Source organism: Amblyomma mixtum, chromosome 8, assembly GCF_055824585.1.
Source record: "Amblyomma mixtum isolate Tamu chromosome 8, ASM5582458v1, whole genome shotgun sequence".
Lineage (NCBI taxonomy): Eukaryota > Metazoa > Arthropoda > Arachnida > Ixodida > Ixodidae > Amblyomma > Amblyomma mixtum.
In genome coordinates this window covers 139,600,405-139,744,583 of record NC_143019.1, presented here as the reverse complement: position 1 = coordinate 139,744,583, position 144,179 = coordinate 139,600,405, and the positions used below count along the sequence as shown (strand labels likewise).

At 47.7% G+C, this 144,179-nt stretch overlaps 1 protein-coding gene, 1 long non-coding RNA gene and 1 pseudogene across 2 annotated transcripts; 2 read left to right on the top strand and 1 right to left on the bottom strand.

Moving 5' to 3' along the window:
• The first annotated feature begins 3,367 nt into the window (after nt 1–3,367).
• LOC149334627 (uncharacterized) lies at nt 3,368–5,649 on the top strand (annotated as a pseudogene).
• Nucleotides 5,650–47,381: 41,732 nt separating this feature from the next.
• On the top strand, nt 47,382–128,657 carry LOC149334625 (uncharacterized). The gene is made up of 6 exons (XM_089555268.1): nt 47,382–47,606; nt 91,960–92,018; nt 105,418–105,471; nt 115,777–115,800; nt 118,658–118,711; nt 127,452–128,657. Exons 1-6 carry the CDS (start codon nt 47,435–47,437, stop codon nt 128,655–128,657), a joined length of 1,569 nt encoding a protein of 522 aa, XP_089411394.1. The 5' UTR covers nt 47,382–47,434.
• LOC149334626 (uncharacterized) lies at nt 74,894–87,177 on the bottom strand. The gene is made up of 3 exons (XR_016284773.1): nt 86,743–87,177; nt 85,587–85,660; nt 74,894–75,090 (listed from the first exon to the last, which is right to left on the bottom strand). It is a non-coding gene; the product is annotated as an uncharacterized LOC149334626 (long non-coding RNA).
• Nucleotides 128,658–144,179: the final 15,522 nt, after the last annotated feature.

Genomic DNA, 144,179 nt, shown 5'->3' with positions numbered 1-144,179 from the left:
CGGTAGGACGGAAGAGGAGCATCTGAGGAATTTGGAGGCGGTACTGAAACGGTTGTCAGAGAAAGGCATCAGAATAAAGAAGAAAAAGTGCGAATTTTTCAAAGACAAGCTGCAGTACTTGGGCCATGTCATTAGCAGGCACGGAGTAGAACCCGCTACTGACAAGCTATTGCAAAGGCTCCTCGTCCTACGGATAAGCAACAGTTGCGTTCATTGTTGGGCTTGATAAACTACTACGGCAAGTTTGTTCCCAACCTATCAAGCGTTGTTTTTCCTCTCAACAGATTGCTACGGCTCGATGTCCCCTGGGCCTGGAATGACGAGTGCGAAGCAGCTGTCTTGGACATCAAGACGCTGCTTTCGCAACCACCGGTTCTTACGCACTACGACCCCAGTGCACTGCTGCAGTTGTCGTGTGATGCATCGGCATACGGTATAGGAGCTGTCATCTCTCATGTGCAGCCTAACGGTGAATGCCATCCGGTGGCGTACGCATCGCGTACACTATCTTCAGCAGAGGTAAATGATAGCCAGTTGGAAAAAGAGGCACTTGCTCTAGTTTTTGGCGTCAAGCGTTTCCACTACTACCTTTTTGGCTGTTCGTTTGTTCTTGTTACGGACCACAAGCCCTTGCAGACAATTTTCGGTCCCAAGACGGGAATCCCAGCCATTGCCGCAGCTAGAATACAACGGTGGGCTGTACTTCTTTCTGCTTACAATTTTAGCTTGAAGTACCTACAAACCGCCGTCTCAAAACGCCGACGCAGATTGCTTATCTCGTTTGCCTTTGAAGTGACAGCGAAGAACGCTCGGATGAGCAATTTTATCTCCTACGCATGCAGTCCCTGCCAATTGACTATCGTGAGGTGGCACGTGAAACGAGCCGAGATTCCCTTCTAAGACAAGTCAGGCAGCACGTAGTGAACGGCTGGCCTGAGCGCGTCGTGAGTGAAGAAATGAAGCCATTCTTTCACAGGCGCTTCGAACTTTCTGCGCAAATAGGATGCCTCGTTCTTGGAATGCGTGTCGTTATTCCTCGAAAATACCAGCCTCAAATGCTCGAAGAATTGCACCAGGGACACCCTGGCATTGTTAGAATGAAATAACTAGCACGCAGCTACGTGTGGTGGCCAGGAATCGATCGCGACATTGAATATCATGTGCGTTCGTACAATCCCTGTCTAACGCAGCGCACAATGTCCTGCCCTGCTCCTTTGCACCCGTGGGCATGGCCAACCAGACCAATCCAATCAAATCTTTATTTCAGTTTGTACATGCAAACTGGGGATGGTGAGAAAAAAGCAGTGAATGATACACCGCTTGACGGGCCTCACCATCCTTACAAGTCAGCAGTTGGCACGAGGCAAAAAGAGAAAAAAAAAACACTGTTGAAAAGTGGATACAAGTGCGCTTATGAAGAACAATGTATTATAGGAAAAAGATATCTAGCAATTGGCAGTAATAATTATAATAAAAGACAGTGAGGTTATTACACAGAGTGGCATAGTACACCCAGACGCTTCGCAACACTGTAGCACAGATTGCTGAATAAAGCTTTTCCGGATGGCAGACAAAGACACGTCTGCACACGTGAACGTCTGCACAAGGGAATGTCTGCACATCGATTTTGCAGGACCTTTCAAGGGTGTCATGTTCTTGGTTGTGGTCGACGCTCACTCCAAGTGGCCTGAGGTGTGCCAAATGCGTGACACGTCCGCAGAAAGCACTGTAAACCGGCTACACGAAATCTTCCGCAGGTTTGGTTATCCTGAAGTGGTGGTGTCCGACAATGGCCCGCCATTCATACCGGCTGCTTTTTCAAATTACCTTAAAAGCACTGGCACGCGGCATGTGCGCACATCAGCCTACCATCCCAGCAGTAATAGACATGCTGAACGATTTGTCCAAACATTGAAAGCGGCATTACGTAAAAGTACCGCCGCAAACTTAAGCACAGCGTTGGGGGAGTTTTTGTTGTCTTACAGGAACACTCCACACACGACCACGGGCGAGGCGCCGGCCACTCTTTTGCTACGGCGGCAGCTGCGCACCCGACTGGACGCAGTCAAGCCATCGCTGCAGCGGAATGTTGCGACAAGGTAGTTCGTCCAGACAGTGCGTGGAAGGCAGCGTACACGTGCATTTGCTGTGGGTGATAGTGTTCTGGTGCGAAATTTCAGACGCGGTGAAAAGTGGTTACCTGCGACTGCGGTGGCAAGAACTGGATCTGTATCGTACAGACTGCGAGTGGAAACCACTCAAAGTGTGTTTGGAACCGTCACCATAACCATATCATTCAGGCTATGAGCATGGACTCGAGTTCGGCGCCTGAACAGCATAAGTCCGAGCAGCCGCATCCAGCGACGACGGCGGTGCAGTAAGATTCACCTCCTCTGCCAGCCACGACAGAGCGCCGTTATCCTGAGAGGCACCGACGCCCTCCAGATCGCTATGTGCCATGAGCTACGATGTTTTTGTGCTTAATTTTCACGTACTCGAATGAAAATAAGAACGGGGGAGTGTAGTGGCTGCGCACCTACTGATAGCAACACGCGCGCTACTGGGACACGCCCCTTTGACACACCCCGTTCTTGCTTGCACGGAAGAACACCACAACACTCCTCACGGATCCGTGTTGTCCCACACGTGTGGGCAACTCAGCTACGCGGACGCATGCTCTGACCTGACTCTCGTTAACACCAGAGACGCTACCTGGGAGAACCTGGGAGAGACTATTGGTAGCGATCACTGCCTTCTCCGGGTTACTCTTCTGGCGAAGACGGCTCGCAGAAAGTGGGGCCACGCTAAATTGACCAATTGGCATAAGTTTCGAACACAAGAGATACCTCCCGTGCTCTTTTCCGGCGGATATGCGGAGTGGGCGAAACAATTAGATACAATACGAAGACAACACGTCACGACACTTCAGACCACCGAAGATATCCCTGCAGTGGACAGTCACCTCCTGCACTTGTGGGAGGCGCTCCAGAGTCTTACCAAACGGTGGAAGAAGCAAAAGCTTGTCGACCTGACGGAGCAGGCTGCGGCGTATGCTGCCCAGCTCACCGATTCAAACTGGATAGAGAAGTGTGATTCGGCAGCGCGCCAGATGAGCTCGAGAGGAACATGGCGCTTCTTTCGCAGTCTCATCGACCCCGCTCAAACGAGAGGGGAGACGCAAAGACAGCTCCGGCGGGCTTTGCACGGGTACCAAGGTACGACGGCTCAACTCGCGGACACCCTGTGCGACAGATATCTCTGCCGCATAGAGGACCCAGTTTGGCCCGAGTACGAGTACGCGGGAAAGCCGAATCCCAACATTGATGCCCCTTTTGAGTTACACGACCTTAAGGCGGCTTTAGTTAAAATGCGGCGAGGTACGGCTCCGGGTCGGGATCTCATAACAGTCAAACTGTTGGCGAACCTCCCCGATTCGGCCTACCTCTACCTGCTAGTGTACATTAACCAGATTTCGAACGGGCGTCCACTCCATCCCGAATGGAAGATCTCCTTGGTCACTTTCATCCCTAAGCCAGGCAAGCCAGTGAATACCGACAACCTGAGGCCCATCTCACTAACCTCTTGTGTGGGCAAGCTTATGGAGACGATGGCTAGGGATCGCCTCTGTCCACACATAGAGACCAAGGGCCTTTTTGCAGACACTATGTTCGGATTCCGACCGCATGTTTCTGCGCAGGACGTCCTCCTCCAGTTACACGGCTACATAACACGACCCACTGCCTAGCGCCACAACGACAAGGCCATCCTTGCCCTCGATCTGAAGGGGGCCTTTGAAAACGTTCGTCATGGCAGCATCTTTGCTAACTTAAGCACCACCGATTGTGGGCGCAAGGCATTCACATATGTACGAGACTTTCTCTCGAAGCGTCAGGCCTTCCTCAAGATTGAGGACGACGAATACGGACCATACAAAATGGGTACACGGGGTACACCCCAAGGGGCGGTCTTATCGCCGCTTCTTTTCAACATTGCCATGATGCAGCTTCCACACCAATTGGCCCAGGTGGAAGGCATCCATCACGCACTCTACGCGGATGAGATAACAATTTGGACTACCGAAGGGAGCCTTGGGGAAATGGAGGACAGCCTTCAGCGGGCCGCCACCATAATCGATAGCTATGCTATCGGCTGTGGCCTCCAATGTGCTCTCGAAAAATCGGAACTTCTGCACAACAGATCCAATCCTAAAGACAACACGAGTTTGCAGATCTCTCTGACGGGAGGTCCTATAAGAGAGGTCGAGCACCTCCGCATACTAGGTCTGTTCATCCATAACAGGCTCAGCCCGGAATCCACTATTGCCAAACTCAAGCGTGTAGGCGACAAGGCCGGACGCATGATCCATCGCGTTTCTAACAAGCGCGCCGGGTTGCGAGGCTGGGACGCGCTTCGGCTTGCCCATGCTTTCGTGACCAGTAGGATCCTCTACTCTGTTCCCTATCTTCGCACTACGAAACAACAAGAAAAAATAATCGACGCCATCGTTAGAAAGGCTACAAAGCGAGCACTGGGCCTCCCAGTGGCCACCTCCAATGCTGAGTTGTCGGCGTTGGGGGTGATCAACTCCTACCAGGAGTTATGGGAGGCCCACCTCATGAGCCAATACACGCGACTCTCGCAGACGGCATCCGGGCGCCGCCTGCTAGACCGCTTGAACATCCAACACGAGTGCACTACAAAGGATACGTGTCGGATTCCGGAGCTATGGCGTCACAAGCTCTGGGTCCCTCCACTCCGGCGCAACATGGACACGCAGACACACGAAGGCAGACGAGAGGCGCGCGCTCGGGCCCTCGAACACCAACACGGATCCAAACAGGGTGTATACTACGTTGACGTGGCAGGGCCGTCGCCCACTGGATTCTGCACGACCGCAGTAGTTCACCAGGACCAATGCGTTAACGGCCTCTCATTTCGAGCTCGAAATTCAGCGCAGGCCGAGGAGGTAGCCATTGCGCTTGCCGCTTCGGACTCGAATTCGAAGGTAATCGTGACAGATTCGCATCGAGCCTGTCAAAACTACCTGGCTGGCGAGGTTTCACCTTTAGCCTACTGTATATTAAAGTGCGCAGTGAGGGAATCGGACCCTTCGCCAAAACGCATAGTTTGGACTCCGGGCCATCAGGGCGTTAGAGGTAATGAGGCTGCGGACGCGGCTGCCCGAGCGCTTACCTACCGGGCACCTCACCCGGGCTCTTCCGGCTCAGAGATTGTGCGACGCTTCTGCGGTTCAGGGAAATTCTAAACGACTACTGCGAACGCCATCGGCTTTTCCCAGTCCCTGCTAAGGGCCTGAGTAAAGCCGATGAGCGTACTCTGAGGCGCCTGCAGACCAACACTGTGTTGTGTTCTGCAATAGCGAAACATTTCGACCCCAAAATTGATGGACGCTGCCCTCACAGTGGGGAATTATCCGATATCTTCCACATGGTTTGGGCCTGTCAGAAGAATCCTTCACTTCCCCCAATCCTTCGCCTTCCCGAGAGGCATGGGAGGCAGCCCTGCTCAACTGCTCGGGGCTGGAGTCTCAAAGGGCTCTAGTCCAACGAGCGCGAGTAGCGGCCTCGTCCAGCGGGGTCCCGGACTAAGGACTCCACCTATGTAAAGGGACATTTTTGGCCTGCAAACTCTCCTTAAGTGTATTAAAAAGTTGTCACCACCACGGCCACCGACCCGCGCGAGGGAGACATCAACGCGGCCTCCTCATCTCTCGGACTGAAGTCAATGGGAGAGAAGAAGCGAAAGAAGGAAAAATTGCCGACGATTACGTTACTTTCTAATGCGATATTTGAGCGCAGCTCATCAGCTGTTTCAGCTTTTCGATAGATTGAGGCAAATAATTCGACCAAGACCTGTATGTAAAATTACAGACAACTTTTTATTTTTCAGACATATTCCTTCTTCAAGAAACACTGCACTAACAGTTCTTGATTGTCATGAAGGCAGATTTGTGCTCGGAGGAATAGATGGATATATTCTTGACTTTCTGCACCAAAGCCTGGTTTTGAAAGACGAAATCTGTGCATTTCGTGAGGTTGTCACAGCTGTGGGTGGCGTTACGAGCGAGAGGAACGGGATGTTCTCCCTCATAAGAGGTAAGAAATTCCTGTTTGTCTTTATGTGTACATAAAAGTCCCACCTTGGCTAGTGGCAGTTAATGGTTGATCGCGAGAGTTCGCTCACCGTTGTCAGCGCTAACGCATACAGCATGCATCTCTCTCTCATCACCCCACGTACCTATAAGCGCGATTCAGGTGTCCACTGACCCAGGGAGCCAGTTATGCGCACTTCCTTTTCTTAAAATGATCGGAGTGAAAACGTTGTCAACGCCGACGCCACTGAACACAGTGAACGCCGAAGGCCTATGGATTCAGGGGCGCGTTTCTGACACAACGTTGTCAATGCCTGCAGCCCACTTGTGTGACACTTTAGGCGAATCTCCTTCGTTGAAAGTGACACTAAATGGGCCGACACGCCACCGTGTACCACATCAAGTCTGTTGGGATGCTGACCCCTTGCACAGTGCACACGAGTTAGGGGTCCAGCCAGCCCATATTGAGCGCAATCTGCTTTGTTATCCATCTGAGAGGATATTGTACAGCCACAGCAGGAAGGAGGAGGAGGGGTGCCTCCAAACCTGTTTCCACTCCCCGCGAAAGTCGACTTTCCTTTCTCGATCTGTCCTTGCTTGCATTGTGATGACCTATTGTTTCAGGAGGGGTGATGATGTGCTTCCCGGGCCGCGTAGATGTGGCAAGACATGCGTGCTTTCTGATGACTGCTTTCTGATGACGGCGAGGTTTTCGATTACCGAGCTAAGCAATGATGCCGCATTAAGAGAGAGAGAGAGAGAAAAAACTTTATTTACACAGGAATTCGGGGCACGCCCCAGGGTCCCCGCACGACCCCACTGCACTCAAGTGTTTATGTTCCTGCGGTCCATAACACTGGCAGCACGGCCGGTGGCGATGGTCTGCACGGCCGGGTCCTCCGAGCGCAGCAGGGTCTCCCAGTCCTCCCAGGTCTTGAGGTTCTCTAGGTCCAGCGGGGGAGGGTCCGCCGGGCAGAGGGAAAGGATGTTTCATTTCATTTCATTTATTGGTTTTGTTTGGCCAGTACAGATACTGCAAACAAGGGAGAGCAAGCTAAAGGCGCCTAGTAGCGCCTGACAGAGGCCTGCCCTCCCCATGTAAAAAAATACAAAACAAAGTGGCACTTGGCAATGGTACAAAGTTTCCATAAGTAACAGAAACTAGAAAAACAGCGGATATATTGACAACGAAACAGAGATCAGGCATGCATAGAGCTAAGCACAACAAACTAAGATCAAAACATAACAAAGACAAAAACTGATTAGGTAGAAACACACCACAACTAGCTATAACAAAAATATTCATGAACAGTTTTCCTAAATCTGACCTCGGACATATTTTGTAGTGACAATTCTGTTAAATATGGATAGGTGTTTAATGTATGAGGAATTATGTGAGTTAGTTTTTGGAACCCATAGTTTGTACGGGATTTTGATGCATGGTATTGAGGGTGCCTAAGACTGTATGCTGTTTGGGCAATTAAATATGTGCTCTCGAAAGTCTGCCAGTTTCCTTTCATAAGGTTTCTGATATAAACAGCAAGCTTCTTGTGGTAAGCCGCCGTGATGGTTAGCAGTGTATGGTTGAGGAAGGGAGGACCTGTGCTCTCACTGTAATGTAAATTATCAATCGCTCGTACAGCTCTTTTTTGTAAAGTAAGTACTTTCACAAGATTGGTTGAGGTAGTCGTTCCCCAGATCAGCAAACAATATTGTACATGCGAAAAGACTAGAGAGAAATAAATTTGTAGTTTGAATTTTCGAGGCAGTATTGTGCGAAATTTATTTAGGATACCAACAGAGCGAGCCATTTTAGTGCAAACGTAGTTTACATGATCTGTCCAGAGTAAATGTTCTTCAAAACTGACTCCAAGGAACATTGTAGAGCTGACACGAGTTATAGGAGCTTGTTCGAAGTGAATTTGGAAGTTGTTCGGAACTTCCTTATTTTTGGCTCTAAACAGTATGTACTTTGTTTTCCTGACATTAAGCTCTAACCTATTTGATTTTAACCAAACAGACAATTGGGATAACCAACTATTGGAGGCTGCTTGCAAAATATTACTATCTTGCCCTGAAAAAAATACGTTAGTATCGTCTGCATAGATTATAATGTTGTCTGCTGGACGAAGGTTGACGATATCATTAATATATAATAAGAACAACGTTGGTCCTAGAACGGAGCCCTGTGGCACACCAGACACAATATGACCGATCCCAGATGAAATACCGTTAATGATAGTTGTTTGAGATCGGTTGTTAAGGTAGCTAGCAAATAAGGTTAAAGGAACGCTGCGTATTCCATAACACTGCATTTTTTCAAGCAATATCTTATGGTTAACCGAGTCAAACGCTTTCCTCATATCAAGGAATATGCCAACTGTTAGCAGTTTATTTTCTATGTTTTCAATTAGCTTTTCTTTGATTTCCAGTAAGGCGGCCTCAGTTGTTTTGTTTTTTTGAAATCCGTACTGTTGCTTGGAGATGACATGGTTTTTGTCGAGATATTGAGAAAGACGTGTGTTGATTGCAAGTTCTGCAATCTTAGAAAAAACTGAAAGAATGGAGATCGGCCGATAATTATTTAAATCATTGATGTCACCCCCTTTGTGAATGGCAGTGACACGAGCTATTTTCAACTGATGTGGAAATGTGCCTGTCGTGAACATTAGGTTAACTATATGTGCTAATGGTATCGCAATGACATCTGCTACTTTCTTGATCGGGACTGGAGCTATGCCATCGACACCTGGAGCACTATTACTGCGTAAGGAGTGAATAATGGTAATTATTTCTGAGTCAGTGCATGGTAACAAAAACATGGAATTACTTTGTTTACTGGTTATATAGACTGAGGCATCTTGATGTGGACCATCAGTTGATTTTGGCGGAAAAACAGATAAGAAATGCCCATTAAATTCATTTGCTAGGTCAGCGCCATCATAGTTCGCGCCATGAATGTGGAGTGAGATGGGTGCATTGGTTCTGTTTTGGAGGGAAGAAGCGAAGGGTTCTGGGCATAGGGCGCATGCGGGAGTGGGAAAGGATGGATGATAGTGGGCTAGGTTAAGGGGTGAGGGGAGAGTGTGTGTCTGTAGTCTGCGCCAGAGTGTTGCGTGTTTGTTATAGGGAGGGGTGGGGCGGGGGGTAGAGCTGGCGTGAGGCTCTGTATGCCTGGGTCAGCTCACTGAATGTGTGCATGCGCTCCTTCGTAAATCCCCGATCCGAGGCCACCTGAGCCTGGTTTAAAGAACCTCGGGCTAAAAGGTTGGCAGCCTCGTTTCCGGGATTCCCGGAGTGCGCAGGCACCCATATCAGCTCCACATGGCAGGGCGGGGGTGTATCGGGCGAGTCCAGTATTCCAAAAGCAGGGACATGAACTCGGCCTCGAGCAAAATTTAAAATCGCTGTTTTGGAGTCACTTAATATATACCGGGCTTCCGTGCGAGTGATAGCTAGTGCAATGGCGGCTTCCTCTGCAGCCTCTGGGGACGTGTCTGGAGGGAGAGGTAGTGTGAGGAGGGCGGATAAAGAGGAGTCCACCACAGCTGCTGTCGCTTCATCACCCGTGCAGGCAGCGTCCACCCATACCTCAAATACATCAATAGCATTTGGGACGGAGAGACTCCTCTCCCTCTCGATTGGAACTCGGCTCTCGCGACCTTCATTCCGAAGGCCGGCAAACCTATTGATGTGGAGAACCTTCGCCCCATCTCCCTCACGTCTTGTGTCGGCAAGCTGATGGAGACGATGGTGCGTGACAGACTCTCCGATTATCTCGAAACACAGCACATTTTCGCGGACACTATGTTCGGTTTTTGTCCTCGCAAGTCAGCACAGGATATACTTCTGCAGCTCCACCACGACATTTTAGATCCTGTAGAATGTCCCCACAACGACAAGGTGGTCCTGGCCTTGGATCTTAAAGGGGCATTCGACAACGTCAAACATGAAGTAATCCTGGACCACCTCAGTAACACCAACTATGGCCACAAAACATTCCATTACATAAAACAATTTCTTACAGACCGTCAAGCCTATATACGCATACAAGATGCGGAACACGGGCCATACCATCGGCTCGAGGGGAACACCTCAAGGCGCGGTCCTGTCTCCCCTGCTCTTCAATTTGGCAATGCTTCGTCTTCCCTCCAAATTGTCTTCTCTACCCGGGATACATCACGCTCTTTATGCGGATGACATTACAATCTGGGCCACGCAAGGTAACCTGGGCCACATGGAGTCCTGCCTGCAAGCAGCGGCGACCCTAGTCGACGACTACGCGGCCTACTGCGGACTCCAGTGCGCCCCAGCTAAATCAGAATTTTTGCACTTACGTCCCTCCCCTCGGGACACAACACCGCTTCGCATCAGTCTCCCCTCGGGACCGATACGGGAGGCCAAGGAGATCCGCGTCCTTGGCCTCTTCATACACCACCAACGCAGAGTCGACACCACCCTAGCCAAACTTCGCACGGTGGGAGACCAGGTAGGCCGCATGGTCCGCCGGGTCTCCAACAAGCGGGGCGGATTACGAAGCAAGGATGCACTGCGGCTTGCCCATGCTTTCGTAATGAGTAGAATCCTCTACTCAACTCCCTACTTGCACCTGCGCAAACACGATGATGACCAACTGGAGGTCATCCTGCGGAAAGTCATCAAGCGGGCTCTCGATCTCCCGGTCACCACGTCCAACCAGAGGCTTCTGGCCTTGGGCGTGGTGAACACATTTCGGGAGCTTCGAGAAGCCCACTTAGTCAACCAATACACGTGTCTTGCACAGACCACGTCCGGTCGCCGCCTCTTGGACCGGCTACACATCAAACGTAACTACCACATTGAGGAAAGGGAGAGAGTGCCAGAACCCTGGAGACGCGCCCTCCGGGTCCGACCCCTTCCCCGCAACATGTCCAGAGAAGACCATAGCGGTCGTCGCCAGGCGCGCGCGGAAGCGTTGGCGCGATACTATGGTAACCAAGAACACGTGTATTACGTAGACGTTGCCGGCCCACACCACGGGGGGTGGTACACGGCCGCAGTCGTACACAACACAAACACAGTTAACGGGCTCACTTTCAAAGCCTACAACGCAACACACGCGGAGGAGATTGTCATTGCTATGGCTCTGACGAATCCCAAGTCAAAACACATCATCACCGACTCGCGAGGGGCCTGTCGGAACTACGAGTTGGGCTGGGCTCCCCCGCTTGCCTGGCGCATACTGGAATATAGCTGTCGATGCGAAGATCCAACTCCACGCAACCTGATTTGGGCCCCCGGTCAGCAGGGACTCCAGGGAAACGAACAGGCCGATCAGGCCGCCCGCGCACTCTCTCCCCGGGCTATCTCCCTGTCCTTGGAAGGGTACTCCCAATCAGACAATCTGGCCCTTACATTCAAACAAATCACCGATTACTACAAGGAGGAGCACCGGCGCTACCCGGTCCCTTGTAAGGGTCTGGATCGCGCTGACGAGCGCCTCCTCATCAAAATTCTTACTAACACTGTGCTGTGCCCGGCGGTGCTTAAACATTTCTATACATCATTTGATGGCGCGTACCAGTTCTGTGGGGAGGTGGCTGACACCTTCCACATGGTTTGGGCGTGTCAATCAAAGCCATCTATCCTCCCCAACCCCAACCCCACCAGAGAGGACTGGGAGCCGGCCCTGCTCGGCTGTCAAGACCTAAAGAGCCAAAAGGCTTTGGTTCAACGGACGCGGGCGGCGCTGCTTGCCAATGGGGCACCGGAATAGGGGCTCCACCCAGTATTGTAAGGGGAAAGGGCCAATAGGGTCCTACCCCAATCTCCTTTCTGTAAAGAACTTAATTTCCCATAAATGTTTTTCACCACCACCACCCATACGGCGTCCGGCTCGGGGCCGTACGCTCGATGGAGTGCCTTCACACGGGCTCTGCGGCGCTGCTCATGGTGGGACGGGTGCATATTCCTCGGGAGTGGCCTAATGAGAAGCTCCTGCTGAAGGGGTCGTGGGATGGCAAGGAGGGTTGGGTCGTTGGCCGGTATTCTGATGCCGAGGGAGTCAAGGATATACCGACCTGTGGAAGTTTGTGTGAGCCTGATGTATTGGACCTGTCGGTGGGCCTCCACCAGTTCCCCGATCGTGTTGTGGAGGCCCAGGCCTAGTAATCTTTCTGTGGGTGTGTTGAGGGGAAGATGAAGGGCTACTTTGAATGCCTTGCGAATCAAAGCATCCAAAGCGTTTATGTCATGTTTGGATAGTTGTAAGTATGGGGTAGTGTACAGCACACGGCTGAGGACGAAGGCATGAATGAGGCGACATAGGTCGCGCTCCTTCATGCCTCTATGACGTCCCGAAACCCTGCGGATGAGGTGCGATATCGCGCCTACAACCTGCTTGAGTTTCTTGAGGGTAGTGGTGTTTTTGCCATCGTTCTGGATGTGCAGGCCCAATACACGGAGGGTGCCAACCTCAGGTACCGGGTCACCATTCAGTTCAACGACAATGGGGGAGCGGGGACAGCGGTGTTTCTTAGGACGGATGAGGAGCAGTTCGGACTTCTCTGGGGAGCAAGACAGTCCGATGGTCCGTGCGTAATTTTGGGTGAGGGTGGCTGCTTCCTGTAAGGTGCTCTCTATGTCGCCGTCACTGCCGTGAATGGTCCACAGGGTGATATCGTCGGCATAAAGAGTGTGCTTCAGGTGGGGAATAGTGGCCAATTTTCGGGCAAGGGGAATGAGGGTAATGTTAAAGAGAAAGGGGGAAAGGACGGACCCTTGAGGGGTGCCGATACTCTGAAGCGTGTAGGAGGGAGAAGACAGAGGGCCGAAGTGTATCTCAGCCGTGCGGTCAGTGAGGAATGCTTGAATGCAGGCATACGTGCGCGCACCCACATTCAATGGGGATAGAGCAGTCATGATCGCCTGATGTTTAATGCGATCAAAAGCTTTGGAGAGATCCAAAGCTAAGACTGCCTTGGTGTGACCTGAAAGAAGCGGGTCGAAAATGTCGTGTGTGAGTTGCAGCATGGCGTCCTGTGCGGAAAGATGGGGGCGAAATCCCACCATGGTATGCGGGTGAAGATTGTTGTCCGCCATATGACTTGTGAGTCTCGCTAACACAACATGCTCGAGGAGCTTCCCGAGGCATGATGTTAGCGAAATCGGGCGAAGGTTTTGAAGTGTAAGTGGTTTGTTGGGTTTAGGTATGAATATTACCTTCGCGTGGCGCCAGGACTGAGGGAGGTTACCCTCCCTCCAGCACTGGTTGAAGTATTTCGTAATGTGGGTGATCGTTGGTCATCCAGATTACGGAGCATCGAGCTTGTGATCTGGTCTGCACCAGGTGCGGAGTTGGCGCGGAGAATCAGGAGGGCCGCTCTGACTTCCGTCTCCGTGATGTCGGTGTCGAGCGTGGGATTTGCTTGTCCTGTGTAGTGCGGTAGAGGTATGGGGCCGCCGGGAGAAGTGTACGTGGTTTGAAGTGTGTCTAGAAGGGTGTCGGGATCGTCAATGTGTTCATGTGTGAGGCGTGTCACGTGGTGCTGTGTTGCTGATTTGGTGCGTGTGGGGTCAATGAGGTGTCGGAGGAGTTGCCATGCGCGTTTGCTGGACAGGTTTCCGGCCATGCCGTCACATATCTGTCCCCAGTTGGATCGGCAGAGCTCCTCAGAGTGCTGTTGGATTTGTGTCTGCAGCGCGGCCAGCCGCTTTTTAAGCGTTCTGTTGAGTTTGTTGCCTTTCCAGCGTACCAGGATGCTGTGATAAGCCTCCCAGAGGTGGGCTAGGCGTGTGTCAAGGGTCGGTGTTTCAGTTGTAGTTTCAATGTGTCGCCTGTTGTGGTGAACGTCATGCTTGAGTGACTGCACCCATGCGTCGATGTCTGCGATGGCAGTGTCTGGGAGGGCAGTGCGTGCAGTGCGAAATGCATCCCAGTTAATGAGTTTGTGTATGGTATTTGCGGGACGGGGTGGTTTGTACGGGACAGTGATTTGTATAATGTAATGATCACTGCCCAGTGTATGTTGTGTTCTGTTCCAGGTAACGCCGCGGATACAGCGGCTCAGCGTCAGGTCCGGACTGGTGTCCATGCTGACACTGTTGCCGATCCGTGTAGGCGTTTGAAACGTGTTGTGCATAGTGAGTTGGAGGTTCTGCAGGAGCAGCCAGAGCCTGCGACCTCGATGTGTCGTGGTTGTGTATCCCCAGTCAGTATGCTGACTGTTGAAGTCCCCACCGATGATTAGGGGATGTTTCCCTGCTAGATGGTGTAGCTTTCGCAGAAGTGATTCTAGCGAGGCCATCGGCTGGGACGGGGGGTGGTATATGTTTGCTATAAATATAGAAGGAAGTGAATGTGTGTGGTGTATAAGTTCTGTGATCACGCAGGGCGTCTCAGACGTGATGTGATGAGTTTTGTAGGTGAGGCTGCGGTGGATGAGTGTGGACGCCCTGGGTGTGTTAGTGGTATCCGAGTGTGTAGATGTGTAGCAGGGGAGGGTTGCCTGGTGTGCAGTCTCCTGTAGGAGTAGTATGTGGGGCGTGGGTGTGATGGTTGGAAGGAGAAGTTGCAGAGGCGCGCGCTTTGCCCGGAAGCCGCGGCAGTTCCAAATTAAAATGGGAAGATAATTAGGGTCCCCCCCCCGCCATATTGGATGGTGGGTGGATTGAGGGGGGTAGTAAGACGGGTGTCAATTGGTATGTGTTGTTCAGGAAAGGTGGTTTGTGCTTACGTAGGTAGGATGGGGGTAGTGGAGGGTGTTTGAAGTTGAGTAAAGCGATGGGTAAGATTATGTTCCAAGACCTCCATCATCTTGGTAAACATAGCGTCCATGCGCTGCTCCAGTTTTTCGGTGAGGGTAGCGGCAAGGTGATTGAATCTGGCCTCGAGGCGGGCGTCTAGCTGTTTTAGTTTTTGGTCAAATTTGGCCTCGAGCGCTGCTAATTTAGCGCCTATTTCTGGGGGCACGGGCGGGGGTGTGGCGTCTGTGGTGCGTTGTTTCTTTGCAGGAGGGGTGCTCGAATTGTCTGTGGATGATGAAGTCGGGTTAATGACAGGGGGTGCGGGTTGAGGGGGCATAGAGGGGGAGGGGGTGATTAGGAGCGAGGAAAGGCGGCTTACCTCATCACGCAAGGCCTTGAGTTCCTGGTCTCTCGGATCTGCCTGGGAGGTCTGGGGTGGTGGGGGTTGACGGGTGGTTTTGCCGGAAACGCGGTCTGCCCAGGTGAGACGCGAGGCGTTCTTGCTGCCATTCTGCGGGGTTGTGGAAGGCGACCGGGAAGCCGTCGAGCTGCGTCCGCTGGCTGTGCTTGGTTGATCGCAGCGGGAAAGCCGCGACGTATCCGGAGGAGAGAGAGCGTTCCTCGGGGTCGCTAGTTTGCGGCCCCGTCCCTTGCAGTTCCCCGTTCCGGTCATATGAGGGCCTCCGCAGAGAATGCAGCTGGGGGTACATGAGGGCACATCTTTGGGATGGGACTGCCCGTAGCGGGGGCACTTATAAGATCTTGGTTGGACGCACACATCCGCCCGGTGACCTGGGACGCGGCAGTTCGTGCACGCGTCTATATGCCCTCGGTAAGGTGTGCACCTGTGGAGGGCTCCTCCATAAAGAACGGCACTTGGGACTGGTCCAGCACGGAAGGTGATTAAAATGGAACGCGTCGCGCCCATTCGGCGGGCGTCCACGATGAGGGCGTCTGGGTTGCCGCTGATGAGGTCTTGCAGGAGCTCGGTCGGGGTCTCGTTCCAGTACGCATTGGAGATGACTCCGCGTACTGCTCCGTCCGGCGGGGCTATGTAAGGTGCGACGGTGAACTCCTTGCCTTGGTGTTTTATGGCGGTCACCCGAACCAGAGCGAGCGCGTCATCTTTAAGGGGCGTGCTTATGGTGCATGTGTTATTGAGTGGATGTACCCTGAGTTGGGTACGCGTTGGTTCATGGAGCTGGGACGCCGCTTGGAGGATGGCCTCCCGTAGTAGTCGGGGTGGAAGCAGGTCCAGCTGCAGGCCGCCCGAGACCTAAAAACGATCTTGTAGTCCGCGGCAGGAAGCGGGGGCTGCTGCCGCGAACGCTGCGCAGCTGAGCGCGTTGCTTTCAGGTGCGCCGACTTGTCAAGGCATGCAGGCTTGTGGGCACCGGTAGTAGAGGCTGCGGACTCCTGGCTTCGGTTTGCTGAACGAACGTCCTTGGAGCGGGCAGCCACACCAAGGATGTGAGTCCAGTCCCTTGGGTCATAGTCTCGGGGGTTAATAACTTCTCCCTGAACCTGCACCTCCATGCTGGAGTTGGTGGCGGAAGCGTCCGTCGGAGTAGGCCCAGCTCCCAGCGGAGTGAGGCCTAGCTCAGGCGAAGCGGTCACAGAGGGAAGAAATGGGGGCCGTGGGTGCCCGAAAAATGGCGTAGTCGGGCCAAAAATTGATGGAATGCGGCGCTCACCTTAACAGATCAGTGGGTGGCGAAATCTGGGCCGATGATGCTGGCGATTGGTGAATTCCGTCGTTTTTGCGTGGAGCCGATGTGGGGTGCGTCCATACTCCACGGCCCCCTGGCGGGAAGTCCTGCCGCGTTAAAAAAGTTGTTGCGGAGTGTAGCCAGAATCAAAATGATGGAATGGGTACGGAGAACTTAATGAAGGACAATAATTACATGTACCTAGGCATAACATTAAATAATCACCTCTGTTGGACCACTCACATAGACACAATTGGCGAGTCAGCTTCAAATTAGTTTTTACCGCTAAAAAATACAATTTGCACTACAACCCGTGAGCCGTTTAGCTAACAACACATTTGTAAGACCTAAGCTTGAATATGCGAGTGTATTATGGGATGCATTTCTGAAAAAAAAAGGCACACATTTCCTAGAAATGATAGAAAGAAAAGCAGTTCGTTTTATTTTCAAAAGTTACCAAAGGCACACAGACCGAATTCATGGGCGCAGACGATACCTGCCCTTGGAAAAAAGAAGAGCACTTGACAAGCTATTGGACTGAACTGGATAAAGTTTATTTCATCAAAATGCAGATGACAATATTTTCTTGTTTTATTTCATTTATTGTCGCATTGATTTTGTGAAGTTTATTTTTCACGAAGTTTTCCTTCAGGTCTGATGATTACTTGTGCCCACAACTAACAGGGCGTACCAAGTATATTCATGATCACAGCCTTACATCCTACTTTGTTCGAGCAAATCTTTCTTTGTCCGCACTACAGCGCATGTTCAATAGCTTACCAGCCCACGTCTTTGCCGCGCACGATGTCGCCGATTCTGAAGAGCGCGTGCCTCCTCTCATCTGAATTTATACTCCCTTGTTTCGTAACATTTTTTTCTAGCATGTACTGCATTCAGAATGCTTGCAAACATTATTACCCCCTTTTTCACATTCGTGGTTGTTCTCATACTCGCGTGTTCTAAAAAAAAATGTTTCAGTGCGAAAGTACTCGTTCACAAGGTCTAACCGGCTCATCGAGTTTGCGCGAAGCTTGACCTTGAAGATGACCTTGGCAAAACCTAACATAGCAAGAGCCCCTGCAGAAATAAAATAAGTATTGCCGCGACTGTGTTTCGAACTTTTGGCACCGCGAGAAGATCAGCTTCGCTGGCCACTGCACGAGGGCACAATGGTATCGCCGACCACGCCTCGTGTTACACTGCAAAACACTCTCTCGCTGAGCTTTGCACATCGTCGTCTTCATCAATCACCATCTACGGCGCGGGCAGATCAGATGAGCTTGACCTGAGTGAAATATCGTCGTCATAGGGTCCGACGATAGGCTTTCGCAAGTCTACATAGGCTTTCGCAAGCCTACATACGCTTTCGCAAGTCTACATAGACTTTCGCAAGTCTACATACGCTTTTGCAAGACTACTCGGTTTCATCATCATCATCAGCCTGACTACGCCCACTGCAGGGCAAAGGCCTCTCCTATGTCTCTCCAGTTAGCCCTGTCCTTTGCCCGCCGCAGCCAACGTATTCCCTTAAATTTCTTAATCTCATCCTCCCACCTAACTTTCTGCCGCCCCCTGCTACGCTTGCCTTCTCTTGGAATCCACTCCGTTACCCTTAAGGACCAGCGGTTATCTTGCCTTCGCATTACATGCCCTGCCCAAGCCCATTTCTTCCTCTTGATTTCGACTAGGATGTCATTAACCCGCATTTGTTCTTTCACCCACTCCGCCCGGTTCTAATCTCTTAACGTTATACCTATCATTTTTCTTTCCATAACTCATTGCGCTGTCCTTAACTTAAGCTGAACCCTCTTTGTTAGCCTCCACGTTTCTGTCCCACAGGTGAGTACCGGTAAGATACACCTGTTGTATGCTTTTCTCTTGAGGGATATTGGTAAACTGCCATTCTTGATCTGAGATAACCTGCCATATGCGCTCCACCCCATTCGTATTCTTCTAGTTATTTCCCTCTCATGATCCTGATCTGCGGTCACTACCTGCCCTAAGTAGACATATTATCTTACTACTCCCAGCACCTCGTTACCAATTGTGAACTGCTGTTCCCTTGCTAGACTGTTGAACATTACTTTGGTTTTTTGCAGGTTAATTTTTAGCCCCACTGTTCTGCTCTGCCTGCCTAACTCATTGATCACGCTTTGTATTTAATGTCCTGAGTGACTTAGGAAGGCAATGTCATCAGCGAATCCCAGATTACTTAGGTAATCTTCATTAACTCTTATCCCCAACTGTTGCCCCTTCTGGCCTCGGAATACCTCCTGTAAACAGGCGGTGAATAGGATTGGCGTGATCGCGCCGCCTGTCTGGCACCTTTCCTTATTGGAATTCTATTGCTTGACTTTATGAAGACTACGGCAGCTGTGCAATCGTTATATATATCTTGCAATATTTTCACATAACACTCTTCGACACCCTGATTCCGCAATGCCTGCATGACTGCTGATGTTTCGGCTGAGTCAAATGCTTTCTCGTAATTAATGAAAGTTGTTTATATTCTGAGCATTTCTTTATCACCTGATTAATAGCGTGAAGATGGTCTATTGTCAAGTGTCCTTTACGAAAGCTTGCCTGATCATTCGGTTGGTTGCTGTCTAAGGTTATCCTTACTCTATTGCGATTACCTTAGTAAATACCTTGTAGGCAACAGACAATAAGCAAATCGGTCTGTAATTCTTCAAGTCCTTGACGTCTCCTTTCTTATGAATCAAGATAATGTTAGCGTTCTTCAAAGCTTCTGGTACACTCGAGGTCTCAAGGCATAGCATATATGGGTGGCTGGTTTTTCGGGGACAATCTCTCCTCCGTCCTTCAGCAAATCTGCTCTTACCTGATTCTCACCAGCTGCTTTCCCCCTTTGCATTGCTCCTAAGGCTTTCTTTACTTCTTTCGTTTCTGGCGTGATGTCCCATTGCTGTGCTCGACTGCCTCTCTCAGTAACTATGTGATTACATTCGCTACTGTACAGATTTTTTAGAACTCTTCGCCCACTTTAACTATCTTATCCGTGTAGCTAATGTCATTGCCCTCTTTGTCTCTTAGGGCATAGATCTGGTTTTTACCTATACCTAGTTTCCTCTTCACACGGTTTAGCTACATGAAAGCCCTAGAACTTTTTATTTGCACTTGGCAGCCTGCATCTTTCGTTTTTTTAGTCTTTCAAAATGCTGTTCTTCGAGAGACCATTTCTATCCCTGACCGCCTTCATGTTAGTGTGCATGTTAGATTCTTTGCGACCAGTGTTCTTATTAGTTTTAATTACTTTTTTACTAGGCTATTCTTGTTACCTCGCCCACTCCGCTTGGCCCTTGTACTGCACTGTTTTGCAAATAACTAAAATAAATACGATTTGTCGCATCTCATGGCAAGATCGCCGGTGCGTTTTCTTTTTTCGCCTTATACACACTTCCGTCATTTGAGAATGAGTCCCAGTTCAGACAGAGTTCAGTGGAGCCAGACAGTGGCGAAATCAATGAATGGGGTATTGGCGCTAGCGCACGAAAAGCCTCCGCAGGAAGACACACACTGGTATTTATCATCATCATCATAATCATCATCATCATCATCATCATCATTTATTTTCCCTTAAGGACCCCTAGGTGGGGCATTACATAAGGGGGGAACAAAAATACGAAATCACAAACAATAGGAACATTTGAAATAAAACAGTAAAGAAGGCAAAACAATTGTTAAAAGAGCATTGAAAAAAGAAAAAGGGAACAATAACAGGTACACTGTGGCCGTCACGCTATATATACAGGAAGAAAACGGGAACACTGATTAGCAGACAAGGGTTCAAAAATGTGACATGTGCAGAGGTGGTACTGAAAATTGTCGGGCATTACACTGTAAGTGCGCTAACGAAAAGGATGCGATAAAAGCAGGGTTTTGAATTTATTTGCATCGCGCTCAGTTACAACTGCCTCAGGCAGCTCATTCCACAGTTCAATGGCAGATGGCAGGAAGGATTTTTGAAAGGCATTGGTGGAACCATGTAAACGCTGTAGGCTCAGGCTGTTAAAAAGACGACGAGATGTTCTATTGGGAGGGAGTATAGAAGTGTGCAGTGCAATTGGGGAAAACTGTAGTATAACTGGTGGGAAGGGCAGAGTTGGGAAATTTTACGGCGAAAAGACCGTGGCGGTATGTCAAGCGATGATTTTATGCCAGAAACACTGGTTCTGCTATCGTAACATGAAGTAATAAATCGGGCTGCACGACTTTGTACTGATTCTAATGCTTCGGTTTGGTTTATGGGGTTTAACGTCTCAAAGCGACTGAGGCTATGAGAGACGCCGTAGTGAAGGGCTCCGGAAATTTCGACCACCTGGGGTTCTTTAACGTGCACTGACATCGCACAGTACACGGGCCTCTAGAATTCCTCCTCCAAAGAAATTCCAGCCGCCGCGGCCGGGATCGAACCCGCGTCTTTCGGGTCAGCAGCCGAGCACCATAACCGCTGAGCCACCGCGGCGGCGATTATAATGCTTCAATTAGGTATGACTGATGCGGGTTCCAAATGGGTGAGGCATATTCTAGTTTAGTACGAATGAATGTTTCATAAGCGAGTTTGCGGATTAATGGAGGGGACACGGCTAAGTATCTTCTCAGTCTGTTGAACGATTTTGAACTTTCAGCTACTATGTTTAAGATGTGCTCGGACCATGAAAGTTTGCTAGTGATTGTTATTCCTAAATACCGGTAGGACTCGACTTGTGTTAGGGGGATTGACCTTAAAGAATACTGGTAATTTAAGCTATTGTGTTTACGTGATACTGTCATGTACTTGCATTTTGAAACGTTTAATGTCATCAGCCACCGGGTGCACCAGTTGGTTATTTCGTTGAGGTCATTTTGGAGGAGGACTTGATCGTTGTTTGATGATATGCGTCGATACAGAATGCAGTCATCTGCGAATAGGCGAATTGACGCTGATATGTTGCAAGGAAGGTCGTTAATAAATACCAAAAAAAGAAGAGGGCCGAGCACAGAGCCCTGAGGAACACCCGAAATGACGTTTGTAGCTGAATAATGGTGGTTGTCTATTACAGTGCATTGCGAACGGTTAGAAAGGAAACAGTGGATCCACGATAAAACCAGCGGGTCAAGACGAAGGCTCGAAAGTTTGGCCATGAGGCGACGATGGGGTACGCAGTCAAATGCTTTAGAAAAGTCCAGATAAATGACGTCAGTTTGAAAGCCGGAGTCGAGATTAAGGTGAAGGTCTGTTGTGAATTCGAATAGCTGTGTTTCGCATGAAAGGCCTCGACGGAAACCATGCTGATTCGGAAAGAAAAAAGAATTGGCGTCAAGGTGTGATGCGATGGCTGAATACAGTACATGCTCTAGCAGTTTGCAAGAGATGCACGTCAAAGAAATGGGGCGGTAATTCGAAGTGTCAGAACGGCTGCCAGATTTGTGTACAGGGGTTACGGTGCTATTTTTCCATTCACTTGGAATTGATGTTGTAGCGATAGACTGATTGAAAATTATCTGTAAAATCAAACTGGAAACCAGTTTGGTACCTTTTAGAATTTTAGGCGATATGTTGTCAGGGCCTGGACTGCTACAGATCTTAAGGTTATCTATTAGTTTCGCTATGCCTTCAGATGTGATTGTGACCGGCTGCATTTCGGAGTAGTTAAAACACGGTTGGAAGGGAACGTCGGAAGTGGGTTCATGAGTGAACACAGAAGCGAAATACGAATTCATGACTTCAGCGCACTGGTTACCTGGTACATGCGAGCCATTTATTTGTTTATTTTTTATTTGTACCTCACAGGCCCCGAAGAGCATTGCGTGAGGGGGGCAAATCAAAAAAGAAATATGCTGAAGGAAAAAAAACCTTGAAAATTAGAGGGTATAACTGCCGGATTAATACATTTAAATATTCCTTTTTTCCCAACTCAAGAAGTGACTGGAACCTGCTGCCTAATGAAGTGTTTGAAAGTGAGAATTTCCAGGCCACAATTGACAATGCAATAATCTGGTTATGCTGTTCTCAGTGTTGACTCTGCGTCATGGGTGTAATCAGAGTGCTGTTTTCTTTATTGGAAGTTCTTAACATTTTTCTGTAACTTTTTTTCTGTTTTGTTCTCTTTCGCTGTATTGAATTTTACTGTTATGTACTTACCCGCCCTACAATAATGCCTCTCAAGGCGCTGTAGGTACCTTGAATAAATAAATAAATTGTAAAGAGGAAGATGAGCAGCGGCGGCCGCCGCTCCGCTAGCGCGCGGCGCGAGATCGCTGGCTGGATGACCGAAGCTCGGACCGGCATTTTGGCTATCTGTCGCTAAGTTCCTTTACCCGGAAATCCTGCTACAAAATAAATAAATAAATAAATAAATAAATAAATAAGTAAATAAATAAATATCCGTATAAGAGCGCGGTACAAGGCAAATACATGAAAGGAACACGAAATTTATACAAAACCTGTGTTAGAAGGGACTGTATTCACTCGGCGCAAGCGCTAAAAAGCAAGCTGAAAGGTGTGCACTAATACGGGAGTTCGAGAGGCATGCTGCCTGGGTTCGCGGGGAAGCACTGCTAAAGAAAAAAAATAATAATTTAGAGGGGACAATTAAGCTCCGCCTTAAGGGCATGGTGTTAATGAGTTAATGCTCACAGGTGCAGAATTGGTCGTTCTCTGTGTGCTGTACAGTCTTAGTTTAGAAGAACTTCTTGTTGGGCAAGTTGGTGCATTGCTTTGAAGGAACCAAGTTGCGCTATAAAAAAGACAGCCTCCCCGCAGGGAGGCGTCTGCAGCATGCAGACGTTGGTGAGTGGCGACACCACGGGGTTAACCCGAGCATCCGCAGGGACATCCCCTCAGGGGGATGATGGTGAACAATGCGTCACCACGGACCCGAGCATCCGCGCTTAGCCGTGCGTGGCATCGCCGTGTCCGGGGAAAAGGGGATCCTGGTGGTTGAGCCGATGCCGAGCGTTTGGACCCCTAAGGCCCCTCGGCGGAGGCAACACACCACTTTGGCCCCAGCTTCCTGTAGACGGCACCTCCGGCCTGACCCGACCGGGGGAAATCGGCAGTCGCCTTTTCCTGTCCTCCCCTCTACCTTTCACTTTCCTATTTCCTTTCTTACAACTTTCCTGTATCCTCCTCTCTTCTTTGTTTTTTCCTTTTTCCTGGCGGCGAGGGTTAACCGTGTGTGACCAACTACCCTGAGTTGAGTCATATTAGGTTATAGTTAAGGTGTACAGCTGGCGTGGGCAGGACTTTCTTTCAAGTACCTGTCGCGTCCCCTTGTTGGACTCCATGGTGGGTGGCTGGCACCATGACCGAAAAACTACATTTTTTTATGGCTCCCCCCCTTTCAAAACTTGATCGCTCTCTCAAGAGAGGGCGGACCGAAGCAGATGACTTTTTCCAGAAAAGAAAAGTATCCTTTCCAAAATTTCATGTCATTCACAGTAAAGCAGAAGAAACACAAGCAAGGATAATATCCCCATTCCAAGTCTCAAAACGCTTGACGGATGCCTTAGGCCTTGGCTACAAGGTGTCAAAAATGGCCAGTGGCGACTTACTTCTTGAACTGCGCGACAGCATACAACACTCAAAAGTTGCAACAATTGTATCCATTGGGGACATCCCTGTCTCTGTGACCCCACATCGGTGTCTGAATACTGTACGAGGCGTCATCTCTGAAATAGATTTTGTCCACCTTTCTGAAAAGGAAATGCTCGAAGGACTTACTGACCAAGAAGTTATAGATGTCCACCGGATCAAGATCCGGAAGGATGGCAAAGAAGTGGACACCAAACACCTGATCTTGACATTCAACATGAGCACATTACCCGAATCCATTGAAGTAGGCTACCTGAAAATAAATGTAAGACCATATATTCCCAACCCACGCAGATGTTTCAACTGCCAGAGATTTGGCCACGGCTCCCAGAGTTGTCGCGGCCGCAAAACTTGCGCAAAATGCTCTTCGAAGGACCACCAATCCGAAGAATGTGTTGCTAACCTACGGTGTGCAAACTGTGATGGCGACCATGCTGCCTACTCCAGGGCTTGTCCGTCCTGGAAAAAAGAGAAAGAAATCATTACTCTCAAGACTACGCAAAACATTTCTTTCAAAGAAGCAAGAAGGCAATACTCTCAAACAAACAAATTCACCTTCACTGCAAAAACAAACTTCGCCGATGTGGTGCGTGGGCGCGGCGCACCACACCAGGCTTCGGCACCTGTCCAGGCCACACGTAGTGAGCCTGTGGCGGGGCCATCCGCGCCGTCTGGTGGAGTAGCTCACGCTACTCCGCCTACCCCAAAGGAGGGGACGCAGACCCCCGGGTCGGCGGGCCCAAAGACCTCTTCCCACAGGTCGAGGTCAAATTCGAAAATCAATGTGCCTCCTGCACGGTCGTCCAGTGCCTCCGCAGAGGCAATGGACACGACCCCGGGCAGCCCCTCGCCGTCCACGTCGGATGGTCGGCGGAGCTCCCTGGATCGGTCAAAAAGAGACAGGCCCCGAGTCACGGGGCCATAAACAACTTGATCTAGTTTTTTCAATCAGTACAAACACAAAACTAAGATGGCTTTCATAATACAATGGAACTGTAGAGGAATGTTGAGGAACTACAGTGATATAACTCATATTCTAGGGTCAGTGATGCCTCTAGCCCTATGTCTCCAGGAGACCAATCTTGGTCCACAACATTCAAATATCTTAAAACATTATACAACTTTTAGGCGTGATCGCGAACATGCAAATAGACTCTCGGGAGGCGTCGCAATCATCATCCAAAGCGGCGTCCCGACTCAAGAAATCAAACTGAAAACAAAACTTGAGGCGGTTGCGGTTAGCGTCATCAGCTACAAAACCATTACAATATGTTCCGTATATCTTCCCCCACACATCACATTAACATGCCAAGATCTAGAAAGCCTGATCGATGAACTGCCGGAGCCATTTCTGGTAGTTGGCGATTTTAACGCTCACTCTCCGTTTTGGGGAAGCGAACGCTGTGACTCTAGAGGCCAAACAATCGAAGATTTTATACTTTCGAATAATGTCTGTCTTTTAAATACGGGAAAAGCCACATATTGCTGTCCAAGCACAGCAAAAATGAGCTCTCTCGATTTAGCTTTCGCATCACCATTACTTTTTAACGATTTTAAATGGGATGTTTTAAATGACCCCATGGGCAGCGATCACTTACCTACCGTCATCAGTCTCTCATCGTCTACTCCAATCATCCCCACAAGGCCACGGCGCTGGAAAATTCAGCTCGCCGACTGGTCACTTTTTACAAAAAGTGCCACTCTGGAAAAGGAATTTTGTGACGACCTTAGCACAGATGAAATTAATGAGAAGTTTACTGAATGCATAATATCGGCTGCAACACTCGCTATACCACAAACAACAGGACTTGCACAAAAGAAACATAAAGCGTGGTGGACAAAAGAATGCACATTAGCAAAAAAACAACAAAACAAAGCCTGGAGCGCTCTGCGTCGATATCCCACTGCAGAGAACTTACTTACCTTTAAAAAGGCAAAAGCCAGAGCGCGGTATGTGCGAAGAAGTGCAGAGAAAACCTCTTGGCAGAAATATGTCTCCTCAATAAATAGTTCAATAACATCAAAGAAAATGTGGGAAAAAGTTCGTAAATTTACTGGTGACCATACCCCTTTCACACTTCCTCTCTTGACAGCACCCGGGACACAAACATCTTTAGAAGAACAGACCAACATACTGGGCGAGCATTTTGCTGAGATCTCAAGCTCATCCAACTACACAAACACATTTCAGAAACACAAATCAATAGCTGAAAAACAAAAATTTCCATCTGGAGCAGGTGTACATGAGGATTATAACCAGCCTCTCACACTACAAGAATTAAATAAAGTATTATCTTCTGGAAAAAAGACAGCACCAGGACCAGACAACGTGCATTACGCTATGCTTGCACATCTCTCCGAGGCTGCTGTAGAGGCACTGTTAAAATTCTTTAATAAAATCTGGATAACTGGAAATATACCTGACGAGCGGAAAAAAGCAGTCATAATACCTTTTCTCAAACCCGGAAAACCACCAACAAGTCCTAGCAGTTATAGACCAATAGCCCTCACCAGCTGCATTGCTAAATCTTTCGAAAGCGTAATAAACATTAGACTAACCTTCGTACTTGAATCTCGGCAACTACTAGATAAACACCAATGTGGGTTTAAGAAAGCATGCTCCACCACAGATCATCTTGTCCGCCTAGAAAACACCATCCGGGAGGCGTTCATCCACAAGCAGCACTGTATTGGGGTCTTCTTCGACTTGGAGAAGGCCTACGATACTACGTGGAAGTTCGGCATCCTCCGTGACCTAGCAGAGCTAGGTATCCGCGGCAGGATGTTGAACTGCTTGAACGACTTCCTGGCTAACCGCACATTCCGAGTCCGCCTAGGAGCAACTCTCTCCATGACTTTCACCCAAGAGAACGGCGTACCCCAGGGGTGCATTCTAAGCACGACACTCTTCATAGTAAAAATGAATTCCTTAGCTAAAGTAATACCCAAGTCCATAATGTATTCAGTCTATGTAGATGACCTACAAATAGCATGCACGTCCTCCAGCATATCAACCTGTGAGAGACAAATACAAATCACACTAAATAAACTAGGTGCTTGGGCAGACAGAAATGGGTTTAAATTTTCTCCTCAAAAAACCGTAGCTGTTCTTTTTTCATTGCGACGAGGCCTACAGGTCGATCCTAATCTATACCTGAATCACACTGTGCTACCAATTAAACAAGAACACAAATTTTTAGGCCTAACTTTCGACAAGAAACTCACATTTCTACCACACATTAACAACCTTAAAAAGAAAGCTTCTCAAGCCCTCAATATCTTAAAAGTTCTCTCACGGAAGCGGTGGGGGTCCGATAGAGCAAGCCTTTTACAAATATATCGCTCTCTGGTTCGCTCCAAGCTGGACTACGGGTGCATAGTATATGGTTCGGCAAGAGCATCCTACTTAAAAAGATTAGACCCCATTCATAACCTTGGTCTGCGCCTATCATCTGGAGCATACAGAACATCACCAGTAGTTAGCCTTTACGTTGAAACTAATGAAGCCGCTCTTGAGGATCGAAGAATTGCCCTTACATGCTCATATGTCTTAAAAATCCGTTCTCTTCCGAAACATCTCTGCCATCCAATTGTCGCCAAGTGCCCATCTAAAAGATTATTCATCAACAAACCACACTCTATCAGACCATTACTACTGCGCTTTGAAGATAAATGCGAAGAGCTAACAGTGCTAGATGCCCTACCAAATATTGCACAAAGGAATGAATGTTTGCCACCATGGTACAGCCTGCCTTCAGTATGTGACCTCACGATGACACATTTAGATAAAAAGCAAACGCCAAATGAGTACATATTACAGGAATTCTTTGCACTACAAGAAAAGTATGACACTTACATTGAATTTTATACTGATGGCTCAAAAACAGAAAGTCACGTTGGAAGTGCAGTAATCCAAGGAAAAAACAAACAGATAATGCGACTACCAGAATTCGCATCGGTTTTTACTGCTGAGTGTTATGCCATCTTTGTAGCTGTAGAAAAAATAGTAAGAGAAAACATCAAAAATAGCATCATTTACACCGATTCCCTGAGTATGCTCAAAGCACTGCACTCCAGAAATGCTGCTGAACCCATAATAGGTAACATCATACATAACATTGTTAAAATCACAAAACAAAAACATAACATTAAATTCTGCTGGGTTCCTAGCCATGTTGGAATCGTAGGTAATGAAAAAGCAGATGTGTGCGCTGCACAAGCCCGGAATGGCCAAATAAAACAAGTGAGTATACCGCACAGGGATTGCTTAAAGTTTATCAACAGTAAACTCAGAAATAAGTGGCAGGCCGCATGGAAAGATCACGTAAACAACAAATTACATTCTGTGAAACCAATTTTAGAGGAATGGCAATCATGTAGGCATCAAGAACGTTTTACCGAAGTTATTTTATGTCGGCTCCGCATTGGACACACCCACCTCACGCACAACTTTCTGCTAGCCAAACAAAACAAACCTCTCTGTGAAATGTGTGGTGCTGAACTCACAGTGAACCACATTTTAATTTCATGCATGAAACTAGAAGAACTAAGAAAGAAATATTTCACAACATTTTACAGGGAAAGCATCCCATTACACCCCATGCTACTCTTAGGTGATCGAGCACTGGTTGATATTTCATGTATTTTTAGGTTTCTCAAGGAAGCCAACGTTTTAAACAAACTCTAAGTACTTTTAAAAAGCTTCACCATTAACAAAAACTCTAACCTTGTGTTTGGCGCAGCATAGCCTCAGATGCTTTTGCGCCATAAAAATCAATATAACTAACTAACTAACTAAAAAAGACAGCCACAGGAAAAAGCCAAGGAGACAGACAGAGCGCTCTGTCTGTCTCCTTGGCTTTTTCCTGTGGCTGTCTTTTTTATAGCGCATCTTGGTTCCTTCAAAGCAATGTACAGTCTTAGATCCCCGGGAGTCCTCATAACACTCCATGGGCGCACAGCGGTTAGCTGCCACCGGGGGAGATTCTGCGACCCAGGTTGCTCTTGCCGAGCATCCTCTTCCGACCAATCATTAGTTTACCTGGCACGGTGCGCTTTCTGCTCCCAATCCGGTGTGTGGTGAAGGTTGCGTGACGTAGGCGGCCCACCTGCCTCTTCTCTGCCGATCAACGACGCCGACGGAATGGACGGCGGAGTTTATAGGACTCGTTAACACTCTGTACAGGCTGAGCATTGGCCTATTGCAGCCTTACACTTCTATCTCATAACTTTTTCTAGCTCACGGTAAGGCAAGCATTCAGAGCGTTTTCTCGACTTGGATTCGTGTTTTGTTGCGAAAGCAACACTACGCTAGTCGCCGAGCCATTTCGCGGAGCCGAAGAAAGGAGATACTGCGCATCCGCGAGGAGCAGTGACGTCACACGGCGCACAGATGGCGAGCCGCCGCAGTCGCTGCGCGGGTGACTCAGAGGTGCCGCCGCCGCGCTCACCAGTTGCGCATGCGCAGTAGCGGCGCACAGCTAGCGTGCCGCGGCCGCCGCAGCTGCCGCGCGCTCTCCATCACCTCTTTCTCTCTCTCCTCTCGGATACGCAGTAGCGGAGCACATATAGCGTGCCGGGGCCGCCGGCACGCCAGTTGTACGTAGTGACGTCACTTGCGCCTCGCGCATGCGCAGTATGGTCATGCAAGAGCACGCGAAACGGCGAGACTGTGAGCAATGTAGCTCACACAACAATATAGGTATGGCTACGCGCAGACGTTGCTTTCGCAGTCCTCCAGGTTTAACCAGAGATAAATCACAGCCAATTTTTTATTTACCACACACTCTTTGAGCGCCACAGAAGGAATACTCTGAACCCCCGTTTTCGAAAGCTGGCTTTAATGAGAAGCAAAGAAGGAAGCCGCAGAGTGCAAGCTCACATGTTCTGCGCCTGAAAAGTTCAGTATTGCGGAATGATCTGGCGCAAGTACGTGCGCGTGCCGAGCGAGCCGCCAACACGATTCTTTACGGCGCAGTTGGAGAACTGCATGCGAACGAGGAGAAGCAGGGCTGCTTTTTTAGACTCCAAGAGTGCAGACGTCCACTTGCACACATCCCTGACTAAGCCCTACGAAAAGAACACAGAAGTAGGGGACCTGTACGTAGTGGGGGGGCAATCAAAGTGGTGACCGTTACTGAGTGAACGACTTCGTGTGCTTACCCTGCATGACCCCGGCGGGAGAAATTGGTCATGCGCAATGCTGCAACCCAGGTGAAAGGAGCCGTTGTTGTTGTCGTCACCTCATTTGAAAGCTCCGACAGCACTTGGCCTCTGTTTTTCTTTCAATGCATAGCATTTAGAGGGTCACGAAGGCAAAAAATTAAAGAGGACTAAACTCTGCTGTGCTGGAGAAATGCGAAAGCATTTGCGTTTGAACGTCAGCAACTTTTTTTTGGAAGTCATTGTTGTCACGTGAAACTTATGACGTGACACTTTGATGACGCGAGCAACTTTTTTGCAGGTCATTATTGTCGCATGACGCGTATCACGTGACCCTTGGATGACGTCAGCAACTTTTTTTGCAAGTCATCGTTGTCTAACATCAGTACGCATTCCCCCGTCGTACACATCACAAAGCCTGCACTTTGAGCCCCTCTCACACGCTTCACCCAACCACCTTCTGTGGCCCACTGAGAGGATTGGTTCGAACCCAGTGCCGGCGAACTTCTTTTTTCTAATGGTCATTTTCGAGCGGACACGCTCTCATGACACGCTCTGCCGACAGGTCCTGGACACGTCACTCATAGATAAGAAATGCTTTCGCATAGAAACTGCGCGGCGGCTTCGGCGTCTGTGTGGAGCGTCCACGTGCCAGATGCTGTTTAGAGGGATTAACCTCTCTTCACCTTCCAGATGCCCCTCTCTCCACTTCTAGGGGAGCGGAGGAAGACGCCGGACGAACAATGACTCAGCAAAGATGACAATCGCTAAGAATAAAAATACTCGGACAACAGCTCGGAACAACTCGGACAACGAGTGTAAGAAGAATGGCTTTCGCATTTCTTCCGCATCAGGGCAACTGATCGCCCCTAAGTTTAAGTCGTTATTTTCATTCTTTCGTTCCATTCTTTGCACCTCAGCACATGAGTGAAGCGTCGCATTCGGAAATAACGCTACAGTATTTGTTTCTTTACTACCGTCGCGATATTTGGGGAAGTTGATGTTTAATATTTTCGGGCACCATCTACAGTGTCCTGAATAGCATACTTGAAAAAAAATTATTTCAACAAGTGAACAAAGCGAATTTATACGCCAGAAAATTGAATTATAATTTTGACTTGCGGCGTTATGAAATTCATTTCATTTATTTTCCTTAAAGGCCCGGTCAGGGGCATTACATTAGGGGTGGGTACAATATTCGTTGGCGGCAAGTGTTAACACGATGACAAATGAGCATGAAGATTGTCAGATGTCTCTGGGAACGTCGTTCCAGTCCACAATAGTACAGGTGAAAAATGAGGCTGCAGAAGTAACCGTGCGGGCACGTGGTCGAGAAATTTGGAAATGACGACAAGTATGGAAAGGATGGCAAAGGATGGCAAATGATAAAAAAATCGACACGACGGTTACCCCTGATTAGGGGGAGATTCAGTGATAGCTTTTAAGGTATTTGCACATTTAGATATGTTATGTTAGAGCAAATAAGAGCGACCTCACATATGGATAGCTCCAGAACACTCCTTTTAGTTTTACACGCTGAGTATTTTTTTATCTGGGCCTGCTTTCCAGATCGTCGCTCCAGAGGCGGCGCGCCACTCATGGTCCTCTTTTCGGGAGGCGCGTTTCACAGCAGCTGTCGCAGGTGGACTACGCTACTTACCTCCTCTCTCGCCATACCCTTCCTCCTCTGCGTTCCAGATGGCTGCTCCCTTCCGAGAACGTTGCACAGTGCTTCAGTTTCCTGCATATTAAATCCCGCAGTTCTGCTCTCTCGGTCCTTGATTGTGCCTTGAATCCCAGAGTTACTTAGCACGTCTATAGGCCTCACCCGCCAGAACAATAACAGCTTGTCGATGAGGCACCTTTATCCACCGGCAGTGCAATCGTCTCTGTTCTGCATGCTTGCAGAGCCTTCATAAGGGGACAATGCCCATTAGGGGCACAGTCACGGAAAGCAGATGGAGGGATGAATTACATAACGAGTATGCAGGAAAGGAGGCTTTAAGAACTGGGGTATGCTGCTTTGGCCTTCTGTGGCTCAACCGACAGGTGTGGAGCCTCACCTTATCAGCGGAAGGGAATACGCCGGTATGATGCGAACGCCCTCATGCGTGTTCTCGCGAGCTCCACTGAAGAAGAAAAAGGAGTAGGAAAACGCTGCTATAGGGTCTCGCTTTTTGATATGTCTGAGCTTGCACGTAGCCTTTATTCTCCAAACCTTTAGAAAAAAATTCATGATTTCTTTCTCTCAAGCAACAACCCGCGTGTGCGCTACTTCAGCCTTATGGAATTAATTTTGGCCAAAATCGCAGCCGTCTTGGATGGGCAGACGGCGCTGTCATCTCAGTGTTTGTAGAATGGCGATCGCAATGCATGCGGCTTGGGAACCCTGTGAGGCGAGGTGTACTGCGCTGCTCCGAAAGCGACGAGGCGTTTGGCACGAGGACGCCGCTGGTGGACAGTGACTGGAGCAGATGATGTGCTCGAAGTACCTCGGAGGTATTGTAAACGTCCGCCTCTATGAGAGTAGGCTGCTATTTCTAGATGCAAAGGCTTATCCGCTTTCCGCATGCTAAGCACGCATCTTCGCAGCTTTCTCGCTTCTCGGCGTGCTTACTATGGCCCCAGCTGCAGAAACTACCACCAAGAATATCTTGCCCACGCTGTGCTTTCATGCTGGTTTCACTCGTTCAAAAGAAAAAAAAATCGACAGAGATCGGTTTGGCTGGGAAAGGAATTTAAGCTACAAAGAACAAAAAAAAAACCTGAAAAACACGAGGTTTCAGAAGCTACTCGGTTCCTTCACCAGGTGTGACTGGGGGCGGGTTGCAGCTTGCCTTTTTAAGCCCTCGTTCAGTCATCCGCCGGGGCACTGAACGTAGACCATGGATGCAAGAGGTAGGAGAGGATAACGCTTACCCGCCTCTGCTTAATATGCCAGGATTGAAGTAAGGGCATTCTACGCGGGCTCGGGTCTGTGTCCGGCACAATGGTACGCTCGCAGTCAATCTTGTGGGCGATGCCTCGAAGCGTTCTGCCACCGAGCTCCATTCCCTGTTCACTTGTTTGAGACCCGCTTTGTGCTCCTTCATCCTTCAGGCGTAGTTGTTGGTTTCGCTAATGTACAACGCCGAGCACTTCCAGCAGGGACGACTCCTCCCGCGCCCAAAACACCGCCACCCGAAATAAATGGCCCAGGGCGTGGCATACAAGATTCCCTGCCAATGATTGACGCACTCACTCCAAAGACTCAGGTTAAAACGGAAGTGGGCCTGCCTAATCTGGTCCTTCGTCTGCTTGACTGGTCTCCTCTTAAAAGTTCGGCTTGACGTATATAGTCCGACATCTCAACACAACACGGCTAGCAGGCTTTGACCTCTCTTAAAGGGTGTTTTAAACACCTCTCGACGAAGCGTCCTCTGGCTCGAAATAAGTAGTGGCGCATACTGAAGCTTCAAAAACCCGAGTAACCTTTCAAGTTTCCACGCAGTAACTTGTATCGGATCTCTTGTCACGCATTGTATCGTATCGTTCATATCTTCCGTCTGAAAAACATTTTTTCTCTAAAATGAAAGAATTCAAAGAGCATAGCGACGAAGAATGGCATTTGATACACATTAGCGTGTCGTTCACCGTATGTCGAATAACTATTTAATTTTTACAGCTTCCTGGTAAATTCCTTGCTGCTTGTTTTGTTGTGCTGTCGGTATGCCTGCAGGTAAAGTCTCCACACTGCACTGCTTGAGAAGGCGTCTCAGGGCAGTTTAAACTCACCAGCTATGACATCATGAGGGTAGAACTTGGGTTCAGTTGATGACACCTGTTGAAGGAAGGGAAGCTGCCTTCCTTCAGCATGAATGACATCACGGATGGCTTGTTTTATGTATACCGGCGGATGTGGAAGTTGTTATCATAAGCAAAGCTCCACGTCCGCTGCATGACCAAAGTCTCTCCCATTACCTCTATTTAACTCTTTCCTTTGTCAGCTGCGACCACCTTCTTCCTGTAAACGTACCACACTGACTTGCCCATCGGACTCACTTCAGCTTCTGGTTAGGCTTGTCCTGTGCTTTCCTCTCTTGTCCTGCGTCGTTCTTGCGCGGTTGCAATACGTACTCATTCTTGAAATCCACTCCTTTACTTATTTATTTATTTATTTATTTATTTATTTATTATTCCTCAAAGGTCCCTTTCGGGATGGCATTTGATACACATTAGCGTGTCGTTCACCGTATGTCGAATAACTGTTTAATTTTTACAGCTTACAGACTCTACAGACTCTTAATTTTTGCTTGTATGTTCACCCCTTTGTAATGATGCATAAGGTATTATTATAGATGTGTTACCACGCGGCATTCAACTATTATCGCTAAATAATTTAGAATCAATTTTCTCTCACATGCTGTTTCGGTTTCAACACCGGAACGATGGCTGTGACGTCAAAGGTCCTTAAAGGTCATGCAAGGCATAAAAAAACGGCGACGTAATCGCTACTTCGTCTTTTTAATTCACTACAACGCTAAAGACAGCCTGCCCCAAGAGCCGGCATCACAACGAATGAAGCAGCAGCCATTGCATTGCAGTTTGTTCGAGCCTCACGTGACCTACACGGACGTTTGACGTCAGATGAATGTTGAAACCGAAACTGAAACATTATGAAACAAAAATTCGATTTGAAGTTATTTAGCGGTCGTAGGTGAATACTACGTGGCGATTAATGTATAGTGGTATCTGATGCATCACTGCAAAGGAGGAAACAGGCCACCAATATGAGTCAAAATTGCTGATTGGGCGAGTTGGTGGGACATGATATTTTTCGCGCCATGGCTCTTTACACCCTCCGGTCTCCTTATCGTCTTTCACCGCCACTACATTTACCAATATGTTTTATCTACTGACGTGACTGTCTTCTGGATTCCGGTGACTGAGCAGCCCTTTTATCTATGTTCCACCCCCTTATGATTGCTATATATTCTCTGTATTTCGAAAATAAAAATTCATTTGATAGTCAGCGCCTGTGCACGTCCTTCCTTTTTTCTTGTGTCCCGTCCTTTCCGGCGTCCAACAACGAACACGCAGCGTGGAAGCAACAAGAAGAAGAACGTTTATTCGGGATTGCTTGCTGGTATATATAGCCTACAGGCGGCTGCATGATAACGGCCACGTGTTACAGATATCAGATATCACGGACCGGGCCCATACAAAGAGCGCATGCGCGACTGATACAATACATCTTCCTCGGTGTAGTCTTTAAAAGTCTGAGAGCACAATACGCGACACTTGCTGGAAATTCTGGCCGTAGTGAAGACGATTGGGATGTCTCTTCTGTCGGGTGGATCGCCTTGGCATAAATTGCGTGGGCTGTGTTGTAGACAGCGATGCTCCCGAATTTTCCTGGGCTTGCGTGGGCTGTGTTGGAGACTGTGAAGCTTCCGCGTTTTCCTGGGAAATGTCTTCGCTATCAGAGTCATCTTCCGTTAACTCGCTTTGGAATGGCTCACGTGTGGCCAGAAGATGTTGTCGGTTGCGTCGAAGCATTCTGTTGTCCTCTGTAAGCACGCGATAGGACCTTGGAGCAACCAGGCCCATGACTCGAGCCTTGCAGTCCCATGCATCCCCTCGTACTCTTACAACTGCGCCTTTCTTGAGTTCGGGCAGATTTTTTCCTTTGGAGGGCATTTGCTGGCGTGGTTGGCGCCGGGACGTCTGTTGACTGGAGCATGACACGAAGTCTGGTAGCCGAGTGCGTAATTTTCTGCCTTGAAGAAGCTCTCCAGGGGAGCGGCCTTCGGCTAGTGGAGTCGAGCGATAACCGAGAAGGCCCAACCAGAAGTCCTCGTTGAGTTCGCCAGTCTTCTTCATTATTCTTTTGACAATTTGGACTCCCTTCTCGGCGAGGCCATTGGACCGTGGGAATCGAGGACTCGACGTCACATGCTTGAAGTCGTATCTAGAGGCGAACAAAGCAAATTCATGTGATGAAAACTGAGGACCGTTGTCGGTGCAGACTTCCAACGGAATTCCATACCGTGCAAAAATTGAGCTAAGCTTAGCAATGACAGTGCATGACGTTGTGTCAGTAAGCTTTTCGACTTCAGGGAAGTTTGAAAAGGCATCGAACACGCACAGGTAGGAGTTCCCGCCGTACATAAAGATGTCAACACCCACCCTGTACCAGGCATGGTCTGGGATCGGCCTAAGCACCACTGGTTCGGTTTCTTGTTTGTACGCGTACTTTTGACAAACAGAACAGGACTTCACCATGGTTTCAATGTCGGCGTTCAGTCTCGGCCAGAATACCAAGAGACGGGCTCTCGCTTTGCACTTATTTATGCCTAAGTGACCTTCATGAATGCGACCCAGTATTTCAGCTCTCATAATCTTCGGAATGACGACCTTTGTCCCCTTCATAATAATGCCATCAACCTCTGATAACTCAGGACCAAAAGGTTTCATCCAGCCTTCAATTTCTTCTCCATTCCTTAGTTGCCGCAACACTGTCTGCAAGTCTGGGTCAGAGGCTGTCGCTTCTGCCAGTCGATCAAACATTTTCTTGCTTACCAGCTCCGAAGTCACGCTCACTGCATGAACGTCGACGTCATCAGTGAAGTCATCATGTTCGCTTGGAACGGCTGGCGACGACCTTGAAAGCATATCGGCCAGGAATAGCTGTTTGCCTGGGACAAAGTGAAGAACGTAATCGTACCTTAGCAAGCGCAGGAAAAAGCGTTGGAGTCTTGGTGGCATGTCACCAATGGCTTTCGAAGCAATTGCTATCAATGGTCTGTGGTCTGTTTCGATGGCGAACTTGCGGCCGTAAACGAAATGAAAAAATTTTTCACAACCGAAAGTAATGGCCATTGTTTCTTTCTCGATTTGCGCGTATCTTTGTTCTGCCTCCGTCATTGTGCGTGATGCATAGGCGACCGGCCTCCAACTATCACCGTAGTTCTGAAGAAGGGCAGAACCAATCCCATTTTTCGAAGCATCAGCAACGATCTTGGTCTCTCTAGCAGGATCGAAAATGGCTAGCAAAGGTGGACCGCTTAGTGTATCACAGACAGCTTGCCATTCTTTACAGTGGTTTTCAGACCATTCAAAAAGGGTGTCTTTCTTAATGAGGCTTCGTAGAAGCGTCGTCCTTTCCGCCAGATGCGGTATATATTTCCCGAAGTAGTTCACTACTCCGAGCATTCTGTGAACGCCGGCTTTGTCCTTTGGCTGAGGCATTTCACCTAATGGTGCGATCAGTGCGGGGTTAGGTCTTATTCCGTCTTTGTTTATGACGTCACCCAAGAAGTCAATTTCTGTGACACCGAATTTGCATTTCGCTGCATTGAGCGTCAGGCCGGCCTTTTTGGCTAGTTGCAAGGCTGTGCGGAGGCGAGTATCGTGCTCTTCCCTTGTGCTCCCCCATATCAAAATGTCATCGACATAGATTCGGACCCCTGGAGCCTGGTCGAATATTTCATTCATAGTTCTCTGGAAAACCTCAGGCGCCGAAGCAATGCCGAAGGGAAGTCGCAAGAAACGGTAGCGCCCAAAAGGTGTTCCAATTGTGCATACCTTCGATGTAGCTTCATCTAAGGGGATTTGATGGAACCCCGAATATGCGTCGATGCGAGAGAAAAAGGCGGCCCCGGCAAGCTCAGCCTCAATGTCATCACGTTTAGGCATTTGATAATGTTCTCGCTTCAGGCACTCGTTAATTCGCCTGGGGTCAATACATATGCGCAGTTTCCCATCCTTTTTTCTTGCTGCAACAAACGGGCTCACCCAATCAGTCGGTTCGCTGACTTTGACCACGATGCCAGCACGCTCCATCCGATCCAGCTCTTCTCGCAGGGGCTCGAGCAACGCCAAGGGCACCCGTCGCACCGGCTGAACTACCGGTGTTGCATCCTCGCGCAGAACCATGTGGTAATGGCGTGCTAGGCAGCCGATGCCCTGAAACAACTCGGAAAATTCCTGAACCACTTGGTCAGTGCTGTTCGTGTGCACAGCGTTCACAGAACGTGACAACAGACCTAGCGCTTCACTTGCAGAAAGTCCCAATATGGCCTGCTTGCTCTTCTTTACAATGAAGAAGTCGAAGTACCCCCTTTGGTCGTTCACAAGCACTTGCAGCGTAGCCACGCCGATATGCTTTATAACGTCACCGGTGTATGAGCGGAGGACGGAGTGGCTTGCTCTTAAACCAGACTTCGCTTTGAGCCTTTGAAAAACGGAATAAGGCAATAAATTCGCTTGCGAGCCCGTGTCTACTTTCAGGGACACTACTTGGGAAGCCACCCTCGCGTGAATGACCCAATCAGCTCTGTTGCCTAGGCTGACGTCGAGTATTTCAAAACCTTCCTGCTCGCCGCGTACTTCACTTACTTGAGACACTTTTGTGCAACAGGCCGAAAAATGGTTAGCGCCACGGCACCGGAAGCATGTTTTGCCGAATGCTGGGCATCTGCCACGTTCGTGGAAGCGGTTGCACTTAGAACATTTGAACTGCCTGCGTGTTTTTATCCGGGCAACTTCCTGTTCTCGTTGGGCCTCGTCTTGCTCCGGACACTCTGAACACTGTTCACAGGCTGAAAATTTGCCTTGCTGGCGCTTTTCAATTCGTGCTACTTGCTTCTCCGCTTGAGCCCATGTATTGTTTTGTTCGGCGCATACCTCTTCAGCCTTGCAAATTTCCTCCACCCTCAGTAGAGTAAGGTCCTTAACTTTCAGCATCTTTTCGCGCAATTTGGGATTATTTGTGCCAAAGACAACCTGGTCCCTGACCATGGAGTCATTCAAGGTTCCAAAATTGCAGCTGTGTGCAAGTCTCTTCAAGTCCCGTGAAAAGTGTTCGAAGGGTTCGCCCTCAGCTTGCGTTCTTGAGCGAAAGACATAACGCTCGTACACTTCGTTTTGCTGCTGTTTGCAGTATTCCTCGAACTTCTTAGTAACTGTTTGATAATCTTCCTTGCTTTCGTTCTCCGAAAACACAAAGTTGTTGAATACCTCTAGGGCGTCTTCCCCGGCCACGGTGAGCAGCAGTGCGGTTTTAGCTCCTTCCGTCCGCGGTTCTTTCCTCGGCTCCGTGGCCTGCAGGAACAGCTCGAACCGCTGCTTGAAGAGGCTCCAGTTCTTCGCGGTGCTACCGGACAGCACCAGCGGCTGCGGTGGCTTCACTAAATCCATCGTGCAGAGCACAGGGACACCGCTTCGATCAGCGCGTTACTGCATACGTGAACGCGATCCCACTTCTGACACCATGTTCCGGCGTCCAACAACGAACACGCAGCGTGGAAGCAACAAGAAGAAGAACGTTTATTCGGGATTGCTTGCTGGTATATATAGCCTACAGGCGGCTGCATGATAACGGCCACGTGTTACAGATATCAGATATCACGGACCGGGCCCATACAAAGAGCGCATGCGCGACTGATACAATACAGTCAAAGGTCCTTAAAGGTCATGCAAGGCATAAAAAAACGGCGACGTAATCGCTACTTCGTCTTTTTAATTCACTACAACGCTAAAGACAGCCTGCCCCAAGAGCCGGCATCACAACGAATGAAGCAGCAGCCATTGCATTGCAGTTTGTTCGAGCCTCACGTGACCTACACGGACGTTTGACGTCAGATGAATGTTGAAACCGAAACTGAAACATTATGAAACAAAAATTCGATTTGAAGTTATTTAGCGGTCGTAGGTGAATACTACGTGGCGATTAATGTATAGTGGTATCTGATGCATCACTGCAAAGGAGGAAACAGGCCACCAATATGAGTCAAAATTGCTGATTGGGCGAGTTGGTGGGACATGATATTTTTCGCGCCATGGCTCTTTACACCCTCCGGTCTCCTTATCGTCTTTCACCGCCACTACATTTACCAATATGTTTTATCTACTGACGTGACTGTCTTCTGGATTCCGGTGACTGAGCAGCCCTTTTATCTATGTTCCACCCCCTTATGATTGCTATATATTCTCTGTATTTCGAAAATAAAAATTCATTTGATAGTCAGCGCCTGTGCACGTCCTTCCTTTTTTCTTGTGTCCCGTCCTTTGCGCTGCTCCACCAAGATGAAGAAACACAGACGACAGGACGTATTCAAACAGAAGGAAACCACCCTCGACTGGCAGGTGGTCGCAGCCACATCCTGTCGTCAGTGTTTCTTCATTTGTCTGCATCTGTTTTCGCGCTGGTCATTCCCAATCATGTCCCACCAACTCGGCCAATCAGCAATTTTGATTGCACGTGTTTCTTCTACATTGCGCTCTTTTCTATGTCGTCCACCTGGGCACAATTCTGCCATCACACTGGTCAACCTTGTGGCTGCGACCACCTGCCAGAAGAGGGTGGTTTCCTTCTGTTTGAAGAAGAGGATAGTCAGCGCCCGTCCTGACTTCTATTTTTCTTCAGTTGTCTCCGTCTATTTTCGCGCTGGTCATTTAAAAAAAATAAATCAGGGGGGCACTTTGTTGACCTAAAGTGCGGTGAGGCGAAAGCCTTAAGCGCAGTGTTGCTGCTTGTGTCACTGAGGCGTTGTTAAGATGTTAGGCTTCGTCTCTAAGAGTGAAACGCGACAGCGTCTTGCAACGCTGCCAGGGAGTCCATAGAGAGAGAGAGAGAAAACTTTTATTGCTCTTTCAAGAGATTCGCGGAGATGAAGACTTCTTGGTCGTCCTGCTTGGGCGCTGGCGACTTGAGTCTTCGAGCAAGGGTGGGCCCTCAGTCCAGGGCTCCGCTGAGTCGTGCCGCTTCAACAGCGTGCTGTACCAAGGCCCTCTGGACCTCGAGCTCGCTGCTGGAGAGACAGCTCTCCCATTGCTCCTCACTCGGTTGTTGATAATTGTGGAATGCTATGTTTCTTTCGCACTCCCAGGTAATGTGATAGAGTGTAGGTGTACCGCCGCACCAGGGACAGTCTGATCTGAATTGCGTTGGTGACATTTTGCTGTATATGTACAGGTTAGGAAAAGTGTTCGTCTGTAGCCTACGCCATCCTACAGCCTCTTCCCTAGTCAGTGCTCTGTGTGGTGGTGGATACCTCAATCTAGTTCCCCTATAAAGTTGTAGGGTCTCTGCGTAGCCTCCCTCGCACGTGAGTAGCCGTAACTCCGGGGCGTCCGATAAGCCTGCTCGGTAAGTGAGCCCTCGAGCCAGGCTGTCCGCCCTTTCGTTTCCTGCTACGCCTGCGTGAGCTGGCACCCAGATGATATGCTGTATAGGCGTTTTTCCAGCGGAAGCTGCCGCCTCGCCGATGATCCTAAGGGCGATGCCGCTAATGTTGCCCTTCGTATAACTCTTGCATGTTTCTTTCGAGTCCGTTAGAATGTTCAGGGAGCGGCCTCTTCTATAGCCTTCGGCTACCGCCAGCGCGACGGCAATCTCTTCGGCCTCCGCTATCCCCGACACTCCCACTGAAGCGCAGGAGGTCATTTCCCCTGTACCATTGACTACCACTACAGCGGCTGTGCGCTTCTCTACGCTTGCGTACATAGAAGCGTCCGTATATAGTGTGTTTTCGGATCGGCCTAGCCTTTTGTCCATCTGCTCGGCCCTAGCCCTCCGCCTCTTCTCGTGTAAGTTGGGATCCATGTTTTTAGGCAATGGCCCTACATTGAAAGTCCTTCTGAGGTCGTCTGGTACTTCTGTGTATCTGTCAGCCAGACCACCGGTGTTCCGACCCAACCTCTTCAGGAGCGCCCTTCCTGTGGGGGAGCCTCTGAGTCTAACCAGTTGTGCACCCGTTTGAGCCTCTGCGAGCTCGTCGAAGGTGTTGCTGACTCCGAGCTGGAGCAGTTTTTCGTTTGATGCGTTCCTGGGTAGGTGCAAAGCGATCTTGTAGGCCTTCCTGAGGACACAGTCGGCCTGCTCCCTCTCCGCTTTCGTTGTAGCGTGGTAAGGCAGCGAGTACATGACCCTGCTGACGATCAAGCTGTTTACGAGTTTTAGAGTGTCTTCTTCCTTCATTCCGTATCTTCTCTGAGATACTCGGCTGATCATTCTTCCCACTTGTTCCGCGGCCCTCTTGAGCAGGGTGATGGTGTGACTGCATTTGCGGCTACTTTGCAGCCACATACCCAGGATGCGGACCAGGTTCTTTTCCTGGATCAGCTGTCCTTCGAGGACGACATCCAGTGAAGCTTGGGTGGGGTGTCTCCCTATTCTGATGATCTCCGACTTTTCGGTCGAGCACCTCAGGCCTCTCTCCCTTACGTAGTCTTCTATGCAGGTGGCAGCTTCTTGTAACCGATCTTGTTTCTCTCCTAGCGACCCTTGGGTGGTCCATACGGTAATGTCGTCGGCGTACATCGCGTGTTGAATACCCGGGATCGCTTTGAGCCTTCTCGCTAGTCCTAGCATCGCCATGTTGAAGAGTACAGGCGATATGACAGAGCCTTGGGGTGTTCCCTTGCAGGGCGTGGCGAAGACGTCGCTTCGTAACTCGCCTAGCCCTACGGTTGCTGTCCGGTCACTTAGGAAGGCCCTGATGTAGTCGTGGACCCTCTTCCCGCAATTCGTGTCGTTTATGCCTTCCATGATGGCGGCGTGGCTCACGTTGTCAAAGGCCCCTTTGATGTCGAGGGCCATGACAACGTTCTCCCCGCTTCTTGGCATCTTCTCCAGTACTTCCTCCTTTAGCTGGAGGAGTACGTCTTGCGTGGACAGGTGAGCTCGAAACCCGTACATGCTATCGGGGTAGAGTTGGTTCCTCTCCAGGTGCGACTGGATTCTCTTCGTTATTACTTTTTCGTACATCTTGCCTAGACAAGACGTAAGGGAGATCGGTCTGAGGTTTTCCACTTGTAGTTTCTTGCCAGGCTTCGGGATCATAACCACGACCGCATGTTTCCACTCGGCGGGCACCGTTCCTTCCTGCCAGAGTTTGTTGAAGTAGGCAGTAAGCTGATCAATGGCTCCATCTCCTAGGTTTCTGATCAGCGAGTTACGGATTTTGTCTGCTCCTGCTGCCGTATTTTTCGTAGCAGACCTGATCACTTCGACCACCTCTTCTCTGGTTATGGGTCTGTCCATATGAGGGTTCGCTTCGCCCCGGTATTCTTCTTTATAGCTCTGGGCCTGATCGTTGCCATAGCATTTGATCCGGACTTCCTCCATTAGCTGTTCTTCTGTACCGGTGTATTGGTGCACCAGCCTTCGGATTGCCTTGCCGCTCTCTGACTTGTTTTTGCTTGGGTCCATGAGGGACTTGAGGATCTGCCACGTCCTGGCCGTGCTCAGGGTGCCGTTCAGCGTACTGCTAAATTGCTGCCAACCTTGCCTGGCCAGCTGTGTCGCATACTCCTCCGCCTGCTTGGTGATTTCGGCTATCTTGATCTTGAGCTTCCTGTTCAGTTTTTGTCTTTTCCACCGCGCAGTGAGTCCGCGCCTCGCCTCCCATAGCTTGAGGAGCCGCTTGTCCACCTCCGGGGCTTGTTCGGTTCGATCCACCTCCTTGGTGTAGAGTTCCTGGATCTCCTTGAGCTGTTGACTCCACTCCCCCACAGATTCAATGTTACCTCCTTGCATCTGCCTACAGTGGGCCCTGAAGGCGTCCCAGTCGACGAGCCGAGTCTTGCCTATTTTCCGCTTGGTATTCTCAGCGGTGATACTGATTCTCAGTATGTAGTGGTCGCTCCCTAGGTTTTCGAGTAGGTTTTCCCACTCCACCTGCCTAGCGCCCCTTACAAAGGTTAGGTCAGGACACGTGTCTGGGCTGACGCTATTGCCCTGTCTTGTTGGCTGGTCTTCGTCAGTCAAGAGTTCGCAGTCCGTTTGCTCTGCTGCGATGCAGACTACCCTGCCTTTCCTATCGTCTTTGCTGTATCCCCATCTTGGGTGTTTGGCGTTAAAGTCCCCTGCTATAACCAGGGTGTTACAGCCCGCTAGTTTTCTGGCTTCTGTGAAGAGCCTAATGAAGTCCCCGTCCTTCTGCTTAGGCGGGCTATATAGGTTGATAATGAAGGTGCTCTTGGATTGCGCTTTCTTTTTGGGTATGATCTCTGTAATCGCGTGCTCGATCCGGGTATCCGTTATTTCGTCATGAGCTATGGCTACCAGTTTTTTACTGACAAGGGTCGCGGTGCGGCCAGCCTCCTGGCACGTGTAGCCCCTCAGCGAAGGTGTGCAATTAGTTTCCTGTATCATGATTATATCTGGTGGAGTTCTCCTGGCGTAAATGTACTGCTGCAGGAGGCCGTGCTTTTGCCTGTACCCCCTGCAGTTCCACTGCCACATCTCTAGTTGTTGGAGGCGCTCTGCCATGTTGGTGTACTGTTATTTGTATTTAGGGTTTCTGTGCTGAACCTGCGTTCGTTAAACAGGCGGTCTCTAGCGTCGTTAGTCATTCTCTGCGTGTTCTGGTTCTTAATGTGTGTTCTAACATTTTGCTCCAGAAGTGCGAATTTTTGTTGCATAAATTGCATCTGTTCTTGTGTCTGTTTCTGCATGTTCATTATGAGGGCCTTAAGCTCACCATCCTGTTGCTGTTGTGTTTCCACCGTTGGGGGCGGTGGGACCTGAGTTCTGGGCTGCGTCTGCCCCGTCCTGATTTCGCGTAGTTCTTTAAGGACCTCGCTCAGCTGCTTCCTGAGCTGGCCGAGTTCCTGCCTGAGGGCCTTATTCTCTTCCGCTAACTGCTTCTCGCGAGCGGTTTGTGTGTTTGTGTTTGAGTGCGGAGCAAAGAGCGATTTGGGAGGGCCGTCTCCCCAGCTCACCTTGACACCGCCGGTTTTCTGTTTCTTCTGTTCCTGTCCTTGCTTCTGCTTCTGTTGCTGCTGCCTGCCTCCCAGGGGCGGGAAGGACTCGTCCCGTTCGGATCCCCGGCTCTGGCTCCGGTTGCGGCTGCCTCCGCGACTGCCGCCACGCCCGGACTCCTGGCTCTCGTCCCGGAACCATCGCGGCTTTCCCTTGCGGCTGCGGTCCCGGCTCTTGCGTTGCTGCTGCAGGGGTCCCCACCGCAGTTCGCTTGCCGACTTGAGTCGTCGTTTGCACTCTCTCGTGCCCGTGACGTGGTCCCCGTCACACACCAGACATTTTGGCGTGCACTGATGTTCCTCTGCTGGGTTCTGGAGCCCGCATTGCCTGCAGGCTCTAATGTCTGGATTTGGACATACATCCATACGATGCCCCTGTTGGCCACAGGTATAGCATACCTGCCTCGTGGGCCGGTACGGGTGGCACCGATATTCGCTGCTGTGGTAGATAACGAATTTCGGGAGTGTGGGTCCGTCAAACGTGATGAGGGCTGTGCTTGACTTCCCAAGCATTCTCGCCGTTATGACCTTGACGCCTTGCGTGCGAAGTCGTATGTGTGTCTTGAGTTCTTCAGGCGTAGTGTCCGGTGCTGGACCGTGAATCACCCCCCGTAGCGTTCCCTCCGGAGCCGCCACGTGTGTGTTTACTACGAAGCTCTTGCCTCCAAAATTGATCTGCCTGATGTGCAGAACTTTCTTGGCTGCGTCCTCGTTGGCTGTGCTCACGATTATGATGTTTGATCCGTGGCGAAGTCTGACGAGGAGGTCTTCCTCCTTACATCCTCTTCCGGTGGCCTCGACCACCGCTCCCACCACTTTGTGTTGCGGTAAGTCCTTGACTACTAATCCTCTCGGTCGGAGGACTATCTTTATGTCGTCCTTTGGGAGAGGAGGCATGCGTAGTCTTGGCCTTCCTTCCCGTTGTCTCTTCTCCGTCGCAGCTGACGTCATGCCAGCTGTGCTTCCTCCTGTATCGCCAAAAAATGGCAGTCTCCCTGCACAGTTTCCCGCCAAGACTTGCGATCTGTCGCCGCCCTCTTGGCGTTTCTTCGACTTCTTTGACTGGACGACTGCCCAGCCTTCTGCTTTGTCTGCGTCGATTCCGTCGACCTGTGGACGTTGTAGGGTCGTTGGGGTGCTGCATCTCAGGGCTTGGGTTCCTGCGGCGGCGAAGCCTCCGTGGCCTAGCGGCACATGGGTCACGTCAATGGTGTCATGGAGATCCTCCTCCATGTTTTCGTGCAATTCTGTCGAAAATCCTGGTTGTCTTAGGGTTGCTGGTTGTTCTTGACTCGAAGTTTTATTTCGGGACATCGCTCCGATGCGTTTTCACCGCGGGCCGGGGCCGGGAAGGCCGCGGAGCCCCGAGCTCGTGCTAAGCCTCGTTAGGCCTAACGCCTGGCCGACCACGTGGGAACTTCAAAGTCCGATAAAATCCGAAAAAATGGACCCACCGGCTCAGAAGTGGTATCCTCGTGGTCCGCTTCACTTTCGGCGTCGATTCCAACAGAAATTTTGGAGATCCGATGAGATTAACCGGGTCAAAGGACCCAAAAATCACGGAGCGCATGTGAGGCACGTCCGCACTCTTCGACGATCGCAGCGCCTCCCGAGTCCATAGAACGCCATCGCCCGTTCGGTAGTGCGCCTTGCTCGTCGGTAAATTGGTTTTTCAGGAAAGGAAATTATCTGTCTCGCATATCTGGGTGGACACCTAAACCTCGCCGTAACGGGAAGGGAGGAAGGTGGGAGTGAACGAAGACACCGTATTCACTAGACGCGCCTTTGTTGATTCCAATTCATCGAGCTGGCATAGCGGAGTTAGCATGCTCGTCTCGCACTCCGGAGACCGGGGTTCGATTCCCGAACTCGAGCAATTTTCTACTCGGTTTTATTTATTTGTGTGGCCTGAGTGGAAGGGTAAATTAGAGTAATTTGGTAATTAAGCAATTAACTAAGCTCAGTCCCACTTACTTGGAGCATCACTATACCATCCCTTTAATTGGTTGCATGGTTACTAGGCAAAGTACAATTGGCCCCGATCGAAATTCGCGCACTGTGACGTCACGACCGTTTCGACCAATTGAAAAGCGTGGCATTTCTTTCGACAACAACTGCTTACAATGATGAGGCATTAAACGCTTCCGCCTTAAAATTAGTCCCGTGTACTCCTTTCAATCACCACGGTTACCAGGCGCCACCCGCAGTACATTATGTTCCAACTTGCCCAGTTTTCTGTTCTAGTTAACTCGCCCATCTTTCTATGGTGCTGTACTTCTCTGTCTCCCTGCAACGCCTCAAGTGGATGCCTGCCTTGCAGGGGCCAGCAGTCACGTACGACAAAGCAGCAGTTGGCCAGAACTCGGAGTCTGGGTGCCTGCAATGTGGCTCGTTCGACAGCTCGTGGCAGCCTGCCTCCTGTCGAGGGTGGTGCTCGCCTTGCCGGCCACTGGTGCGCCCGAGAGAGGGCACAGCTTGGCGCCCGAGTACGCGAAGCTGCTGCAACACCAGCCGACCTTCGCCGCCTACGCGCTCATCAACAACGTCGCCTGCGGTGAGCCATGCTTCGTGACTGGTTTGCTTCTTGCCTCGCGAGGGCGCTGACAGGCGGTGCGACCGAATTCTTCCTGAATGTGTTTTTGCGCTGACCTTGGTCACCATAATCATCAGCCTGACTACGCCCACTGCAGGGCAAAGGCCTCTCCGATGTCTCTCTCCAATCAACCCTGTCCTTCGCCAGCTGCGGCCACTGTATCCCCGCAAACTTTTTAATCTCATCCGCCCACCTGACTTTCTGCCGCCCCTGCTGCGCTTGCCTTCACTTGGAATCCACTCCGTTACCCTTAAGGACCAGCCTTAGCATTGCCTTCGCATTGCATGCCCTGCCCAAGCCCACTTCTTCCTCTTGATTTCAACTAGGATGTCATTAACGCGCGTTTGTTCCCCCACCCACTCCGCCCGCTTCCGATCTCTTAAGGTTACGGCTATCATTTTTCTATCACCTATCATTTTTGACGATGATGATGATGATGATGACTGAATACATGGAATAAGTAACATGGTCAAACATGGCTTTATTCATCGCAGGGTGGGCCTCTTGTTGGCAATCTTTTAGATTGATAGAAGAGCCAAATTACGAACCTGCATTTTGCTTCATATGCAACTTCTCACTTTAACCTAAGAAATACCTTTAAAGAAAAAAAAGGTAGGGTTTTAACGTAGTTAAACGAGGTAGATGTGTGAAAGCATGTGTTTCACACGCGCGCTGCTCTTGTTTAGATATCTCTTTCACGCCATGCACGTAATCTGTTTCCCCGAGGTTATGACGTAAGCAGTCGTGAGTGGTTACTGTATATATTTTGTTCTGTTTCTCTAATAAACCTTAGTTGCGAGTCAGCGCTTGTAGTGTCTCCCCCCTTGTTCTGTGTTCTCTGTCTTAGTTTGCGCTTTTTTTCCTCTATGTTTTTAGCCTGCCTGGGATATCGTCGGCACGTGTGGCAACTTATTATCAGACTCAGGCTAAGCTCTGATCGAGGTTAATCTGATCTATTTATTTATTTATTTACCCTCAGGGCCATTAGGCGTTACAGAGGGGACTGGGAATACATGCAAGTACCAAAAACAGAACAGCAGCTAGAAAAATTGAATATAGTTACAGCAAACACTGGTATAAAATCAATAACAGAATTAACAAAAGACAGCATTTCACAAAACAAAACAGAAACGAAAACAGCAGCTAATAAATTAACAAAGTTATGGACACATACTTATATAAAATTAATAACAGTGTTACGAAATGCAGCAGTATCAGTAATTACAGCTATATTGTGGGGAAGGTGATTCTAGCTGACACAAGTTCTGGGTATGAATGAATCATGAAAACATCTTGTGCGACACGGAGGGATCCAAACTTTGTGGCGGTGATCAATGCGTGCTGAAATATAAGGTGGTCTTTTTAGTAACTTCTCTTTAAGATGAGGATTATGATAAATTTTGTGAAAAGTACATAATGAAGCTATTGAGCTGCGATGGGAAAGAAGCTGTAGGGAAAGGTGAGCTTTCATGGCAGTTACACTACTAGTACGATGATAGTTGGAAAGAATGAAGCGACAACCGCGGTTTTGAATTGATTCTAAGTCAGAAATGAGAAATTCGATCCCAGGGTTCCACATCGATGAAGCATATTCCAATTTAGAGCGGACCGATCTGTTCGCGTCTCATATGAAAATTGATGAGGGCAATTTTCAGACAAATGCGCAAACTGCGAACACAGGGCCACCTTGGACCGCATACTATGGGAATGTCCTCATACCCCGTGAGGGACGAGGTATGGGAGGCCTTACTACTGAGCTCCGACCCGGCGACTCAGTTACAACTCGTCCGACTGGCCGAAGCCGCCGCCGAGAGTCAAGACCTTTCGGCCGTCGTCTAGGCGGGTTGCCCTCTGGCTACCCTCTTTCTCGTGGACATTAAAAGTTTTCCTATCCTCAGACGGCGATGTGCAGTGCACAGCGTGTTTTGCGGCTCAACACGAGGCGTGGTCGGCGGTAGCGTACAGCGCTCCCGTGCCAGCGAAGCTGATCTGTTCGCGCAGCCGCGGTTTCGAGTACCAGTTGTGGAAATATTTATTTTATTTATTTAATAATTCAACGATGAATCGGCTTTTCCAGCTTTGGCCGTCAAGTAGAGCTGTCGCTCTGAAATACGAAATGAAGTGCTTGACAGAAGACCGCCATGGTACATATTAGATGGAAGCTTACCGGCTTAGTGCATCAATCAGGGAAAGCTGATTGTCTTTGGCAGTAGAGAGCCCTGGAGCGGCAGGTCTCTTTTGACGTTCCACAGGCGACTGCCCGTTTTCGTGTCTACACGGCCAGAGTCTTATCAAGGAATGCGTTACATGCTATGTTTAGTCGAGGTAAAAGATTGTGTACCTTTATTTCGTTTTCGTCCTGGCTTTCATTTCTTCCTTTTATTTATTTTTTCCTTCCCCAGTGATGAAATGTCTTAAACGTGCTATGCAATTTTTCTTGTTTTTGAGCTGTTTTGCTATTTCTGCTTGCCAACTTCCAGGAGGAGCTGCATAACACGCAGCTTTTCTCCCGTTCTCCTCACCACATGTCGTTTGTCAATCTTATGAACATGTCTGGGAAATAAACCGGAACTGAAGTGCGTACTCGGCCCTTTTCCGCGTACAGTCTTCGGTTCGATCGCGTTCGCGGTACACTCCACGGACTCCAGGGCCGCCTTGCACGAAGTAAATAGCCTAGTTCTCATCGCCGTCTAAGCCCTCCGTTGGTTTTGAGGGAATGAGAGGGGTAGAGGGAGAGGGAACAACTTTATTTGTCAGCAAATCAAGTGGCGGGTGTACTGGGTCATGCAATTACCCGCTCCAGGTGGCCGGCAGTGGTCGTCTGTCGGCGACCTCTAGCGCTCTCGCCCTCGCCCTGGAGATCATTAAGCGTAGAAAGCTCGGCTAGTTGGTTGCTGCTACATTTGTGAGACATACCACTGGCTAAAAAAGACAGGGACGCAGGTAGACGAGACAACAGGACGAACGCCGGTCTATAGACAAAGGGGGGCGCAAAGAGAACTAATCTGTGACAAGATAAAAACCCATTATCCAACAAATGCAGAAGGCGCCAGTGACATGCCACTCATGTTTGCCACATCGGCGCACCTTCTATTTATCGCCTACCTGGCCGAATCAACCCGTTTGCCTTCAGGTAATCTATTTCTTTTTTTTTTTTTTGCGTAGCGCCAGAGAAGGGCTGCTGACGCAGTTTTCTTTGTCATTGAATATACCGAAGGCTTCAAAAATTTCTCGGCTATTTTGAGTCTTAAACTTACGCATCACACTTGTTCTTTCTAAAAACGCCTTGCATGCTGGTTTGTTTGAGCAACGGCGAATGTGGTCAGCTAGGCGTTCGTCCGGCGTTCGTCCTGTCTCGTCTACCTTCGTCACTGTCTTTAGAGCCGCTGGAATGTCTCACAGTAGTACTAGCGAGATCAGCTTCCCATTGTTCAAGAGAGGGAGATGTAACCGGAGGCGGATCCTCCGGGCAGCCCCAGATTATGTGGTCCAAAGTGGGAGAGTCGCCACACACTTGACAGGACGGGTTTACCAGATTGGAGTATATGTTGGCGTATGTCCGCAGGTTGAAGTTGAAGTTCATTTGCATTTCAGTAAGAAATGAGGGACCCGAGACAAAAAGTGAACGTTAACTCACTTGACGGCGTTCGGGTCCCATTACACGGCAAAACAGCGAGGTGTCGGTAATAACAGTTATCATCATCATCATCAGCCTGACTACACCCACTGCAGGGCAAAGGCCTCTCCCATGTCTCTCCAATTAACCCTGTCCTTTGTCAGTTGCCGCCACTGTATCCCCGCAAACTTCTTAATCTCATCCGCCCACCTAACTTTCTGCCGTCCCCTGCTACGTTTGCTTTCTCATAACAGTTATACTAGTACATTTACCAGACATTGTAGCTCTTACTACACATAGGTCAGTTTTTGTGTGTGTTTGTTAAGGGTAAAGGCACAATGTGAAATGATAAACATGATGAGCGAATAACAGCAATTGCGCATAGCAACAAACCCACAGAAATACAAAAAAGACATAGGAGGAACACACTACAGGAAACGAGAAAAAAAATTACATTTGCGAGAGAAAGAATGAATGTATTGATTTCTTATTAACATTTTCAATATTAACTTTATTTTGGCGAAAATAGTTTAATAGAGTGGGCAGAGTATGTGCGAGCATTTGCTGGCCAAACGTCGTTCGTACGAAAAGTACCGTCCAGTTATGAGCAGAACGCGAAGGATATGATCGTGTAAGTGTTGTTAAATTGGCGATCGAAAGCATTGTACTCTCAGAGGCAGTTATGTGCTGCTTGTAGCAAACTGCTAAGTTATACAAGTAGAGATAGTGTACTGACATTATTTTCAAATTCTTAAAAAGCGGCGCGGTATGTGTGCAGTAGTCTTTTCCAGCTATATGGCGAATAGCCTTTTTTTTGCAGCGCGCATATTCGATTTAAATTTGTTTGTGCACCGACCGCGTCTGCAGCCGTTGCCACGTGGCAGCCTGTTCTCTGGTGTGTGCGGAGAAGGCAGGCGCACTAGCCTCTCTCTGTAGTATTGCGCTGACACGAGTCCGGGTCCTCACTTCGGGACGCTCCCATCCTGGTAACGAAGCCGCTCAGCGCTATGCTCGAAGTTTTTGTCACCCGAGCAGGTGAGTAGGCTTCTGAGAGGGGCATAACTGGTTCCCTGGGTCAATGGACATCCGAATTGCACTTTGAGGTGTACGTGGCGGTAATGTCGACCTAACGCCTGCCGTTGTGCCCCCTGAATTGCTTCTACTAAATGGCTCGCACAAAGCTATTACAGCTTTCGCTGTAAGATCGCAACGTGAAAAGCTGTGAGTGACGGGAGGCACCACACAGTCCGGACAATTGCATATTTCAGGCGTCCGTGGGCAGCTGCTTAAAGAAAGAAGTACTTGCAGCTGGGCTTGTTGGTGCGTATTCGTGATAGACATGAGAGCGCAAAACGGCAAGAAGCCCTGCCATTGTCCATAAGAATTCATTAAACAGAAGAATTCATTAAACAAGAGAGGCCATCTTTTAGACCACTGCCAAGCCCGCTCGAAAGAGAAGCGTGTAGCCTGCAAGCATCGAATATCTGATTGGAAAGTGCTATTGAAAAGCCGTGATAGGACAGAACGTGAGCTTGTGGAAGCCTTCTATATCAAGAAGCAAGGTGATAGTTGCATTAGTGACACGTCAATTGTTCTTCGCCACAGTGAAATACTGTTTCTTGATGCGTATCTGTGAGAGGTGAATGTCTGCGATTAAGAGCATGGATAAGGGCAAAGGCTACCTATATAGACGTTCTTCCTCGAATAAATCCTGTCGAAAGTGCAGCGCTCGTCCTGTTCTCTTACTCGTCGGTGTTGCCGTTTTACGCTCTCATGTATTTCACGAATGCTTCAAGAAACGCGGACAATGTGCAGAAGCATGCGTAAACAAAAACAAGAACGAGAAGATTCCCCACAGACACCCACGACGCCTTCGGCACCGTTAGTGGGTCGACCACACGCCATCACAGCGCTTAAAAACGTACGACCTCAACGCCCTGACCGACGCCGCTGTTCCGTGGTTCACACTGAAGGTATTGATCGAAGACAAGCATTTGAGATTTTGAAGTGTACTCTGATGCCGCCTTTACAGGGGCATTTGAGTATTAAAATAAATAAATAAATAAATAAATAAACGTGTTCCACTACAGCTGGCTACGAACAACGTCTTCTTACGGACGCGGAGAGGACAGGCTGTTCAAGTTTTCGATACACCTGCACTTTGGCAGTTGTTTGACGACCACAACTGCACTTTGGCAGTTGTGGTTGTCTACAGAATCGGGTCTACCTTACTAGGACGGAGCTGGCTTCCTCACTTTCAGATCCTTGCAGTCAGAACTTTGCAGATGTCTCAGATAATGAGCTTGTTCCTTAGTGCTTACACAGATACAAGACCGTGTTCAACGAAGACCCCACGGTATAAACATCGGTCCCGCGGCACATCAACTTGGCGAGGGAACGACGCCCAAGTTTCTCAAAGCCCTGCCATTGTCCTCCGCGTTTCCTTCTGCTCTTGACGCTGAACTTGACCGTCTGTAAGCTAAAGACATCATCGAATTGACTCTCCATTAGGATCGGGCCACACTTTCGGTGCTTTTGAGGAAGATGAACGGCTTCCTTCGTATCTGCGGTGGTTACTTAACCGTGTATCTCCAAATTGAGCTTAACGGCCTACGAACAGGCAAGACGTACCTTCAGCACTCTCTTACATGCGTGCTACCAGCTGCGTGTAACTCCAGAGACAGCCAGGAAGTAACACAGGCGCTCCACGTCCTGTGTTGCCGGCGAAGAGCCAGCGGTCCGCGACCAATGGAAACAGCTTCTGGTCGTTTCCGACCGGTTCTTAAGGCGCCCCCCGTGGGCTGGGTGTCCCCGCAGGGAAAGAAGGGGAGAAGCGGCGGCAGCGAACACAGTGCGCGTGTCAACTCCAAATTTAAACATGCGGTGACGCAGGGGTTAGGCCGCTCGCCTGCTGAGCCGGAACACCCGGGTTCAAACCCGACCACGTCGGCCGCGTTTATACATGAAGGCGAAACGCAAAAGGCGCCCGTGTGCTGTGCGATGCCAGTGCACACTGAAGACCCCCAGGTGGACGAAATTATTCCGGAGCGCTCCACTACGGCACCTGTCTTTCCTTTTTCACTCGCACCTTCCTTCCTTCCCTTACGTCACGGTGGAGGTGTCCGCCAAGAAATGAGACAGTTACTGTGTCTTTCCTTCTATGAAAACCAACCGTTTGTACGGGTTATCACAATGGTACTTGCAAAACGAAACATTAAACTATGTACACGAAGCGGGCAGAAGAGTTGTATACATTTTCATTTTGTCCTGCGCTAAACCGTAAATCGGGCAAATTGGTCGGTGCTTGAAATAGCGCCTGAGACAGCACCGCGCAACGCTGAAAGCAAGCACGAGGAGCAACTTGCCAGTAAACATAAAAGCTTGCCATGGGTGCACGCTTTTAACGCGACACCTTTTAGACTCCTATTCTGCTCAAAATCCGGCGTAATCGGCGTTGTGAGCGAAAAATTTCCGAAGAAGCAACCTAAGTGCGTCACCTAGGTCACGTGACATAGTGGCGTCATTGTAGCCCGTCCGTCCGGTTGTGAGGAAACTGACCACCGTGGCAGGCCACAGTTAAATTGATGACTGATCTTGAAAGGCCGACTGGGGAGGGAAAGCTGGGTCGCACAAACCTCACCGGCGGCCGCACCTGCCATCGCAGGGCAGCGGTGCATCGCATAACCGCAGCACCACTGCGCCAGGAGGGGTATAGGACTCCCAGGGATATATCAATGAAAATTGGAGCAACACAAATTCCGTATATATGGGCATTGTAATGATCGAGGCGACTCGCACAGTTAGTGTGCACGGCCACAGTCGTTGTTCCAGCGGTGCTCCTGAGCAGGCCAGCGTTTGGAAGCGCAAGCCCGAGCTTCGTTGGCTTCGCCTTTCTTCTTCTTTCTCTCCATCGTCGGCGATGGCTGCTGCGGCATCAAACCGCAACCGTCGTTCGGCACGAAGTTTTCGGACAGCAGGGCGGCCGAAGACGTCAGTCAGGCTGGTCTTGAGAGCCGCCCAGGTAGTAAAATCCCCTTCGTGGTACGGAACCATAAATTGGCAACGTCGGTCAAGTCGAAGATGACGTTCGTCAGCTTAACGACGTCATCCCATTTCTTGTAAGCATGCACTCACGCGTTCGTAGGAGGCGAGCCAGTCTTCGACGCCGGTATCGTCCGTGTCGCTGAAGATCGTAGGGTGGCACTGACGGACAGCACCGGAGCAGATGACAGCGGGCTGGGCAGGTTGGGCCGGGCTGTCGGACGTCGTGGTAGAGCCGGGTAGCCTGGGCATCGTGGCGTACTTTCAGGGGGAGAATAGGCAGCACCTCCACCAAGTGTAATGAAGCGACTCGCACAATTAGTATGGACGGCCACAGTCCTTGTTCCAGCGGTGCTGCTCAGCAGGCCAGCGTTTGGAAGCGCAAACCCGAGCTTCGTCGGCTTCGCCTTTCTACTTCTTTCTCTCCATCGTCGGCGATAGCTGCCGGGGCATCAAACCCCAACTCTCTTTCTTACAGCATTAACTTACAGCATTAACTTGAAGGGTATGAGGCGATAGCACTAACGCTATCGCCCCGTACCCTTCAAGCGGGGCTTGTCCATTCCAATTTTTGTTTTACTGCGCTAGGTTTGTCGGCTGGGGAAATTCTAGTCATGAGTGCGAGCTGCCTGAGGCGTTTCCAGTCACGAAGAGCGAGCATTCCTGCATAAACGACCCTTCAGGGCAGGGGCGTGGCCAGGGGTGGTGTTTCGGTGTGAGAATAAGCCCGGCAATTTTCTGAGCTCTGCGTCCCCCCTGCCCCCTTCCTATCGGACTTTTTTTCGCGCATTCTATTTACACACTCCATCGATATTGTCACGTTGTAGTGACGGCAGTCCAGCGGTCAGGAATACAGCAACAAGGCTTGCAAACGAAGCTCTTTATTTGGGCTGACTTACGCCCGCAAAAGAACTGAATCACTCGGCGGCGGCGTAAGCAACAAGCGTGCTCGTCGGTCGTCGAACTACGAATGCCCGCTGCTCACGGCATCGTTCAGTTTAAAGCCGGCAAGGAAACTTTGAGATAACATGTCGAGATCATCTAGAGTAATCTGGAAGCACGTAGATGCAGCTGTTCATGGCTGCGAACAATAGAGATTAGACCGGTCGCTTCTCGCGTCACGGACAAAAATGATAACACCCCTTTTCTGCGGCTTTGCGCGAACGAACGGACGCTACAAAGATACGTGGCATTAGCCCCCTCCCAAAGAAGCATCGTCTCGATGCTTTAAAATGAAAAATAAACACAGAAAATGCAAACTTCGAGTCCTTTACCGTTCATAATATGGCTTCAGGCGTACGACATGTACGACTTCCGGGCGTGTGCGGCGTCGCTGAGATGCTGTCGTGCCGTCGGGGATGACTTCATAGTCGAGGTCACCCATCCGACGGAGAACCCTGTACGGGCCAAAGTAGCGTCGCAGCAACTTTTCACTCAATCCACGGCGGCGAACTGGCGTCCATATCCAAACACGATCACCTGGCTTGTAATGCGTGTCTCGTCGGCACAGATTGTAGCGTCGGGCGTCGGTGTGCTGCTGGTCTTGATTGCGAAGCCGCGCAAGTCTTCGGGCTTCCTCGGCGCGATGAAGGTAGGCGGCGACGTCGAGGCTGTCTTCGTCGGAAACGTGCGGGAGCATTCCGTCGAGTGTTGTCGTGGGCTTCCTGCCGTATACCAGCTGGAATGGGGTAAACCTGGTTGTCTCCTGGACGGCAGTATTATAGGCGAAGATCACATAGGGCAGAATGGAGTCCCACGTCTTGTGTTCGGCGTCGATGTACATGGAGAGCATGTCTGCGATGGTATTGTTCAGACGCTCTGTTAGTCCGTTGGTTTGTGGATGATAGGCAGTTGTCCTCCGATGGCTTGTCTGGCTGTAATTTAAAATGACTCGCGTCAGCTCCGCTGTAAATGCCGTTCCTCTGTCCGTGATGAGCACTTCGGGGGCGCCGTGTCGCAGGAGAATTTGTGCGACAAAAAATTTAGCAACTTCTGTTGCGGTACCACTAGGCAACGCTTTTGCTTCGGCGTATCGGGTCATGTAGTCGGTGGCCACAATGATCCATTTCTTACCCGATGATGAAGTCGGAAAGGGGCCAAGGAGGTCCATCCCAATTTGCTGAAAGGGCTTTTTTGGAGGTGGTATGGGGTTCAGGAGTCCGGCTGGTCTTGTCGGAGGCGTTTTGCGTCGCTGACACTCACGGCACGTTTTCACGTAATGGGAAACGTCGGTAGCTAGCCGCGGCCAACAGCACTTCTCCTGGATGCGGTGCAACGTGCGAGCAATCCCGAGATGCCCTGCAGTCGGCTCATCATGACATGCCTGCATAATTTCTTGCCTGAGATTTTTGGGCACGACAAGAAGATGCACTGTCCTGTTGGGCGCGAAGTTCTTCTTCAGGAGGACATTATTGTGAACGACGAAGGACGACAGTTGGCGTTTGAACACTCGGGGAGGCGATGCGGTCTTTCCTTTCAAATAAGCAACTAGGCTTTGCAACTCAGGATCTGAGCGCTGCTGCTGTGCGAAACTGCTCGCGCTTACCGGTCCTAAGAAAGCGTCGTCGTCTTCCTCTTCCGGTGCTGCGTCGACGGGGGCTCGGGGCAAGCAGTCTGCGTCGGAATGCTTGCGGCCAGATTTGTAGACTACAGTTATGTCAAATTCTTGAAGACGCAAGCTCCAACGAGCAAGGCGGCCAGAGGGATCACTAAATGGTGCCCTCTCACATAGCATTCCAGTTGAATCGGGAGTTCCCCAAGGATCTGTGCTTGGACCGCTTTTGTTTATTATATATATTAACGATATCGTCCAAGATCTCTCTGTTAATGTTAAGTTATATGCTGATGATTGTGTCCTCTATGAACGAATTAACTCAAGTGAAGATCAAATCAGGTTAAATAATGACTTTCGGAAGGTAATGCGCTGGTGTGATAGGTGGCAAATGGTGATAAATTTTGATAAAACAGTATATATGAGAATAACTCTTAAAAGGAATCCTCTTCTCTACCAGTATGGTACTTCCGATAGTGCACTCTCAGAGGTAACATACTACAAATATATCGGCCTATGGATTTCCAATAATCTTTCCTGGAACAAACATATTGATACCGTCTAGGAAAATGCTCTGCGCAAAATATTCTTCTTGAGGCGTGCACTACGGTTCGCTACTCCTGAAACACGTTTCCTTGCGTATAACACTATTGTGCGGCCAATCTTAGAATATGCCGTAATGATCTGGGACCCATATACCAAGATTAACATTAACAAATTAGAAAGGATTCAAAAGAAAGCAGTAAGATTTATTTATAATTCCTATGGCGGAACCTCTATCGCTAATCTTAATAAAAAGAGTTGCTTACCATCCGTTACTGATAGAAACCGTATCTGTCGTTTGAAATTCTTTTTCCAGTTAATTCATGGGCAATACAACATTGACATCTCGAAAATTGTTAGTTACTCTAGTGGTTATGCAACACGCCTGAGACATTCTCCTTCCGTAAAATCTTTATCCACAAGAACGAACTGCTACAAATATTCTATTTTCCTAGAACTATTACCGAATGGAACAACGTTGCTGGTCATATAGTCGAAGAGAATAATTTGTCCCATTTTGAGGCGTTGCTGCAACAAGTGACGAAATTTTGAATGTTCGGTTGATGAGTAATTTGTTGAGATTTACTTAATTATAACCTGCTATATGCTTGGCTCTATGACTGCAGTATATATATTCTGAGGTTGTGAAACGATACACTACAGTGTGATGTAGTAATTTCGCTGCTGGTGACACCTTGTCTGCTGTATATTCTTTTTTTTTCTCCTTTGGTGTTACACAAAATATGTACCCACCTGCGATGGTCTTGTTGTTCAAGACCGCAGTATTTATAAATAAATAAAAAAATTGGCAAGCCAGCACAGAGCATGGTGATCGGTCACATCCCTGAATGGTCGTCCATAATGGTAGGGTCGAAATTTGGACGTGGCCCAAATAATGGCGAGACATTCTTTCTCGGTCGTCGAATAGTTGGCTTCGGCTTTCGACAGTGAACGACTTGCGTACGCGATAACTTTCTCCTGTTTACCACTTTACTGAACGAGGATCGCTCCTAAGCCCACACTGCTTGCGTCGGTATGAATTTCGGTTTCGGCGTTTTTATTAAAGTGCCCGAGCACAGGAGGGGACTGTAAGCGGCGCTTCAGCTCTTTTATTTATTCATTTATTTATTCAAAATACCTTACAGGGCCCAGAAGGGCATTGAGTAAGGGGGGCAAAAACAATAGATTAAGCAAATAGGAAGAATAAATTAAAAACAACACGTGATACCAGGCAAAAATTAAACACAATTATAAATATACAGGGCAAAACGAAACTACAAGACATACATCACCGCGGGCAACAAAAATTAAAATAGTAGCAAGAATGCATCGCATGTGCCCAATACACATCAAAAGAAAAAGCAGTAGCCATAAAAAACATACAAATGGCTGAAATTGCACAAGAAACCAAAACTTTGTAAAATACCAACGAGAAGAAAAGGGAACCAAGGACACAGAACAACGTGACACAATGTCGTTAAAGAAAATGTTTGTGCAGCTAGTCTTGAAATGATTGGTGGTTGCCGATAGATGCGATACTGTTGGGAAGATCATTCCAAAGAATAATGGCACGTGGAAGTGCAGATGAATTGAATGCTAGGGTTCTTCCGTAAATGCGTTGAATGCTATACTGATTATGTAGGCGGCGTGAAATGCGTGAAGGCTCTTCGAGGGGCAAGGGAGATGGCCTGGTGCTGTGACGATATTTATGAAATAAGCATAAAAGAGCGATGGAGGGACCAATATGTAATGGTTCGAGGGAGATATCAAGTTTAATCTTAGTGATACTGGACTGGGGGTGGTACTTTTGTGTGATGAAACGAGCGGCTCTATTTTGTACGGATTCAAGCATGTTGATCAGGTAATTTTGATAAGGGGACCACGTAGGTGAAGCAAATTCTAGTTGAGGACGCACGATTGTTAAGTAAGCGACTTTTCTCACGTTATTAGGGGCGTTTCGCAAGTTCCGGCGCAGGTACCCAAGTGATCTTGAAGCTTTGGCACAGATGGATTGAATGTGTGTGGCCCATGAAAGATTATCCGTGAGGTGAATACCTAGATACTTATAAGATGATGTCCGAGACACTGCGGTGTCTTTCAAAGCTTCCGCTTGCGGCGTTTCCCATTTAAAAGGCACGTCAGCCTTGGTAAGTTGGGTCAAAGGTTCAGCGATGCGCGAGAAGTTCTTCACGAATCGCCGGTAATAAGCGCACAATCCAAGGAATCTGCGTACAGCTTTCTTGTCATTAGGCTGTGGAAACACTGCGATCGCAGCCGTCTTCTGGGGGTCTGGGCGAACTCCATCCTTGCTTACGACGTGACCAAGGAACAGCAGCTCCTCGTAGGCGAAGTGGCACTTCTCTGGTTTCAGTGTCAGGCCTGAAGACTTGATCATTTCCAGCACTATCTGAAGCCTTCTGAGATGGTCTTCAAAGCTTGAGGAGAAGACAACAACGTCATCTAAGTAGACTAGACAAATCTGCCACTTCAAGCCTGCGAGCACCGTATCCATTACTCGCTGGAACGTTGCTGGGGCAGAGCAGAGGCCCAATGGCATCACCTTGAACTCGAAGAGTCCGTCTGGTGTAATGAACGCAGTCTTCTCGCGATCTCTTTCGTCGACTTCAATTTGCCAGTAGCCGCTCTTCAGGTCCATCGATGAGAAGTATTTAGCGTTGCACAGCCGGTCCAATGTATCGTCGATGCGGGGGAGGGGTAGACATCCTTCTACGTAATGCTGTTCAGGCGGCAGTAATCGACGCAAAAGCGAAGGGTGCCGTCTTTCTTTTTCACTAGGATGACTGGTGCTGCCCAGGGGCTCCTTGATGGCTGGATGACGTCGTCACGTAGCATTTCCTCTACTTGCTTGCGGATAGCTTGACGTTCTATCGGCGATACGTGGTAGGGGCTCTGCCGCAGTGGTCGGGCGTGTTCGTCTGTGACAATGCGGTGCTTGGCAAGCCTGGTTCGTCGCACATTCGATGCTGATGAGAAGCAATCGCTGTACCTTTGAAGAAGGCTGCGTATTTGGTCTTGTCTGCTCCGGGGTAATGCCGGGTTGATGTCGAACGTGGGTTGATGGCCTTGGTCAGAGGGTTCTGCGGGTTGGTTGGGTAGGGCAGATACGTCTCTGATGTCTGCCAGCTCGTCGAGGAAAGTGATCGTCGTACCTTTGTTTAGATGCCGGTATTCTTCGGTGAAGTTGGTTAGCAACACCTGGGCTTGGCCATTTCGGATTTGGGCGACTCCCCTTGCGACGCCCAGTCGTCGATCAAAGAGTAACTGGGTGTTCCCCTCGATGACGCCTTCGGCATTTTCGATGTCGCCAGTACCTATGCAGGCGAGGACACTTGATCGGGGTGGCACGCTCAATGCTTCGTCGAGGACGTTTAAGGCAACGTGATGAGTCGCGCTCATCGCAACAGGTATGGCTTTGTCCGTGGAAAGCTTGATCGACTTAGATCGAAGGTCGATGATCGCTCGATGTTCATTCAAGAAGTCCGTTCCCAAAATCACGTCTCGCGAGCATTGCTGTAGGATCCGGAAGGTTGTCGCATGGGTTCGCCCATTTACTGTAACTCTCGCGATGCAGCGTCCTGACAGCGTAATAAGGTTAACACCTGCGGTGCGGATCAGCAGGCCATCCCAAGTTGTTGTCACTTTCCTGAGTCGGACAGCGAGTGGCCCGCTCATGACTGAGTAGTCAGCTCCCGTGTCAACCAAGGCAGTAACCGCGTGACCGTCGACCGTAACTTCAAGATCACTTGTTCGCGTTCTCTTATTGTACGTTGTCTTCGGTGTCCGATCTCGGCTTCGTCGAGTAGTGAGGCTGCGGGGGGCGTGCTCCGACGTTACTTCACTGTATCGATCGCTTCATGCAGAGACGCGACACATCAGTAGCTAGGCCAGAAAAGACGCCCGGTCCTTTATTGTGCATAGATTTATAGCTGCGGCTGCAGCGAGGGAAAGGGAAAGGAAGAAGGGGCGTTGACATGTTATCAGGCCGCTTGCTTGATAGCCACATCTGATACATCTTCTTTCCTCTGTGAAAAGATCAGTTTTGACAATGCTCTAAGAAATTTGCCGAAACTTGTGATCATAAGTTAGCCGTTTCGGTTCCATGCGTGGCCGGGTTGTCCTGCGTGGAATGGCTGGCATGGTTGATCCAGCAGCTGCACCTGATGCTGTGAGCTGCGTGCTTGTGGCAAGTCCATCACGTGGCAAGTCCATGCTTGATCCACCAGCTGCACCTGATGCTCTGAGCCGAGTGCTTGTGGCAAGTCCATTACGTGGCTCACCCTGGCCATCGGCGGCACCAGGACTTGAAGTTCTAGCCTCGGAGCGGATGTCCGCGTCGTCGTCGCTGTCATCGATGACGTTGTAGTGCTCTTGGGTTCGCAGCAGATGTTGCCTATTACGCCTTAGAAGACGGTCGTTGTCCATTCTCACGATGTGGGATCGTGGAGCCACCTTCTGGAGAACCATCGCTTTGCGCGACCATTGGCGGTCGTCACGAACCCGCACCGTGTCTCCTTGCTGCAGTGGAGGCAGTAGTTTGCCCTTGGACGACTGGCGGTGCTTGACTACCGGGCGCTCCTGTTCGACGCTGCATTCAGGCAGAATAGTGCGCAGCCGACGACCCTGCAACAATTCTCCCGGTGATTGTCCGTCCTCTAATGGGGACGCAGGATATGATAACAGACCCATCCAGAAGTCGTCACGAGACTCTGCAGTTTTCTTCATAATGCGCTTCACTATTTGTACTCCTTTCTCGGCCAAACCATTCGACCGCGGAAATTCAGGGCTCGAAGTAATATGGACAAAGTCATAGCGCCGTGCAAACTCCGCGAACTCTTGGGAAGCAAACTGAGGTCCGTTGTCGGTACACACTTGGGCAGGAATTCCGTACCGCGCAAAAATAGACGCAACCTTTGTAACGACTTCGCGCGCAGTGGTGACGGCGAGTTTCTCAACGTCTGGAAAGTTTGAATGCGCATCAAACACCACTACGTACATGTCACCAGCGAAATGAAAAAGGTCGATTCCCACCCGGTGCCATGGCACCTTGGGTGTTGGTCACAAAATAAAAGGCTCAGAAGCTTGCTTGTAGGCGTACTTTTGGCATGCGCTGCATTTGCGAATGAGCGTTTCAATGGCACTGCCCATTCCTGGCCAGAAGATCAGGCCCCGAGCTCTGGCTTTACTTTTATTCAGCCCAAGATGTCCCGCGTGCAACTTCTTCAGCATCTCCGCTCTCATTGTCTTCGGTACGACAATTTTGCATCCTTTCAGCAGTATTCCATCAATTTCCGATAGTTCTGTTGCAAATGGCTTTAACTCTCCTTCAATCTTAGTTCCTTGTGCCACCTGCTCCAAGACTTTGCTCAAGTATGGATCCGCTAAAGTCTCACTTTGCAGGCGCAGTTTTGTTGGTGTGCTTACTATGCTTGAGAGGACCTGTACAGCATGAACGTCGACGTCTTCGGTTGACTCCAGGACGGCACGGACGGCAGGAGCACGGGACAGCATGTCCGCCAACAGCAGGTCCTTGCCAGGAACAAACTGCAGATCGTAGTCATAACGAAGAAGACGAATAAAGAAACGCTGCAGCCTTGGTGGCATATCTCCGATTGCCTTTTTTGCGATTGCCAGCAAAGGTCTGTGATCCGTTTCAATGACAATCTTGCGGCCATATACCAGCTGGTGAAACTTTTCGCATGCGAAAACAATGCCCAGGGTTTCTTTCTCGATTTGCGAGTACCGTGTTTCGCTATCGGTGAGCGCTCGCGAAGTGTACATGACTGGGCGCCACTCACTGCCATGCTTCTGCAACAATGCTGCGCCTAACCCTAGCCCAGATGCGTCAGCTGAAATTTTGGTTTCTTTCTTCGCGTCGAAGAAGGCCAGCACAGGAGGCGTTGTTAACGCTTCGCAGACCTCTTTCCACTCACGCTCATGAGCCCAACTCCAGTCAAAAACGACGTTCTCCTTCACCAAGCTGCGAAGCAGGGACGTTTTATCGCTCAGTCGAGGCACGTACTTGCGGAAATAGTTAACGACTCCAAGCATTCTGCGTACTGCATTTTTGTCATTCGGGTGTGGCATAGCTTGAATGCTTGAAATTAGATCAGAACTCGGCAGTATGCCATGTTTACTGATGACGTCTCCAAGAAATGTTATTTCCTTCACACCGAAGGCACACTTCTCACGGTTGAACGTAAGACCAGCTTCCTCTGCCCTTTTCAGTGCTGCTCGCAAGCGCTCATCGTGCTGCTGTTTGCTGTTGCCACAGATTAGCACGTCGTCAACATATACATGAACCCCTGGCAGGCCGTCGAAGATCTCTGCGAGCGTCTTCTGGAAGACCTCACTAGCAGACGAAATCCCGAAAGGGAGCCGAAGGAATCTGTAGCGGCCGAACGGAGTCGCAAGCGTGCATATTCGCGATGTGGCCTCATCTAACGGTATTTGGTGGAAGCCGGAGTTGGCGTCAAGGCGGGAAAACAGTCGCGCCCCTGACAATTCGCACTCAATGTCTTCACGTCCGGGCATAGGGTAGTGCTCACGCATGATGTGCTTGTTAATTTCTCTTGGGTCCATGCACACCCGGAGGCTTCCATTCTTTTTGCGAACTATGACCAAGGGACTCACCCATTCGGTGGGCTCGTCTACCCTTTTGATGATGGACGCCTTCTCCATGCGGTTGAGCTCTTCACGTAGTGGTTCCCTTAGGGAGAAGGGTACCCTCCTAGCTGGTTGTACCACTGGAACCGCACCGGGCCGCAGGACCATCTTGTAGTGTCGTTTGACGCAGCCGGTTCCACTGAAAAGGTGCGGGGCCGTTTGCTCTGGTGTTTCATGCCCATCCTGCATGTTAATGGCATCGACAACTGATGGAATGAGGCCAAATTGCAGGCATGTGTTAAAGCCAAGGATTGCTTGTCGGCCTTTTTTCACGATAAAAAAATTAGTCTCGTGCTTCGCTTTGTTCAGGAGCAGTGATGCTGTGGCGACACCCACGTGCTTGATAACGCTGCCATTGTAGGCAGTAAGAACCGCAGTACTCTTGCGCAGGGGCGTTGTACTGCAGATGCGTCGAAAGATGCTGAGGGGAAGAAGGTTTGCCTGGGAGCCCGTGTCAACTTTGAAACTGATGACGCATCCGGAAATCTGGCCTTGCATTGTCCAATCTAGCCCTGCTTGCCTGTTGACACCACATATGCTGACGTCCAAAACTTGGAAGTTTTCCTGTACTTGGTTGACTTGACGACTTCTGCAGCACAACGAGAAATGATTCATTCTGTTGCAAGTGTAGCAGCGCTTCCCGTAAGCTGGACACTGTCGCGGCGCGTGCGCCTGGTTGCACTGCTTGCAACGAATCCGCCTTTCTTTACCAGGCTGGTTTCTTACGGCGTAGTCAACGTGGACGTCGCCTTTGGACCAGATAGCATTTTGCTGTGCGGCAGTCTCTGCTGCCTTACACATCTCTTCTGCTTTCTGCAATGTGAGACTCTTATCTCGTAGCATTTTTTCTCTGAGCGGGATACTATTAGTGCCGAAAACAATCTGGTCTCGTACCATGGATTCTTCAAGGCCACCAAAATTGCAGAGCTTAGCTTGCGTTCTGAGGTCTCGTGCAAAGGGCTCAAATGGCTCGGACTCACCTTGTACCCGCATACGAAATACATGCCTCTCGTAGACTTCGTTTTCTTTTTCGTCGAAGTAACTGTCAAATTTCTTGAGCAGCGTGTCGTAATCATCTTTGGACTCATCTTTCGCGTAGCTGAAGTTGTTGTAGATGTCCAGTGCCTCGTCGCCGGCAGCGCTTAGAAGGATCGCTGCTTTGACTGCTGCTGACTTTGGGGTGGCGGTCGACGTCGCTGTCAGGAACAGTTGCAGCTTCTGCTTGAATATTAGCCAGTTTCTTCTGACATTCCCAGTCAACTGAAGTGGTCCCGGCGGTTTCACGATGTCCATTGCTTCGGCTGCTTGAATAATCCAGCTGGGCACACCGGGTCACTTCTGACACCATGTATCGATCGCTTCATGCAGAGACGCGACACATCAGTAGCTAGGCCAGAAAAGACGCCCGGTCCTTTATTGCGCATAGATTTATAGCTGCGGCTGCAGCGAGGGAAAGGGAAAGGAAGAAGGGGCGTTGACATGTTATCAGGCCGCTTGCTTGATAGCCACATCTGATACAGTGGGCAGCGGTAAAAGCTTCAAGTCTGGCCGCGTTGTCGTCGTCGTCGGTGTCGTCGTCGTCGGTGTTGTCGTAATTGAGGCATGGTCTTGAGTACTCGTCGATGGAGGATCTTTATCATTGCGCTTAGAAGCAACCTCACCTTCAAAGGCTGCTTTATTTAGTTTAACCTTCAGGGGCTAGGCGAGCGTCCACGCACGGCGTAACCTCGGCTAGGAGATGCAAAGCGCGGAGACAATGGCGACGGGGAATGTGATAGGCGGCTCGGCGATGAGCATTTTTCCCGACGCAAAAACTCCTCGATTTCGGCTGGTCGCTGGCCGGGTCGAGGTCGTGGAGCGTCGTAAGAGAACCCTCGGATGCCCAGTCTTCGGTATGGGCAGTGCCGGAGGAGGTGACCGGCTTCGCCGCAGTGGAAGCATAGTGGGCGGCGCTGGTCGGGAGTTCTCCACTCGTCGCATTTCCTCGGCTGTGTGCGACGCTCGTAGGATGGGCGGGTTGGGGCGAGAGGGAGGCGGTCCAACGCAGCTGGCTGACGGCGATAGTGGCTTGGGTCCCGTCGTCGAGGTGCAGGACGGCGCACAGCTGCGGCGTAAGTCATGGCTGGGGGCTCCATAGGCTGCGTGGTGGTCGGCGTCACACGCAAGGCCTGCTGAACTTCATCCCGGATGACGTCAGTGAGCGATGAAAGCTGCGGCTGCGTTACCGTCGGCAGCAATCGGCGGAGCTCCTCTCGGACAACTTGACGGATAACCTCCTGCAGGTTATCGTTGTTAGCGGTGTCCAGGCAGTTTGCTGAGAAAATGCGCTGCTGGCGGTCATACTGGCGGGCTCGGGCATCAAGAGTTTTTTCCATAGTGGATGCCTCTTCTACGAATTCCGCGACGGTTATCGGTGGGTTCCTTATGAGGCCCGCAAATAGTTGCTCTTTAACTCCTCGCATAAGCAGCTTTACTTTTTCTTCTTCCTTCATGCTCGAGTCGGCACGCCGGAAGAGACGCTTCATCTCCTCAGTGTATACTGCAACGGTCTCGTTTGGGTGTTGTATGCGAGACTGTAGCAGCTGCTGGGCTCTCTCCTTTCTCACGACGTTTGTGAAGGTCTTGAGAAGCTGCTCCTTGAAGGTTTCCCAATCTGTAAGGCTAGCTTCCTCATTCTCAAACCAGACTTTTGCTGGTCCCTCCAAGGCGAAGAAGACGTACCTAATTTTCATGGCATCGTCCCAGTTGTTAAAGACAGCCACACGGTCGAACTGTTCCAGCCATTCTTCGGGGTCGGCGCCAGGCGAAACGTCGAAGGTTGGTGGCACCCGATGCTGCTGCGGAATGATTGGAGTGGTCGTCTCGGGCAAGCTCATGGTGGACGTTGCTACTTGCTTTCGCTTCCGGGTAGGGTCCGGCAGAGTCCCGAACTCAGGTGCGTCGCCTAGCAGACGTCGGCTTGCGCGGTGGACTGAACTCAGATCCTGCGGTAGATGACTCAGAGGGCTGGCGTCACGACTTGCTGGGGGTGTCCGGAACATGGAAGGTGTCGTGTCCGGTCGCTGTGTTGAATGCAGTGAAAGACGCACACGGTACTTCAAGACTTCGTTTATTTAAAGCTGATGAGGGTGCGACCAGCGTCGACCGAGGCAGGAGCCGAACTGGCCGCCCGAAGAAAGGAGGGAGCGGAGAAGCGTCCACGGGAGGGAGTGGCTTCCCAAAACAGGAGGAGGATGCGGGGGCGCACCATGGGGGGGCATCTGGCGACAGCGTGCGACGAGGGGCAAGTGGTCGTTAGGACGGAGCACTGCACTGGTAACACACAAGAGGGGGGTGCGACGAGGGGCAAGTGGTCGTTAGGACGGAGCACTGCAGGGGTAACACACAAGAGGGGGGCAAGTGGCCGTTCGGACGGGACACTGCAGGGGTAACACACACACAAAAGCAATAAGGGGACACAACAGAAGGCTACCCAGCACCTCCACCAGATGTCACGTTGCAGTGACGGCAGTCCAGCGGTTAGGAATACAGCAACAAGGCTTGCAAACGAAGTTCTTTATTTGGGCTGACTTGCGCCCGCAAAAGAACTGAATCACTCGGCGGCGGCGTAGAAAGAGAAGTTTATTTTTTTCTGTTTTAACATAGAAAATACAAAACAAAACAGATGAACATAATTCTCTGATCAGTCAAGCACATGCGCAGTGACGCAGCACTGAGCACGTCAGTAATGCAGTAAAAATGCCGATACTCGACCGCCGCGCAGGACGATAAAGTATGTCGACCATTTGCGCAAGAACTCAGCCTCGCTCATTGACAGAGCGTCCATGCATGCTTGTTCAAAGAGGCGCGTGCGCAGGCGCTGCAACATTGGGAACATTGTTCTTTGCGGACGCCCATTTAAGGATGCCACTCCACGCTGCCGCCACAAAACAAACATGCCGACACACAAGAGCATATTTTGAAACACTTCGGGAGAACTAGTGCGCGCTTCCAGGCGGGTTAAAAACATGCGTGACACTAATGTCCAAAAGGTGCGCGCAACTACACACTCAAACATTGCGTGCTGCAAAGTTTCAAGCAGACCGCACTGCGGGCATCGGGCGGAGGGCGCCACGCCCCACGCCGCAAGGCGGTCTCTTGTGGGCAGGACCCGCCAGCCTCGCAGCCAGCCGAAGTCCCTGACATCTGCAGGAAGCGTAGCTGAGGTCAGTTGGCGCCAGCGTGCCCGTCTCGTTTTCTGGAGTTGTTCGCGGGTCAGCGCAGCGACCGTTAGTGCTTCACACATTCTGGAGGGCGGGGTTTCATCAACATCCAGATCGGGAACGCTGGCAGTCAACGACGTCAGTGTGCGACGCACATTAACGAAAAATGCCGGCGGCTGCTCGGCTGTAGGGCCAACCACGTGTTGTGAAAAAAACACGTTACGCGCTGTACCCAGAAAATATGTGAGGAGTGTTCTCCCAGGATAGTCTGGGTTGCGTACAAGATCTCGTACTCCTCGCAAGGCGAGCACATTGCACATGGTGCGTATACAAGGTATACCAAACCCACCCATGTACGATGGAAGGCGCATGAACATTCGTGACACAAGTTCGGTTTTGCCCGCCCAAACGAAAGAGCCACAGGCCGAGGTTAGCCTGCGCGCAAACGTGCGCGGTGGGTTTGCGACGCGGGCGACAAAAAAACATGCGGCTAGGATTGTGGACTTAACTATATAGCAGCGCTCTGTCATTGAAAGGCGGAAAGTTGACGCCACCGAGAGGCGTTTCTCAGCGTTCGTGCGGAGGTTAGTCCAGGTTTCGCGGGCTACTTCTCCGCTGGCGAGGAATACTACTCCCAGGACTTTCACTCCCTGCACCCACTCCACCTCGCCCGCAAGGTTCGGTGTGAAGGTGCCAAACCTTAGTGCCTTGCTTTTTCTCCTGTTCAATAGGGCCCCAGATATCTCGCTGTACTCGAGAAACAGCCGCGAAAAAGCGGCGTAGCTATCCTCGTCCTTGAGGAAAAGCGACACGTCATCGGCGTAGGCCGATACCTTGATTTGGCCCTGGCCAGGCAGAGGGAAGCCGCGTATGGATGGGCTGTCGTTAATGCGCCGGATGAGTGGATCCAGGCACAACACGAAGAATGTTGGGGAGAGAGGGCATCCTTGCCTTATGCCCCTGGTGACTGAGAAGGGAGCGCTCTGGTGGCCGTTTACTGAGAGACGAGCATTCAGGTCTGCGTAAAGTAAGCGCAGCCTGCTGACAATTTGCGGAGGGAATCCGAAGGCTTCAAGGACTCCGAACAGATACGAGTGTTCCACCCGATCGAATGCTTTCGCCTGGTCTAGTGAAACAAAGCACCCGCTGAAGCCTGTCCTGCTGGCAAATGTGAACAGGTCTCTAGTGAGTGCCAATGCATCAAACACAGAGCGGTCAGGGACGCTGCTGGTTTGAGCCCGGTGGATTAGGTGAGGTAGGATCGTCCGCATTCTTGTGTTCAGTAAAGATGTTACTATTTTGTAATCTGCGTTTAAGAGGCTTATGGGCCGCCATGCTTGCGGGTCGGAGGGGTCACCGCCCGCTTTCGGAATGAGTATGATGCGACATTCGCGGAAAGAGTTTGGACGTAACCCATCCGCGAGGAAGCCGTTGACCATCTTGAGGAGCGCTCCTTGGATCTCGTAAAAAAAGTTTGAATAAAAACTTGTTGGAATGCCGTCTGGACCGGGGGCAGAGGCTGCATTCATACTCTGCAGGATGGCGTGCAGCTCTTGGCTTGTGGCTGGTGCGCAAAGGTTTTCATGCAACTCTTCAGCTACTCGTGGCAAGTTTCCAAAAAAACTTTGTAGAAGCCCGTCATAACCATCTTGAAGATGTAGCCAACTGTCCGTAGAGAACAGGTTCGAAAAGTGGCTTGCGAAGATCGTGCAGATATCGGCCGTGGTTTTGCTTTGGGTGCCGTCTGGGAGTGTCACGAAAGGCACAGTAGCGGGAGCGAATTCCTCTGCCGTGCCTGCGCGTACGTGTCGTAGCACAGCCGGATCTGATATCGGCCGCCCGAGCTGGTGTGCACGACTAGCTGCCCGTGATGACTGGCAGAGCAACACGTGGTAACGTGCTTTAAGTAGACTCAGGTAATCGCTCATGGCAAAGGTTAAGGGTGCTCCCCTTTGCACTATACGGATGCGCTTGAGGGTGTCATTCAGTGCATGAGTTACCCGGCGTCTGCGGTCTTGACCGGCCGCCACCAGAGTTGCCTGCCAACGAGCCTTGAGTGTGTCCCATGAATCAGTCGCAACGAAGCTCTTGCACGATGCTGCCAACGCCGTACGCAGCGACGCCACGCTTTCCGGGTCCGCCAGTAGGCTCGTGTCCATGCGCCACGTAACAGTACGTGGGGTGTCCTCACCAAAGTCGAGCCTGACTGACAAGGGGTGGTGATCGGAAATCACCGGCGTGCCTGCAGGGAACGCGAGAACTTCGCAGCTAACGACAAAAGAAGCGAGCTCTGGTGGAAAATAGAATTTGTCTATCCGACTCGCTGACTGTGCTCTCTCAAACGTCGCTCCAAAGGCATCCCCGTGAAGCTGCACCCACGCGTCAGACAAGCGGAACTGAGTCACGAGATCGCGGAGCGCGGGGGCACCGCAATAACGGCGACCGTGACCCTGTCCGCGGACGTCACGGTCGATGTTAAGTACACAATTGAAGTCACCGACGATGAAAGTGGGGTAGGGATCAAGGAGGAAGGAGTCGAGGCGCTCAAAAAAATCAGAACTACTAGTCCGCCGTGCTGGCGCATATACAACCAACGCACGTACCCGCCGCTGGTTTAGTGTGAAGTCGACCGCAAGAGTGCGGCCGTCCAGCCCGAAAGTGCAATGAGCACCCGCGCGCAGGCAGGGGTTTACAAAAACGACGCCAACACCGCACATATGAAAATCAGTCAACGAAAAATAAGCAAAAACAGAAAACCGGGTGGTGAAATTCAGCACATCAAGTGAAGTACGGAAGTTGCATTCCTGTAAAAACAGGATGTCGACGCCCCTAGCCCTGGCAAAGTGCATCACCTCTCTCTGTCTGTCTACGGATTGAAATCCCCGAACATTCAGGGAGAGGAGATGCACAACCGCCATGACTGCCAAGAGCACCAACGGCATAGCATACAACCTAAAGAGCGCTGCCATGGACGGCGCTTGGCGCGCGCGGCACTTTTTTGCTAGAACGTTCGTTAACAGTCCCTTCGGATTCCGATGATTGGGGGTGGGCACGTTTGAAGTCTGGTCGGGAAAAGTCCATGTTTTCGGGGCCGTCGGCGCTTGTGGCCTCGCTCACCGGTTGCTGCGTGGTCTTGGCGACGCTCGCAGCTGAAGCCGATGCCGACGCCAGGGTCGCCGATGGGAGGGTGTGGCTGGCTGGTGACGGGAAGCGCGCGTCGTCCGCACCTCCAGGAGTCGTCGTTCCTGACACCTGGCCGCACGTCAAGTCGCCTGTCAGGCGAAGCGGCGTGACTTTGTCCGGTACGTCCACCAGGTCGTCCGACGCCACGCTCGACTCATCGCCGCTGCTGCTCTCGGTGTTGAAGGAAGCTGTGCGGGGTAGCGGCGGCAAGGGTTCCGCGAAAACGGCACCGAACGGCTCCACCTCGTTTGAAGGCGTCCCCTCGAGCTGCTCCTTCACGGGCACCTCCGTCGCGGGGGCGGGTTCGGGCTCCCTCGGGCGGCTGGTCGTTGGGTGCTCGTCGGCAACAGGCGTCCGGACGGTTGGTGGGCTCCGCGTTTCTGCGGCCACGTTGTCCTTGCTCGGTTCCTTTCTCGAGGCGGCGGCCGCCGCATAGGACCGTGGTCGCAGGCAGTCCGCTGTGGCGTGGCTTCCACCGCAGCGCCTGCAAGCCGCTCCGCATCCGGCCGTGTCGTGGCCGAACACCTCGCAGCGAGCGCACCGCGGCGTTCGACACGCCGCGCCGATGTGGCCGTCCTGCCCGCAGCGGGAACACACCTTCCGGACGCCTCGGTAGTCAAACATGACGCGGTGGCCCTGGACGGTCAAGAAGTTCGGCACCGCCTGCTTCATCTCGATCCGGACCACGCGCGTCCCGTTGCCGACGTCACGACGGCCCTTGAGGACGGGGTGGGTGATGTCCAGCACCTTGCCGAAAGAGCTCAGTGCCGCTGCCAGCGCCGCGTCTCCCACGAACAGCGGCACACGAAAAGCCGTCACGTGGACCACGGCAGGACCCACGCAGGCTACTGGGACGGAAGTGCCGTTCACGTTGAAGGCGCCTTCCACGAGCATCTTTTCCGCCGCCGCAGCCGAGGCCATGGCGACGCAGAACTTCATGCCTCCATGGTGCTGGAGGCTCTCTAGCCCTTTCGGGCCGACAACCAACTCGATGCCGTCGACGATGTCGTCAGCTGTCGCGTCGGATGTAACTGTGAACGAAAAACAGTGCGCCTTTGGGGGCGGCGCACGGAACACCGGAGGGGCAGCAGGTCCCGGGCCTCCCATGACGTCACGGGCGGCCGACTGGGCTGCTGCTTGAAGGCCGGGAAGTTGCCCGAGCACCGGCAAAGGCACGGCGCCTGGGCTGGGAGGCTGGTTGCGGATCCTCGGGGTCGCAGTGGATCCGAGGCCCGCCTGCACTTTTCAAAACTTCTCAGCAAGCCAGCGCCGAAAAAACTTCGCTGGTTCTGGACGAGCTCGGGCAGCAACAGGCGTGCTCGGCGGTCGTCGAACTACGAATGCCCGCTGCTCACAGCATCGTTCAATTTAAAGCCGGCAAGGAAACTTCAAGATAACAAGTCGAGATCATCTAGAGTAATCTGGAAGCACGTAGATGCAGCTGTTCATGGCTGCGAACAATCGAGATTAGACCGGTCGCTTCTCGCGTCACGAATAAAAATGATAACACCCCTTTTCTGCGGCCTTGCGCGAACGAACGGATGCTACAAAGATACGTGGCAATATATTAAGGTGTAAAAACAAAAATGGAAGAATGTCTCTTTATCCTCGAAAAGGAGACTGATATACGTTTTTGCGGCTCTATAACAGGAAGCGGAAGTTATTGGAGAAAAAGAGTCACTCTTCTTCGCCGTCGCATGACTTATGGCACTCTTTTTTATTCCAGGCACAGTTCACGCCTATTAAACGTACATTCTTTGCCAAAAGTAACCCGGCACTGGTGGTTTGTGTCTTAGCCATGGAGCGAAGCCCTTACATCAGCCTTTAAGCTCTGAATCTGTGTACAGTAAGGTGAACCCTTGTTCTGACGTTCTGACACCTTTCCATCTTTAAGAGTGCCGTAAAGGCTCCGTTATATGGCTGAGAAGCAAAAACCTGTTGCTCGGTTACTGTTGGCAAGGGGGGGTGCCTTTCCATCCTTTGCGTTGTCCGTTTAAAGCCCTCTGTGGTCGGGCACAGGTTGATATGCTTGGCCTAATCTTGACAATTGCCATTCCTTCGTAGTTGCTGACTTTCTTGTAGAGCAGAAGCTTTTGCATATCCTAGAGTTGCATATCCTTCAAAAATATTGTAAATAGCCCGGATTTTTCGTACGATTGTTTTCTTTCTTTTGTGAGAAAATAAATGTCCCTATTGGAAAAAAAGGCAATGATGTAAATATTGGAAACCAACACTGGAAACCTTGGTGGATTATGGTAATGGAAAATGCGTTGGAATGACTGGGCATGTTGGAATGACTGGGCAGGTTGGAATGACTGGGCATGTTGGAATAACTGGGCATGTTGGAATGACTGGGGCATGTTGGAATGATTGGGGCATGTTGGAATGACTGGGCATGTTGGAATGACTGGGAGATGTTGGGGCAGGGGCCATGGGGCAATGTTATGTCTGTCGCAATGAGACAGCAAATTTCAAAATAGATGAAGCTCCTACAGCCAGTTTTATTTTGTGTTCATGCTCCTCTTGCTCTTCTTTAGCCACTTGTCAATGCAGCTGGGCCCCATGAAACAGCCTTGTTGATGTACCACTGGTGCATGAGGGCTTGGGAAAACTGGGTGATGCACTCTGCAGAAAAGATTGAAATGAAAGAATTAGGATCCACAAGTTTTTATTCTTGCCAGTATTAGAGTGCTAAAAAAGTAAACTCCGTATTGTGGCCACAGGAATAAAGTGAGCCTAAATCAAGAACCACTGAAGCTATTCGCACTCAAAAATAAAAATAATTTGAGGTTCTTATTCAATATATCATATGCTCGTCATTAAGTACCATCATCAGCAGCATAACTAGCACCACTGCAAGACAAAGGCCTCTCCTATATCCCTAAACATAAGCCTGACGTGTGCCATAATGAGCAAAATAAAAAAGCCATCGTTTTTTGTCCTCTGAAGGCTTTTAGTGGGGTATTAATAAGAGGGGCAATATAAAGGTAACATCAGAAGGGTGACTGCAGTAGCACAGCTGAGATGTCGCAGACGATACACTACGAAAAGAGGCATACAATCCATTGATACATCAGTTGCAAAAAATAAAAACAGCAGCAAAGAAAAGGTAAAACAAACCAGTGTCAATGCTCCAAGCGATATCACTTATTTCCATAATTTTGAGGGACCACATGCAATGAAAATGTGGTGAGGTAGAGTCACAAGCGAAGGCCATTCTGTTCTCGATTTAATTATTACTAACTCTATGCAGCTGAATGCTTTTTCTGGTGTTTTATCTTGTTGTGTTAGTGACCATCTTCCTGTGTTTGCTTGCATTGAGAACGCTAGTACAATAGGAAGTAAGTCCACATAAATCACATACCAAGCTATTACAGAATCATCATTGAAATCCTTTAGGGATGCGCTCATGAAAGTATATTGGAGTAAGATACCTGAACTTCATGATGCAAATGTTGCCTATAATACGTTTGTCGATTGCTTTAAACAGATATATCACGACTGCTTTCCTCTTGTAACACGTGCGAAAAGTCGCAGAATCCGCAAGCCATGGGTAACGCCAGAGCTTCGCGGAGAAATACAAATGAAAGGCAAGCTGTACAGAAAATTTTTGAGCAGCCGGAAGGTTGAGGACCTTGCGGTATGTAAGAAATATAGGAACAAATTGACTAAAAAACTGCGGTCTGCACGAACAGCCTATCACGTGTCACTTCTAGATGTTAAGAATGCTCGAAATGGTGTACTATGGTCGAGATTAAATACACTTCTGCAGCGGGACAGTTCACGCACTGCATTAATAAAATTAAATATTGATGGAAAGGAAGTTTCTGGCGTCGAACTGGCTAATGTATTCAATACTTTTTTAACGAGCTTGGCTACCCGTGCTATAACACGTGCTGCCGGATCTGACGCTTGCAAATATGTTCGAATTCAGAATGATGAAACAATTTTTCTGCACCCAGTCACGGTAGACGAAGTAGTGTCGGTGATAACAAATCTTAACAATAGCAGTAGCTGTGACATTGATGATATCCAAATACGGCCAGTCAAGCATGTAGTTGACATAATTGCTCCCATACTTGCTCACATCTTTAACATCTGTTTAGAAACTGCAGTTTTTACGGAAAAAATGCAATTAGCAAAAGTTGTTGTTCTTTACAAAAAAGGAGATAGCAACGCCCTCGCCAACTACAGACCAATCTCTATTTTGCCAGTGTTTTCGAAAGCATTTGAGAAAATGCTGCATCTAAGAATGTCAAATTCATCCATAAATTTAACTTGCTAACACCATTTCAGTTTGGCTTCTGCAAAAGCAAATCCACTGAACTTGCATTACTCCAACAAAAGGAATATATAATAAAGCAACTTGAAAACAAATCTATTGTCATTGGTGTATTTGTGGACTTCTCAAAGGCTTTTGACCTGGTAAATCATAAAATCTTACTAAATAAATTACACTACTATGGTATCCGAGGAAAAGCGCTCTCATTGTTAAGTTCTTATTTGTCGTTTAGACAGCAAGTGGTGTACATAAATGGTATACAGTCTGAACCGAAGCCGCTCTTCTACGGTGTCCCCCAAGGCAGTACGCTAGGGCCTCTACTCTTCAATATTTACCTAAACGATATTGTCAACATTAGCGATAATACAAAGTTTTTCATCTATGCAGACGATACGAGCGTATTTTTTTCGGGTGAAAATGTTCATGAACTTTGCAAACAATGTAATACCACAATGAAAGCTCTTGAGGTCTGGTGTGCAGTTAACCTGATGCAAATAAATGAGAGTAAGACCAAAGCTGTCATATTTAGGCCGAAAAATAAAGTTATCCCACTGCACGATAATATTATATTAAACTCGCGGGCTGTAGAAATTGTTGAGCAGTTTAAATGCCTTGGGGTCATATTTTCTGCCAGTATGTCATGGGATTATCATGTCAATTATATCTTGAAAAAAATAGCTCAAATCACTGGTGTTATAGGCCGTCTAAAATACATACTTCCCACAAAAACTAAGATGCTGGTATACAATTCAATATTCAACTCGCATTTAAACTATTGCCAGTTGGTGTGGGGCACTACAACATTCACTAACCTTGAACGTATTCATTTAATGCAAAAAAGATATCTCCGAAATGCATATAATTTACCGTTCCGACATCCCAGTGCAGCTTTCTTTTGTCATTCCAGAGTTATTAAAGCACATAATCTTTATAAATATCGCCTCAGTGTTACTTTTAAAACAGAAATCAAGAAGAATGTAACAAATCTTAAAAATTTTGCAGAACTAAGGAAAAAAGAATCAGTCTATCCAACAAGACGTGGCGAAGAATGGACAGTGCCAACACCTCGACTAAATCTTGGTAGGGAATGCCTTCAGTACACACTTCCATCTCTTCTAAATAGGTATATCCACATTGACCTCGATTTGTTTTCTTTTTCACGTCATGAACTACATAATTTGTTTTTGCATAACATTGTTTAAGTTTCATTATGTATACATATTGCTGTTTCGTGTATTCTCCGGTGCTTCCTTGATGTGCTTGTTTTTTAAAATTGTATAAACTCTTGTGTTGCCTCCCTGTCAATAATTAGGATTGTAGACTCGTCAAGCTGCCCAAGGGCAGCTTTTTTCTACGATTCCTCCACCTGTAGTGCTAGATGGGAAATAAACTTTGATTTGATTTATTCTTCAATGGGAACAGGAAAAATTTCTTGATTTAGTTGTGATGGCATCCTGGTCTGAAGTGGGGCAGCAACATTTAACATTAAGTTGTGGAAAAGTATTGTAGAGTATATGGAACACACCTAAACGAGCGATTTCCCCTTTTATGCAGTGATGTCTGGTGGTCAAATGAGATGACTGATTACACATATGCTGTACCAAGTGTCGCTGTTGGATTAAAGGGAGTTGGTGGCGTAGCATCAAACAGTTTGGTGCAAAATTGAAAGAGCTAGGGAATACTTCAGTTTGGAATCAATAAAATTTTTATGCATAAACTGCGCAGCATGGCAAGAGCACACAGATCATGACATCTCCTGATAAACCCGAGTGCCCTTGTGGTGCCAGCAGCAGGTATCGTGACATGCTCCAAGTATGTGGGGCTGCATCTGGTTAAGGTTTCTCCATACCATTAACCCTAGAGGTGGGAAAGAAGGTCAATACGTTGTGACAAAACAATGCAGACAAGACAAGGACAACGAAGGAATAAATATGATGGCATGAGTGCCGACTATCGCCAATGTGTATTGGAAACCACGTCAAAATATATACACTGTGGCCTAAAGAAACAACGAACAAAGGGCACCTTGTGTCAACCACATTGCATGAGTGTAAAACAAAACAAAAACTGACAAAGAAGCATTTAAGAGCATGAACTCTTCCTTAGGAAGCGATAAAAAAGGTGTGCTAACACAGTGATTGCGGTTTTTTTTTTAATTTCAGTGGCTTCGATTATCTCACGCACAAACTTTTCTGTGTCTGTCAGGCAAAATGCAGAACATGAATTCCGGTTCACAGCGTTTAGGATCTGGCAAACAATTGCAATTGCGACAGTGAATCATCAAAGTTCTCCCGCAAGCTTTGTTCACATCGTCGTGGTGGTCTTTTAAACCTCTCAGTGACACACTTGCCTGTTTTCCCAATGTAAACATAGCCGCATTTCAAGGCGTTCGAACACACTATGTCTTCTGTGCAGTGCACGAAGAGACTCTGATGGATAATCTCGGTTGACTACAGGTACTGAAACTTCATAGGGTTAGAAAAACAATATTGACGCCAACTCGACTGCCTATTTAACCGGTGCGGCCAATTGTGGATGTAGGGAAAGGTACGTACAAACTTCCTTTTGGGAGTTACAGTCTCGACGGGGGCACAAAAGGAATGTTTCAACTTCTGCTTAAAGCAATCGGCTAAAGACACTGACAAAGGTTCTGAATATCCAGTAAAGGACAAACGGCATATGAGCTGGGCAAAACTGGATGTCATGGCAATCAAAGAGGATTTCATTAAGGAATTTTTGAAGCAAAGGTTAGTGACACCTCTTGACCAGCTTAGACTGAACCGAAGAAAATGGTAAAAGTAGCTTGTTTTCCCTTGGCTCGTAAGCCCAACAAGTGTAACCACCCAAGATTGAGATCCAATAAATGTGATGACATATTATCCTCTATAATTTCAGTGGTGATTCAAAGTGGACTGAGGCTTTGACTGAACTCCTCTCTCACCTTAGACAATGCTTCGTCAGGATTGGAGATCCTGCAATAAGCCACGTAACAGCGGCGCTAATAGTTTTTTTGCAAAAACAAGCTATTCTGAAATGTAATAAAGGTGGACTGAAGGTATGAGCTTAAAAGTGCGACAAAATTATTCACCAAAACGCCTGAGACGTTTGGAATGCCACTGCTCCATTTAGGTTAATGAATTCTTCAACACATTATTGATCCTGATTGAGGGATGGCGTAATATAAATCCTTGACGTCAACATAGCACCCCATGAAACTGGTGCGAGAGTTATTGTGTAGAAACTGCGTTACTTTCTCTGCAGATCTTACACGAGAGGAGTCATCAATGCTCAGCAACTTAATTTTATGTCGCAAAGAGAAGGCGATTTGTTTCTGACAGGTTCCATTCTCTTAAACTACAACCCTCAAGGAGCAGTCACCTTTATGGGTCTTTGCGGTAAAGAAGATAGCTGGACAATTTTTCTTACTGAAGTTGATGGCATTAGCCTGATGGTTAAACTCTAGATTGTTAATGTTTCTTGGCACTGGACTTTGCTTTTAACAAATCAGATAGTAAGTGGCACTCAAATTCAGAATACACTGCATCTGTGGCCTTGGACTGAAAGGCGCCTTTCCATACGACCACAAAACCACCGTTTATCAGCAGTTGAAAGCAAGAGGGCCCACCCTCTTAAATACGACACAGTTCGGCCTGTGGGCAAGTTCCTAAAGAGGGTTCAAACCGTGACACTGCATCAAAACATCCCGAAACACACCTGTCACACTCAGGTCTGTGCGTGGAAAAGGCAACTCGTCAAACCATGGCAAGCATCTCCACAATAGTTCTCTTCGGAGGAACGGAAAAGTTTGGTCCATAAGCACTTCAAGGACCAGACGAGGCAGCGACTCCAAGCTGAAGGTGTGCACCTTGTTGTCAAACTCTTGTGCCTGAAAACAAGCCAGGGAGTGGCTGGTTGACGGTGTCACGCACCGTTGACCAGGTGAAAGCCATCTGGAATGCCACTTTGCAGCCACTTTGCGCTCACTAGCCCGGAGCAGAGAAGCCAAGGCACGAGTGTCTGAAAACAAGGTGCACAATGTCGACACTGAGTTGCTGCCTCGTCTGCTGCTTGAAGCATATACGAGCCAAAATTTGCCATTGTTCCTTCGAAGAGGACTATTCTGGAGCTGTTTGCCATACTTTGACGTCTTGCCTTCCTGTGCCTGGACCTGAGTGTGACAGGTGTGTTTCAGGGGGCGTTGGTTGATGGGGTGTCGTGGTTTGAACCATGCCAGGAACTTGCCCGCAGGCTGAACTGTAACAGGTTTAAGACGGTGGGCCCTATCGCATTCAACTGCTGATAAAGAAGGTGGTTTTGTGGTCATGTCTAAAGGCGTCTTTCTGTCCAAGGCAACGGAGGCAGTTAATTCTGAGTTCAAGTGTCACACAACAGCTGATTTGTTAATAGCAATGTCCAGAGCCAAGAAACTATGTAATAATCTAAAGTTGAACCATCTGGCTAATGTATCAACTTCAGCAAGAAACTAGCAGAGGTGCCAATGAGAGGTCAAAAGACCACCGTTACGATCTGAACAAAGCTAGCAGGGGGAATCTGATGTTTCATTGTCGCGACTGCGGTCGTTTGCCGCATCCTTTATGCTGTGAGGCGTAATTTCTTGTGCTGCATTGTGCTAGACAGACACAGAAAAGTTTGTGCATGAGATGATCGAGGCCACTGAAATTGTAGAAAAAACGCAATCAATGTGTTAACACACCTTCTTTATCGCTCCCTAAGAAAGAGTTCATGCTCTTAAATGCTTCATATTCAACTTTCGTTTTGTTTTTGACAGATCCAAAGTGAATGTTACAAGGCGCCCTTTCTTCATTCTTTTTTTAGGCCACAGTGTATATATTTTGATGTGCTTTCCAATAAACCTTCTTGAAAGTCAGCACTCGCACCGTCGCATTCTTTCCTCATCTTTCTCTTCTTTGCGCTGTTTTGACACGATGAATTACAAACAAGACCATTCATCCGTCTTGCAAAAGTCAATACAGTCAGAGTAGCTGAGATAGTTGGGGCATCCTTCTGAATAATGCAGTCATAAAGACAAGGTTGGGACATAAAGACAAAGACTGTTATTGAATGGCTAATATTAATGTACTTTAGTAATGTGCTTGGTTTGGTTTATGGGGGTTTAACATCCCAAAGTGACTCAGGATGAGGGACGCCTTATGATTTTGCATATTGATATGCTGGGCTTCATAAGAGAAGAAGTACAATAGTTTTTTAAGGCCAGCCGTAGAACAGGAAGCAATGAATCTACACTAATATCAAAGAATGAAGGCTCAAGCATGAGAGTGTAGCTAAAAGGTTATATGACAAACATGAAAAGCTTTGGAGAAATTCAAGTCGATGACACTTGCCTATAATAAAGAATCTAAATTTGGGTGAAAATCTGTTGTGAATTCAAAAAGTTGGATTGCACATTAGTAAAGAGAATGGGAGCCGTGATGACTGGTATAGAAATATTAGTTTGAATTATGGTGGCAAGTAATATGCGGACTCATTTCGTGCCCTAACAGTTCATGCAAAATGCACATCAATAAAATAGGAGAACAGTTTGGGGATCAGAACGGTTTCCAGCCTTAATTATTGACAGGTCAGCTTCAGGTTGTCAGGGATAGAACCAAGAGGTTTGGATTGGCTAACAATTATTCGTAAAATCTGTCTTCAGATATCCTCAGTAGTTTAAAGTATGTCAGAAGGCTTCTCACACAGCCCTCAGGTACTCGAAAGCTTGTGCTTATCAATGACTTTCGAGACATGATGAGAAGCAATGGTTAATGCAGTGAAATGGGTAACAAATAACTGATTTTTCTCAAGAAAGTGCCCATGGAATATGCTGTCAAACAAATTCCCAAGGATCCTTCAATTAAGCCCAAAATGACAGTTTATGGGTAGCCACTTTGTTATAACCATCACATACAAAAAAAAGAGACACCAGAAGCCCTCCTTATTCACTGAAAACAAGGGAGAATTACGAGACATCATTCCGGCACACAAAATCACACGGATGAAGAGAGTAGACTCCATGGACACCATATTTCAACTGAGGTTTATTCCACAACACAGGCTTTTTATGTGCAAAGGGGTACTACTAGTGATCCCTGGGGCTGAAAAGTATTTCCGCCACCAGATAACAATTATTCAGGACGGCAAAAACCAAAACACAAAAAAACATAGGGGTAAAGGTATCTTGCCACTCACATTAAACACATCGGCACGCCTATGCATCACCTACCTGGCTGACCCAACAAACATATTTGCCTCCAGATAACCTATTTCTTTTTCTGGAGCGCTGCAGAAGGGCTGCTGACGTAATTCTCTTTTTCAGCAGAGATACAAAAGGCTTAAAAAATTTCCCAGCCCTTTCAAGTGCTAAACTTGCACAAGGCATGTGTTTCTTTCAAAAACGCCTTGCATGCTCGCTTGTGCGAGCAAAGGCGAATGTGCTCAGCTAAATGACCTCTGCCACTTAATGAATCAGCTGTCCTGCAATGTTCAAGCAAGCGTTCATTGATGCAAGCCTCGTCTGTCTAATGTAATGTTTGCCACAGGCAAGGAGGATGCTGTACACCATGTCAACCGCATGTTTAACGATCCATATGTATCAGCAGCGCGAACACCACACAGGAAGAAGAAGGAGAAGAAGGTAAAGAGCGCTGAACTTCCAACTTTTATTTGAGCAAAAATTGAACCCGCACTTTTATACACATACCAGGTAAAATCCCACCAGGGGGGGTAATCAAGGCGTGCTATCGAATTGGGACCAACACGATGTCCAGGGCATCGAAATGATAACTACTATCACACTATACAAAGACTTCCATGAAAAGCACGAATGACATGCGGAAAAAACAAGACAATGTAAAAACAGGGCTGAGTGTGCGCAAGTGGAAAAATGGAAAAGAACAGGGTTGAGGGCGCGAATTTTGCTAAAACTATGAGAAGGCAAGAACACGGAAAAAAAGGTAAAAACAGGGTTGAGTGTGCGAAAATGGAAAATAATGGAAAAACAGGGTTGAGGGCGCGAATTTTGCTAAAAGAAAAAAACGTGAGAAGGCGAGACACGGTAACAACGTAAGCGATGCGAAGGGATGAGCGCCAACAATTAACACGGCTAGAACTAAAATGCAGTGTGCCCCTAAAAACCAGGTAAAATCAGGTAAAACCAGAGAGAAAGGTGATTTCTTTTTCAGATAATGAGATGGAAGGGGTGCTTACGCAACCTTCTTTGAGCCCTGAGATGTAGGTAGCTTCAATGATTTCGCGTGTTAATTGGTTTTTATGTTTCTTTAAGACGGTTGCTTTCTTAAAATGAGGAATGCACTTCTTTTGGCTGTCACATACGCTGCAATGGGCGGGCAGGTTCCTCAACGGCGCCCCAGTTAGATCGTTCCTATGTTCCATTAACCTTTCGTTTAAGCATCTTCCTGTTTGGCCTATGTACGCCTTACCGCAAGCTAAAGGTATAGAGTATACAACACCCTCCGCACAAGGCACAAAAGGATCTCGGTGCCTGGTTGTACAGCCACTATTCTTTTTCTTTTTATTAACTTTGTTGCACAGGCTCGACAGGCGCAGAGGCGCAGAAATAAAAGTTGGAAGTTCAGCGCTCTTTACCTTCTTCTCCTTCTTCTTCCTGTGTGGTGTTCGCGCTGCTGATACATATGGATCGCAACCAACTAGCCCGACAGATGGTGTTATTGATGTTTAACGAGGGGTTTGGTGTGCTTAGTTTTGTAGGCAGGCTTTTTCGTAACGTCATTTATCAGGTGGCACATGCATCCCAGCTTTCCCAAGCTGAAAATACGACATGTACATCGTGTTTGTCACTAGCCTTCTTGAGGCGGTGTGACACCTGATGGCAATAGGGCACAATGACAGGTCACTGTTCCGAATGTGCGTTGTCTTCCGGCTTGCGCTGCCCAGCACACTTCATCTCTCGAACCTGGCTTTCTACCACTAAGGCTACAATTTCTCCTGTGAAAACTGCCTGCTCCAGTCTCCTTACTTGCGCATTGATGCTGTCACAGAGTCGTGACAGCGTCAATGCCGAAGTAAGGCGACTGGAGCAGGCAGGCAGAAAAAGAAATAGATTATCGCAACGCAAATGTGTGTTGGGTCAGCCAGGTAGGCAATGTTTAGTCACGCCAATGCATTCAACTTGAGTGACAAGCTAACCTTACGCCTATGTTTTTGTTTTTGCAACCTTGAATAATTGTTACCTGGTCGAGGAAACACTTTTCAGCCACAGGGGTCACTAGTACCACTTTGCATGTAAAAAGCTCATGTTGTGGAATCAACCTCAGTTGAAGTATGGGGTCTATGGAGTCTACTCTCTTCGTTCATGTGTTTTTGTACACTGGAATGATGTCTCATAATTCTACCCAGAACCAATTAGCTCAGCTCTCCATGCTTAGCAAAAACAAGGCAGCAGTAATGAAACCAGTTCTCATGTGTGCACTTTTTCTTTTACATCTGTGACCTGCGATGAGTGGCATAAAAACACATATTTAAGTTAACACACATGCATCATAATGTTAATATTCGTAGTCAAATAGTATCACATAATGCAGCCAAAAACATGCAGACATTTCGCACTTAATGCATAGAATGCAACGGTTAAAAGACGAGCAATATTGAATGTAAAACTTCAAATGGCCTGCAACCGGCCCATTCTGACAACCAACTAATATTACTCATATAAACATGTAAACATATCAGGCCAGAGCTATCCAAACTGCTCCAAGCAGTAGCATTAAGGAAAAGAGCAATGAAAGTAAGAGAACATTTCATGGCAACCACAAGAACAAAGCACAATGCAGTAACAACTTACAACACAGCTTTTGACTTCATCTGGTGGCCACAAAATCCATGCCATTGACTCGGACTGGAAGACAGATGTGCCACCTGCGGATACCAATTTCCCATTATCACTATGACAGGAGTACAAAAACAAGCATGCGAACTCGGTCCAACAGTGAATATCACATGAATGTAAAAAGATCAGGAAAAATATACTTGCCCAAGTATACGCCTCAATACAAAGGAAAACTACCCTGTTTAAAATGCATCAGTTCCCCTAGCACTAGTAAAGGAATCTTGCTATGAGCAAAACAAATCTGCGTTCGAAAGCGTAGATAAACATCGTAATAACTGAGACAATTATTGCGTCACTTGTTTTCCTCAGAAACCAATTTTCAAACAGCAGAGTGATCGAAATGCAAGATCCTATACTCTGGGTAGCCAGAAACGCTATCGGTATCATAAAAAAAAAATCTTCACATACTCATTTAAAAATTAGATCCTGACGGCCGGAAATTAACTTTCGTTGGTAACTGCAACCTGAGACAGTGCTTTCTTTATAGTGGGGTTTGAATTCAGATGCGGAAAATGGGCACTGATCGTATTGGAGGGTTCCGGATTAATTTAGACCACCTAGAATTTCTTAACGTGAGCTGACATCGCACAGCACAGGGGCATTCTTTTTTTCATTTCACCTAAATCGAAATGCGGCTACTGCCATCAGGATCGACCCCACGACCTAAGGTTCAACAGTCTAGGGCCAAGCAAAAACCGCGGCGAATAAAAAGTGTTTCAATCCCCCTCAAAGTGCTAACGCTATCTTGAAAGACAATCATACATTTTACGCACAGCCAAAGTGCCGGTCCTTGAAACGTGCGCGGTGGTGTGAACAAGCATGGGCAGAAACGCGTAGAACGAGGCATATACGAGGACAAATCTGTGCTCAACAAGAAACAAAACGCGCAAACATGCGCATACCAAAATCATGCAAAGCTAGCGCACGCACGGTCGCATCCCCTTTGCCAAAACAAGTACCGACAGCGACAATTCTTGGCAGAGCAACTCACCGCGGCGACAACAAAAGCGCCTTAAACGCTTTTTATAGCATTGAACACGAATACTGCAGCAGTACGACAGGTCACCGTTCCAGCATTATATGCTTCGGATAAAGCACGAGTACTGCTTACCTTTTCAGATGATTGCGTAGTCGTGCAGAACGCTGTTTGCCTTCGTGTCACGGCCACTACACCAACCAGTGAGAGTTCAGCACGAGTGCTACGTAGCCGGCACTCTCTACCCCGTAGTCACACAGAAGAAAATATTCCGGGCCTTATTTGGAACATTTCCACCGCGACACTGCCCGCGCGTCTTTGTGCCTGGACACCCATCCTGGACTACACAAAGAAGCGCACAGACTGAAAAGTTAGAGAGACCAGAAAAATGACACTTTGCCTCGAATAGGCTACGTCGACAGCACTGCGCGATTGTGCACCCTTGAGCAAGAAGAAACACACGCAAACCACAACACAGTTCACGACGGCTCACAATCCAAGTAGCGAATTGTAGCAAGCGCCGAAGCGCGATGCACGCGACGCAGCACCCGAACCGCCATGAGGGTTATACAGAAAAATAGCTACCGGCAGCCGCCTGGCGGTGACAACCAGTTTTTGTTTCGGTTTCGTTGTGAAAAAGCTTGTATCCTACTTTTTATTTTATTTTTGGTATTTTTTTTTGGGTATTCAGCCGTATCGGCATCCACAGAAATTGCAGCGATTGCGAGCAATTACCACTGGTAGAAACGCGCGAATTAACGACCTGTTGCTTGCGCTGCGGTTGAAAAATGCCTGAGTTCTCACGTCAGTATGGCTTGCTGCTTTGCTCATTCACGAAATTACATGCCGATTTCTGTTTGTATGGGGAAGTTTTTTTTTATATTGATGGGAGATCAGCAAGGCTAACAAAATACCCAACGTAGCAGTCGTAGAGAGTAGGTTGTCGTAAAAACATGGTGACGCTGTTTGATCGGCAGCACGACGTGAGAGGCGGCAGCGTTGAAACGCGCGTCGAGAGAACAACCTCCATGGTATATGCTTTCTTGAGACTACAGTGAAGGTGTGCATTTTTTATAGTGGAGTTCTCTCTTCCAACGTGAAAACCAAATCAATTCTTAGTATGAAATATGCTGTGTAATTTATATCCTCATATTGTGTTTATATATATCTGCATTTCTATTTTGAAAAACAGTGTTGTACTGGTAATTGTGTACCAAGGTGCATGTATAAGAGTGCAGCCTTGTCGAAATATTCTGTGTATGTATTTGTATTCGTAACCCTTCTACAAAGAAGCTGTGTGGCCAGCTATGTGGTTAACAATTTGTTAATTGAATTAGTATTGAAATGCACGCTCAATAAAATTTTCTGAATGAAATTGAGTGTTCGGATTCAGGCATGCAGGGCTCTGCAAACCTGCAATTTATTATTTTGTGAACAATGAAGTTAAACTTTTTCTCAAATATTTTGCTAATGATAATCTAAGCCCAAGTATATAAATCGTTACTTTTTAAAAAAATTTTCTGAAACTGTCAAGTCAACAAATGCACGTGTAAAAAAGAGAAATTTGTCTTGCAGTTTTTGTTCTAACAGCATAAAGTGCCAAGTGTACAGTCTTTGTCAAAAGTAACCAGGCTGCATGGTTTGCTTCTAGCTTGTATAGTGGAGCCCTTGTGTTATTCCTAAGGATCAAAACGTGTTGGAAGGTAATAAGACCCTCAGTCCTTACCTTTAGCTACCATTCCAGCTTTAGGGAAGCTGTGAGGGATCCACTGTACGAGCTAGAAGCAAACCATGCAGCCTGGTTACTTTTGACAAAGACTGTAGGTTTGATGGATTTGACTCACTGGGATTGTTAGTGCATTGATGAGTTTCATTTTGTCAACCATATAGGCACATGCATGCAGTATCTGCTGCCCAGCATCGGCCATTCAAATACAGCCATGGTTTGTGCCATGCCAAACAAGTAGGTACAGTCGTGGGTAATAAAGATTAGCACACATGACGGAACACCAGAGAGCCGGAATGACAACGCCTGGCACTGCGGGTGGCGGACAGGCTGATAACGGGAGTGCCGGGCCGTTCCTATTCTACAGTATTAAGGGGGTCTGCCACGGACAGTAAAATTACTGCGGACTGCCACGGACAGCAAAACTGCTGACTAAAAGCAGCGCTATCATCTATTTTTCCCGCGAGTTCCTTTTGACAAACCATCGCGGACATAAAAAAACAGTAATAAAAAGAAGCCATCTGTGCTCATGATAACCGAGCCAAAATAAATTCCGCAAGCACAGTCACGTAGGGTCGGCACTTCAACGCTCGGGCGGTGCAAGCTTGATAAAGCTTACTTCCTGCCGTCCCCCCCCCCCCCCCCCCCCAACCAAACATGGAAACGGCCCGTTAGGCAGTTCTGCCTACCGCAGCGCTGCGTGGTGAGATATACGAATTCTGATCGCCAGTGATCTGTGCTAATATTTTTTGCTCGCGACTGTACACATCCATAGGCTCCCACCGTGGTTTCCACATAGTCCAGTGTTGCCTGCCAGGCCCACCGAGATAATCACGATGGATACCACCAAGCCCATCCCGTCCCATCGTGCTCACTGAAGTGTCCAGCGTGGTTTCCATTCAGCCCAATATTGTTTACTGAAAGTGCCAGTGCAGCCACCACAATTTCCACTCAATCCAGGGTGGCCCAAAGTCGCCATTAGTGCATCCAGCATCTCTCCCATTCGCTCCACCAGCACCCAGCGTGGAAAACAACACTTCCAATCAGCCCACCGTTTTCTCCAACATGGAAACCAACACTTCCATTCGGCCCACCGTTTTCTCCAACGTGCCTTTTGCTGGAATTTTCAACAGGGGTTATTTAGGGATCAAGTCTTCGGAGTCCTGTGGGCACACGTATATTTATTTAGAGATTTCAGTGAGCGAAACAGCTGACCCTTCCCCTTTATTAAAGCAGGAAAATGACTAAGATATGTTGTTTGGGTGCAGCCTCTCTTCCTTTCTATTTTTTTTACCAGGGGCGTATGACACCCCCGAAAAATATTTCTGGCTACACCACTGCTCCAGGGGTTTTCACCGGGGATAAAGAGCGACGTTTTTTATCGACACCTTGAGCAACTTTTTCTGTTGCGCATTAGCCATTAAAGCGTAATTTCGCTTCGCTGTATAGTATAGGATATCATGCAAGGTATTTTCGTGCATGTGCCGGACAAGGCTCCCGTTCGCTGTCAGCTGATAGCGAATTCAGTGCGAAAATGAGAAAGACGAAGTTTGCATGCACCGCTGTTAATGCACGCGTACGCAAACGAAGGCGAAAAAAAGAGTACTTATTTACGCGGATTACGACCGAAAAAAAAAAAGACGAAGAACAGACTGGCGATGCATTCTGAGTGCCACATACGCTGCTCCGGTCACGAGGCGTTCGTTGTTCGGTTCTTATTGAGTACACGATTGTAACATGTGGGACGCTCGCGAGGTAAACAATACGCGACGACGGCGAAGAGAGTTTGCACGTTGCTGAGGCAACACATTACTGTTGCACATGTGGGGCTGACGTCGCACCATGAGAACGGCGCAAGATGAACAATGAAAGGTCACACTTACCGGTATTTCTTGTCCAAGAGAGAGAGAGAGAGAAATGGACGGAAAGGCAGGTAGGTTAACCAGGGGATGCCCAGTTGGCTACCCTACCCTTGGGGAAGGAAACCAAGGGGAAAAAAGTAAAAAGAGCTGCAAAGAAATGAGTTTTTCAAGTGTCCATCGACCATCGTCAAGGGGACAGAGGGCACGCACTAAAAACTTAGATTATAGACGGGAATACAACCTCGAGTCCTTTAAGAATCTCAGGAGTGCTTTCACCACTTTATTTTGTGTGGAAGGTTGTGTCCAAAGCTCCAGAACGTTGGACTCTGTTAAAGGACGCGAGTCCAAGCGGAGCAGAGAAGCAATTAGGAAACCGCGCTCTCGCTCAAAACGAGGGCAGTCACAGAGGAGGTGTCCGATCGTTTCATCGCAACCGCACTGCTCACACGCTGGAGAGCCTGCCATTTTCTGTCTGACCAGTTTTGCCGAGTGGGGGCCTGGGCCGGGCGCAAGCCCGACGTTGAGCTCTGCCGCTACAGCAGCATATATTTCCACGCAGAGCGGGTAGCTGGTCCTCCCAGATGCGAATCAAAGCCGCTGTTGCCTCATCAGACCAGTTGACACGCCTATGGGAGGACGATTCCTGCGGCACTGCTGCTGCTTCGCCGTCCTTTCCGTGGGCGCCGCCATTTTGTGGGTTTCTCGCAAACAGGGATTAGCCGACCCGGTTTACGGTAACCGCGGTTGGTGGCGGTTTGGCGTTCCGTGTGAGCGCTGCTAACTATAGTTACGGATAACCGCAGTTGACTCAACAGTGTTTAAGGGTGCCCGTGTAAATTCAGTATAAGACACAAACTTTGCGAAAAGGTTGCAAGGGGCGAGTATATATAAGAATGACATCGAGAGAAGAAGAGGAATCACTTAAATTAAAATTTAGTGCGTAGGTACCTTCTCAGATAAGCTTTCCATTCATTCACAAACGCCGCCGGACATTTCCGTGTGGAAGTCAGCAGCTATGCAATCCTAAGCTCGTAAATTTTATGTTCTCAAGTCGTTGTAAATGTACGACACAAAAATGGCAATTATCGTGATGAGCATATTTACCAGTTCTGTATTGTGGCTTGCTTTTCTAGAGCATACACACTTGGAAGTGTTGGTAAACCTTGGAAAACAACATTGGTAGCTATGAAAATGCCTGTCTTAAAAACATATTAAGACAATTGTGTGAAGTGGATCGAAAATATGGTGCATCAGAGAGTTATTTCAATCGATGTGCGATACATGGGACGAACAGGTTGGAGTTTGGATAATATGCTCGGAGACTATGATCGTGAGATAGAAAATTTACGCTGCATTGCTTCGTGTTGTTTTTCTTGTCGATCTTCTGACTACGGAGATTGCACTTGCATTCTTTAAGGCCTTTCTTGGCTCATGAGTAGCGTGGACGGAAGTTGTAGACGGAAGTTTGTGGACGGAAGTTGTCCGCACGAAATGTCAATGAACAGTTTATAAACAGCATATATGCAATAAAGTAAAAAGCCTAAAATTGGAAAAAATAAGAAAGAAAGCATAATAATAAGAACAAAAAATGAGAATAGGAAAATAAAATCGAACAAAAATATAAATAACAAAATTAAATAAAAATAAAAAATGAAGAAATTGAATATGGAAGGACAAAGAGAGGAAAAAGAAAGGCTTCCACATTTGCGCTTTTAAGCAGACTTCAGTGCGATCCTGTAATTTTTTTTTCATTTCTTAACGCAGGTAGGTGCAGCACGAGGGCCTCCTTCTTGGAAGAATCGAGGAAGTGCCTGCCACCAAGTGTACGTACACCCCAGCTACGCCTGCTGCTGTAGACTTACACTTATTTACAGCTAAGCATGGCCAGGGCGAGGAAATTATTTTTATTCGTTTATTTATCTATATTTCCTCAAAGGTCCTTTTCGGGACATTACATGAGGGGTGCGGATAACACGGCAAAAAATATTATACATTAATAAAAAAAATGAACAAAAATTACGTTGATGAATAGGCTTCCTCGACAGGTCTTGAACAGTCGATGATTCATGATGGTGGCCACTTCAGCAGCGAGGTCATTCCAGCCACGTGCATTCTTTAAGAAAAATGATTGCTGGAATGTGGTGGCATGTGCACGTTCAGGGTAAACAGCGTTCGGGTAGTTATGGCGGGAAATGCGATGCACACGTGGAATTGATCAGTTGGCTTCTGGAATGTTGTGAAATAACTTGTAAAATAAGCAGAGACGTGCTGCGTTCCGACGGGTGACTAGCGTAGGAAACTGCAATCGTGATTTTAGACCTGAGATGCTGGTATGATAGGAGTAGTCAGATGAGATGAACCTGGCGGCACGATTCTAAACTAACTCAATGTTATTAATTAGGTTAGTCTGATGGGGATCCCAGGCAGAATTGCATATTTAAGACCTTGCCTTGCCTTTCAGCCAGCTATTACCCAACAGGCGATGCCACACCATTTAGTATCTGCGCCAGGAACGTATACTGAAGTCACGCGTTGTTGCGTCTTTTCAAAACAACGTTCTTTGTTTAAATCACCGGGAGGTGTAGATAAATGGGCCGCATCTAGTACGAATCAAAGCTATACATCACGAAGACGATTTTCAAAGCTGTAGAGTTTGAGCAATTGGAACAGTGTGCGTTACTTGTAGCTTTAAAAGTTAGCGTTGCTGGTGACGTTTCTTAGACAAAAAAAATTATGGAAGATTTCGCGTGGTTATGCCAAATGCGAACTAGATGCACTATCATTTCGGTTTTTATTATCTCATAGACCATTCTCTATTTTACATTCATAGCTCGCTAAGAGTCCTCGTAGCACTCCTGGCGCAGTGTTGTAGAGGATACGCAATGCGTCACTGCGCTGCGATGGCCAGTGCCGCCAGCGGTTGGGCCTTCGACATCCAGGTTGCTATTACCGAGCAAGCTATCGTGGCTCATCATAAATTGAACGTCCCCGCAGGGAGGCGTCTGCAGCATGCAGACGTTGGTGAGTGGCGACACCACGGGGTTAACCCGAGCATCCGCAGGGACATCCCCGCAGGGGGATGATGGTGAACAATGCGTCACCACGGACCCGAGCATCCGCGCTTAGCCGTGCGTGGCATCGCCGTGTCCGGGGAAAAGGGGATCCTGGTGGTTGAGCCGATGCCGAGCGTTTGGACCCTTAAGGCCCCTCGGCGGAGGCAACACACCACTTTGGCCCCAGCTTCCTGCAGACGGCACCTCCGGCCTGACCCAACCGGAGGAAATCGGCAGTCGCCTTTTCCTGTCCTCCCCTCTATCTTTCACTTTCCTATTTCCTTTCTTACAACTCTCCTGTCTCCTCCTCTCTTCTTGGCTTTTCCTCTTTTTCCCGGCGGTGAGGGTTAACCGTGTGTGACCAACTACCCTGAGTTGAGTCATATTAGGTTATAGTTAAGGTGTACAGCTGGCGTGGGCAGGGCTTGTATTCCAAGTTCCTGTCGCGTCCCCTTGTTGGACTCCATGGTGGGTGGCTGGCACCATGACCGAAAAACATCTATTTTTTATGGCTCCCCCCCTTTCAAAACCTGATCGCTCTCTGAAAAGAGGGCGGACCGATGCAAGCGACTTTTTCCAAAAAAGAAAGATAACTTTCCCGAAATTCCATGTTGTACATAGCAATGCAGAAGAAAAACAAGCAAGACTGATATCCCCGTTCCTGGTAGCAAAGTGCTTGACAGATACCTTGGGCCTTGGGTACAAGGTATCAAAAATGGCCAGTGGTGACTTACTACTCGAATTGCATGACACCGTCCAGTACTCTAAACTCTCAAACCTCGTGTCCATAGGGGAGATTCCGATCTCCGTTACTTCACATCGATCTCTAAATACTGTCCGAGGCGTCATATCTGAAATCGACTTTGTCCACCTCTCTGAAAAAGAAATGCTTGAGGGCCTTACTGATCAAGATGTCATAAATGTTCAGCGAATAAAGATCAGGAAGGACAACAAAGAAATTGACACGAAACACCTCATCCTCACTTTCAACACCAGCATACTGCCTGAAAGCATAGAAGTCGGATATCTGAAAATAAATGTAAGACCGTATATTCCCAACCCACGCAGATGTTTCAACTGCCAGAGATTTGGCCACGGCTCACAGAGTTGTCGCGGCCGCAAAACTTGCGCAAAATGCTCTTCGAAGGAACACCAATCCGAAGAATGTGTTGCTAACCCACGGTGTGCAAACTGTGAAGGAGACCATGCTGCCTACTCCAGAGCTTGTCCTTCATGGAAAAAAGAAAAAGAAATTATTACTCTCAAGAGTACACAAAACATTTCTTTCAAAGAAGCACGAAGGCAATACGCTCAGACAAACAAATTCACCTTCACTGCAAAAACAAACTTCGCCGATGTGGTGCGTGGGCGCGGCACACCACACCAGGCTACGGCACCTGTCCAGGCCACACGCAGTGAGCCTGTGGCGGGGCCACCCGTGCCCCCGTGTGGAGTAGCTGGCGCTACTCCGCAAACCCCAAAGGAGGCAACGCAGACCCCCGGGTCGGCGGGCCTCAAGACCTCTTCCCACAGGTCGAGGTCAAACTCGAACGCGAACGTGCCTTCTGCACGGTCGTCCAGCGCCTCCGCAGAGGCGATGGACACGACCCCGGGCAGCCCCGCGCCGTCCACGTCGGACGGTCGGCGGAGCTCTCTGGATCGATCAAAAAAAGACAGGCCCCGAGTCACAGGGCCATCAAAAACTTGATCTAGTTTTTCACCCGATACAAACACAAAAATAAGATGGCTTTCATAATACAATGGAATTGTAGAGGACTTTTAAACAATTACAGTGACATAAAAGACATACTAGGAGCACACACTCCTGTCGCCTTATGTCTACAAGAAACAAATTTAGGTCCCCAAAAAAATAACTTTCTTAAGAATTACACTGTTTTCCGCCGCGATCGGGAACAGGCGAGCCGACTATCGGGAGGCGTAGCCATCATAGTGAAAAGCGGCGTCCCTGCTCAAGAGATCAGACTCAAAACAAAACTTGAGGCAGTTGCAGTCAGCATTGTCAGCTACAAAACAATTACAATCTGCTCTGTATATATTCCTCCACATCTCACACTAACAGTCCACGATCTACAAGGCCTCATTGATGAACTTCCAGAACCATATCTAGTAGTCGGGGATTTTAACGCTCACTCCCCTTTTTGGGGAAGCGAGCACTGTGACTCTAGGGGTCAAATAATTGAAGATTTTATCCTCACAAGTAATGTATGTCTTTTAAATACAGAAAAAGCCACATACTGCTCCCCTACCTCAGGGAAAATGACCTTTTTAGATTTGTCGTTTAGTTCACCTTATGTTTTTAACGATTTTAACTGGGACGTCATTGACAATCCATATGGCAGCGATCACCTCCCTGTACTAATCACTTTAACATCCCCACCGGAAATAATCGCCACAAGGCCACGGCGTTGGAAGCTTCACCTCGCCGACTGGTCACTTTTTAGAGCAAAGGCAACTTTAGAAGATATAGTTTTAGGAAATCTTACCGTTGACCAGATAAACGAAAAGTTCACTAATTGTATCATAACTGCCGCACTCACAGCTATTCCTCAGTCATCAGGAGTGGCGCGACAAAACCATAAAGTATGGTGGACAAGAGACTGTAAAGAAGCGAAAAAACAACAAAACAGAGCTTGGGGTAAATTCCGTAGGTATCCGACGCATGAAAATTTCCTAAATTTTAAAAAAGCAAAAGCTAAAGCTCGGTATGTCCGTCGCAGTGCCGAAAAAGCTTCATGGCAGAATTATGTTTCAACTATCAACAGTCAGATCCCATCTAAAAAAATGTGGGAGCAGGTTCGAAAAATAAACGGTAACTTTTCACCATTTACAATTCCTTTTTTAACAACACCCGGAACACAAACAAGCATAGACGAACAGGCAGACATCTTAGGAGAACATTTCACTGCAGTTTCAAGTTCATCACACTACACGCAGTCCTTTTTAAAATACAAAAATACAGCTGAAAAACAGAGGCTCCCAACAACTGGAGGTGCAAATGAAAAATACAATAGTCTAATTACCCGCCAAGAAATCAACAGAGTACTGTCTGCCGGGAAAAAACTGCTCCAGGACCCGACCATATACATTATGAAATGCTTGCACATCTTTCTGAGCCTGCCATAGAAGCACTTTTGAGATTCTTCAACACAGTTTGGATGTCAGGGAAAATACCTGAAGCCTGGAAGAAAGCTATTATTGTACCGTTCCTTAAACCTGGTAAACCCCCAACCTCTCCTAGCAATTATAGACCCATAGCCTTAACCAGTTGCCTCGCCAAATCCTTCGAAAGTGTCCTAAATATCAGACTAACCTTTGTTCTTCAATCCTGTGAACTGCTTGATATCCATCAGTGTGGATTTAAGAAAGGATGCTCCACTACAGATCACCTAGTCCGTCTCGAAAATACAGTCAGAGAAGCTTTTATACACAAACAGCACTGTCTTAGCGTCTTTTTTGATTTAGAAAAAGCACATGATACAACCTGGAGGTTCGGGATTCTCCAGGACTTAGCTGAGCTCGGCATCCGTGGCAGAATGCTCAACTGCATTAAAGACTTTTTGTCAAACCGCTCATTTAATGTCCGCCTAGGCTCGACCCTTTCGAGGGACTTCATTCAGGAAAATGGAGTTCCTCAAGGGTGCATTTTAAGCACAACTCTCTTCGTTGTAAAAATGAATTCTATTAGAAAAATAATCCCAAGGTCCATTATGTATTCAATGTATGTTGATGATCTTCAGATAGCATGTACATCTTCCAATATATCCACATGCGAACGACAACTACAGCTTACAATCAACAAAATGGCAACATGGGCAGACAAGAATGGTTTCCAGTTCTCAACACAAAAAACAGTGGCCTTACTTTTTTCACTCAAACGAGGCTTGTACACAAATCCAACATTACACCTCAACCAAACCGAGCTGCCTTTCAAAAAGGAACACAAATTTCTAGGCATCACCTTCGATAAAAAACTTACTTTCCTGCCTCACATAAACGCACTGAAAAAGAAGGCGTCGCTAGCACTGAACATACTGAAAGTCCTTTCACGCAAACACTGGGGTTCTGATCGGGTATGTCTTCTAAACATTTATCGCTCTGTAGTACGTTCCATTCTGGATTATGGTTGCATAGTGTATGGATCAGCAAGGCCATCGTACTTGAAGCGACTGGATCCTGTGCACAATTTGGGATTGCGCCTTTCAACTGGTGCATACAGGACGTCACCAATAAAAAGCCTGTACGTAGAGACCAATGAACCACCACTCGCAGACAGACGAACTATGCTCACATGCTCATACATTTTAAAGATCCGTTCCCAGCCTAAACACATCTGTTACCCACTCGTTACAAAGTGCCCATCCCGAACACTATTTACCAACAAACCTCTAGCAATCAGACCACTTCTTCTCCGCTTTGAAGAGAAATGCCAAGAACTAGACATAATGAACATATTACCTAATATTGCCCGCAAACCTGATCCACTCCCGCCTTGGTACTGCCTACCATCTGTGTGCGACTTCACATTAACACAATTTCGGAAAAAACATGCACCACATGAACAAATATTACAAGAATATTTAGCACTCAACGAAAAGTACGGAGAATACGAAGCATTTTATACCGATGGATCAAAATCGGTGCACTACGTGGGAAGTGCTGTAGTTCAGAATAATTGGGAAAAAATAGTACGGCTACCTGAGTGTACATCCATTTTCACCGCCGAGTGTTACGCAGTCTTGGTGGCTGTAGAAAAAATAATAAATGAGAACATTCAGAACAGCATCATTTACACTGATTCTCTGAGCATACTAACCTCACTTCACCATAGCAATGCAGTGACACCACTAATCGGGGATATCATACATAACATAACAAGCGCCACAATACAGGGACAAGACATAAAATTTTGCTGGGTTCCCAGCCACATTGGAATCGCTGGCAATGAGAAAGCAGATGAATGTGCTGGAAAAGCTCGAAACAAAGAAATAAAGAAAGTGTACATTCCCTACAAAGATGGTATGAAGTTGGTGCAGTGGAAATTAAGAAATAAATGGCAGTCGCAATGGAATATCGAAAGAAAAAATAAGCTACATTTAGTAAAACCCATCCTAGGCGAATGGAAATCATGCTCACACCAAAAACGATTCATCGAAGTTATTTTATGCCGTCTCCGTATAGGACACACACATCTCACACACAACTTCCTGCTAACAAAGAAAGACAAACCTGTTTGCGAGCAATGCGGACATGAACTTACCATAAACCACATACTACTATCATGCACAAAACTTGAATCATTAAGAAAAAAATATTTTGCAACATTTTACAAAGAACATATCCCATTTCATCCAGCGTTGATTTTAGCTGAAGATGCACCCGTTAGTATGCTTGATGTTTTTAGCTTTTTAAGGGAAGCCGGTGTTCTTCAAAACCTGTAATGTTCCGACCCTGTGCTTCTTTACTTAGAACGATACACCTCAGCCACTTTCTCAGTCCTGAGAAGGAGGCTGAGGTATTTATGAGTAGTTGGGAACCTCGAGATCCTTGGCAAGCCAAGGATGTCCACGGAGGTGCACCAACTTTTAAAAGCTTCTGCAAACAGCCATTTCTAAAAAGTTTGTATTTAATCAGCCAGGTAATAAAAATAACTTTTAGGCCCTTTACACCACCGTTTTTATCAACTTTGTTTTCACACTCTGCTCAAGCCAACCTTTCCATACCTTGTTCTTGGCGCATGATAGCCTTAGCTGCTTATGCGCCAATAAACCTAACACAACAACAACATAAATTGAACGCTACCTGCCACAGTGGGCAGTTTGCTCAAAATATGGAGCGCAGGTTGAGATGACGCCCCAAGGTCACGTGACCCAGTCGGCCCACCCGCCACGCGGTGGGTGGCACCCAGCTCTTCAAGGTTGCAGAAGGACCAGGCCTACATCGGTGAAATCGGCGAGGGGGGCTCTGGTGCCGACGCGCCAAAATCCACAGAAAAGCAACCTAGGTGGCGCCTGGCCAAGCTAAGTCACAGGAGTTTGTGACGTCCTCACAATCTTCCCACAGAGAGAAGCCCCACAGAAAGCGGCTAAGCTGCTTAGCGGAAGCCCTAGTGCTAAGATTACCCAAACTTGGCTAGGGTTTAATTGAAAGATTCGGCTAGAACAGTCATGCTGCGGCTAAGCCGTAGCCTTGTTCAGCCAGTAATTATGTATTTCTTTTGTTTTCTTTTTCTGTCTCTTGGCTTGGTCTTGGTTTGGCTTGACTTGGCTTGGCACCGATCTGCACAGGCGCGTAACCGAGCAAGTCGAGGCAGAAGTACAGCTAAAACGGGCTTGGGTTACGCACCGATTCCCATAAACGGCTTTCGCCGTAGAATAACGTATGGAGCTAGGCTAACTGCTAGGGCTGCACTTTAAAAGTTGGATTTGTGACAAATTATACATATTTTTAGCTCAACCAGGACAGGAACACAAAGAACCAAAAGACAAACACGAGCGCTAAATTGCAACTGATTTATTGAGGGAACCACGACGGCATAAATATCCATAGGCCTGCGCGAGCGCAGCCCAACAAGTCACTTGGGAACAGCCAGAGAAAAACGTCATCACACTAGACGTGATAGAAAATTCACCTCAGCATTGTAAAAGGCAACTGAAGTGTCACTCACACAATCTGGTCCTGATTTTCATATAAAAAATGCCTCTAAGGCTGCACTTGTCTACCCTCCAGTGGAAGAACAGGCAGGCAGGAAGAAAGGTTTGGTTTGGTTTCTGGGGTTTAACGTCCCAAAGCGACTCAGGCTATGAGAGACGCCGTAGTGAAGGGCTCCGGAAATTTCGAACACCTGGGGTTCTTTAACGTGCACTGACATCGCACAGTACACGGGCCTCTAGAATTTCTCCTCCAAAGAAATTCCAGCCGCCACGGCCGGGATCGAACCCGCGTCTTTCGGGACAGCAGCCGAGCACCGTAACCGCTGAGCCAACCGCGGCGGCGCAGGAAGAAAGGTCACTTTTGAAGGACTATTCCTGCATAAGGAGCGTGGCGTTTAGCGCACTGTTGCCAGGAAGTATAAACTTTTGTCGAAAGTTTAAAGCTCTTTCGGGTTTGCTTCTGACCCACGCCGTATGGCTCGTTACGCATCCCCAGCGTTCCAAGTCTCTTGAAGGTAAGAGAAGCTTCGAAGGTTAGGACTCTCACGGATGCTACAACCGCCCCACTACATGGCTTAGTGGCGAATCTCTGTACACTTCAGACTTGTTTAATGAGAAAGCAATTCTAGGCAATGTCGGCGAGGTCGTCTCCGCAAAACGTGTACGCAAAACATGTCCGCAGCAGTTGTGATGTTCTCAGAAAAGGTGGCATCGAATTCATGGCTGTAATCGAAAGACGATGCTGCGAGGATCCTGCGCAAAAAAATTACGTCGATAGGATGAATAGTTAATTAATGAGAGCCAAAAATCTCGAAAAAACGTCAAAATAGCGCGGTCGTCCATATAGGTAATCGATGAGAAAACGGCAATGGACAGCAAAATAGTGGGGAAAATAGGCAAAGGAGTGAAAATGAGCTTTGAAATGAATTCAAATGTATTGAATGAGCGATAATTAATCGAACCAAAAATTTCCAGTGACAGATTAAATAGTTAATTAATTTTGAGCAATAAACATTGGATGGTTAAATAGGCTGGACGGGAAAGCAACACCGCCGAAACTCCGACCAATCTGTCACTCGGCGCACAGAAGGACGCGAGGAAGCGCGGTGCGCGAACCAAGCTTCGGGTCGATGCAGTCTGCAAGGTCAGTGGAGTTGGACACCTGAAGGGGAAGGGAGGAAGAGTGGAGTGAAAGAAGGGAAGAAAGAAGTGCCACTGTGGAGGACTCGGGAATACTTCCGACCACCTGGGGATCCTTAACGTGCACTGGCATCGCGCAGCACACGGGCGCCTTTCGCGTTTCGCCTTCATCGAAACGCGGCTGCCGCGGCCAGGATCAAACCCGGGAAATCTGGCTCGGTAGCCGAGCGCTCTAACCACTGAGCCACCACGGTGCGTAAGAGTGTCGCATAGGGAAGACGGTTTACGACATCCCACGTGAATAGCGGAACACAAGTGTCTGTCAGAGCACCCATTGCTCTGTGGTCCCCGGTGATGTACTATACTGGAAGACTGGCTATGAGGTGAGCGCTCGCTTCGCAGTGTAGAATCTTTGACGTAACATTAATATATGACTCGCGGTTGGAGCTGGCGCGACAAAAGCCGCACTGTCAATGATTTGATTCATGCCTTGAATAAACAGCGCGAACGAAGACGAGCACAAAATACAAGAAAACGGACGACACAGCTCTGCCGCAGCTAAACCCTCAGTTGTTAGTCAGCGCTGTGTCGTCCGTTTTCTTGTCTTTTGTGCTCGTCTTCGTTCGCGCTGTTTATTCCAGCTGCTTAACCAACTAGCCCGCCAAAACGTGTTGATTCATGCCGTTTTCTCTGCAGCTCATGAAAGCTCCTAAATATAGGCGCGCACCAACAAGCATGCAGCGTATACTTAAATTCGTGTCTAGCGCCAAACGTATATCGTTTAAGCCGAATTTGTTGCAATTATAGAATCGCCTGCTCTAAACCACGCACGCGCACGCACGCGCGCACGCACACACACATGCATGCACACGCACGCACACACACGCGCGCACACGCACACGCGCCCGCGAACTAACATGCGCACTCACATGTGCAAGCGCTCGTGCACACACAGACATACACGTGTGTTAAAAACGCACACGCACGCCGAATCATAAAGTGAAGAGGATTCAGGTGCATGACCCGAATGCACGGAGTGTCTGCTTGCTGGAACCGAGCTGGGTGACGCCAAATTCGGTACTCGAAAGGAGCCGGGAAACAGAGATCTCCCTACATTAGGTGTACGGCACGAAGCTGAACTGCAGAACGGTCTCTCACTTTTTAGTAGTCGGAATCGATAAGCAACATTTCTCTACAGAGAGCCCACTTCCGTTGCCCAAATAACGGAGGTGAATTTTTTAAAGAGTTTTTTTTTTTTTTGGAATAACGTCTTGCGTGTGTACTGCGGGATGTTGTAGAAGTAATCTCTAGACTTTAGTATTTCAGATTTTCATTTTCCGTAAGTCCGAGTACACTTTTATGTGTTTATTTCAGAACATGGTATTTTTTTTTCGACGCGTTATTTATAGATAGATAGATAGATCTTTTATTTCAGACAACAAGGCCTGGAAGACTGGCTTTTGCCCTGGAAGACAAGGGGCAAAAGGCACTCTGCCTGACCGGGCCCAAGCACCCGACACAGTGCTCAGTACAAGACGCGAAAGAAGCAAGAACTTCATACGTTCTCGTTACACAAAAAACACATTTATACAAGGTAGAAAATAGGAAGGTACATACTTTTGCGATGACTAAATTATACACTTGATATTTACAAGGCATATTAGAATGAGAAATAAAAGAAAATTCACAGAGTAACGGAACAACAGGGACATCAAGAATTTCTGTGTGAACAACCCTTTAATCATTCGAATAAGAAAGGAGGCAAGTTACAGCATTCCTGGTGAAGGAGTTATGGGTAACAGATTTCAGAATAATTTCCATGGCCTGTGTGAGTTTAGTTAGAAATTGGGAATTAAATATAAAAGCATTTCGGTTCCAAAGTTAGTCCTTGCGAGTGGCACTCTGTAACTGACGTGTCTTAATTTATAAGGCGCCTCACTACAAGAGTGTAATTGTACATATTTAGTGGGATGAAGTTTGAAACCCTTGGAGACATAAGAAAGCAATTTCAACTCGAACAATTCTTTCACTTTCAGGATGGACTGCTTTGAGAAGTACAAACCTGTATGATCATTGTATGCAAGGTTTTCGACATATCGTATTGCTTTTTTCCGTAACGTTATCAACATCGTGAGGTTAGTTTTCGTTGTAGATCCCCAAACAAGTAAACAATAATGAAGATGTGATTGAATTAGGGTATCATATAATTTCCACTTCAGCCATTTCGGAATAAGGGCTCTAATTTTATGGAGTACACAGAGTGACTTTGATATGTCGACAAGAACCTTGTTAATATGCAGGGTCCAACTCATGTGTTATTCGAAAATGATACCTAAAAATTTGTAGAAAGAAACGCGCTCAATTACTCTATTTTTGAATGTAAGCTTAATTTCAAAGTCATCAGGCTTGTTGCGTGTATAATATATTAACGTTTGTTTTATTAACATTTAATTCTAGTTTATCTATATTAAACCATAATGACAATTCTTGTAACCATGCATGGAAGAACTTATGGAAGTTCTGGAAAGTTCTTATGAAATAACTATTGTTTTTTTTTTTCGGCGCTACACGAAGCACTACTGTTCGCTGAAAAGTTACTTATGTTTATCCTGGCTTCTTTGCTAGCAGCAACAGTTCATATTGAAGTAATTAACGAAAAAAATAGACATTCTTAGAGTAGCGGTTGTAAGTTGAAATAATGTTGGCGTAAAAAAAGTAACAGCGTGGAAGTTAATTGATCGGGCAGTAAGACAGCAGCATATTTAGGAAGTTTATTTCTAAAAATACGCCTGCGCAAATATCCAAACTAACAAGAAGAAAACAAGCCAAACCAACATGGGAGCATAACATATGCACTTGCTTCGCTTAGGCAACTGGAACCTAACCTTTCTGTCTAGTCGTGTCCATTTCGCAACAGTTTTATCTGTTCGGGATAACTGGCAGCGTCTCGGGCATTTCCGCCACACTGCTCACTCAGTCAGGAAACGAACTGTGACGAAGCAAACGCTTGCCAAGAACGAAGTTTCGGATTTTAAAGGAAGAAAAAAACGACCGCAGCGGAAATCCAGCGGAAGCCAGAGGCACTCCTCATTAAGACGGCACCGGCGAAAGTCATCATCGTCATCATCATCAGCCTGACTACACCCACTGCAGGGCAAAGGCCTCTCCCCCCATGTCTCTCCAATTAACCCTGCCCTTCGCCAGCTGCGGCCACCGTATCCTCGCAAATTTCTTAAGCTCATCCGCCCACCTAACTTTCTGCCGCTCCCTGCTACGCTTGCCCTCTCTTGGAATCCACTCCGTTACCCTTATAAGGACCAGCGGTTATCTTGCCTTCGCATTACATGCCCTGCCCAAGTTACGGTGGCGGTGGTTACTATGCAATATTCTGGGGAGAGGTTACTGGCGTATATTGGCCGTTAGTGGCATCACTCTTGGGGACCAAGGGGACGGGGAAGGTTGTCGCCGCTGCGTCGGGTGAGGTCCTTGGCCTTGCGAGGGAGGGTCTTGTAGCCGCACAGCCGCCATCGCAACAGCAGATCGGGGGGGGGGGGGGGGGGGGGGGCTCGACGCACTGGGAGTGTGTGCAAGTGCCAGACAGGGAGTGGGGGAAGAGCCACGATGCACTGGGGGTGTGTGCAAGCATCGGGCTGGGAGAAGTCAGTCTTCTAGCACCTCCATCTGGCTGTGAAGCCCCGTGGGAAGCGCCAGTGTCCAGGAAGTCACATGTTCAGGGGTGCCGCGGGTCCAGGGATCCTCAGGCCTTGAGGAGGATGTCCAGGCCGGCCTCCTTGACGTAGGCCAGCAGGACACGGAGGGAGGACAGGTGGTTTCTGGCCGGGAACAGCAGCTGGTCCTCCGTGTCTGCTGGGAGGCCGAGGGCGCGGTAACCTGCAAAGAGGGAAGCGAGAACATGGCAATTTTCAGCGACACCTGTGCATAACTGACGTGACTCGTTGCCGATACAGACGATGTCAGTGACCTTGCATGCCGTGCTAAAACTGCTTGAAAAAGCAACGGCGCTGGTAGGCTGATGCTGAAGCTCGATGACGTTGTCGAGCTTCTGTGTCTGCGTCCAGCGTTTGTACAAAGTATCAAGGCAGTGGTTCACAGTGTAAAGCTGCACGAAGTAATAAAACAATCCAGATTTCTCACCGCGCTCCTGGCTTCGGCGTTTTGTTAATTCACTCCTGTGGCTGACTGTAGGCCAGGAAGCTATAGCGCATATCTGAAAGATTCTGGCCTTTTTTGGTTAAAACCGAAATTGTACAGATGATTTTGGCGTACGTTTGTGGCTTTTTCCCCCTTTTTAAACCGAAAACTACAATCCCTTATTGTGTCCTTTGTTTGAAATGAAGGTAAACGTGAAGAAGCCAGCATGCCTCAAGGAGGAGCAGTACCTGCTTCAATATGTAAGTATTCCCCCGCCAGAGGCCACATTATGTCATGAGAAGTCAATCATATCTACTAATGCAAGCCAGAACCACATGACCATCGAAGGAACTGGTCAGTCCTCTAATATGCCTCGCATATTCCTCTTGACATGTTTGGACATAATTTTATATACGACTCAATTGTTGACAGAAAGTAACAGCATCAAGACGACTCTTCACCGTTGATACAAAACAGTGAGAAAAACCTACTGTCTCATTCACTTCCATGTCCCACACTCTTGAACAGAAATTTTGAATATTAGAAAACTGTAGAAGGGTATATCCTTGGGCTTGTTGGTTCATATTTGAAAGGTAAAAACGTAGCGCAAAGAGACAAGGACACAGAAAGACCGACAACACACGGCGCTAACTTTCAACACTGATTTATTTCAGAAAGGAAAGGTGGTTTTATATCGACATCAAGATCAACACGCCGTCAAACCATGCTCTAGCAAAGCGTATCAGCCAGATATGCGAGCTCTTTTGCCAGCAGTGAAACAGAGGGGGTACTAACACAATCATCTTTCAAAAGTGATATCCATTCCGCTTCTATGATTTCTCGTGTCAACCGGTTCTTGTGCACTTTTAAAACCATGCGTTGTTCAAGAAGCGGTATGCAGTGTGACACCCACGGCAGTGGGCTGACAACCCTTTTCCACGCATATCATCTACGTCACGCCCATGCTCTCGAAGCCTATCATTCAGGCATCTGCCGGTTTGCCCTACATACTGCTTGCCACAGGAAAGAGGAATCTGATAAATGACATTTTCAATACAATTGACAAACTTTTTCTTATGTTTTTTTCGCACAACCAACACCATTTTTAGATTTTTTGAAATGTTTCCTACACAGATGACTCAACTTCTTAGGCGTCGAAAGAATCACTCTGGCTCCCGAACGTTGCGCTACTTGTTTGAGATTATGAGAAAGTTTATGAAAATAAGGAATGACGGCAACTTTTCCTTTCTTACTCATGGCTTCTTGGTTATCCTGGCCTTTTTTATTGCAGACTTTTTTCAAAACACCTTCCGCCACAGTCACTAGGACACGGGAAGGGTATCCAGCATTCTCAAGCCTCTTACACTGCTGAGAAAAATTTTCATGCATGAGGTGCGGGCAAGACTTCTTCAAACAATTAAAAAAATGAAAGGCTAGCAATAGATCTTTTTACGAGCTTAGAATGGGCTGAATGAAAAGGCAACAATGGTTTTTCGCCACGAGGTTTCAACATCCAGCACGTACGGTCATGATGCATTGTGATGCTAATGTCAAGGAATTGGATAACCCCGTTTTCAGGTAGTTCAACCGTTAGTTCAAGAGGACTAAAATGGTTACGAAAAAGAGTGAGAACATTAAGAACGTCATCCATAAAGGGACTGTCATTACTGTTAAGCACAATCAGAAAGTCGTCAACGTACCTAAAAATCTTGATTACATTGGTATCTTTTACAATATCAACAAAAGACCTGTGCAAACGGAATAAAAACAAATCGCTGAGCATGTGTGCAATGCATGAACCTATACAGATGCCATCTCTCTGAAGATAAGGTTTTTTCATTTCATTTCATTTCATTTATTTTTCCTTTAAAGGCCCGAGGGCATTACATAAGGGGGGAGCAAACTCAAGATTTGTACGAACAAGACAAGAACACTACAAAGAAAGAAAAAAAACATTGAAAAGGAATAGAAATGTACAACAGGTAAGGGGCGTCGAAAAGGTTATACAATATGTAACAAGTAAAAAAAAAATTTAACACATGAGTAAACAAAGGCTAAGGAATGAAAAAAAGCAAGGGCACTTGTCTGTATCAAGCACAACATATAATTGAAAAGATTGCACTCACGAAAAATGGTCCTTTATGATTATGGTCCTTTCATCACGGAATGATTTGCGATTAGTGCATGATACAGTGGTGTTTGGCAGGGCATTCCATAGAGCTATTGCGTACGGGAAAAAAGTAGAACTGAGTGCTAACGTGCGACAGTTGATGCGAGCGATGCTATGATTGTGGTTCAAGCGGCTAGACGTCCTATGGGGGGGTTCTAGTTTTGCGTGGCGTGAGCGCGGATGATAATAGAAATGATACAGAAGACAGAGGCGAGATATGATGCGGCGTGACACGAGCGATGGAATGGAGACGGACTGTTTCAGTGCAGTGATGCTGGTTTTTCTTGAATAGGAAGATGTTATAAAGCGGATGGCGCGGTTCTGTACGGCTTCGAGGTCGGCGGCGAGATAAGCTTGCGATTGATGCTGAATGGATGACGCATATTCTAATTTCGGGCGAATGAATGTCATGTATGCTAGTTTCTTTATTTCAGGGGATGCGTCCTTCAAGTTACGTCGTAAGTAGCCGAGTGTGCGTGAGGCTTCTGCGCAAATGTTTTGAATGTGGGTTACCCATGATAGTGATGGTGTTAGGTGGAGGCCGAGATATTTGTATGATAATGTGGGGTCGACAAGAAGTGAGCCAATGCTGTACTGATGCGGATTCATAGTGCGTTTTCTCGTGAAAGACATAGATTTGCACTTCCTAATGTTTAAGGAAAGGAGGGACGTATTACACCATGAGGCGAGTGTGTTAAGATCGGTTTGAAGTAAAGATGAATCATTGGTCGCCTCAATAACTCTGTATATGACGCAATCATCTGCAAAAAGCCGTAAATTAGAGTTTATGTTACAAGGGAGATCATTAATGTAAATGAGGAATAGAAGCGGTGACAGTCCGGCGCCTTGAGGGACCCCTGATGTTACACTGGTGAAGGGTGAGTGGCTATCGTTTGCGGAAGTAAACTGCTTGCGTCCTGAAAGAAAATTTTCGATCCAGTGGATTAGGTTGGCGGGAATTCCTAGCAATGAAAGCTTTTGAAGTAAGTGGTTATGGGGGACGCGATCGAATGCTTTAGAGTAATCGAGGAATATGGCATCTACTTGAAGGTTATTGTCCATAGATTCGAGTAAGCCATGTATGAACTCGGCAAGCTGTGTTTCGCATGAAAGGTGTTTCCTAAAACCGTGCTGGTGAGGATAAAAGAAGTCGTTAGATTCTAGATGTGCCATTAGGTTCGTGGATATAATGTGCTCGAGAAGTTTGGACGGGATACTGGTTAATGATATAGGACGGTAGTTAGAGGCTGATTTGCGGTCACCTGCTTTAAAGACTGGAATTATTTGGGCAACTTTCCAATCATCCGGGACTTCCTCCGATTGCAAAGACTGGGTGAAGATTAATTCTAATATCTGGGACGAGGTTGATGATGTGTTTTTTAATAACTTACTGTTGATGTGGTCACACCCAGCCGAGGAAGACAGTTTAAGAGAATCAATGAGGTTGCTGATACCGTCGGGATTAATCAGTATCTTACGCATCGTAGCCGGTGAAGTTTCTGGTGGAAGTGAGGTGGTAGAGTTGTGTGTGGGAGTGAAAACCAATGTGAAATATTGGTTCAGTACGGTAGCGCACTGATCTAGGTCCACTGGGTCACCATCAGTTCCCATGAGTTCTATTTGGTTCGGCCGAGACCTAGGAGAGAGAATACGCCAAAATTTGTTGGGGTTGGACTGTAGGATTTTGAGAAGCTCAACTGAAAAGAATTTGTGTTTTGCCGCACACAGGCTTTCGATATAGGTTTTTGCGCACTGATAGTATTGGTTCCACCTTGCAGGGCAGTTAGAAGACTTTGCTGACCGGTAGAGGCGTTTCTTTCTGTTCAGGAGGCGTTTCAAAGTCACAGTAAACCACTCATTGCTATGATCGGATGTAATATTTATTTTTGGTATGTATTTGTTTCTTGGGTTTATCATTGTTGTTTTGTATAGTTCCCAGTTATGGTTGATCGTTCGTGACGCATATGACTCACGAAAGCACTCGTGAAACCGTGCAAGTTCAACGTTGACTGCATCAAAGTTGCCTCTTTTGTAGTCGAAGATTATCTTCTCAGTTGCGGACCTAACTTTTAGCAGTAGTGATGTGGAAATGTGAAGAAGAGCGTGGTCGCTGATTCCGGGGTGAATCGTTACGCTTTTAACGTCATCAGGACTGCTCGTGAGCAATAGATCAAGAGTGTTATTCCCTCTCGTCGGAAGTGATATGGATTGATGCAGACTGAAATCAAGAGTTAGATCTAGGAATTGTTTGGGCTCACTGGATTGTGAATTACCAGGTGTGCTAAGTAGAGGCCAGTTAATATTGGGGAAGTTGAAATCGCCAAATAGAAAAATAGGTGAGTGGGGGAAGTTGTCCCTAATATATGTTAGGCTATGACAGAGTAAGCTGCTGAAGGATGGACCATAATCGGGTGGTCTATAACAAATACCAAATACAGCTTTCCCATTTGAGGTGTGAACGCAAATCCATGATAGTTCGAGTACGTCGTCGTGGCACACTAAGGATGATGACAATGTGTTTCTTACAGCTATTAGAACGCCACCCCCTCTACGACCGCCGCGATCTCGGCGATAGATGGTGAATTTCAGATTAGTGGGAAGCAATTCATCCCATACTATGAACGTTGACTTGAGATACAATTTCAAATGTTCTATAAATCCATTCACCGAGATGCCAGAAGCATTTTGAAAAGCAATTGGCCCTTGCTGGTCTATACATTCTTCAATACAGGATAACAAAGCATCATGCGGAATGGAATAATACAGATCTTTTATGTCCACAGAGAAAGCGCATAGGCCTTGTCCCTCATGTGACTTGAAAAAATATAGAATCTGCTCTGAATTACGGACTAGAAATAGATCCTGAATGGAAAGCAGCATTAGTTTTTCTTGTAGGCACATGGCAACCGATTTTTGCCAAGTGCCATTTTCCAATACAATAACTCGGAAAGGAACCTCAGTTTTATGGGTTTTTGCATTGAAGAAAACGTGAAGAAAGTCCTTTTTACAACCGTGATTCTTTTAAAAACAGAACCAAGGTCTAACTTTTTGCATAGTTTCTTCGCTTCAGCTTTTTTCTTTAAAATGTTTACAGTTGGATGGCAGTGAAAAGCGGAGGACAGAGCTTCACACGCTTTTTCATTAAACACACCAGACGGAAACACGGCAAACCCTCCTTCTTTATCCGCAGGAAGGAGCCACAATTAATGCTGCTCGAGATACGACTTAACTCGATTTACAGGAAATCTGGAAGGCTGCCACTTACATCTCAGCAAGGTATCGACGCCTGCCGAAACACACCGGTCAGCCTCTTGTTCAGAGACGATTCGGGAAATCTGGTGAACGAACGTTCTCAATTCAACGTTCATAGTATGGGATGAAAAACCTTATCTTCAGAGAGATGGCATCTGTATAGGTTAATGCATTGCACCCATCCTCAACGATTTGTTTTTATCCGGTTTGGACTGGTCTTTTGCTGATATTGTAAAAGATACCAATGTAATCAAGATTTTTAGGTACGTTGACGACTTTCTGATTGTGTTTCGGAGCAATAGCGCAAACAGGACAAGGGACAAAAAAACGAGTAGACACACACAGCGCTGTGTGTGTCTACTCGTTCTTTTGTCCCTTGTCCTGTTTGCGCTATTGCTCCGAAGTATGAACCAACAAGCCCGAATTTCAACATTGTTTCTGATTGTGCTTAACAGTAATGACAGTTCCTTTATGTATGACGTTCCTAATGTTCTCACTCTTTTTCGTAACCATTTTAGTCCTCTTGAACTAACGTTTGAACTACCTGAAAACGGGGTTATCCAATTCCTTGACATTAGCATCACAATGCATCATGACCGTACGTGCTGGATGTTCAAACCTCGTGGCGAAAAACCATTGTTACCTTTTCATTCAGCCCATTCTAAGCTCGTAAAATGATCTATTGCTAGCCTTTCATTTTTTAATTGTTTGAAGAAGTCTTGCCCGCACCTCATGCATGAAAGTTTTTCTCAGCAGTGTAAGAGGCTTGAGAATGCTGGATACCCTTCGCGTGTCCTAGTGTCTGTGGCGGAAGGTGTTTTGAAGAAAGTCTGCAATAAAAAAGGCCAGGATGACCAAGAAGCCGTGAGTAAGAAAGGAAAAGTTGCTGTCATTCCTTATTTTCATAAACTTTCTCATAATCTCAAAAAACTAGCGCAACGTTCGGGAGCCAGAGTGATTCTTTCGACGCCTAAGAAGTTGAGTCATCTGTGTACGAAACATTTCAAAAAATCTAAAAAGGGTGTTGGTTGTGCGAAAAAAACAGGAAAAAGTTTGTCAATTGTATTGAAAATGTCATGTATCAGATTCCTCTTTCCTGTGGCAAGCAGTATGTAGGGCAAACCGGCAGATGCCTGAATGATAGGCTTCGAGAGCATGGGCGTGACGTAGATGATATGCGTGGAAAAGGGTTGTCAGCCCACTGCCGTGGGTGTCACACTGCATACCGCTTCTTGAACAACGCATGGTTTTAAAAGTGCCCAATAACCGGTTGACACGAGAAATCATAGAAGCGGAATGGATATCACTTTTGAAAGATGATTGTGTTAGTACCCCCTCTGTTTCACTGCTGGCAAAAGAGCTCGAATATCTGGCTGATACGCTTTGCTAGCGCATGGTTTGACGGCGTGTTGGTCTTGACGTCGATATAAAACCACCTTTCCTTTCTGAAATAAACCAGTGTTGGAAGTTAGCGCCGTGTGTTCTCGGTCTTTCTGTGTCCTTGTCTCTTTGCGCTACGTTTTTACCTTTAAAATGGAAAACTGTAAAGCACTGGTTTCGAAATATTGACGCTAATGGAAGGAAGCAAAATCGTTAATAGCAAAAATATGCGAGCCCACCGACAGGAGATCTGCGGATATATAGTTATAGTGAAATCTTACACTATATTAAAACAAATGCGCTCATAAACACTCATGAAGCCAGCTCATAAAGCTAATAAAGCCGGGCGCAGCGTACTTATTGTACCAACGCTAAACGAGCACTATGCAAAAGCTGCTTGTTATGCGTCACCAATGCTGGAGACGACGTGGATTTATAATTATTTTGAGATAAAAGTAGGAAAGTACATTATAGAAACGTTGCACTGAGAAGGCAAGACTGCCGCATGCCATCTCTCCTTCAAATTCCGGTGTGATTAAGCGAACGGGTTTAACCGAGAGAAGCATTTCACGGTGTGCGTTTCGCATTGCAACAGTTTATATGTACATACAGCGGCAGTACTAAGTGGAACACGTGGTGAGCCTTCACCATGCATCAGCGAGAAGGTCTTTCTTCTTTCACATTAGTGAATTAAAAAATATTGGAGGCTTATCAAGGTTAAGCCCAGTGGATGCAAAGCATGTTAAGCAGCTGCCTCAGTGTGGATGGGGCTAAGTAACGGAGACATGGTTTTAGGTTATTAACGTCCTTAGCGTTTGGAGGCATCTTGACCGCATACACGCCCGGCGCAAAGACGCTGGCGCGGTTGCGGGCACAGAGACTGACGCGACGGCGGGCGCGCGCCGCTTCATCCCTGGCGTGACGTCACATATCACGTGATGCAGCGATGGTGGCGCCGCCGCCGCGTCGCGCGCGACGGCGCGAACCGAAGCGTGGAGGCCTCCGCCGCGCGACGTCCGACGGCGCGATATGAGGCCCCATCTGCAGCCGGTGTGACGTCATCACGTGACGTCACATCAAATGATCTCACTTCAAGGTATATGGTGGCCACCGCCGGGCGTCGCGCGAAGGCCCGAAACCTACGTTAATACGCTTCGCATAAAACAGCAGCAGAGAGAAACGAAGACCAAGAAGTAACAGATACGCACGGCGAGGACGATCCTGCACTGATAACTGAAGAGTTATTAGAAAAGCTGCATATCTATACTGAGGACTGCCAGCACTTTCAATGATTTCTTATCATTATCGGCGCGCATCGCCACTCAGGATATCCATTTCTTTCTTCGTTAGGCCAACCGACGGTGCCCTGACGCATAGCTCCCCGGAATCACGCATCGCCCAGGCCTCCAAGATTTGTCGAGTCAGCTTGTCTCTGTTCTTTTTCAGTATACTTGCAATTGGTGAAGGTTGTTTGTTGAAGGACTTGTTTGTTTTTTTGCATATACAGCATTCCCTGCAGTGAATCCCAAGGTTGGTGCCAGATTTCTCTGCTACAGCCGTTGCTTGCTCTCTTTCAAAATTGCTGATTGGGCGAGTTGGTGGGACATGATTCGAAATGACCAGCGCTAGAACAGTCGAAGACAAGGGAAGAAACACGGACGACAGGACGGGCGCTGACTAACAACTGTTTATTTTTGAGGAAAAGCCAGCACAATATATGGCAGAAACCACGTGACAGTCAGGGGGCCGAAGATTACAGCCTAAAACACAGTCATCAAAAGGCGGCCGACACAAGCAAGAACCGGAAAAAAAAACAAATATGAAAAAAATGGGGGCGGAAAACTTTATGAAATGATTACATCCCAAAGCACTACAGCCAACATAAAACCGCGTTTTTTTGCTTGTGTTTTTTCTGCCGGTTGCAGTGCTTTTTGACGTAATCTTTTCATAAAGTTTACCGCCCCCATTTTTTTATATTTGGCTTTTTTCTGGCTTCTGCTTGTTTCGACCGCCCTTTGATGATTGTGCTTTCGGTTGTAATCTTTAGCCCCCCGACTCTCACGTGGTTTTTGGCATATATTTTGCTGGGTTTTTCTCAAAAACAAAGAATTGTTAGTCAGCGCCCGTCCTTTCATCAGTGTTTCTTCTCTTGTCTCGGTCTGTTTTCGCGCTGGTCATTTCGAATCGTACTCTCTTGTTCTGTCGTTTAAACATTTCCCCGTCTGTCCTATGTAATGCTTTCCACACAATCAGGGCATGCGATGCACAATGTCTTGAATGCACTCAGAGTACTTCGTACGATGTCCGATCTGACGCAGGGATTTGGTTTGGTTTATGGGGTTTAACGTCCCAAAGCGACTCAGGCCGTAGTGAAGGGCTCCGGAAGTTTCGACCACCTGGGGTTCTTTAACGTGCACTGACATCGCACAGTACACGGGCCTCTAGAATCTCTGCTCCAAAGAAATTCAAGCCGCCGCGGCCGGGATCGAACCCGCGTATTTCGGGTCAGCAGCCGAGCACCATAACCACTGAGCCACCGCGGCGGCCTGACGCAAGGATTTGTTCTCCTGTCCATTCACACGCGTGCACATGCTTTTTCCCCTGTCGGGTGCTGTCGAAAAGATCTGGATGTCGTACTTCTTTCCTGTCTTCTTGAGGTTATGGATCAGCCCACGTACATGCGGAACCTCGGAAAATTTCTTTCGTTGCGTGGTTTCCCCGGGTTGTCTTTCCCTTTCTCTGCCACGTTTGTTCAGCAGCACGATGTTTTCTGCTATGCTGCATAGTACTGTCATAGGGAGCCCCGCCTCCTGAAGTCTATTAATTTGCCACTGAAAGCTCTGGCTCATCTGATGTAAACATGACTTGTTTACAGCGGACTGCAACACCGCCATCGCGATTCCTCTTTTGACCGTATTGGAGTGGCTTTACTTGAATGGGAGGAGCTGCAGGGAATGCTGGATATGCAAAAAACAAACAAGTCCTTCAACAAACAACCTTCACCACGTGTAAGTATACTGAAAAAGAACAGAGACAAGCTGACTCGAGAAATTTTGGAAGCCTGGGCGATCCGTGATTCCGGGGAGCAATGACGTCGGTTGGCCTAACGAAGAAAGAAATGGACATCCTGCTTGGCGATGCACGCCGATAATGATAAGAAATAATTCAAAGTGTTGGCAGCTCCTCAGTATAAATATGCCGCTTTTATAAAGACTGTTCAGTTGTCAGTGCAGCATCGTCCTCGTCGTGTGTATCTGTTACTTCTGCCAACCAGCTCGGGAGTCCACCTTGTTAACATTCATCATTGTTTCTCTCAGGACCAATAATACTCATTACACATGTTTTACTTTAGCGCAAAAACAAGGGTCGAATTGGTTCTTGAGTTCAAACTGCCTCTTGTTTTCATATCGGAGCTGTTTGTAGTTTTGTATAATCATCGACCACTCAGTACCTTGTGTGAGCAAAGGAATGTGCGGGAAAATGTGTCTACTTGCTCTGTATGCCTTTACTCTCGTCCACTCTCGTGCATCTAGACCACCGCATATCGCGAAAAATGAGAGTTGATCGTGCCTTCGTAGCGGGCAGCAGTGATGCGAGTGTAAGTGCATACCATAAATACATGAGCATGCAGCTACGCTTTAATAGCAAGTATAGGCCACTATTCCGAATCCTCTCTGTTTACTGTAGCACGTTGTCCAGTGACAAGCAACAAAAAATTCTCCTCCTGCAAGAAAACATTCTTCTCTATTTCCTGCTCTCGCAGGGCGACAACCCGGCGGGAATCATGGTAAGGCGTCATCCAGACTTCTTGTTAGTCACGCTGCGTGTTTTCTTTTTGCGTACAGAACACTAGTTAATAATCCACCTAACAGCCTACGACGTTAAAGATAGTGCTTTTTCTTACGACCGAACGCATCCTGCGGCGGTAAAACTCAGTATGCTGCTCGAGACAACGCAATAACCGGAACCTATGACAGACTAGAGAAACACTTTCGCTGGACTTCAAGGCGTACTATCTTTCTAGCAGTTCTGAAGCATGCATAGGCTGTTCGAGGCTAATTTATCATCGGTGCTTCCTCACAAAGACCAGCTTTCTATCAGACAGCACAACAGAAATCGAGCATGCGCACTGCCACCAGAATACAGCGATTCGTTCGTATTCAACAATTTCCCGCTCGTCAGGGCCTTTGCTTTGTATAATGTCACAGCTTTATAAGGTTTCAGTGACAGGTTAGACTGTGCATAGCCAGAAAATGACCACAGTTTCCCTTCTCGCTAGTTTCTTGACGTCGTTCACATGCTGCTTTACCAATTCGATCGACGCGTCTGCTGGTTTGGCGACTAGAAATAAACCTTTGTTAGAATTTCATTCCTTCTGCTGGTGAAGGCTTCGCGAAGAGGAAACGAACAGGTATGCGCCGATAGGGCTTTGTAGGAACCAAGTAGGAGACGAAACAGCTAGCTTTACTTAAAAATCGAATACGAAGAGGGAAGTTAAATACCTTACTGAATACGAATGAAATAGTCATTGAACCGAATTAAATCTTAATCGTATATTAATGCGCTTATTCGGTACTCGCGCGAATATCCACATGAAACGAATATCCTTGCGAAACAGCGAGGCGCTAGAGTAGGTACTATATATCATGAATCTGAAGCTGCGTCTGTCGAGAGAAGCAGCACTGATCTGTAGTAGGGGACACGCTACACGAAGTGAGTATAGTACCTCGGACTTTCATGCCATTTTCATACGAAAATTTTCTTTTGATACTGATAAGCACCACGAGCAAACGAGCGCCAAATTTCACTGTTGGTTAGAGAGAGGGTCGAGAGTTACAGCCGTGGTCTCCAATATCGGGCATGAAAAGAGAGCTTGTTAAACTGAGCACTGAACCCTGCTGAACACTGTTGCGCAGGCCAGTCTTTAGCGCAGTATGTACGAGTATTGTTAACGTCACCACATGATTCTCCTTTCCGCACAAACCGATTGGGGCAGCCTGCTCTACAGCGCAGCAGTGGATCCTAGTTATGCCACAGACGTTGAAAAACTACGTTGTGCCCTGTTAGAGCTTCAGCGAACTATTCGAAAACTTGAGACTTGTTTCGCCTGGTTGCGATTAGTTTTGAACATGCGCTATTTATTTCATTCAGCGAATCAAATAGAGATATATTCAATTTCCTGTTCGAAATGACATCCAAAAAACTACGGTAACTATTTGAAAATTTCAGACTTGATTCGCCTGGTTGCAATTAGTTTTGAACATGCACTATTTATTTCATTCATCGAATCAAATAGAGAAATATTCAATTTCCTGTTCGAAATGACATCCAAAAAACTACGGTAACTATTTGAAAATTTCAGACTTGATTCGCCTGGTTGCAATTAGTTTTGAACATGCACTATTGATTTCATTCATCGAATCAAATAGAGAAATATTAAATTTTCTGTTCGAAAATTTTAAGTATTCGCACACGACTAGAAACTTTGCAAACTGGAGAGGGACAAGAAACGGGCACACACAACGACCAGAGGCTAGCAGTTGCGCTGTATGGAAGGAAATGGTTTCGTTCGGTTTCGCAAGCAAGGCAAGCGTCGCAGGGGGCGGCAGAACGATAGGTGGGCGGATGAGATTAAGAAATTCGCAGGAAAACGGTGGCCGCAACTGGCGAGGGACAGGGTTAACTGGAGAGACATGGGAGAGGCCTTTGCCCTGCAGTGGGAGTAGTCAGGCTGATGATGATGATGATGCAAGCCTATTAATCTTTTTTCCTGCCTGTGTTTGTCCAATAACCAGTGCATGCCGCCCGGCCTGCTAAGGGTTCACGTCACAATAATGCGCGCCGCACAGAGTGTAGTTTTCCCTCGGCGTGGTTTTGAAACGCGCAGGGATGAGGTAGTTTAGGTGAAACCGTTTTTCGACTCCGCGTAAAAGGTGGAAAGTTCGAACACACGTGACTAAATCTGACTCGAATTAAAAGAGGAAAAAGAAAAAATTCAAATCTGCTCTCCACCACAGAGCTGCCTGGATTTTGTAAATGAACCTTGTGTTTCTGGTAAACTAGGGAGGAAAATAGGAGTTTCCTTGTGACAACTGTATCGATAAACAAGTGCTAATAATTGGACAGTATACCGTAATTACATGGATGGTCGTGTGAGTGGTTGCTTCGTTTACAAGAAGTACTGTCCCTTGTGCAAAAACTGGAGACTAGGCCGAATGTTTGAAGTCAGTTTCTAACAATATGTTGAATGCTGCATTTTGTTCGTTTAATACCGTCATTTTAGCGTTATTCTATTCTGCTGCAGTCTAGAATGCGCATACTGCTCGGAAGACACTTTTTGAACAGATCTTCCTACGAAAATTTCTCTACATATTCGCTAATGGCGGCACCGAGAAAAGGGCTGGCCAAGAGTGTTCGAGTGCATAATAGGCAACGTGCTTATTCACTTTGTTCTCGATTGCGCCTTTTAAGTCATTTATTGTCACGTTGCGTGTCAAATGAAATACTTCTAAATGCATCGTAGGACAAGTAAAAAAAAACAGACTGGTCGTTTGCACATGCTGACAATAAAAAATAAGAGATTTGTTTGCACATTTTTTTTTTGTTGGTTGAATCCCACGAGCACTATATGACGCCTCTTTCAGCGATGCTATGCGAAGACGCTGCACATGGGGCTGGAACAACTCTACTGCCTCCTGGTAAGGAAAATCTCTAAATCATTTACGTCACTATAAAGTTCGAATGACTGACCACTACAGAAGAGAGGCGAGTTTTTTTCCTTTCAGCAATGCTTTGCTGATACGGAGATTACATACGAGTGGCGGTATGCTGGTGCACCTTTTTTGTGTCCTGGCGATAAATGTCATTCGCATATTCGCCAGCGCTCGAGCAAGATGTATTGGCACACCATCACTTGCGCTGACCACTCATGAGATTAGGGATATAAGAGGGCCCATTGTCTTACACCAGAAGAAAAGCCGAAAACACGCGCTTTCAGTGGTGGAGCTCCTTTTATATTCTGGGTGTAAACGTCCTTTCATGAGTGAAATTTCAGTCGGTAGTTTCGTTATCTGCCGTTCTGCGTTCACGTTCCTTCCTGTTTGTTCCTCCATCTCTAAGCAAATTCAAGTGTCCATGAAGCGGAAACTGAGGATTATTTGAGAAAAACAGCGCTTGCAGACAAAGGACCAGAACAAGAAGGACACACAACTGCGCTTGTTCTGGCCCTTTGTCTGCAAGCGCTGTTTTTCTCAAGATGTACCCCAACCAACTCGCCCAGCAACACACCTTGCTAGGATTATTTCTCTGCTTCTGACACAGGCGGTGAGGAGATTGATACGAGTATGTGTGGCCGGCCGGTGGTCTAAGACTACTGGGGAAAAAGCCTAGGCCATGATGCGTTACGACTACCCAGAAACATGTCACTTGGTCTACCCATAAGGAGGTGATCTTTCATTTCCTCCCGCACCGCTTCCTCAGTAGCATCAATGCAGTCTTTGCATTGATGCCATAATCCGTCTTAGAAAAAGCACCTCTACACATTACAAATGCTCCAGAGAATTCACCAATGTGTCTGCTGACACGCTTCGAAAACAGTCCAGCGCAGGCTAATTCTGGCTTGTGACAGGCATCGTCGCATTTATGATGTGGTCACACAACAAGTGTTACACTCCTTCTAAAAAGATTGTCAAATATATTGGCGCAGAACCTACCTACACGTGATTCGAACCCGGCTCCACACTCATTCGGCGCCAGTGGATGCTCGCACGCCACCGTTCGGGTGGATTGCTTGAGTAAACAATAGGGTACAGGACTGCACAGCATAGGCGTATGATGTCTCGTCATGCGTGTGATGTCTCGTCATGAAGTGCCCCTTTAAAGTATACAGAACATTGCGGTGTCCAGTAACGGCCTCATAACGCGGATCTGCACTTTCTGTCGAGCCTCCTTGCATCACATTAAGTGGAAGCAGCTGGATGCAAAATTGAACGACGATGGTATAGCGCAGGCAATCTCGGCACCATTGCTGTCTGCCTCATACCAGGGCGACTCTAGTGTGCATAATCGGTACTAGAGTGCGCTGTAACAGCGGTGGCTGATTTTAAGCAGCTTCTTCCGAAAATCCCGCCCGATTGCATTCAGCGCATCTTTGCAGTGACAAATACTAAGAATGCCGTGAGAGATACCAGTCACGCGTATTACAGGGGAAAAAAAACGGTATCATAGAAATGTACTTTTATGCGATGGCTAACTACCGTTTCCAGCTTCACATGACAGAAGCCAAAAGCCATCGAAAGCAAGGAGCATAGAGCATCTTTTTTTTTATTTTCGGTTGCTCATCAACACGAGAGTAATAAAAACAGATGAAAAAACAACTACATGCCTTAGGTGGGATTGTGTTCAGCAGCGCCAGCCTCGTCCATAGCGGCGGACATAGTATGTCCTGTATTACCGCTAGTGCTACGTAGGAAAGTGATCGAACGGGGAGGACGGAAGGCGGTATAGAACTCTCTTCTGTTACTTGTGGCATCAAGGCTGCCAGATTTGAGGCCGTCGTAAACGAATCAGCAGACAAGGGCATGAAAGGAGGTGCTTATTATGACCTACATGACGAAAGGCCAGAGCCATCGAAGGTAACGAGCATAAGCGATGTTTTTTTTTAAGCGAAAAGCTTCACTAGGCTCGTCAACACCGCGCTTCGCGTGAGCCGGAGGCCAGATTTGCCACTTCTGCGCATGCGCGAAACCGAGCGACGTCGCGCGCAGCGCAGGTGGCCGCCGACTCCGTAATAAAGAAAGAATAAAAATAAGCACAGAAACGAGAATAAAAAAAGAAATGAAAGAAATGAAATATCAGAAATAAAAATAAATAAACGACAAGCAATGTGCCAGGAAAAACATATCTCGGTTGACAGCCGAACCGCGCCGTAAGGGAAGGAAAATGAAAGGAAAATTGGTTTTAAGGAAAGGAAACGACGCCTGTCTCTCTCATATCTCGGTGGATACCCGAACCGCGGCGTAAGCGCTTAAGGAAAATTGAAATGAAAATTGGTTTTAAGGAAAGGAAATGCCTGTCTCTCATATTCTTGGTGTACACCCGAAAGGAGTGGACTCCACAGTACATGTCTCTAAAGCGACCTTCCAGCGCCGTATTCACTACACGCGCGTCTCCTCCTCCGCCTCTGCACAGGCAGTGTGTGGACAGGGGAACAGGTGCCTCCACCGTTATCGTGGTGCTCCCAGTGCACTGTGCGCGAACTGCGGCAGCCATGCCGTCAAACCAAGCGTAACTGAACATGTTCGCTTGTATATCTAGGCTTAACCACAGCTAAGCCACTGCCAATTTTTTTGGTTGTTTCTTCTGCTGCTTATATTAATCTCCCATTGATGAAAACTACACATTAAATAAAAGACATCCCCTGTGCTCCTTGGTTTGGATGGCTTTTCGCTTCCGTCATATGTGTCATAACAAGCACTTCTTTCCATTCCCTTGTTTCCAGCCTTAGCTCTTCCCATAAAGTGCGTTTGTAAGCGCATGCTTGGCCGATTTGTCTTTCCCCCTGCCATCTCATAATTTTGAGGTTTTACTTATTAAGCAGCCGCATGAAAGTTACAACGTCTCGGGTCATGATTACTGGGTGGAAATTCTATGCCTGTCCTGAGTCATAACTGCACTGCGAAAACCATAAGGAAGGTGCACCTGTAGACACTCACAACTGATTTACTGTGCAAGGCCTACCAGCAGCGCAAAGATACTAGGCGAAGATCAGACCGCACGAGAACTTTTCCACGCAAAACATAACGAAAAGGGGGAGAAATGCGTAAGCGTTCTTTCGATGTTCCTGTATAATCCTGAGCGCGAGTTTTTCTCTGCCACAAGATAAGATGGATGTACGCGTACTTTTCGATGTATCGTTTACACGCGCCTTTCTGTACTCTGCGCGGACGCACGATGCACTCTTTACATTTACCATGGCATGGTACCATGAATAAATTGTGAGTGCAGCGATTGTCTGTGTCTATAGGTGTTTCTTCCATAGAGCTTTGTGGTTTTCGCGCTGCAGTAATGTCTCAAGAAAGTCATCGACTTGCCCAATAGCTCGTTTTACAGATTGTCTGCCTGGATTTGTGACATCCGTTTTTTGAATTGGTTAAACATAGTTTCTTCTGGCTATTTCCACCAGTTACGCACACTGGAGAGGTTGCTTCGCCTGCAAGCTTCTCGAAAGCGCATGTATTTTGCAGCGATGTAGCCAAAATTTCTTGGGCCACAGTGGCGATGGTAACCGCGTTTTTGAATTTCTAAAAACTAATATTGATGTCAGTTGCGATGGGCTAAACGCCTCTCAGTAATTAAGCAGTCTAACAGTAATAGTTCAAAAGGTAACTATTCAGTATTAGTTAACCAGCCTGCTAGTTATCACGTCGTAGCTTTACTCTGCACCGCTGACAATACTATGCCGACAATGGCGTTCTTCTAACTGAAAAAGCCTATTTTAAAGATTGTGTAAATTGTTATAAGAAACACTCTATATTTATTTTCTCTTGAGAGATACTAGTAAGCTGTTATTCATCACCCGAGAGCGCATGCCAAATGCCCTGCACCCTATTCATTTTATTTCATTGACTCATCTGGTCCAGATCTGGGGTCACTGCGTGTCCTAAGTACACGTATTCTCTTACAATTTCAAACCCTTGGCAGCCTACTGTAAACTGCTGTTGCTCTCTAGATACAGTTGAACAGTAATTTAGTTTTCTGCATACTAAATCTTAGACCCACCGTTCCGCTCTGTCTGTCTATATCCTTGATCATGCTTATTAAGTCCTTCCCGGAGTTACTTAGCCAGGCAATTTAATCAGCGAACCGTAGGTTACTAAGGCATTTGCGATTAACTTTCGTCCCAAATTTTCTCATTCAAATTCTCTGAATGTCTCCAGTAAACACGTGGTGAACAGCCCCGTTACCGGAAAGATCGTGTCTCCTTGCCTGACGCTTTTCCTGATCGCTATTTTATCACTTTCCCTGTGAAGGACTAAAGTGGCCTTGCGACTGCTATAGATATTTTCCGGGATCCCGCTTGCGCAATCGCTACCGGATTGTGAGGCTCCGACAGAATAAAATTCTTTCCCGTAATGTACGAAGGCTGTATATAGAGCTGTATATATTCCGCTGGTTTTTGTATCACCTGATTCATGGTTTTAATATGACCCATTGTAGTTTTCACAAAAGTCAGCTTGGCCCTTCGGTTGACTGAAGTCCATGGCTGATTTAATGTGTTTATCTTAGTAAATTCCTTGTAAACAACAGGTCGTAAGCTGATCGGTCTGTAATTTGTTCAGCCCTCGACGTCCCATTTCTTATGAATTCAGTTCCTAGCATTCTTCCAAGATTACGGTGTGGTCGAGGTCGTGAGGTACGAGTACACAGGGTGCCAAGTGGCTTTGTAACACGACGTCCACACAAATGTGGTGTTACCTGAAACTAAAGAACCACTTTTCTCCTTTGCAATCCACGTAAGGCTTCGTTTACTTCCTCTTTCGTAACAACAAGATGTCCAAAGACATCACTACATTTTATACGGACAGTCATCGCAGCTTTCCGGAACCCTGTGAGGGTCTCCGGCGAGCAGACGAACGGCTGCTTCTCACAATCTTTACAAATACAATGTGTCCAGCAGTATTGAAACACTTCAACGCAGACTTTGATGGTGGCTGCAGCCTGTGTGGAGCGACGTTCTCGGACGTTTTCCACATGGTCTGGGCCTGCCCTTCCAGTCCCCACCCATCCCAATCCTCCATCTCCCGCCTTTCTAGGGAGGCCCGGAAGGAGACGCTGCTCAGCTGGCAGAAATTTGGGCGAGTTGTTACGTATTCATGATATTGTTCACAGCGCAACAAGAACGGGAAAAACGAAAGACGGAAGAGTAACACAGCGCTTGTTCTTGTTTGTGTTACTCTTCCGTCTTTCGTTTTTCCCCGTTCTTGTTGCGCTGTGAACAATATCATGAATGCTGCTCAGCTGCCATGACTAAAGCCCGCCATGGCCTTGAATCCAAGCCGGACCTTGGTCACAAGAGCGCGAGCGGCGTTAGAGGTGCCGCTCCGGAATAGGAACTCCACCTAGATTTCTGAGGACCTGGGACAATAGGGCCAGGGCCCAAACACCTCCTTTTTTACATAGTCATTGAATGTTCACCACCACCACCACGGTCAGGTTCGAACACAGGTACTCCGGCTGAGTAGACGAGCGCCTTAACCAGTGAACCAGCGCGGAGGGGTATAGGAGGGATAATGCCGAGGAAAAGGTACCACAACAAACCACTCCGCTTGTTTTTAATGCGCTGTCTTTTTTTCTCGTTTGTACCTTCTGTAATGCTACTAGATGACGCTATATGTTTAATATTATCAAAGGGGTATTATAGCGTCAAACACAAACGAATGCTGGGCATAACGTCGGCCTTTTCTACACAACGGCTAGAGTTCAAAACCTGGGACCACCCACTGCAAAGGGGATAGCCACGTAGGCATTATCATAGTCATCATCGTCATAACTTTATCCCCAGTAAGAGGTATTTCATCTCAGCAGAATTGCTGAACATTTGCGAAGTTGCTGATTTTTAAAAATAGCAAGCGCAATGCGATAATTAGGAAAAAGAGCCAAAGTCAGACCTAGGTATGGGTAAAAATGGCTAATTTAGCCACACGTAGACCACGGAAATTTTCGGTAGCTAGTTTATTACAAATTAACCTAAATCTATCTACAAAATAGCTGAATTCGCAGCCCTGGCAAAGCAAACGCCCTGAGCTGTGTCGCGAACGTACTAGTCCTAGCCTACATTGTGGACAAGGGCCACCACCCCGTATGAAACAATGACACTTAAGTTGCACAAAACTGCTCCTTCAGTCAGAGTCTACAAAGAGTTGTGTTCCAATAACGTTACCTTTGTTATTCTTTCTACGTACTTTAGCGAAGAGCTGGTCTCGTTCTCTTTGAGAAGGAGTAACGCTCATATGTCTAATAGGCCACGAGGAAAACACTCTCACCCCTAAAATTCACTCATTGACTAATATGAAGTCCGATGAATTACTATGAATTCACATTCGCAGTTTTTCAGGAACGAAAATTATCACTTTCTTGCAAGAGATGCGCTCACAGTTCAATTAAATGGCAGTAACAAGGTATTCGTTGGCCGTTTGGCGGCTGGTTTACTCACGCTTTACTATAATACCCCTGTCACACGGGCATTTCGAAGGCCCTTGAATCGATAGTCTATCGACTCGAAGGCGATCGAGCGCTGCTACACGGCCAGTTTGAATGGCCATCGAGTCAATAGTCTATCGAGTCGACGGGGCAGCCCGGAACTCTATCGAGATTTCGAGGGCCTTCGAGCGTTGCCCAAGGTTGCTAGCATTGCTTCGAACGACAACAAACATGGCGGCGCCCTTCAAAGCCGGACCCCTCGCTTCGGACTGAATTCTCGTTGTTGCTGCCTTTTTCTGTCCGTTCACTGGTCATAAATGGGGTACCGGTCTTTCGCTTCGTCTCATCTTGCCTACAAGAAAACGTATAAGTGATAAATTTGCTTTATTTTTTATTTAGAGTGACGATTCTGCCGCTGTTAGGCCTAAGAGAGTTGGTTTGTTGACAGTAATGGTTCCCGTTTTGACAACCAGATGGCGCCACTAGAAGCTGAGTTTATTTTTGCGTCTCTGCTAGCATACGCTGAACTAAATGTGGGAATGCGCCTGCGTTTAGCGTGCGTAAGCGCGCTCGTGGTACGTAGAGAGCATAAATTTATGCTCTTTTCTTACTGTATCTGTGTACGTCGCGAGCGGCGACGTGGTGCGCACAGCGAGAAGCAGCAGCGGCGCGACCGTTCCAACTCGCCCGGGCGTCAACAGATGAGAACAGGTCGTAGTTTTTGCGGCGAGCGAATCCGCTTCGCTTGCCGGCTTTTTGAACAAGTGTGAACGCGCCTTATGACTGCAAAAAAGTGTATTTCAGCATTTAGTCAAGTTTCGTCAATATATTTTTGTTATTTGCTCGAAACCGAACGTAGCGATTGTGGCGCCACACGAGCTTGGCGTAAGACGCGAGAACGATTTCAATGGCCATTGAGATTTGCCGTGTAGCAGCAACACAACTCCCTCGAGTTCGATGGCGATCGAAAATCTCGAAGGCCCTCGACTCGATGGCCATTGAAACTGGCCGTGTGACAGGGGTATAACTCTGCAATGTGCCTCAATACGCAGAAGAAAGGAGAAAAAATTGGCATTGGCTTAGCTCTGGTTAAGCCTGGATATACAAGCGAAAAGCTGCAGTTATGCTTTGTTTGACGTCATGGCTGTCGCAGTTCGCGCACAATGCACTGGGAGCACCCCGATAGCGGTGTAGATTTTGAGCCAACCCCCTCGCTACCACTTCTGGGTCTTCTTTTCTTCCTTGCACGGCGAATGTCTGCGCCTCTTCTACGGCCGCCGCCGCCGCTCACACGTGGGTTCTCGAAACGCCTTGCGAAAGAACCTTCTCTTGCGACGGGGCCGGAGACGGCGCAGCAGCGGCAAGGGGTAAACCGGTAGCGAGGAGGAGAAGTGGCGATGGAGCGCGCGGCCTCTTTTATGTCCGTCGCCACCGCTCGGGCGTTATCGCAACGCCTTGCGATAACGCGATAAGAACCGCTAGAAGCGGCGAAGGGTGAAAAGGTTGCGAGGAGGAGAAGAGAGGGGGGGGGGGCGAGGAGGAGGAAGGGCGCGCCACGGCGGCGCCCAGGGGTGGCCCACGCGAAGCGCGGTGTTGACGAGCCTCGTGAAGCTTTTCGCTTCAAAAAAATATACCGGCCCGAGTGATACCTAGTGCGGGCTCCCGAAAATGATGGGAGTTCATGGCAGGTGGCGGGTGTCTGCAAAAAAAAAATCAGTTAGTGGTTTTTGAAGAAAGGAAATGGCGCCATAACTGTCCCACTTTTTGGTGGACACCGCAGCCTCGCCGTGAGGGGAGGAATGAAGATGGGAGTGAAAAAAGAAGAGAGAAAGAGATGCCGTAGTGGAGGTCTCCGGAATCATTTCGACCACCTGGGGATCTTTAGTGTGCTGCTTGCACAGACATCGCACAGCATACAGGCGTCTTTTGCGTTTCGCCTCCATCTAAACTAGGCCGGCGTGGTCTGATTCAACCCGGGTAGTCCGGCTCAGTAGCCGCGTGCTCTAAGCATTGAGCCACCGTGGTGGGTATGAATGTTTTAGCACTCGCATGTAACGTAACAACAATGAAACAAGACAGTCACTGCGCTTTTCCTTTGCTCATAAAATCAGCAAATGAATAAACAAATACCAAAATACTCGTGAAACACGCATGCTCACTTCGGTGCTGCAGGATTAGGGCCTTTTAAGAGACGTCCGATGGGCCTTTCAGTGGGAAATTGTCATTTTCTCTTTTCAGAGAGCAAACGATTTGGACCCAACCCCCAATTTCCACGCCACTCGGACGGCAACTCATTCATCATTTCCACAAACATGGGCATATTTACCTCCTGGGAGTAGACCATCTCGCATGCTGCTCTTCGGTCAGCAGAAGCCCCTGGACTATCTCGACAGGCGCTTCGATCCCCGTGGCATGAAACTGGGCCGAGAAGACGACGACGGACTTAGACTCCTAACCTCATCCCAAGGCCTTTACTCCAGGGGCAAGTACGCCGATCAAACAGATCACAAAGGAACGAAAAACGATAGCGAGGTGCTAGGGGAGAAGGAGTACGATGAAGATATCGAGCGGTGGCGACAAGACTACTGGAAGCGACGCCGTTATGACCGCGGCGAGTATGACGACAACGACAGGGAGGCCACCACGCAGGAGGACAAACAGACGCGCCAGCGTCAACCCCGCCGCAGGAGTAAAAAAGTCGAAGACCACGGCAACATTAGTGGAGGCGGTAAGCGCAGACGAATGCGGCCGTACCGTCGGCGTGGTGAGTACGTAACGGACCCTGCACCTGAACGCGACAGCAGGAGAGCAGGGCGTCGAGGACCCAACGAGGCTGATCGACGACTAGAGCACGATAAGTTCCCTGGCGAAGACCGGAAAAGGCTGCCGCGAGTTCGTAGTAGTGGCCGGGAGCGTATTTATAGCACGCGCAGCATTGACAGCAGGGAGGAATACGACTCATCGATATGGCATGTTTTGACCAGGACCACCATTCTTGGAAGCAGTGACAGCTACAGAAAAACGTACACGTCAGGTTCGACCCGTGAGATTTCGTCTACAACAGATCGGGCGCTGGAAAAGGAGTCTCAGCAAGGGCAGAGCAGTCATTGGGATGAAATCGACGTGATTACTGAAGCGTTTGGCGATGAATTCCCCAGGAAGAAGCGCATCTCGAGAAGGCGTCGCACGGATAAAAACCAGGAAGAGGACCGAGACGCTGTTCTTGACACCATTCGCGTGAGACACGACATGGGGTCGCGGAAGGCGCCGTGGAATACAGAGGACGCCAGCTCGGAGCGTGGCGAGTCTCTGGAAACAAGCACCGAAGAAGACCCTGGAGGCGAGAGGGGAAGGACAAGAGAGGAAAGGGAGACGCGAGATGATTGGTACGGTGACGCTGGGGATGAATTCAACGGATTGGCACCGTTTGGCCGACTTACCTAGTGCTAGTGGGATTGCTTTTTTGCAGAAGTACATAACATCGTCCAGTGACGGCAGCGATGTTTTATTGACGCCCTTGGAAAAATAAAACGATACGCTTTACTTAGTTTTAATGGCAATGTGTCTGGTTCATAGGTAAACAAAAAACGGCAGCAGAGCAGCAGACAATCCAGAGAGAACACACATATTGCAACAGCTGCGGGCTAACTGTGAACTGTCTTTAATAAAAAAACGCATAAATATTTTGCATATGCAGTCCTTTGCCACAGAGCACGAACTAAAACGGTACGGTCTGAGTATTATTCAAGATGGGAAGTCCTTATTACATTCAATAAAGAGATCTTGCTATTTTTAAGGCGCGATGATCTTGTGCGCGCTCACATTTTTACCGCTAGTGCATGAAACAAGCTTTAGAAAACCGCTTGTCTCCCAGAGCAGCGCTACCATATCCTCGCGCCTATTTTTGACGTTTATTTCATGCTTTTGAAGGTGATTATTACTGCATGAAATACTCTGGCGTCCATACAGTAGTTCGAGAAGACCACCTAATGGACAATGCTGTGCTTCAATGCAGCGGCCTGATATTTGAGATAATTTTGACCCCATGACGTCAGCTGCGTGCTGCTTTATGCATCTTGCACGCCCTGTCACAAGCAATACCCAAAACAGCGCCAGAAGACACGGACAGAAGGATGAGAGAGGATGTGAGAGTGCAGCGTGTGCCTGTGCCTCATCCATCTTTCCTTGTTGTTTTGGATAATGCGGAATCAACTAGCCCAACAAGCGACTTTGTTGAACTGTCAATCAACTCCCGAGCGAAGAATATTAAGCCCTGCTCGCTCCTATGCCGCGGCTGGGTAACTTCAGGGAAACTTCCCTTGACCTGTGTGTACTAAGTGGCTCAGTCTACTCGTGAAGTACATGAGAGCGCAAAACGGCTACACGGGCGAGTAAGGGAACAGGACGAGCGCTTGATGCATATCTCTGAGAGGTGAATGTTTGTCAACTGCGATTCAGAGCACGGATAAGGGCAAAGGCTATATAAACGTTCTTCCCTGAATAAATCCTGTTGAAAGTAAGCAGCGCTCGTCCTGTTCCCTTACTCGTCCCTGTTGCCGTTTTGCGCTCTCATGTCTTTCACGAATACGCACCAACAAGCCCAGCTTCAAGTACTTCTTAGCTTAGTCTACTCCTTCCCTTACGGTTCAGTTAGGTCTTTAGATTTTCTCTAGAGAGAGAATTCGGAATACATAGTCACCTTTTCTTATCTCATTCCTTTTCGTAGCTATATTCCTGGACACACAGAGAATGTTGGCGATCTGTGGATCAGTAAACAAATGGACTAATGGAAATTGTAAATGAACGCAAAAGAATACGCGAGATGTATTGTAAAACACGCTATCCGCTTATAGATAATAATTAATATGTTTTGCTCAAGACTTCAATTGACAAGAGAGTTGAAATCTCATCACCAAGTCAACAATTCAAGATATAAGGTATTGAAGTCTTCAGTTGCAATTCACTACTAGATTATCTATGAGTGGTGTAGTTCGTCTCTTCGCCTTTAGACTCATCCTAGTGCCTGTCACGTGGTAGTAACAACGCTGAACCGCACTTAACCACCTCTTATAGAGCTTACTTACACCCAAAAAGAACTGAACCACTCCGCAGTGGCAACAGGAACAAACGTGCTCAGCATTAGTCGAAGAACAAACCGCCGCAGCTCTCCGCTGTGCTCCAGGAGGCGAAAAACTTTCGCGATGAAGAGCATTTTCAGGTAATCTCCGTTAAATGGCTCCGCTAAACATGTTTAATTTCATTCTATCGTCGGCAGGTACATAACCCTTCTAAACGCACTCTTTTCTGTTCAGAAGTGTCGTCCGTCTCTTCCTGCAAGTACTTGAGTACCTATTACTGTAACGCAAAACCTAACATGGTCATCTCATATCATGAACATCGCTAACAAGGCTAATCGTACCCTTGGTTTCATTCGGCGCAATCTACGATTTGCCACCCCATCCCTCAAATCATTAGTAGACATTACTTTTGTCCGTCCTAAACTAGAATATGCTTCAGCAATATGGGATCCTCACCAGTCTAACCTCTCTTCAACCTTAGAAAGAATACAAAATCGAGCTATCCGCTTTATTTATTCGGATTATTCGTACTACACTAGTGTGTCCGCTTTAAAATCTAGAGCCAACTTACCCAGCCTTGAAACGCGACGAAAAATTTCTCGTTTGTGCCTCTTTCACATGTTTTATCATTCATCTTTAGGAGAATCAGTCATATCACCTGCTTATCGCCTCTCAAGCCGTATTAACCACCATAAGGCCGTCTACGCCCCCACCGCAAGAACCACCGCTCATTCCCGATCTTTTTTCGTCACGTCATCCCGGGACTGGAATGATCTACCACAGGACGCCGTGCGTCACATCAGCGCCATTCATTTCAAGAACGCTATCAAGACCATAGTTTTTTAACTGTCATGCCCATCCTTCATGTAATGGCCCATACCAGGGGCCTTTGAGGTATCAAATATAAAAAAAAAAACTGGACTCACACGGCGGATGAACCCGTGGCCCAACATTGAGTCAAGCGGCCGTCCGCGTGTTAAAAGCATTCACAGAATGCATAAAACGAGGTGACGGCCGAGCGGACGGAGCCACTATTTCCCGGCAGCAGGTTCGCGGCACGCCAAACAGCATCTGCGACTTGGGCCCGTATTCGAATTCGAATCCCTTTTGGGGATCTCGAAAGGTTTACAATTTCGCATATGGGCCGCGGTTCTAGAATTGTCATCGAAATGGATGCGCAGCGGCGTTTGGCTGCCACATTGGCATTGTTAACATATGTGAACGAAGAGGACGTGTTTTATTTGGGAAGTGCAGTTGACGGCCGTAACATTACCAGGAAAGCGCTGCGAGTGAAAAAGCAGCTTCATGAAGAGCTGTTTGAGCGAGTACTGCCGGCTGGTTCGTGTGAGCAGTTCTTGCAGCGGCTGTCATGAATGGGTCTCCTTATCGAAAGCAGAAAATTCCGGGCACACTTAAGCACCACCCTAAGGGTATGACGTCATAGCGCTAATGGCTCCCTTCAATGGCCTGGGGTCCCCTTTGCATATATCTTCCTGAACTAACACTGTCAGACACACGGCGTAAGTCGAACGAACAACCCCTTGTGGCAGACTCCCATGTCACCCCAATTTTCTTACAAGCGAATTAATTTGCCTTACATCCTCACACGTTTGACACGTTTGAAAAGAATTGTTGTACCTCACACACATCAGACGTATTCTTGAGTATGCTAACGTGGTGTGGGATCCATGTATAACTACGTTATCGGATGGTTTAGAACATGTACAAAACCGTGCAGCCCATATTGTCGCCAATGATTGCGACTTTCAACACAGCGTTCCAGCAATAAAGGAATCTCTCGGTTGGGAACTTCTCAGCAATAGGCGCATGCGCAGTAAACTAGAAATGTTCTATCGCATCTATTTCAGCAAAACCGGGATTTACAGAACTCTGTAAGTTCAGCAGCCACATTTTGTATCTGCACGTTTTGATCATGCTTTTAAGGTGCGTGAAATCAAATGTCGAACAAACGTTTATCAGAACTCTTTCTTTCCGCATGTCATGTCAGTTTGGAACAAACTCCCCAAAAATGTCGTTGACTGCACATCTGTTGAAGCATTTTGTGCTTTTATTCGTGCTCTTATTCATTGAATCACTTAATCTTAACTTTGTATCATTAATGTACGCGTGTGAGTGTCTGATTTTGCTGTATTTTATAGCTGTTCCGTGTGTTTGAATGTCTCATCACCTGACTATAGCAATTATAATGCTTGATTTTGGTTGTACCCCCCCCCCCCCCCCCCCCCGGCAATAATGGCTTCGGGTGCTGCAGGTATCTGTGAATAAATAAATAAATGTTGTGGGGTTACATTCACAATTCAGGTGATCTTCTATCCGCTTTTCGAATCCGCCGCTCCTCGTGTGACGTCACTATCTTTTCTGCCAATCTGCGTTTTCTCGCACGGCACCGGCGTCGCTTGGTTCGCTGCTCAACGGCAGTCTTAATGTAGTCAAGAGTTTGACGAAACGTCGTCTGGTCAGGTAGAGGCATAATAAAAACATAGGGTCACTGACCAAGTCAAAATTTTAATGAAAAATTTCTCATTTAATAAAAATGAGAAATGGCTATCCCAGAAGCTTTGTGGCAAACACAAAAAAGAATCTACTGGAGCGACCGCCACCTTCTGACGTCTCCAATGCTTCTAAGCCAAAACGCGCCTCCATCCCCTACATGCCACAGATCAGTGAAGCGCTTGGTCGGGTATTCCGAAAGTACGGCGTGCAAGTTGCCCACGTTCCAACAAGCAAGCTTAGAAACGAGCTCGTCAATGTGAAAGACCCGCTTCCCCCTGACAGATATCCTGGGGTCGTGTACAAGATTCCGTGTGAAGATTGCGACCGGAATTATATCGGGGAATCCGGAAACTGGTGCAGACGGATCCAGCAGCACAAAAATGACGTGGCGAAAGGACGCAGTGCTGCTAACGCTCTGGCCGAACACGTGCAAGAAACTGGACATATCATCAATTGGGACGGGGCACGTGTGCTTGCCAGAGAACGAATCACATCTAGACGCTTGTATCTAGAGTCCTTGATGATACAAACCACTTCCGGTACACTAAATCGGACGCAAGGAAATCTGCCTGCTGACTACGCAAGATCATTACGAAGCATTTTTTGAATAAGATATAAACGCATGATTTTGCCTGGTTTCACCCATTGTGAACAAGGAAGCCGTAGGGCTTTCGAAACGTCAATACGTTTCATTAAAATTTTGACTTGGTCAGTGACCCTATGTTTTTATAACGGCAGTCTTAACGCTTAACAGTACCTTTTGCTGGGCTAGTTGGTGTGACATTGTGTTCAGAAAGGAAAAAACAGCGCTAAATTCTACATAGACCACAAAGAAAGACGGACAGGACGGGCGCTGACTCCAACTAAGTTTATTGAAAGCCACATGTAGCATATATATAGCCCGAAGAAGGTGAACGCATGCGTCCTGTCCGTCTTTCTTTGTGGTCTATGTAGAATTTAGCGCTGTTTTTTTCCTTTCTGAACACAAAGTCTTAACGCCGTTGCGTTAAGACATGGTAAAAAGAAACTGGAAGGGCATCAGGGTGTCCAGCATTCTAAATTCACGTTGGTTCGCCGCCACAATTTCTAAGCGAAAAAATGGCCTGTTTTCCGCCCCTGTCTTACGCGCAAACGAGTAGGCCGGCCTGAATAATTGGCATCAAGCCACGCGATGTGCGCTTCGTCCTCAATAACTGCCTCCCTCGTGAAGCAGTGGAAGGATAGAAACTTGGGACAGTTGGTATGATGTCACGGTGAAGTAGGGGCGTGAAACGAGACAAAACAAGCGTTGGCTCGCAACTGAACAGGCCAGAGCCAGCCATTGACATGCCAAAAGACCGGCATTGTGACCATGCGTACATAGACTGTCGCATAATTTTAAAAATGCGGCCATAAGGTATGACGTAAAGTGGTGTTCTCAGACCCTAAAAAGTTGGCAAAAATCTGTAACATTGTTAAGAATAAATCTGTCAATCGGGTTCGGGAAAAGCACACGTGTCGAGTGAAACATTACAATCATTACATTCATTGTAAAATGAATGTGGCGCATCGGATACCGTTATCTTGCGGTCGGGTTTATGTGGCTCAAACTGGAAGGTGTATCAATGTAAGATTACCGGAGCACAAGGGGTCTTTATATATTGGTAGGCGTTCTTACTTACAAGGGATGTGAAGGCTGCTACCAGTTCTTCCGGCGACGAGCATTTTGGTGGTGCATTCAGAGCAGATTAACCTGGATATTATCGAGGCTAGACCCATATTACGACTAGTGTACCGTCCATCGCGTTAACATGCATCCAGTTGGGCTATCTACATCATGAGAATGTTTGGGGTGACTTGTGACTCATGTTGGGCTGTATGCTTATTGGCAATTGTGTGGTTAGTGGTGCTGCTTGGCTTGCCAGTATTTTCCCTGTTCACTTCATCATCATCACCAACATCATCACATTGACTACGCACACTACAGGGCAAAGGCCTCTCCTATGTCTCTCCAATTCACCTCGTCATTTGCTAGCTGCGGCCACCGTTATCCCCGCAATTCTTAATATCATCCGTCCACCTGACTTTCTGCCGCCCCCTGTTACGCTTGCCTTCTCTTGGAATCCGCTCCGTTACCCTTAAAGACCAGCGGTTATCTCGTAATTACGTTACATGCCATGCCCAAACCTATTTCTTCCTCTTCATTTCGACAAAGATGTCGGTAACTCACGTTTGTTCCCTCAGCCATTCCGCCCGCTTCCGGTCTCTTAACGTAGCATCTATCATTTTTCTTTCTGAAGCTCGCTGCGTTGACCTTAAGCTGAACCCTCCTCGTTAGCCTCCACGTTTCTGCCCGGTAGGTGAGTACCGGTAAGATACAGTTGTATACTTTTCTCTTGAGGGATATTGGTAAACTGTCATTCGTAATCTTCATGAATCTCCATAATATCCATAACCATTCGTAAAGAAAAGTTCATGGAAATCGTCGGTAATACGCGCACAGTCCGAGGAATCTGCGCACAGCTTTCTTATCGGCCGGTGGTGGAAACATTGCGATAGCAGCGGTTTTCTGCGGGTCTGGCTGTACTCCCTCCTTGCTAACGATGTGGCCTAGAAAAAGCAGCTCTTCATTGGCAAAGTGGCACTTATCTGCTTTCAAGGTTAGTCCGGACGACTTCATCGCGTCTAACACCGTTCGAAGCCTTTTTAGGTGCTCTTCCCAGTTCGAGGCGAAGACAACGACATCATCAAAATATACAAGGAATTTGCAACTTCAGGCCTGCCAGCACTGTATCCATTACTCGCTGAAATGTCGCTGGTGCGGAACAGAGACCAAGCGGCATCACCTTGAACTCGAAAACGCCATCTGGAGTGATGAATGCAGTCTTCTTGCGATCTCTTTCATCGACCTCAGTTTGCCAGTAGCCGCTCTTGACGTCCATCGATGAGAAATACTTCGCGTTGCAGAGCCGGTCCAGTGTGTCGTCGATGCAGGGGAGGGGGTAGACGGCCTTCTTTGTGATGTTGTTCAAGCGCCGATAATCAATGCAGAATCGAAGTGCGCCGTCTTTCTTTCTCACTAGAACAATCGGTGCCGGCCAGGGGCTCTTTGAAGCTTGAAAGACGTGGTCGCGAAGCATTTCTTCCTTTTGGTCCCTGATGGCTTGTCGTTCTCGCGGCGACACTCTGTAGGGGCCCTGGCGGAGAGGTCGGGCGTGCTGGTCGGTTATAATGCGATGCTTGGCAATCGGCGTTTGTCGGACCTTCGGCGATGACGAGAAGCACTCGCTGTAGCTTCGAAGGAGATCGCGGATCTTGTCTATTCCAGTGCCGGGCGGGGACTGTCGAAAGTAGGCGAGCTCTCTTGGTCAGGCGAATCTTCGATGGGTCGGAGAGTGCGGAGAAGTCGCATACGTCGGATATTTCGTTGAAAACAGCAATCGCCGTTCCCCTGTTACTGTGCCGGTATCGTTCGCTGAAGTTAGTCAGCAGTACTTCAGCTTGGCCATTGCGGAAATGTGCAATTGCTCTTGTGATGCCGATTCCTCGGTCTAGAAGCAACTGCATGTTACTTTCCATGATGGCTTCAGCATTATTCGCTTCCGTGGAGCCTACGGGGATGATGACGCATGAGCGGGACGGAACGCTCACTTACTTCTCCAGGACACTAAGCGCAACGTGATGTCCCTCAGTTCTCTTGGAATGGATGGCCTCGTCCGTGGAGAGCGTGATGAGCTTGGTTCGCCCGTCGATGATCGCCTGATGCTCGTTAAGGAAATCCATGCCCAAGATCACTTCGCGGGAACATTGCCGTAGCACTACGAAGGTCGCGGGAGAGGTATGTCCCTTGAGAGTCACTTGCCTTGTGCTTCGTCCTGATGGCATAATGAGGTGGCCCCCTGCGGTGCGAATTTGTGGGCCGTCCCAAGCGGTCATTACTTTCCTCAGCTGCGCAGGGAATGGTACATTCGTCAACGAATGGGCTACTTTTTCTGGGCTACTTTTTCTGTTCAATCTCAGCGCGCAGTAGGAGATGCACTGCTTGATATCAAGTTTCATATCGATCTCTTACAAATTGTGAAGCACCCTACTAGAATCCAACAAGACTCTGCATCAATTCTGGATTTATTCTTGGTGCGCGGCAACATCAAAGAAAAACTTTCATGCAATGTAGTGGACGGAATTTCTGATCATCAAGCAGCAATTCTGGTTATAGAAGACATATTATGGGACGGAAAGGGTAATATTCGACATTTTCCGAATTTCACCCGTGCTGAGAATGCATCGATAATTGATGTTTTAGATCTTCATTATTATAGTTTTATGCACAGCACTTGTAGCGTGGATGACCTGTGGCTTGTTTTCAAAAACATTGTTTGTGACTGCATTCAGCATTTTGTACCAATGATATGCAAGAAGTCCGACAATCACAATCCCTGGATTACGCGAGAAACTTTGCAATTGCAGCGCAAGCTAAAACGACTGAAGAAAAGAATAAAAAAGTCAAGCTCAGCCAATTTAGAGGCAAAAATTTATGAAGTTTCAGAGAAATTAAAACAGTGCATTGTAAAAGATAAAGAAAAATACTACAATACGCAACTTCCGGCTTTCATAAAAACTTCACATGAAAAATTTTGGCGGTCAATTGCACCAGTTTCTCGTTCTACCGATACGTTCATTATAAATGGGCAATATGCAAGTGACAACGTCCAGGTTTCCTCAGCATTTAATGACACCTTTAAGAAAGTCTTCACAAAAGATGACGGGCGTCTCCCACCCTTTAGTATGTCCCTTCCTCCGATGCCTGATGTTTTAATTTCTTAAGAGGGTGTTTTTAATCTGTTGTTAAAACTGGATGTCAAGAAATCACCTGGACCAGATGATATTCCGAATACCTTTCTTAAACAGTATGCAGAGTGGTGTTCTAAGTATTTGTGCGTCCTATTCACTCGGTCTTTGAAAGAAGGTGTTTTACCGTGTGATTGGAAAACTGCTAGTATTAAGCCCTTGTATAAAAGTGGAGAGAGGACGTGTATAGAAAATTATCGCCCTATCTCATTAACTTCGACGTGCAAATTATTGGAACATATCATTCATAAGCATCTAAATAATTTCCTCGACGAGCATAATGTACTGGCAGGTGTTCAACATGGGTTCAGACGAGGTTATTCAACACGCACTCAGCTGGTCGAGACGATCCACGATTTTGCAACAGCAATCAACGAAGGAAAACAAACCGATGCTATATTCATGGACTTTAGAAAAGCTTTCGATAAGGTTTTGAACAAAAAACTACTTCATAAACTCAGTTTTGTTATAAATAATAAACAGATATTAACATGGATACGATCGTACCTGTCTGATCGCCATCAGTTCGTCGAAATACATCAAACCCGCTCCAATCACGTTCCTGTCGACTCTGGCGTTCCCCAGGGATCCGTCCTTGGCTCCCTACTGTTTTTAATATTTATTAATGGTATTGTTAATCATCTGTCAGTAAGTATTAAGTTGTATGCGGACGACTGCGTGCTGTATGAGAACATTAGTTCGACTGACGATCAAGTAAGGCTAAAAAATGATTTTGCAAAAATAGTTTCGTGGTGTGAGAAGTGGCAAATGTCAATTAATCTTGAAAAAACCGTATTTATGAGAATAACACTTAAAAAGAGCCCTCTTCTATATCACTACACAGCTAATAATAATTTTCTTCATGAAGTTACAGAATATAAGTATCTAGGCCTATAGATTTCTGATAACCTGTCTTGGACCAAACATGTCGACTATGTCTCAGCAAAAGCTCTCCGAAAACTTTTTTTACGACGCTCGCTTAAGTTAGCGACCCCTGCTACACGCCTTCTTGCCCACAACACTATTATTAGACCAATCTTAGAATATGCAGTGATTATCTGGGACCTGTTCACAAAGGTAAACATAAATAAACTTGAAAGAATCCAAAAGAAAGCAGTAAGGTTTATTTATAACACTTACGGGCGAGCATCAGTCAGTGATCTCCTAAAAAAAAGCGGCTTACCCTCTATTCCTAACATAAATCGCATATGTCGCTTAAAATTTTTCTTTCAACTAATTAATAATAATTTCAAAGTTGACACCTCTAATATCCTTGCTTATTCCTCGGGGTACCAAACTAGAAATCGCCATTTTTCTTTCCATAACGCTATTAAATTCTCGAGTTAATTGTTTTAAATATTCTTTTTTTCCAAGGACCATCACTGATTGGAATAACCTTACGGATGATGTTGTCAGGCAGAGATCATTGCATTTGTTTGAAGAGAACTTGAAGTAATTGTTTGTTTTTGACCTTGCCGCGGTATTTTCTTCCTGATTTTTCTATGTGCAATTCTGTTTTGATCTAGAATCTATCTGCAATTCTATGTGCAATTCTGATTTTTCTATGTGCAATTCTGTTTTGTTCGTATGTGTCTGTATTTTTGTATCTAAATACATTGTTTCCCACCTGCTATGATCTTGTGTACAAGATTTCAGTATTCATAAATAAATAAAAAAATATGAATAATCGGCTCCTGTGTCGACTAGAGCGGTAACTCCCCGGCTTTCGATAACGGCTTCTAAGTATGCATCGTGGTGGAGCAGCGCAAAGGACGGGACACAAGAAACAAGGATGGACGTACACAGGCGCTTACTATCAACTGAATTTTTATTTCGAAATAAAGAGAATATATAGCAATCATGAGGGGGTGGAACATGGATAAAAGGGTTGTTCGGTCACCGGAATACAGAAGACAGTCACGTCAGTAGATAAAGTATGTTGGTGAATGTGGTGGCGGTGAAAGACGATGAAGAGAAGCGGAGGGTGTATAGGGCCAAGGCGCGAAATAACGGATGATCGGTAATCAAAGATGAGGTCGCCCAAAAGGGGCTAAAAGCTATAGACAATCAATAACAGAAATGATGGCATTAAAAACATGTAAAAATCGTTAAGAATAATTAAAAAAACACTTTAAAAACATTAATAACTGGTAGGTTGGGAGGTATGAAGGGCCGGAAATCAACAAACACATTAAGGCCTCACAGAAGATGAATTTTTAAAGAGGCCAAAAAGGAGGCTAGAAGCACGAAACAACTAAAAGGAGGAGTAAAGGCCTGCGATGAATAAAAAACTAACCCTATGTCACAATTAAAACCCGGAATAAACACTAAGAACAGGAAGGGATAAAATCAAACAACGCAAGGACACAACGCATGCCCTGCTGTTCTCAGAAAATCCAATTCTCTCTGAGATAAACTAATGGATGGTGTACTGACACAGTGGTCTTTCGCACGACGGATGTTGCAAGCCTCAATTATTTCTCTCGACGTGCGATCTCGTCCTTTCCCAATGACTGCACATTGGTCAAATATTGGGGCGGAAATTTTGCTTTCACATTTTTTACAGTGCTTGGCCAGATTTCCAGTGATGGCTATATTACCTACATTATTATTATGTTCTTGAAGTCTGACATTGATGCATCTTCCCGTTTGACCAATGTATTCCTTCCCGCAGGATAAGGGCACAGAGTACACAACACCGGAGGCACAAGGAACATGGGGATTACTGTGCATTTGCCCACAACCACGGTGAACTTGCTGGTTGTTAGCTCTCCTGCAGAGAGAGGCGATCTTGTTGGGCGCAGAAAAAACCACGCGGACGCCTGCGCGTTTCCCAACTTTCTTAAGACCGTGGCTAACATTGTGCAGATAGGGCACAACTACAACATTTCTGCGGTAATCCTCCTTCCGGGTGGGCAAACGTTTTTTCTTTATGCTGCCTGCAACTGATATCAGGAGAAGTAAAGGGTAGCCCGCCGCGAGGAGCCGACCCACCTGCCCGTGAAGACAGTCATGAAGCCGATGTTCGCAGGTTTTTTGAAGGGCGTTGCGGAAGCACAGGCTGATGATGCCTCGCTTTATCAACTTCGAGTGTGCTGACGCGTATGAGAGGAGCGGCTTTTTACCTCTGGGTTCGTATGACCAGCAGGCATGCGCAGGAGAAAAATGAAGACGTAGGTCAAGGAACCGCATGTTGTTATCTTCTGGGAATTCAGACGTTAATACGAGAGGATGCAAACATTGGTCAAACAAGGACTGAACTTCGGGAGCTGCAATTTTGAATTCTTCACTGTTGCATTTTAAAAGGACGAGATAGTCGTCTACATATCGAAAGGTTTTGACAACGCAGGTACTACCGATTCTTTTGTGCAGCAGTCTGTCATAGTGCGCCAGAAAGATGGTTTGGTTTGGTTTATTGGGGTTTAACGTTCCAAAGCGACTGAGGCTATGAGAGACGCCGTAGTGGAGGGCTCCGGAAATTTCGACTACCTGGGGTTCTTTAACGTGCACTGACATAGCACAGTACACGGGCCTCTAGAATTTCGCCTCCATCGAAATTCATCCGCCGCGGCCGGGATCGAACCCGCGTCTTTCGGGCCAGCAGCCGAGCGCCGTAACCACTGAGCCACCGCGGCGGGGTCGCCAGAAAGAGTTCACTAAGAACAGGGACTGTGCATGAGCCTATGCATACACCTTTCTTCTGGATGTAGGTTTGTTTGTTCCACGTGACAAAGGAAGATTTCAAATAAAAGTCTAGGATTCGCCGAAAATCGCTCGCGGAAAGGCCTATTTCATTTTGGAAGCGAACAGTGCCATGGCTATCGATAGCTTCTTCTATACAACTCATAGTTCCTGGTGTGGCAACGAATAGTACAAGTCTTTGATGTCGACGGAGAATCCTTTTTTAATTATTCTTAACGATATTTACATGTTTTTAATGCCATCATTTCTGTTATTGATTGTCTATAGCTTTTAGCCCCTTTTGGGCGACCTCATCTTTGATTACCGATCATCCGTTATTTCACGCCTTGGCCCTAACACCCTCCGCTTCTCTTCATCGTCTTTCACCGCCACCACATTTACCAATACACTTAATCTACTGATGTGACTGTCTTCTGTATTCCGGTGACCGAGCAACCCTTTTATCTATGTTCCACCCCCTCATGATTGCTATATATTCTCTGTATTTCGCAATAAAAATTCAGTTGATAGTCAGCGCCTGTGTACGTCCTTCCTTGTTTCTTGTGTCCCGTCCTTTGCGCTGCTCCACCACGATGCAACAGCACCAACTAGCCCAGCAACTTGCTTTACTAAGTATGATGTCCTGGCTTTGACGTTGCACGTCGTCCTCGGTGTCGCGTCACGGCTTTGCCGGGTATGTGAATCGTGGGTGGGGCGTGTGGTCGAAGCTTTTCTTGATGGTGGGGTCGTTTTGAAGGTGACTCGCGTCATGGTAGAGGTTGTCATTTTATGCGTCGTCGGTGTAGTTGGTGCGGGGTCTTCATACGGCGTGGTCGCTGGAGGATCTTCGTCGTTTCTTCGGCAAGCAACCTAACCTCCACCGGCTGCTTTGTTTAGTTTCCCCGGACAGCCGTGGCGCAGCTGCGGCCGGTGATGCAAAACGTGTGGTGGAAGGTGACGGGGAGAGGGAAAGAACCTCCTCTGCGCAGGTAGTCGTCGATGCTTTCGCACTTCTACTCGGTTTAACTATGTTGAAACCCTGCCATGTATTGTAGTTTCGCGCCATAGCGAAAAGAGGCTGCATTAACAATTAGGGACCAAGAAAAATCTAACGGAGTTATTTTATTCATTTTTAGCACATAATGCTCCCTTACAAAGAAAAACAGATTACTGAAATTTCGTCACGATTGCTTCATTCGTTCTTACACAGGTGTACTTTTTATAGTACACTGGGTCCTCCCCATAGCACATGTGGTTACTTCACTCCATTGATATTTGGTAGCGTGAATTTTGTTGATACGTCCTTGATTTTTGCGCAGGGTGATATAACAATTCTTGCACGGCCTCATGAATCTCTTCTGGCTATACTGGCACCGCAGTTATTCAAATATGCGCGGGAAGCTTTCTCCTTTTCAAAGAATCATCAGACACGATTGAGCCAGAGTGTCTGCGAACCACTGGTTGCTGCATGTCACGGCGTAGTTAACGACGAGCAACGTTCTTACCAAAGCAAAAATAGTCAGCAGGCTCGTCTCTAGCAGTTTGGCAGGCTGTTCAGAAGACGTTGAAAATTCCTAACTTGAGCGTTCGAGTAAATGGCCACCCCACTTTTTGTCCCTGATGCCGATGCAGTAGCAGTTGACGGCCTGATCCGAAAGGTCGACAGCTGCCATGCCAATGTTATATATAACATATAGCTATATAACATATAGCTTTGGCTAGAAAATACATGTTTCTCGTGCGCTCTAGGCGACCACCACTTTACAAAACATGTAGGCTCAATGCTGTAATTGTCGCAGGCCATTGTGCCTACAGTGTTGCCCTTCGACTTCAATAAAAGCACGTAACCTACACTATAGAGGCAAGAACCAATTTTGCCTAGCTGCTTCTATTCCCTTGCTTTCTTTGGGCCGAGTGGACCCGTTTTGGCGAACAGTTCCTGTAGCCTGAAATTCCTCCCGGCGGAGCGTTACAGGAATGTCTTGACTGGTAAAAAAGGAATTGAGAGTGGCTTAGTTTAGCTATCCCAGGTTATACGTAGCGAGAAGTACGGTATATCCCTGGTTGCGTCTAGTTGTTTTGCTTATCGTCATGGCTACGTGTTAGACCTTTGTTAGACATTAAAGACGAGACATGTGCTGAAGGCGGCACGTGTTATTCAACTTTATTGACTGCTGGAGGCGAGCGGTGTCTGCTCCGCGGTCGGCGCGCGGCGCGCCAGCTGCGCGGCTCTGAGGTCACACGGCTCCTCGCGCATGCGCAGAACTGGCGACCGACAGCACAGCTAAACGGCCAGAGTGCGGGTAATGTAGCTCTCTGTACAAAATTGCCAAAAAAGATGAAATGGCCACTAAGCATTGAAATCGCTTCAGGCAGCGGCAGGACAACACGTGCTTCCAAAGGTTTCTTTTCCGAACTCAAGGACCTCCCACAGTAGGTGTGACATGCATAACAGTAACCATATGCCCTCCAGAACATCCAGTTCTTAAAACCAAAACTTTATTATAGCCAATTAAAATTGCACCGTCGTCATATTCAGGATAGCTAGCGACAAGTACAGCAGTCGCCGAAGCCTCGCTGAGCAGACGAAGTGTTTTTTTTTTCCTAAAAACTGGTAGGAACCACAATATGTATGAGCTGGAATAGACAGGCGCCGTTGTGCATGCAGGAAAACCCAGCGTAGTGTCAAAGTACAACAACATATAATTGATCATAACGCAAAAAAAAGCCAAAGGTGAGGGACATTCAACGCATCCATCGTTTACGTTCGTCTTTCGTGCTGCTCTGTGCTTGAAACTAGCACAATATGCACATAAACGCGTCCGCGACAAATTTATAAGCCAGCGACTACCGGTGCAGTTCATGG

Coding starts and splice junctions, on each gene's coding strand:
- LOC149334625 (XM_089555268.1), top strand. CDS start 47,435: ATGTGGCTCGTTCGACAGCTCGTGGCAGCCTGCCTCCTGTCGAGGGTG. Junction 92,019..105,417: donor GGAAGTGCCTGCCACCAAGT/GTACGTACACCC, acceptor TTTGAAATGAAG/GTAAACGTGAAGAAGCCAGC. Junction 115,801..118,657: donor ACAACCCGGCGGGAATCATG/GTAAGGCGTCAT, acceptor CGCCTCTTTCAG/CGATGCTATGCGAAGACGCT.